We start from the raw sequence: 144179 nt of genomic DNA on the forward strand, positions 1-144179 counted from the left end.
AAATAACAGCTCTGAATATACAACCAAGCCTGCAGAAATGTTCCCTCTCAACTGGAATTGATTTGAAATTGATCCTTCGTAGGACAATAACTAAATCAGGCAAAGGATCATTGGTGAAAGATCAAGCTTCAATAACGACTCTTTTTGATGTGCTGGCAATTTCACAACGTCTCTTTCACTCCTCTATATAAAGGAGTGAAGACTTAGAGTTTGGTAATGCTGAACACAAGACTCAACATTTTACAAGTGCCAAAACTCTGCTGAAATTGTTCTGCATTCAAAGTTCACTTAAAATTTATGTATCTCAAGTTCATATCTTAGAAATTCTTAAGTCTTAAGAGTCTTATCTGATTTGTATTGTGAACACCACTGATTGTATATCAAGTGTTCAATCTCAAACATTTTTCTTTGTAATTTTGTTTGGTTAGAAGTCTTGCAGTTGTGCTTGAGCATAGAAGTCTCTTGATTGTGTTCTTGAGCATAGGAAGTCTCTTGCTTGTGTGCTTGAGCATTTGAAGTCTCTTGCTAGTTTTAGCAGTGAGCATTTGTAATCAGATATTACATTATAGTGAAATCTCCTTGGAAGTGCAAGGGGGGACAGGACTACTTCCGGTTTGTGGAAGGAACCTGTATAATTGCTTGTGTATTTCTTCTTTCCTTTCTCTCTGTTTTTATTCCGCTGCATACGCTCCTGATCACCCAATTCAGAAGCTGTTCTTCAAGCTTCTGAACTTAAGTGTTCTGAGTTTTAGAGAAATCGAAGAAATGTCCAACACAAGTGATGCTCCTCTACTAGTCCACACAAATGATGCTCCTCCAATTCCAGGTGCTAGCCCAGCAGCAATCAGAGGTTTGGGAGAATTAGGGTTTTTAAAACGTGTAACCAAGACTTCCGCACGAGTGTTATATTTATAGAACTCCTAGTGTGCTCTGCAAGTCAGAAGTCACCATTGGGCTTCCGTAAGCCCAATAACGAGTTTAGTCTTTTGCTAACTAATTAGCGTTATTTGCTAAACGCATCCATCATATAAGTCTTACTTATATTTCTCTTTTGATCGTTCTTTGTGTGTGACCCCATAGGTTCTAGTCACGTTGGCAATAATATTAAATATTAGATTTAATATTATAAACAATAAGTGGTATCTAGCAACACATCATTGTTACCTAAGTGACAAGAATGTCAAGTGATCTGACGAAACCTTTTCCATGATAATATGCATGTGTACAATTACTCCTTTGTTCTCATATCTATATTGATCACAAGGCATAGATATTGTCACCCTTGTATAGATCAATATTTATATTTCTTGATCCCGAAATATATTGAATAATGAATACGTCCAATATATCATATTGACTTAGTTCGGCATGGCCATGAAACTTTACAGTCATATTTCATCAAGAGGTCTAAAGATATATCTCCTGTTATGAGGAGGGACAAAACTCATCTAGGACACTCATGTCCCTCGACATGATTCATCAAGTACCCATTAGCCAACGTTATGGTTATCCTTTTACAGACAACGTTAGAATGGCAATAAAGCACTTGAGTCCACATCTAGGGATGATATATAGTGGTTTCAGGTCTAAGAGTGATATACACTATTATCACTGTGAGAATATCTTATGACATTTTCATAACATACTATGTAGTATTCTCACGGTGGGTCAATCCAGTATAAATATTACTTCTAATATTTATGCCTATGTATAGACTTAATATCTCAGATCTATGACCCATGAGATGTGGTCATCAGTTTACATACATAATAGTTTCGACGCTTTATTATTATCCCAATTCATATTAAAGCTTGACTACGGATACATTTAAAAATATCATTCTTTAAGATAATGTAATCTCATGATTAAGTCACATTTAATATGCCATTATACGAACTACCTATTCTAGGGACTTTATTAACATTACAACAAATACAATAAAGAGTGCCATATATTATTTAATAATAAAAGTCATGATACATAATATAAGTTTAACATAAACTATTGGCCTCTAGGGCTTACACCAACACTTCAAGTATTCGATCCTTTATATAGAGGTTGCAAAGAGACGTTGAAGAGTGTCAACACATCAAAGAGTCGTTAGAGAAGCTTGATCAATAATCATTGATTTGTTGCTTGATTTGGTTAATGTTTTAGAAAGGAATAATTTGAAAACCTTGATAAGGAATTAACCGTTCTAATCCAGTAGAGAAACAATTGTAGCTTGTACTGTGCACATGGAAATGTTGGATAGTGGAGGCAGTGGTTGTACAATTGTACTATATGTCCTTCACTGTCCTTTTTCTGAGAATAACATCCAAAGACATTCTAATTCTTCATAACTATCGTTGCTCTAGTCTTCTAAGTCCTTATGCATATTTGTGTCTTCAAATAACCATAAAAACTAACTTCAGGGTCTGAGGTTCTTCTTCTAGGTGATCTTCAGACTCTGACACATTCAGCTTCTGGATAAACTTCAGACTCTGACTTGCAACTTGACTTCTCTTGAAAATTTATTTGCTCTAAATTGTTCTTCCAGAACCAATACTTGATTGAGACATATAATTTTTAGTCTATAGTCCTACACACTTGAAAAAATATTAGCATATCCAATTGAACTTTTAATACCTTGTTATCATCAAAACTCAAGAGGCATTGTTTAAACTTATTTTGTTTCAACATAGCACTTCATCAATCTAGATCTCTAATCCTACAAATGTTCTTAGAAAAAATGTTTAATCTGAAGAAGTTTATAGAGAGAGAGAGAGCAAGCTTTAGAGATTTTTTTGTAGTTTGATTCAATGAGTTTCCTAACTCACTCATCTCACTGATAGAGGTTGGATAAAAAAATTGAATGTAAGCGAACGACATTTAAAAACTTATATTTAATATAAAAAATTAAGAAAATGTCATAAAAAAAACTAACAGAATATTTTATTACAATGGCTTGGATCATCATATTCAAATTTAATTAAGTAAGTGATACCCCACAAGTCAAATTAACATCACATTTTCAAAAAAAAAAAAAACATTTAACTCAAAATATTATATCCGAAAACATTATCTCGGTGTTCATGTTTTTAACAAAAGGGGTAATCTCGATTTTTTTTTTTTTGTGGCCGTGGTTTGAACCCGGATCTTGCATATTACCATGTGTTGTTCCTACCAACTGAGCTAAGCTCATGAGGACTTAATTTTTGAACAGCGGAATTAATTTTTGACAAGAAATTTCATATTTTTTTCCTTTTAAAATATCAATTTTTTTTTTTGAAGGATTTGAAATACCAAAATAAAACCCCTAAAAAACCCTGACTACAAACCAACACAACAAAGAGTCGCAAATTTCGGACCAAAGAGAGCAAACAAACTGAAAAAATGGCATTAGGGTTAAGAGCAATAAGCGGCGAGCCAGTAATCGACACAGAAAACGGCGAAGAATTGAAACGTGTCCTATCTGGTGTCGACATAGCCCTCGCTAATCTTCCTCGCGAATCCCCTGGCACACTTTACATCACTACCAAGTAAGTATAATTATGATTCATAATCACTCATAATAATCACAATTATTTTTTCTGTTAACTATGTTGTTGTTTGTATTTTTTACAGGCAAGTGATATGGGTTAGTGATGTGGATAAATCTAAAGGATACGCTGTTGATTTCTTGTCTGTTTCTCTTCATGCTGTTTCTAGAGATCCTGAGGCTTACTCTGTTCCTTGTCTCTATACTCAGGTACTTACTTATATAACTTCTGATTGAAGGTGTGTCCGATGTCTGACACTGACACATGTGATTAGATTTAGTTAATTTTTCAACTTATTACCGATGTCGATGTGTCACTGTTGATGGTCCAGTATCCAGCGGCACAAGTGATTTTCTCAAATTATTACCAATGTGATGTGTCAGTGTTGCTGGTCTAGTGTTCCATAAGTGTCTGACATGGTACAGACATGTAATTAGATTCAGTTAACTAATTTTCTAATATTATTACCGATGTCGATGTGATAGTGTTGTTGGCCCAGTGTATGTTAACATGACACTTACACGAGTGATTAGATTCTGTTTAATTCATTTTCTCAAATTATTACTGATGTCGATGTGTTAGTGTTGTTGGTCCATTGTATGACAACATGACATTGACACATGTGATTAGATTCACTTAAATTTGTTTTTCTCAAATTGTTACCTGTGTCATTGTTGTTGTGTTATGTGTGGCTTATAAGTATGCTTTTATCATCTATTTTTAGAGTGAATATACTTAGAAAAAATTATCAACTTGTTACTTATAATATGAAATGTGGGTTAAATTAGTTTTAAAAATACCCAATGAGCGTGGTTCAGTTGGTTTATAACTTCTGATTAACAGTGTGTCTGGAACGATATTGACACAAGTGATTAGACTCAGTTAATTCATTTTCTCAAATTTGACTGGTGTCGATGTGTCGGTGTTGGTGTGTTCTGTCTAGCTTATTACTAAGCTTTTATCTCCTGTCAAAAAAATATTAATAACTATGCTTTTATCATATATTTTTAGCGTAAATGTATATTAGATAAAGATTGATATCGACTAAAAACATGGAGATGTGTTTTGTGTTTGAGAAAATGAAAATTATCAAATTGTGTTACTTAAAAATGTTTAATGTAGGTTAATTTAGTCTAAAATGCCCAATGAGTGTGGTTCAGACATTCTGTTGGTTAAGCAGTGTTGAATTTGTGGTGTGGAGATGACCCTGGTCCAGTGTCAAGCGTCTGGCACAACACTGACGCATGTGATTAGATTCAGTTAAATCATGTTCTGTCCGTGTCGATCTTATAGCCAAGCTTTTTTCATCTATTTTTAGTCTTAATACAATTTAGCAATATAGAGACCTGTTTTGTGTTTGAGAAAAGGTAAATTATCGATTTGTTACTTCAAAATATGAAATGTGGGTTAAGAACAGTGTGTTGTGGGACACTAACATGCGCACTGTGATTAGATTCAATTAATTCATTTTCTCAAATTATTACCAGTGTCGAGTGGCTGTGTCAGTGCTTCATAGCTTATAAGCTAACCATGTTTTCCCCCTCTATTTTTAGAGTAAATACTCAAATTGATCTCAACGGAAAATATGGATGCTTGTTGTGTTTGAGAAAATGAAAATGATCGATTTGTTACTTTAAAATATGAAATGTGGGTTAAATTAAAATACCCAATGGATTTGGTTCAGTTGTATAAGCAGTCTTTGTGGTGTGGAGTTGACCCTTCTTTGATCTCAGCAAAACATACTTTGAGAGGGGCGATGGGTTTTGATGCGCGCCTAAGAATTAGTCCCATAGCTGATCGAAAGTATCAAAGCTTGTGGGTTACTATGCAGTGTCGAGCCACTGAGGTGCAAGAAACCCTAATTTTTGTGGTTTCCTACTATAGAGGTTCTCAACAAAATTATGATCTATAAACCTTAATTTCAGCAGTTTCCTACTAAAATTAGTATCGATATACCTACATACTGAAAAAAACATGGTCATTGTCTTTCCCTTACATACTGAAAAAATGAAAATTGTCCCTTTCTTCTTGTTCTTATTCTTTTCATTTTTCTTTTCAAATATCTGATCATATAGACTAACTGAAGCCAATGATGACTACTTGTTATAGCAAGTGCCGTCTGAAAGAATAACCGTTTTTATACGGTGCCTGATGCACAATACCAGACTGAGGATTCATTCTTTTTTAATAAACTTTCTGCTTAAATATTTTTCATTACATACTGCAAAATGAAAATTGTACCTTTCTTCTTGTTCTTTTCATTTTTTTTCAACTTTTCAAATATCTGATTATATAGATTAACTGAAGCCAATGATGATTACTTGTTATAGCAAGTGCCGTCTGAAAGAAAAACCGTTTTTATACGGTGCCTGATGCACAATACCGGACTGAGGCTTCATCCTTTTTTCTTTAGTAAATTTTCTGCTTAAATATTTTTCATTGCATACTGCAAAATGAAAATTGTACTTTTCTTGTTCTTTTCATTTTTTTTTTCTTTTCAAATATCTGATCATAAAGACTAACTGAAGTGAATGATGATTACTTGTTATAGCAAGTGCCGTCTGAAAGAAAAACCGTTCTTATATGGTGCCTGATGCACAATACTAGACTGAGGCTTCATTCTTCTTTTTTTTTTTTCCTTTTAATAATTTTTCTTAATTATTTTTCAAACAGATATTTCAATTTAATTTGTGATTCTTAATAATGTTATTGATACAAACCTAATGGTGGTGATGGTACTTTGCGCTTTATGATTGCCAATAGTGTCAATCTTGTCTAAAACAAGCTCTGGGTTTATAAATCCTAGTTTTGTTGAGAACCCCTCCTTAATTTCCGTGTTTATTGATCCTAAAATTAGATTCCAGAAACCTTATTTTCCTTGGTTTCCTAATAAAATAATTAGTCATAAATTAAAATGTTGAAAAATAGTATTAGGTGAATATTTTATGAAATATGGTTTATGATAGAACATTATGGCGTAATTTGATCCATGTAGCCGACCCCAAATCGTAGGATAAGGCTTGGTTGTTGTTCTTGTTGAACACTTTGGCACCCTGAAGTTTTGTTGGGTATGGTGCCCAACATCCAATCATTTTGTGCCTTGTCATTGTTTATATTTAATTATTTTGAAGTGAATTTAAATTTTGCTATATGGTACTGTACCCAAAAAATCTCCAAGGAACTTATTATATTATTATCCTAAAAATACCAATCTGACCTACATTTGACATTTTAAGGATTATTTTAGAAATCAAATAGATGTATGTGTTTGTTGTCGACATCAAACTGTTAATTTAGCATTTACTCTTTCTCTACCAATTTTCTCATTCTTATTACTTGGTTTAGATTGAAACGGAGGCAGATGAGGATCTCAATTCCGATGACTCAGATTCAGAATCCAATCATGTTCTTGATTTATCAAATGTCAGAGAGATGAGGCTAATTCCATCTGATCCAACTCAGTGTATGATATTCGTTTTCTTCTTCCAACAATTATGTACATTATGTTAGGTATCAGGATTGATAGGAAAATAGTATGTGTGTGTCTGTTGGTGTGTGATAAGCTCCATTGGAGCATGGATTTATATTAAAATAATACTGAAATGAGAGGATACAAGAATTATTTATACGTAAGTAACTAACATCATCTATGGCGGGGATGGTGTGGTCTATTGGGCTGATTCTGAACTATGATGGTTACATGATTCAGTTTTGTGAGGTCTACCCCTCAGTTTTGGGTGCTTTAAACAGTGTGCATTGTTGCTGTTTTATGATGTTCAATATCCTATTCATTCTGAGTTGTATTGTTGAACTGGGGGTTGTACTACTTGTACCCAGTGTTGTCGATGGCAAAGAGCCAAAATCCCGCCATACCAGCCACCACATGGCACCGTCTTATTGGATTATGGTGGAAAATCGCGCCATATTGGCTGAAATTGACCATAGCGGAGAGCCCAAATCTTGCCACCGATATCCGCCATGGCACTGCCATGGTCGATTTTTGACAACACTGCTTGTACCTGCTTTGGTTTAATTATAAACATAATATTTCTTGCCTTTATATAAAAACACTTAACAGCGACTAACAAGGAAACCACTAACTACTCAGAAATCCAACAGAGTAAAACAGAAAGCTTTTGTTGTACACGTAGTAATTAGGTGACATGCTGTTTGCTAATTGCTTCTGACAATATATTTTCTTGTTTTCCAGTGGATTCTCTGTTTCAAGTATTCTGTGAGTGTGCAGAGCTTAATCCAGATCCAAACAATGGTTAGTGTTATTTGTGTTTTCTCATAACAATACGCTCTCTGTTTTTTCCTGTCTTTGTGAGTTACTTAAGTTGATTTTGTTATTTTAGAGGAGCCAGAAGAAGAACATAATTGGATTTTCAGTGCTGATCAGATGGAAGATGAAGAAGCAGGCAAGTGTAACAAGGCTTTAATCTTATATCCTAATCATTTGTTGGATTGTTTCTTTTAATGGTCTGTTTTTTTGTCAGTATAGTATTGTTAAAATATATCCTTTTTTTCAGAGGATGAAGGTTATTTATCTCATAACCCTACCAATACTCTTGGTCATTCAAATGGACATAATGACCTTGCTCGTAACATCCTTGAGGTACGATGCTCTAACTCTTAGTTATACATCCAGTATCGATTTACTGACCCCCCCAAATTTAATGCATTCGTTGCCTATAGTAAATAAGAGCTGTTAAATGAAAGATTGGATGACTCAATTTCCAACTTTGTGTTTTGAATCTGATTCGTTGAGGTTGAAATGTGAGAATTCTAATATTTTTTTAATGGCCCTTTGCTGAATGCAATAAATGCAACATTCTTTGACTGCAACGAACCCGAATATATCTGGGTAGTCTGATGCTTTGACTTGACGTGCTTCCTATCCTTTTTGAAGTTTATGATATGTCTTCATTCCCTATGTGTTTGCCTGATTTATTCGTCTAAACTAGTTTTTGCATGCTCTTATTTTGTTAGTTTTCACTTTCATGATTTTATTACATTTGTCTTGATCTGTTAACCCAGTGAAGTCCTTTTGAACTTTTCCAGTTTAATCATTTTCTTTGAATGTTAAAACTTTTGAACCGGAAATATGTATTCCAAGGTATGGGGACATAGCCATAGGGATAGGCTAGGCCAAAGGGTTATATGTATAACGTTTAAGATAATAGTCACAATCACAAATTCATAAGCCCGAAGTTTTAAATATAGGGTCTTGCTAACAAGTGCCCTTAGGGCACTTGTTAAGGATGCAAAAATAGAAATAATTGATAAATTTAAAGCAGAAAAAGTTACTTTTTAAAGTTTCCATGCATTGAATGCACCATTTCCAAGACAAAATTTCTTCTTTTATTTGGTCTTCTTAACAAGTGCCCTTAGGGCACTTGTTAGTAAGGGCACTTGTTAGCATTTCCCTTAAATATATTATTTTCTTTCTTTAAATGGAGTTACTCCCGCATAATTGGGTGACATTTTTTGCTAATAAGTCAATATGTAGATCATTGATTTGCTACCAAAAATCAACATGATCAACATGATTTACTGAAAATGATTAGAACACCCAAATAATATCTTAATGGCTGAAGCATATATTTTATCATGACCATTTAGTATTTCCCTTTGTGATTTGTTGATCCACTTATTCGTGATACTTGTAAAGCCAGTATGCAGTATTCTTACCACATATATTGTGCCTTTTGAATTCATGCCTTGAATTTACTTTACATTTGTTTATGTTGGATCTGCAACTTTTCACCCTTTATATGATCATTTCTCTAAATAAATGGGTAAACTGTGTTTTTCCTACTTTTATGACTTTTACTTATTTAGTTATTTGCTGTGCTCTTTTTCGTTTTTTTAGTATTACTTTTATAATTATTTTTTTTTCATTTTTCTTGATTCGTTGATCCCATTGAATTTGGCAAAACATGTTTTTCCATGAATCCATCCATCTATGCTGATTGGCATGGGTCATTAGGTATTCACTGTGGGTTTTAAGGGGCATTTTGGGTAAACATGATTAACCGCTCATTTAGTAGGTTTTATTGTATAAATGTAAACAACAGAATTAAGTTTTTTATTTAGCGAGTGTTTATCGTAAAACTGCTTATCTAAAATCTGTTTTTACACTCAGAGTGAGGGGAAAACTTCACATATGCTTTGTATCAATTGTTTCGACAATTTATTTTGGGGAAAACTTCACATATGCTTTGTATAAACTGAACTTCACATATGCTTTGTATACACTGTTTCTACAGTATATTTTAGGAAGCATAAAACTACTTGTGACCATATCATAATCAAATTTCATGAGCTCTTTCAAACACTCATATAAAGACAAATACTTACACAAGTAATTATATTGTAATCCCAAATAAGCTCTTCACAAGTCTCCTATTTTACTTGTTTGTGCTTGAGTATAGTGTGTTGGAGAATGGAGAGGGTCTAGTTCAATTAGTATAATCCTTTATTGATAAGATAAACTTTACGATGATTTGAATGTCTTCTAATGGTACACAAGGATAGTGTGCAAGTCTATTTAATTAATATATTTATTCTTTTAAATTTTTTCACGTTCTATGATTAGCAAGTGATGCATCTATGATATCTAAAATCCTAAACTAGAATATTATTATGAATTAATTAATTAGCAGAAAAAAATATACGAAGGGAAAGATGGTGCTGTAAACAACCTGCCATGTTGAAGAAATATAGATTTACTGAAAATGAGAAGAACGCCAAAACAATATCTTAATGGTTGAAGCATATTTCCTTGTAAATTGTTGATGCTTGTAGAACCAGTATGCAATATTCTTGTCATATATATTGTCAGTTTTGAATTGATGTCTTGAATTTAGATTGCTTCACATTTGCTTATGTTGGATCTGTAACTTTCCACCCTTTATATGATCATCTCTAAATCAACGGGAAAACTGTGATTTACCTGTTTGTATAACCTTTTTCCGTTATGCTCGCTTATCTAGTTTTTGGTTTAATTGATTGCAGCTTGAAATCAATGATGAACGATTCGAGGATGCAGAAGAGACTGAGCATGATGGAGATAATACCCATCATCATTGAGTGAATGCATTTATCTCAGAAGAGTATTCTGGTGTTGTCTAAAATTAATATTAGCTCTCTGTTTGTAACTTTCGGATTTGTACATGGAAACTATTTGAACATCGACTAGATTCATGGTAGTTAAGTTTAACCATTCTCTATTTTTTTAGTATAAGTAGAAGAAAGCAGCTGAATCTTTCGATTTTCAAGTTCTTTTGATTGTAGAGAATGGAGGTATGGGATGAACCCATGTGAAAGATACTACCAAGGATTTATCTTTTTTATTTGTAAGTTGCAAGATGAAATTGACATGTTTTAGAAAAGGTGAATTGTTATTTGCTACATGCTTCACATTCCTGAAAGTTGTGGCAACAATTGGAAAATTTTAAATTGATTATTGCACTTGCAAAGTTTTCTTAAGCTTGCAAGAGCTTCTCTAATGGCAAAATCTATTGAACTTTGTAATTCTCGTGAGAATGACCATTAGTTTTTAGGCTAAAATATGGTTTTGATCCCTGCAAATATGCTTCGTTTTGGTTTTAGTCCCTGTAATTTTATTTTTTTGTAGTTTTTGGTCCCTGCAAATATGTCTCGTAATGGTTTTGGTCCTTGTCCCCACTTTTGTGATGATTTGCACACGTGACACATGATGACTGATCCAATTTTGTAGAAAAATAGACCCTGCAAAATATTTTGATTTTTAAAAAGGTCCATGCAAAATATTGTTTTTGAAAATAGTCCTTCCAGGGATTTTTTCAAAAACAATATATTTTGCAGGGACCAAAAACTACATTTCTTTTACAGGGAGTAAAACCAAAACGAGACATATTTGCATGGACTAAAACCATATTTTAGCCTAGTTTTTACTTCAATGGTTGAACATGAGTTCTTAACTTACTTTTGTATATAATGTAGTTGAGATGCGACCAACAGAGTTTCTTTAGCTTTTCAATGCTTCAAAAACAAGTATTCTGCTCTTTACCCAACAGTTTTTGCTCATTCCCAACTGAAAAGACCAAAATCCATCTGCATGAGTTAAGTCGTAAGTCACGCTAGTGTTAATTTTGTGTGACTTAACTCACGCAGCGTGAGTTAACTCGCACTGGTTTCTTTCTCGCGTTTCAATCACCAACTAACATTATTTCAACCAAAGTGGGACCCATATTAATTATTATGACAAAAGTGGGATCCAATGATCCACATGACTACCAAAGTGGGATCCATATTAAATTATTTATTTATGACAAAAGTGGGATCCAATGATCCACATGACTTTGAATTGACAAAAAGCAGCACCATATGACTTTGAATTGAATTCAGCACTGCAGAAATGACAAAAAAAAAAAAAAAGCAACGTGAGTTATTAATTGATTATATTAGTTTCTAAAGTTGGAAGAAGAATTACTGTAACATCTTGCTTGCTTTCATCATGTGATGCGTCATGTGTGGTTTATTGTAACACAAGTACCTAACAAAACCTTCATGTTAACACATAAAGTTAAAACTTCTTTTTTGAACTAACGTGAGTTAACTTACGTGAGGGATAACACCCGCATGAGTTAACTCACGCAGGGTAATTTTGTCTTTTCAGTTGGAAGCGAGCAATTTATGTTGGATAAAGAGCAGAATTCCAAAAACAATATCAACCGGTTACTTAGAACCCAAAATTCAATCAAATAATCCATGAAGAAAAGTCATCACCATAAAAATGTTTTAACAAATCTAATTTGCTTATTTCATAAATTTCTTGTGACTTCTTTCCAAAGCTTTCTTAGACTCATCAACAGTAGGTCTTTCCAAAGCTTTCTCATAGTTTTTCAATATATCAAAAGATACCTCAATCGAATATAGAGAGTTCATGATAGAGCCAAAACTTAATCCAATTTGCTTGTGCAATAAAAAAACATATGACAAATTCTAATATGAATCAGTCTTCCAAATGATGGATAAATATATAAATACGTAATTTCAGCCATAATATACTAACATCATTAATGATCGGGATTAATCTATTTTGTGGGTTTTCAACCGTTTTTTAAGTGTTTTTCTTTTATTCTGATTTTCAATATACTATTAATTATTAATTAATTGAGTAAAATCGTTAAGTGACTATTATTTAAATGAGTAAAATAACGTTTGATTAAGAGAAAATGTGTCCATCCCAGAACCTATATTTCGACTACTAAAACTCATCCACAAATTTCCCAATTATTGTTTTCCCTCCTACTTGATTGTCTTTTTCAATAGGTGAAGTTTCAAAAAGGTTTAATCATTTAATAATTGCATGTTGGTTTGTCTATTTTACTCATGCTTTCGATTAAACTTCATCCATAAAATCATTGATTTGGTATGAAATTTCAATTAAAACTCTATATCAAATAGTTTTTATTTCCACACGCGGTAATAATGTTGTTTTTGCTTGCTATAACTGAAATGGTCTATAGTACTTATTGCATGCGAGTTGTTTCCACATGAGTATTATTTGTAAGTTTGGGCTGGAGGTTTGTGGAAGTAGTAATTTCTTCGCAAGCAATTAGATGTGGAGGTGAAAAATTATGCATTTGAGGTACTGTAGTTTGAAGTGTAAGGACATTATTTGGACTAGGTTGATTGTGAGAGGGATTAACATTTGGTTGAGTTATATGTGAGGTGGGAGTGTCTTGTTGAGGTGTAGAGTTGTGTGAACATTAGTGTTTGAGATATCAAATGAAGCAGTTAAGGTCAAGTTGCAGCATAGGTGTATGAGTCAAGATTAGGAGTTACTCCCTCCGTCCTATATTATAAGCAAAAAAAATAATTTCATACTTACTAAGAAAACTAAAACATAGTAGTTTGTAACATAGTTTCTTGTGTTATCCTTGATATCAGTTTTATAGAAAGATGTAAAAACAATTTTCAGTGGTTGTTGATTATAGAGATAATGAAAGGGAGGGCAAATTGAATGCAGTTTACATTTAATTTTTCTTTGAAAAAGATGATTTTTTGAAATAACATAATTAAATATGATAAAAATTTGTTTTTTTTGTTTATAAGTTGGGACAAAAAATATGAGTTTTTTTTGCTTATAATTTGGGACGAAGGGAGTATTGTTTTAGGACACATGTTTTGGCAAGGAAATTTGGACATTTGTGGCCCTTGTTCTGAGGTGAAGGTCCATGGTAAGCACTTTGATTAGTGTTAGTGTGGTTAAACTACCTAATTGATTAAGTTGCATGTGTCCCTAACTAAGTAGTTCATTTAGTAATTTGTTGAATCTCATCTATTTACGTTTATATAAACTAGTCTCACATGCGATGAAATAATTTTGTAATACACGAAGCGCAAAACCCTATTGAAATGAAGAAGAGATTAATGATAATAATATGAGTAGTGTTTGTGTCTATTACAATTGGTTTTATCATTCATGTTTCAATAATATATGACCATTTGTACTACAATACAAATGCATGATACACCTACATTAAAATGTTGTTTATGTGCGCAAGATATACAAAATATTCAACAAGCTCAACAAAACATAGATTTCCCTCACGGTGACGTTTAGCCTGGGTAAGGCAACTTGTTTCCCACCATGGGAAACTTTGCATTTTACCTACAGCTGACAGTCATGACCTGTTGTAATAATAAAAAATAATAATTAATTAAAACGTTAAAATGCCAATAATCCCAATCCAATTGCATTTCTCAGAGAACAAATTACTCCTCTTGTTGCCATAATCCCAATCCAATTGCACACTATTGAAACAAAAAATTAAAAGAAAACGGTTCGAATGAAAGCGAAATATTTAACGGTTCAATGTTTGCATCATTCTTATCTCCTCTTCTCTGCTTCTTCCTCCACCATATTTCACTCATCAGAATTTGGATCTGACAGTTGTTGTTTGAGGCACAGTAAAATTGGGATTCTGATTTTTTTGACACAAATTGATTCTGATACAAAAAGAATAGTAAAATCAAAAGGGAGAAAAATAGAAAAATGCTTATGGGTACCTTTGTTATTTCTTAATGAGTGTTGATGTTTCTCAACAGGACATTGCTTAATTTTTTTCAGCATGCAGAAAATTGTTGAATCAGAAATTTTAATGGTGGACGATTTTTAACATTCTTAAATACAAATTGAAGTTGGGTTTCAATATATACAGATTTGGGTTCAATATTTTGGATCTTTAAATTAGCTTCTTTACCAAACTTCTTCACTGTTTTTGTTCTTGATTCAGAATTATTTTCTTCTTCATCATTTTGAGTTTTAGATTTGTATGGTTTGTTTTGTGAATGGAGAATAAGATGAAGAGGAGGAAGCTGGATTTACTGGGTTTGAGATGATGAATTATAATGAATTGGTGGGGTCAGTTTTTTTTTACACAATAACCATCAAAAAGTTACAACAATTATCAAGTAAAAGATCTCAGCCATCTAAATTAAAAACTATTAAATCTACGGTCCAGGTTAAACTTTCCCATGATGGGAAAGAACTTCCCTTTCCCATACTAAACCTCACCTTCCCTCATAACTTACTTCATTTAGTAGGAATTTGTATATGTTTTGATCAATAACAATATTTTTGTACATATGGACAAGAGGCACAAAATCAAATGCAATTCACAAGCCATTCCAAACTTTCATTTACCACCATAGGGTATGAAAACTTTTACTATGTTTAGATTTATCAAATTAGAGAGCATAATTATTTACATTTAATTGAATGAATTGTTGAAGGGATTTACAATATATGCTACTTATACAAGTGTTAAGAGTGAACTAAATGTACAATAACGCATATACCAAAGAAATAAATGATATCATAGTTTTTAATAACTAGTTTTATATTTCTGTAACATTAATTCATTGATGTTAGATATTGATACAATAGAATTGAAATGTGTCCAACATTCTGCAAGGTTTGGTGGTAAGAATTTTACATGACATTAGGTATAAATGTATCAAATTTTTTAAAATTCACAAAACCATTGCAAGTAGTCATGTGTTACCTGAAAATTGAAGATAACATCTTGAGAATGACTAATGTTGAGCAATATAATGGACGAGATTAACATTTCAAGAACAATATGAGCCGAATTATGAATAGCTCTAACTTTGGATCATACAACATCAAATATGACATGATTGAGAAACACAACTAATCACTCCCAATTTTTTTTATAATTTTCAAATCACTCCCAATTTTATTTATAATTTTCAACTATTTTGCATTGTTTTAAAACTTAGAATATATGGTTTGTTTCTTAAGTTCTCAACCAAAGTACAGTGTGTTTGGATCAAATGATATTTTATTCTTTGTAGCATGATATAAGGCTTATTATGTTGATGTAAGCCCAACCTTAATATTTTGTTGATTTATATCATAGATCTAGTTATTTTGGATGATGTATGACTTTGATCTTTATGTTTAATGAATGACTTATGTTTGAAGTTTATTTAACATCTCATGTGAATATCCCTATATATAACAACCTGTTTTTCGTTAGAATTATTTTTATTATTTATCATATGTGTTTATGTGTGATTAATTGTCCTTGTGTGTATTTAATTCAGGATTAGTGGATTTTTGGCCTAGAAGGGTATTTTAGTCATTTTTAGGCTAAGGGGCATTTTAACATTTATTAAGCAAGGGTGTTTTAGTAAACTTAGAATTGGGATTATTTAAGTATTTTGAGGTGAATGATTATTTTACTAAGTTACTAGTGTGTTGGGGTAATTATTTAGAGATGATAATTATTCGGTGTTTTAACAGTTTAAGTGAGCAGTAACTTTTGAGGAATTAGTTGGTAAGAATGTTAAACCCATCATGACAATTAGAAACCAAACCCAATTGAGAGATGACTACATAAACATAACTCTTGTGAGAAAATTAGGTCTTCTCTTTCATTCATTCACTTCACAAAGTATTTTGAGAGGTAGAGAGAGAGAGTAGATCACAAGAGGAGAAGAATAGAGAAAAGGGTTAGAGAGAAGAAAATCTTGAAGAGAGGAAGAGGCTAGAGACTTGGGGGAGTTAAAGTGCAGCCATAGATAAGATTTTCAAATCTATAGGTAAGGGGGATTGTAATACCCCAATTTTTGACCTAAGGTCTCACTGTCACGTGTCTTTGACCCTAAATATTCCTTGATTTTTCAGAGAAAATTTCGGCAGAGAGGTATTTTAAAATACCTCATTTTGTTTGGTTTCCGAGCCCACAATTTTATTTTATTATTGTTAGTCTTTTTATTTTTAATCTTTTTTATTTTACTTTATTTCCATCTTTTATCTTTATTTTTATTTCTTATTCTTTTATTATTTTGTTATTTTATTTTTATTTTAGTTTACCATTTTATTTTATTAGACAATGTCCAAAGAGTCCAAAAATAAAAGTCCAGGGTCCTGTTTTCTCTGCTTCTTTTCAACGCCTCAATTACATGGCAATTTTCAGAAGTTTACTCTTTCCTTCCTTTTCTTTTTTTTACCAAGAACACATTTCTTTGCTTTTAATTCCATTCAAGCACAATTCAATTCCCTTAGAAAGTAGATATCAACACGAAAAAGTAGATATCAACTCCTTGTAAGAAAAATATTTAGAAAGTATATCTCCATTTTTTTTGATAAAAATATGCGGTAGATATAAGAGGAGAACAATATTAATGTGAAGCTGGTAAAGATTTAACTAAATTCAAACGAAGACTTATTATGAGAAAAAGTTAGTATAAAAATGGAATTAGGATAAGGTTTTATGGATAACCTACAAGCAAAACATTAAAAATAAAATTATACTATCTAATCTTTGAGGGGTGTGTTTTAATCACAATAAGCGAATAATGCAAAATGTCTAAGCCTATGAGTAATATTAACTGACGAAATTATCTAATAAATAATACATTAGAAAATAGCACACTATATCTTACATTATATTAAACACTTGTAGGATACAAATATACATATTATCATAAACATCAATCCCACCATCACTCATGAAATTCCAACAACGATAGCAATACCCTGGTGGAACTAAATTAAATCCCACAAAACAAAGAAGTAATGGTTAAGTATGACAACATTTACAACAACTTCCTATAAAAGAAACACTCATAAAAGAACTAGGAAATATCATATTACATTCTTAATTTTCATCATAGGACACAAAACCCTAGAATTTTTCCATTCTTTGAATTTAGAAGCAAAAACTTCAACATTAGATCCATAATGCTGGGATAAAATGTCATGTTTTAAACCCAAGAGATCATCAGTGGAACTTAAAAGACTTGCCAAAGACGGATAAAAACTAGATGGTGAATTCAACTCATGTTCCACGTTTCAATGCTTATGAACAGGGGACACCTTCGAAAACAATCTCTTGATAGCACATGAAGGTGTGATACTGGTGAAAAATATGTTTGAAGATATGCTAGAAACATTTCGTCAAATTATTAATAGTTAGAACAAATTTCAAACATCTAAGAAGGAAAATAATCCATAAGAAATCAGATGATATATAACAAACCTTCATTGGTTAAACGCATAACCTCAATTAGATCTCCAAACAATTGTTGAATTTGAAGCAATTTTTTTACAATAAAGAGAATACTTTTTCCTTTAAAATTTTCATTCCAGTATCACTCAAGCAAAAATTCATTCCCTTCTAAGAAGAAAAGTATTCTGACAATAAAACAATGTGTACTAATAACCAGCAACAAACCACCAAAGACACGTGCATTATCAAAATTACTCGTCTAAGCAAAAAATACAATAGATAACATACATGTGTGATGTAACCAAGAGAATTAATTCCATCAGGTAGGAAATCAAACATCTAGAGCCTAAAAGTGGTTTTCCTGTCATCAAGGACAATCATTAACCTGCACGTAAGTTAATAATTAGTATCGAGACATATAAAAAAATTTGTATGTGAATTTGATCAAATCAATAACAACAATAAAATTACGAACAAAATAACAACATATTCATAAATAAATAAAGGGATTTACTTGTGGGAAAGGTTAAAGGTGGTGCAAATTGTAACAGCCCGATTTTCGCTAGATTTATTTTATTATTTATTTAAGTGTGTTATATGTGCTTTTATGTGATTATTTACCTCTGTGTGTATTTTTGGTTGGGAATTGTAGAATTCGGTGTTAGAAGGGTATTTTAGTCATTTTGGACTTAGGGGCATTTTGGTCATTTTATGAGTGGGGGTAATTTTGTAATTTGGTTGAGAATTATTTTTAGTGCTTAGTGAGAGTTGTTATTTTACTAAGTGCTAGGGAGTTGTAGTAATTATTTAATTACCGGTAGTTGACCGTTAGTGTTACATTTTACCATTATGTGAGTAGTAACATTTTGTGGGTTAGAATAGAAATGGGTTAGGTCCATTAAGGTGTTGTGAGTTAAGCCCAATTAAATAGGACTTATATATACTCTTGTTAGTAGAGAAAATAGGTTTCCACCAACATTTTTCATTTGAGAAGAGATAGAGATAAAGAGAAGATAAGGGTTGAAGAGGAAGAACAAGAGAAAGGGGTTGGAGGCTAGAGCTAGAAGAGGAATTCATCATCTAGGAGCTAAATTGAAGCTTGGGTTAGAGACTCTTGGTGCTAGAGGTAAGAGGGTTAGACTTCACTCATAATTTCATAACTTTTTCTTTTTACCCATTTTGTGAAATTGATGAATTGAATCTAATTGTTGTAAATTCGTGCATGATTGTTGTTGTTATGTTTGAGAACATGATTTATATGATAATTGTATGTTAGTATATGAATTAACATGTTGAAATGTATATTTGTGGGTACTTTGTGTTGTTGAGCAAATTTGATGAGAAATGAGGTTGTGGTGTTGAATTGTGCATGAATTTGTGTTCATTAGTTGTTGTTGATGATTGTTGAACTGTTGGAATTGAATTGGTGTAACTGGAATCGTTGTTTATGGATTTGTGAAGAGATTTGTGGTTGTGTTGGTGTTTTGAGAAAATTTCATGATTTTGATGAAATGAGCCATTTTGTTGTTTCTAATGCATGATTCATGTTTGTTTAGATGCATTATAACTATTAGAACCCATAAACACTTTCTGGAACTTGCTTTTATGAATTGGGGATTTGAAAATTGGATTTTGGGATGAAAATGGGTTGGAACCCGAAACTGGATTTTTGAAATTCTGGGTAGGACGCTTAAGCGTGCAGGGGACGCTTAAGCGTGCTCACCAACGTGCAGAAAGCGTGCTCCAAGCGAGCAACTTCCAGAAGCTACTGGAAGTTGGACGCTTAAGCGTGCAGAGGACGCTTAAGCGTGCAGCTCCTAGTTCAGCCATTTTTTACTTTTCATTTGTGAACCTTGGGACCTATCCGAGCATTTTCTAAAACTTCTTTTCACTTCTATAAACACTGTTTGCATTTATAATCCTACTGGAGTAACATTTGAATCGAATTGGATTGATTTTGAAGATTGAGATAGAAACTTGAAAATGGTCAAGAACACGGACTTTCCGGAACTTGATTCTTTTCAAGGAAACCAAGTAGGATTATACTTGAATAATGTTTATATGATTTTTAATGATGATTACAATTGGTTCCATGGATTAATCACTAGTTCTACCTTGAAAACTTAGAATTTTGGAAAAGTGGCAAAAGTGAGACGAACTTCGTGATTTTTGGGAATTCTTCATATGTGGCCGATGAAATGCTTAAGTAACCTCTACTGCACGCATATGTGACTCGTGAGAATACATGGCATAGGCAATTGAGCTTGTTTACATGGTTTTGACTTAAATGCTCAATTATTTTCAATGTTGTGATTTTTGGAGACGAACTTGGTAGAAAATGGTTTTGAGAGCTAATTGCTTATGAACCCTTTATGAATAGATTAATATGATTATGAGATGATGTATGAATGGTTGTTGAGTGATGAATATGATGTTTGTGATCATATGTTGTATTTGTTCCTTTATTCGGATTGTAAGGAATTATGTGGAAATGTGGCAACTATATGTTGATTTATGTGGAGATGATTAATGATGTATATATGTGACAACTATATGTTTATTGAATTGTGGATGTTGTGGTGATTGTATATATGTCAAGTGGTGGTGAATTGTTGTCGATGCATATATACTAATTGAATGGTGATGAACATGTTTATGTTATGTTATTTGTTGAACATGTTAAATGTTGATTGTTGGTGGTGAATTCATACATGCTAATATTGATGGTGATCTTGTTGGTGAACGCATGTATGAAAAATGATGGTGATGGTGAGGTGATTATTGTTTGTGTGAACATATGCATTGAGTTGAGTCATATGTTCATGGATTCATGACTGATGGTGGTGGATTTTATATCCAATTGAGGTGATTACGATGTTTTTGTTGCATCGAAGGTGACGACCTTGAGGTGATCTGGTACCACATGCATCTAGAAGAGTCTAGAACATTGCATGCATTTGATTAATTGATGAGTCGTGTCATAATTGAATATGTGACTTGATGAATTTGTGTAATGGTGAAATTTGGTGAATGTTGTGATTATGTGGATTGGTGTATATGTACATTGGTGAATTTTATTGATGCTTGTGAGTAATTGAATCATACTCTAATTGCATGTCTTACTTGTTGTGCTTATACACTTGGTGAATCTATTTGATGATAATTAATTTGATAATAATGATGAGGTGAGAATTGTATATGTATATACATAAGATGTGATGATTTCTTTGATAATGATGATTGCTTGCTTATAACTTTGAAATGATGAATTGTACTTGTTGAGTTAAGTATGCTAAGTGAAGAATAAGGTGAGTAATCCTTCATTGATTGATAATTGATGAACTTATGTCGATGATTTGTTTAGAGATTGGATATACTTACTATGCCTTGTTAATAATGTGATAGCTTGAAATGTAAGAGATGGGGGGATAATAATCATGTGATGCTAGTGTTCTAGGAGGGATGGTTGAAATTGTGATACGTGTATGATACACTTGTTGGTACGAACTTGGAATGATGATATTGAATGATATAGATGTTATGAATACTTGTGAGTATATGTATGATTTGTTATTCGTCGTTCTTGAATATATCTTTCATTTTCAATGTTCTTGATTAAATCTTATATGAATTATGATGATGTAATGCTAACCCTCAGTGGTTTACCACCTACCTTTCCGTATGGACGGGTAGATGGAGTGCAGGGTGCTTAGATTGTGTGCTTGATGCTGCCGAGGAGCAGAGTTCCTCCTTTTTATGTGCAAGTGTTTAGATTAGGGCTCTGATCTAGGGTAGTACTTGCATGTTGGATTTTGTTTTGATTATGTAGTTTGGAGTTGAGATATTGATTGTATCTGAGAGATGTATTTATTGTCATGAGATTTTGGAGATGTTATTCATATGGTTTTATATATGTTCCGCTGCTATGTTTATGAAACTTGACAATTTAGACATGTATGTTGCTTTTGTTTTGATGACGTAGCATCTATTTCTAGAATATATTTGTATATTCGCGCGTTTTACCGCTTATTAGAAGTAGGGTGTTACACAAATACAATGGCCACAAATGTGTAAATCATTTTTCAGATTCATTAATCTTCCATAGTCACACAAAGCTTACCAATATTTATCAACTTGAAAACACTCAACAACCATAGAATGAACCACAAACAAACATTCCTCGAGAGTATGAAGCATATTTGATATTGTTTTTCTAGGGACAATACGGTTGAACAGAGAGCTCTCGGGTAAATTCATAGTTGATGAAATCTGAACACAGTCAAGGATAGAGCTTTTCCTCGAAAACACCAACCTATCCATAGAAAATGGTTGTCATCAAACTATCTAGAACTTTTAAAAAGAACAATAAATAACAGTGGTAGGATTAAGCATAATTCTTGTAATATCCTTGATGTTATTCATAACAATAGAACATGACAAACCAACAGAAATAAAGTGTGTTGTTAATGCGTGTGTTGAAGCATGCATAACATGTAAAAATTCACTCATTAAGCATTTAATTGTATCACATTCATCCCTATAAATTTTTTCGAATTACATAACAATCATAAGAAGACGAAAACTGCAATCATTCAACAAAGATTTGAACTCACAAATATACTTTTCATACGGTGCATCTTCAATCTTTCCCCTATAATGTAAACTAACCAAAAGGAAAAGCAATTCATTTGCACTTACAAAACCAATGAATAGAGAAGTCACACGAAGATAGTATACCTTGTATCTGTCAGCTCCATCCTAAAGAGTGGCCAGGTTGTCAGCAACATCAATGACATGATAATAATGCAGATGCAGAGTAGTTGAAAGTCCGATTATATCTACAAAATACATTTTAAACACATTAAAAATGTGTGTTAAACATCAAAGTGTAAAATGAAATAAAGTATCAAACAGAAAAAATTCATGAATAAAATAACTCCATCCACGTCAATGTTCCATTATCTTTGTGTATGGGAGCAAAAATAAATCGAACTTTTGGATAATATAACTATTATTTAGAAAAAAATTTGTGCTAAAAATAAATTTTATCCTGTGTTAAATAGAAGTAACCATTGTAGCACCTACATTTGAAAACACTTGAAAATGGGAGATCATATACACACAATTCTCTTCAAAAACATTGTTGAAACGATCTACAAAATGTGGTCAAACCGTAACTTTGATCTTATTACCCTGCAAAACCATGTAAACAATTTCAAATAACACAGTGCATTTGCAATCCCTCTAAGTACATTTCACTACTTAGAACAAACATGACCAACAGTATAAAACAACAATAATAAATAATCCTAACTCATATCTTGATCAAGAAATTCCATCTCTAACTTTTTCGTGTACCAAAGAACACTTAATACTCTACAACCTAACAACTCTAGCTTTGACCCTCTAGTCCATCCTTTCAAGCCTAACTGTTGATGGAAGATACGTGATTAACTTAAGAACTTGGAAAATTTGAAATTAACAAAGTTCTGTAAAATTCTATGATAACCACACATATGTTGTATAGATAAAAGTACAAGACGTAATTGAAACTATTTTTTAAATGCTACAAAGATGAGTTATAAATTTCTCATTGCACGAATGTGAAAATTATTAACTATAATTTTCAAATGAGTTAAAAATTCAAATTTAAGTGTAACTTTCAACAAGGTGGAATCCACATTTATGTGGAACACTGTTGTGTGATATGTTAATTCATGGTTTGCACTTGTAAGTAGATTTGATAAGTGGAATGAATTACCTAATACAATCAACTAATATCACCTTTAACATTGATAAAACCAGTAAAATTGGATGTTAACAGTAAAATTAGATTTTTACATGAAGTTGGTATTAACAGTGACTAATGCGGACTGTAAAAGGAACAAGACCAAATTTAAATAGAATCAAATAAATATAAACAATAACATAGAATTGAATCCTTTATGAATGAAACGAAAAATCAAAACTGTAAAAAAATATTTGAAGTTGAAATGAATTTGGTTCATAGTTATGAAAAGAAAAGCAATGAAAAAAATAAGCAGAGAAACGTACTTACTAGCATGTTCTTGGGTCAAAGTCTCTTTGGCAAAAGGGAGAGAAGAGATAAAACTAGTGACCAAAGAACTAAAAAGGAAAAAACTGGAGAGAGAAAGAGAGGTGAAAAAGACGCAGAGAGAGGAGAGATAGAGAAGTTTATGTGAGAGAGTGAATATTATAAGCATCAATAATGTAAATGACAGAAGAGGAGAGATGTAACACCCATATTAAACGTATCTAGAATGTTTAGCATGTGCATTATCTTTAGGACTGGATACATTAAAATTTACCCCATAAGTCTTCGAATGAATAAATGGATACAACAATACACGTTCGTACGACTAATAATATAACATTATCTATCCGATACATAGTCTTATACACTTGAAACCGTTAGAACATCCTGCAACCGATACAAACGAGCACTTGCTGATTATCCATTCGGCCACATGTCTGCTACATCCTGCTAAACCAACCTGCTAATCTGAAACAAATAAGGATTGGGATAAGACATAATGTCTCAGTGAGTTCTACCTAATCCTAGGCTATAGGTAACCTCGGGAGAAACCTAGGGTCACCACGTGTCTACAACACAACCAGTCAGTTGATTATACGTGTGTGGAACTTAATTATCTAGACGATCGTGCATAATTAAGATCGCCATAAGTCTCTACATGCCACAACCTACAAGTCTTGCTAAATGCTCTGCATACCATGGCGGTCAAGGGAACTAATACCACTATGTCCGAAATCGTCACTATCATGAATTAACATATCATGTACATAGCATATTCTGATTGGACGATCGGGGAAAACTAATATCGTCGACAATGAGTTATCATAACTTGCTGCAGAAGCATATACCTATACATATCCAAGCATAATCATAATCGTATCAAATCATGGTCCATAAATATTCATTATGTTAGAGAGTTAGTGTGTGACATACAATATTATCTTGGTTTGTTTTACGGATTAATCCCAAGTGGAGTAACCCCGGAATATAACCACATGACATAACCGGTGAAATTCCTATCTGAGGCTAACAACGGTACTCCTCTTGATGCAGTGCGGGCCTACCTTGCGGAGCATATCCCGTCCCCCTAACATGAACCTATTGTATACCCCTGGCATGGATAACAGAAAAATACGACATGTTCATAATTATTAGTCTTGTTCATACATAAAGGACTTATACTTAATCTTACTTGAATGATTACCACGAGTCCGTAACCTACTCGTATGGCGATGAATCATTACATGTTTAGGCTCTTTCATTCTTGGCCTAGACCTAATGTACTTAGGCTACATGATAACATACTTGTTCTCGACGATCTATGTCGAGTCTCTATGGTTTTCCCGTTCTTAGAGTTAACTTCTACCCGTACATAAGTCATGTCATAAATCTCAAGTGCAATTTGTCGTTGAATTGTTAATGTTTCACCATGCATTTCCTTTTAATAAATCATAAGATGTAATGTACATTCGATACTTGAAGTTTGAGGGTTTTAAAATTAGAAAAACTACAAGAAACGGACGACACTACTGGATCATAGGACAAGTTTAATACATGTTGTGTTGTCAAGGCTCGCTTAAGCGAGCTCCAAGCGAGCGCACGCTTGCACCCACGCTTAAGCGACTCTTCAAGCGAGCAATCCAATAGTCTCAACGTTTTGCACGCTTAAGCGAGCTGGGCTCGCTTCAAGCGAAGTTCATCAGTACCAGACCTGCAAAATCGTGTTTTTGGGCTAAAATCCTCAATTTAAAGTCTCTTAATCTACACAATACATCTAGAATACATAAAAACCGTCAAAGATAAAATGCATGGCGATATTAACATGCTCTTGATGATTTATGGTACAAAGGGGTTTCTCTAAACCTAATTCATGACATAAACATAATAAAGATTTCTCACATAAGATTCATACAAACCCAAAGGTAAGGAAAGCTATCTAAGAACTCACATGATAGATTCTGATTCCAATACAAGATTAAGCTCCATCTATCCACATTGCTACAACCAAACCCTAGCTCATGCAATCTCCACATAAGAGAAAATCCTAGTTGAAGAGCTATCCTAAGTCCTTCCTAGTTGTAAGCAGCATGAATACTCCATCCTTTAGCCACAATCTTGCTAGGAATAGAACTTTGAGAAGATTGAGTGAAGAGAGGGAGGGGGGTCACAAGTCTAGAGAGAAAGGGAGAGAAAAATCTAAGTTTGTGAGCTTACAGAGAAAAAGTATCAAGAATAATGAAATGTTTAGGACAAGTTTCACTTATATACCCCTCGTGTGCAATTACCGAAATACCCTTCGTCTTAATCGTATCCAACTTGATTTTGCTGACTGAATCCGCGTGTAAACTACTAACATTGCATAAACATCCCCCGTCATAATTGAATTCCATGACCATTCCTCCTCCGACACATCCAACTGATAAAATTCCCATAACTGACGAGTGGGACATTACAAGAGAATTAATGGTTACTTCACCTATGACATTTGTAATTTGTTGTATTATATTGTATGTTTATGTATTTTGAAATCTTTGAAATTTTAACAAATTTTTTCTTTAAATGAAAGAAAGTAACAAACAAAAAACACCCACGAATAAAATAACTGCATCCACGTCAATGTTCCATTATCTTTGTGTATGGGAGCAAAAATAAATTGAACTTTTGGATAATATAACTATTATCTAGAAAAATATTTGTGCTAAAAATAAATTTTATCCTGTGTTAAATAGAAGTAACCATTGTAGCACCTACATTTGAAAACACTTGAAAATGGGAGATCATATACACACAATTCTCTTCAAAAACATTGTAGAAACGATCTACAAAATGTGGTCAAACCGTAACTTTGATCTTATTACCCTGCAAAACCATGTAAACAATTTCAAATAACACAGTGCATTTGCAATCCCTCTAAGTACATTTCACTACTTAGAACAAACATGACCAACAATATAAAACAACAATAATAAATAATCCTAACTCACATCTTGATCAAGAAATTCCATCTCTAACTTTTTCGTGTACCAAAGAACACTTAATACTCTACAACCTAACAACTCTAGCTTTGACCCTCTAGTCCATCCTTTCAAGCCTAACTATTGATGGAAGATACGTGATTAACTTAAGAACTTGGAAAATTTGAAATTAACAAAGTTCTGTAAAATTTTATGATAACCACACATATGTTGTATAGATAAAAGTACAAGACGTAATTGAAACTATTTTTTAAATGCAACAAAGATGAGTTATAAATTTCTCATTCCACGAATGTGAAAATTATTAACTATAATTTCCAAATGAGATAAAAATTCAAATTTAAGTGTAACTTTCAACAAGGTGGAATCCACATTTATGTGGAACACTGTTGTGTGATATGTCAATTCATGGTTTGCACCTGTAAGTAGATTTGATAAGTGGAATGAATTACCTAATACAATCAACTAATATCACCTTTAACATTGATAAAACCAGTAAATACATAAAACATGGAGATGAATGATATATGTACCATTTTCCTGTCACACCATTATATAATTAAAAACATGAATGAAAATAAAATCTCATCAACAATGCCTAAATAGGTAACATACAACACTCCCACCATGACGTGATAAGTGATGTGAATTTGGGAGATAATATAGTAATTAAAATTAGAGCGTGAATTTAAAGTATTTCCATTTCGAGGATGATGAAAATGAATAACTTAGTACCCAAATTGTTTCCCCTTTTCAATATTTCTCTCTCTCTCTCTCTCTCTCTCTCTGTTACGAATGTTTATCTATGTAATAAATTTGATTTAGAGATGCGGGCAATCTCTCAACACTCTTAATTACAATATCTTCTCCCTTCCACACCAACTTCCTTATACATTTCTATGTTTCTTCCTTCGGCAACCTTTCTCTATCTCTTTCTCGTCGGAATACGCAAATACAATGTTGTTCTTTGAGGCCTTATAAGGATTCGTGAAACCGTGATGAGGTTGATGTTGGGGTGGTGATTAACAATGAGCATTTTTTTTGTTGTAGTGTTGACATGTGAGATCTTCATCCTTATGGAAATAAACCCTTAATGTTTGGGTTTTGATTAAAAACATGGGGGTGTTGGGTGCATCTTCATCACATTCTTTTAATGGTCATTTGTTGCAGTTATTTGTGTTTTGGGTTTGATTGTAATGTTCTGGAAATTGGGGTTTTAGAATGTGAAGGAAGAGAGTAAGGTGTGTGTGTTTTGGGTTTTTAAGAATGTGAAGGAAGATAACCGAATTTTAAGAAGATGGTGATATGAAGAAGGAGATGGGTTCTTCAATCCTTGAAATGTTAAATTGGTCTTTAATGACAGGTGATATTACGTTATTCTCACCATATTTTTCAGTCATTATAATTCAAGTAATACACATGTACATACTCATCATTCCTAAAATACTACCATCATGTGAATATTATTTTCAATTCAATACAAATCATATTATCATCAATGCATCATCACATCATTCTCATATTAACAACATCAATCAATACAAGAGTTTCTTACCTCATAATCATCAAATTACACCGACCTCATCATTTAGAAAATATAATCTTATATTCAACTCGACTTATTTCACATAAAGCGCATATTTCACATAATGCATATAATTCATCTAATTCACATCAATCATATAAGTCATATGTACTCTTACCTAATTAACTCAAACAAATACAATTCATCATTTCAAAAGTATAGGCCAGGAAATCATCATCATCAAAGGAATCACCAAGTCAAGTATATATGATTCACACTTTATCACCATCACCAAAATAAACCATCATCAAGTAAAATCACCAAAATGTTATCACCATCATCACAAGTGTACAAGTATCACCAAATAACAAACATAATCATGTACACATCTCATCACAAATTCACATCATCATGTATAAGACATTTCACATAGACTCATATGCATGTAATGTTCTAGACACATCTCTGCATGCATGTGGTACCAATTTTGGATTTCGGAGGTAATCTTACCGAGTGATCCACTAACGAAACCCTTACGGATTCGTTCTTCACCAACTGACATAAAACCTTACGGATTTCGTTCTTCGCCAAAGACTCAACATGACTATGAATGCATGGACTTAGAAGCAAAGACTCGACAATGCGAAATTCACAACACTATATTATATAATTCACACCATCATATAATGTCTTCACCAAAACCCACCATTTGCATTATCAAGTATTTACATCCATACATACAACAAGTCATCATCACCAAAAAGAGTCATCAAATCATCATCATAATCATCATCCAACCATCACAACAAAGAAGCAATAACACTTCATAAGCACAAATTGCACAATAGACTAACAATCATCCACAACACAACAAACAACATGTTATACACCCAATTATCATTGGTTCATTCTCATTTCATCATATTATCAAGATTACAAAGTCCTTGGCAAGTTATCAAATCATAATTCCTCATTTCGTCAAAGTTTGTCTATTTTCACAAAAATCGTCTATTTCCAAATATTTCACCAAATCAATCATAAGAACGTGCATATCTTCATGCTATCTCTATGTTTATAACCACAGTAGTACAAGCATAGCAACATCAATTCACTTGGTAAAAACTCTATTTCATTCTAAGCCATTTTCATGTTTCACGAAAATACTTAAGTTCGTCTAGTTTTAAAGATTACACATAGGTCATGTCTACCTTCATCATATTATAGGTTAATTACTAGTACACGTCATAATTAAACTCCTATTAATCAAGTTTCGGGGTTTGGGACTAAACCATAACTTTTGGGTTCACTTAAACATAGTTATGCTGAATTTTCATAAAAATGCATCATGACCTACCGGTAGTTTGTTCATCATAACTCAATTTCTAAAATTCATAATGAAGTCAAACCAAAGCCATTAGGAAGCTAACTTCTTTATCTACAATTTTTATGTTTATACCAAAAGTCAGTTCAAAACAGAAAAGAGTGAAAAAGGCTCAAAAACGTAAAAATTGAGGTTCTGACAGAAGGTCCACACACGACCATGCCACTGAGTCGCACGGCCGTGCCACCCTATCAGCACATCATTTTTGAAATTTACGTTTTTGCGCGTAAAACTCCGTTTTCAAAACCCTTTTCGATCCCGTTTTGGCCAAACTTGTCCCAATTACCTAAACCATTAATACTCACCAAAAAAACAGTTTTCTAACAAAAAATAACTTAATTCAATTCACTCAAAACAACTTATTTCTTAAAAGTGCTTAAAACAACTTTTTGCTCAAAAACCCGATTTTCACCAAAACAATTCCACACCCAAAACCTTTGATTCAAAACGGAATTTCTAATCAATCTAACTCAACCCAACAACTTCATTAATCCATTCAAAATCATCAAAATCAAATTTCTCCTCTTTGACCCATTTTTAAAAAATTCACCAAAACACAACAACTTAACCAAACATCACATGTATCACCATCACATTTATTGATTCTCAACACAACATATACCCAAAAACATTTATAGCACATAAATCATGAATTCAACATTAATCAACAACAACATCATTTTCACCAATTTAAGCTAAATTCTCAAAGTGAACAACTTAACATATATCAACAATGAAATTTATGCATCAACAACAAGTTTTCAACAACTTTCATATACCTAAATTCACCACTTAATTTCAAGCACGAAAATTACACATATAATCATCAATTTTCACAAATCAATAAAAAAAATGACCCATAAGCTAAATACATGTTTGTTGTTTTTCTCTGTGGGTTTCAGGGAAAAGCCCAATTTTCAGCCCAAATCCACTCGGAAATCAGCCTATAAATAGAACTCCACTCATTCACAAATATTCATTCATAATGAAGCAGTTCAAAAGAAAGGAAAGTACTAGGAGATTCAAGGAAGGAGTCTCTCTTCTCATCCTTAGTCTCTAGGGTATGTTTTATTCTTTTGTAATTTTATCTTTAGTTACCATGGGTAACTAAACCCTAATTAGGTACGATTCTAAGATGAAGCTCTTTTTTATTATTGGACATTGTTAATTCAATTCTTTTATTTAGTTATGTTATAACTTCTATTTAATTTTCTTATGCAAAAGTCTTAATGCTTTCACTGAACTAGGGATTGTGACATACTTAGGTCTTATGAATGAACATAGAAACAGAACAAACACTATTTTTCGAACGTTGCATATTAATTTTATTCTTTTCCTCCTTGGTAGGGTAGATGAGATAGGGTTTTCCGTTTGTAGAACTACTAAGATAATAGAGAATATGTTATGAACTTCTATGATTCATAGACGAAGTTGGAGCATTTAGATGACAATTTAGGAATCCTAATTATTTTATTTTTCAATTACCTCCGAGAGAGTAAGACTAAGACTCCATTATAATATTCCATACGTATACCTAACATTGCATATAACCTTATAGTGATTAGCAGGTAAAACTTTACAACTAGAGGGACATACTGCCCCACAAACTCATAACTTAAATAAAGCCCTAGTCATATAACTGAATACAGATTTGTCTCTTAAATCCAACAAGAGAATATAAAGGATTCCTAATTGCAGCTAACATTCTGCATTTAAACCAGGTCACTAACTCACAACTGCTTTGCGCAATCAAATCAAACTTGCAACCCCCCCCCCCCCCCCCCCCCCCCCCCAATAATGTACTCGCTTTATTTAATTTAATTGTTTTTATTTTCTGCATCTAATAAGTAACACTAGTTGCCAAGTCGAAACGACAATCCATGTGGAGACGATCTTACTTATCACTTTATTACTTGTAAACGATTTGTTACACTTGACAAAATTGTCCTTTAGTCTTATGTTAAATTAATTAATTAATTAGAGAGATTCACTTAAATTGATAAAGATGAATAAAAAAAATGAATATTTGAATCTTGTGGTGAGTTTGAAGGTGATGATGATTTTTATGTAGAATGGAGACAGACAGTGAATTTTTTTTGATAAATGACGGAGAAGGAAGAAAAGTTTAGCAAGCACTAAATCTAGAACAGTAATCAGATAAGTTGCAAGCAACAAACCTGTTAATTGGTTTTTCGGAGTTCACTAGAAAATTGAGAAAAGTTCTCTGTAATTTTATCGAATGAATAAACTTTGTCTCTATCTACAACTGGAGTCTTTAAATACTAAGGAAAACCCTAATGAACTGAAAATCAAAAACAAGAAAATAATAAAATTGGATTGAAATAATAAAATCCGGTTTTGGGCCTTCAGATGAAATCAAATGGCTTAAAATGCCCATACATCATGGCAATGCAAAGCATTCTACTCGTGGGCTGATTCCCTTTCCGAAAAGGCATATTAGTAGTCAATCGGACACCAAATATCAAATCTGCACCCATTGGACCCTTCTTACGCGCCACTTCATCTTCAATATGCTCAACCAGTCTTCCTACATCAATAAAAAATAATTAATAAATAACTTTTTTATGTTGTGGACGTGCCACATCATCATTTAATGGCTATATCATCACCGTTTGACAATGTTGGATGAAAAAGAGTAATGTTGCTAACGTTTATGACTTAAAGGATCGATTTAAAACTTAAAAACTTCATGGACTAACTTGGTACAAAAGTCAAACTTAAAGGACTAAAAGAAGTGTTTGCCCTTAATTTGTATTATTTATATTATTCAAAACTTCTATTTAATTATTTAATTTTTAAATCATACAACTAAAGGGTAAAGTTATACATTTATGGGATTTGTGTTTCAACCAAATTGAGTTTTTGATTTTTGAAAGAAACCCTATCATCTTCAACCCAGAAACCCTATCATCTTCCATAAAAGGTTTTGGACAAAACTAAGAGAATGGAGGAAAGCAGGTGAAGTTAAAGGATACAGAGAGTACATGACCAATAATTAATTAGGTGGTGGTGGTACAACGACATTCGTCTTCTCCATTTTCTTTTGTTCGTTGTTGTTGTTGATTTTGGTTGTAAGAATGGTAAGATTAGTAAAGATATACTGAGGTATAGTGATGGTGTTTAGGGAAGGACTAAAGTTGATACTGAAGGACTAAGATTGTTTATGTTGTTCATTGATGATGTTCCTGTTCTATATGTTCAATATAAGAGTCATGAATCTTCTCTCAATTTTTGAACCTTTGTACCCTTCACATTTATCCCCTCTATATTTTCCTTTTTTGGTCGTTCTAATTTTCTATTTTACCTCTAATATATTGAAGGTCTTTTTTTAGAAAGAGGAATAATAAGTGTATTGTTTTTTTTCTCTCTTTTACCTTCTTGATTTTCCCCGTTGTTCTTATCTTCTTTCCATAAGAAGGAATGTGGTGCAACCCCTTTCTTGCACTCCAAAACACCACGCCAATGAAACCTTAGCTTACCTAAAGTGGAAATCACAAGTGAATTGTAGAATCAAAGATTGAGTTGAGACATTATTGCAGATAAATTCTTATATATGTTTCATTATTTGGATTTTTTTAAAGATATTAAGCTTCTTACAAAATTTGAATTTTAATAAAAATAAACTCAAGCTAATTTATACTCAATTAGACAAATAAAAAATTACACTCAACACTAAAGATCTAGGTTATCCCTCACGTGATCATTTCATCTCAACATTCTTCAATAGTGTAGCCTTAAAAGTAATAATGCAGTCCAAATTTCTTCCAAGAATGTATCTCTTCGTACCTCACTAAGCTTTCAATAATAAAAGGAGCTGAAGTCGTTCCGAAGAGGTAGGCATAGTTGTCCGAATTTCATGATCAAACATTGTGTTCTCATTGTTTTTGTTTTTTTTATTGCGAATGTTATTATTTTGTAGTGTGGTTGTAATTGTCTAACTCTATTGCAATCAATGAATTTTTTGTTGTCTCATATTTATAGAGAGAAAAATTACTATGCAGACAAACTAGCTAACTTAGGGTTATCTATTCTTATTTTATATGGTGGTCATCCACACCCCGTTTATAGTGAGGAAGATTTAGACAAGAATATGTCAGGTCTTCCATATTATAGATTTTCTTAATCTCTTGTGAGGATTAGGTTTGGTCCCCCTCCTTTTTCTGTGTAACTCACTTTTTTCTTCAATATATTTATGATATGATGTGTCCTAAATAGTGACATCACTTTATAAAAAAAAATATTGTTATGTGGTTGGTGTTTTAATATTTTCTCATCAGCGCAAATTTCACATACTTTAGCACCAACTTAAGTGGTGTCCAGAATTCTCGTTATGAGCAGGTCTAGTGTATGTATAACGATGGAATGAAAATGCATCTAGCTTATTTGTAAAAACTATAAGAAATAAATTTGGCAGAAAATTATAAGATGATGTCAAACATGCCCTCCCTCAAAAGGATTACAAAGAAGAGAAAGACAACAATCGAGAACAGAAATCCACCATCCTACAAGGTGAACACTTTTGATTTAGCACATGAGACTATATTAGCAACTAAGTTGGTACCCTACTCTAATCTATTGTCCACTACAAGAAATGTTGCATTTTGCCAGGGGCAGAAGCCCTGTTAAAATGCTAAAAGCCTTGGCAATTGGACGTTTGCCAGGGGTTTTGCCAGGAGCAGAATCACCAGCAAATCTGCTCATCGCAAATTGTCCTGCCAGGGGTTTAGCTCCTGGCAAAATGCGCTCCTGGCATAGGCCCTGGCACAACCCCTGGCAAATTGTGTCTGCATGATTGCAGGCTTCTATGACACATTCTGGTCAATGCAGGCTTTTGCAGACATCACATCAGTCATCTTCAAAACATGTCAGGGACATTGCGAGGGGTTAACCCCTGGCAAATTGTGTACGATTTTTTTTTAAAAAAAATGTTTTTTATTTGTTTAAAAAATAAAATATTAAAATTTAATAATTAAAATAATTTTAAAAAACGTTTTAATTTTTTTTTTTTGAAAAATAATTAAACATTTGGCCAAATGCTATGTTTTAGAGAGAGATTTGTGCAACAGAATGCTATGTTTTAGAAAATAATTTGTGCATCCAAAGAATCAATTTTAACCCATTAGGTGAAAATTGCAAGCAAAAGTATAGCATGAAAAGTGTGGAGAAAGGGGTGAAAATTTAATGTTGAGTTCAAGTAAAACTCAAAAAAAAAATTAGAACTGCAAATATTATTAATCAGTGGTGTCGTATCCTAAATCTCGATAGTACTGAAAAAATGTACTCCCCTAGGAAAACATACATCAGCATAACATATCAAAGAAAGTAAAACATGGTAGAGCATACTATCATAGACTTGAACATTCATAAAAGACAAACTAGTATAACATAATCATGATCAATTATACATATAATAATTTAGCATATACCTCAAGACACATTTATTTGTATATTTGCATGTATCTGAATAACAAAATCCACTTCAAACTTCAAAGAAGATTAAAAAAACCTGGAAAAGCAGAGATCTTTGCTTGGTATCAGGATCAAATATCACACGATACCCATACCCATACCTCCCAATCTTAACTGCAATCATAACATAATTCCATCCCTATACACATTTCTTTAAACACCAAGAAAACACAATTCCATCCCTATACACTCACAACCACAATTGTGCTTGAATTGTTGTTACCTTTGCCATTGTTACTATGTTAGGTTGAACACCATGGGATTCAAATCCCCAAAAATGGCTACCAGTGCGAGCAAATCCGGACTGAACCTCATCAGCAATACAAAGACCTCCAGCTTTTTTAACACTGTCATAGGCAGCAGGCAAGTAACTAGGCGCCAATTCAACAATGCCACCCACTCCCTACCATAAACAACAAGAGCATCATCAAAAAATGTGTTTGCTTACCAAAATGATTATGATATCATATGACCAATTCATTTTAGATAGGAAATTATACCATACAGATTAACTTCATGATACATCAGTTTACACCACAGTATTATTAAACAATTTCTTAAAGTAGAACCATATATCAGTCTGCACACACTATATGCAAATGGACAAGAAAATAGCAAGTGATTGTAATTTTATTCTACCTTCAAATAGTAAGTGATTGTAATTTTATTCTACCTCAAATTGAGCACACAAAGGGACCCTCAACTGTCAGGTATAATTAATACCCTCGCTTTTTAAAGCATCCTTAGTCGCAATTCTGTCCTGCAGCACGCGCCAGGCGAAGACCAAAATTTCAACGGAACCGAGCATCTCGTAAAAAAATTGAAAGCTTTAACCAACTCAGCTGAGACCGATTCTTGTGAAACAGATTTTCGCAGCAGCTTACACCCGGTTTAAAGGAGAACCCTGCGGAAGAATAACATATCCATGCCAAATTATCTGTCATTCCAGCCTACAATACTGTCCCTGCAATAATTCAAGGAGCTGATCCTTCTCATACGAACAACAGCCGCCTCCTGTTCCAGTGCCAAATCTACATGTAGCCTAGACGCTCCCTAGTTTCGGACACATCCTCGCTTATTCTCCTTAATAGAGTAAAGTCTTGGAAACCCGTCCTGCAAAATAGAATTCCCAGCCCATATATGATACCAAAACAACGCAGTCTCACCATTACCAACCTACAGACCACGAATTAGAGAACAGATTAGTGCAAGCTGGGTGAGCAGTGTCAATTAACTTTATAATCATGCCACCAAATTGAAATCCTGCTACTTGATGTAATTGAATCAATAAGATAGTGTATATGGATGATGGTAAGTAAAGAAATGTAATGAACAAATGTAAGTAAAAGCAGTTGAGGTAAGAAACAAAGAGAGGTGAAATAAGAGGAAATCATTTAAAGAGATTGAGAGTTAAAAGTAGAACTCAAGAAAAAAAATATATTAAAATTGATGATCAGTGATACAACTACATACAAGGATATAGTATTATATATTTAGAGCTTATTAGGGATAAACAGGCTGCCTCACTGGTGGGAGTGACAAGTGATAACATACAAGGCTTTTTTAACACTGAGTGATAAGTTTAATTTAAATTTAATATACAACGCTAAAAAAGTAGTCCATCACTTTCTAATGTACGGTTGTAAATTGTGGTCCGTATGCAGCTTCAATTGCGGCCGAAATATAAATTTTTTTGAGATCTCCGCAACAACATTGAAACCTCGATTTCAATTTTATCAGTTGCATTTTTCGGCAATATAAAAGTTTGAAGTGTAACCTCAAGCACAATTTAAAACCATGATCCAATGAATAAGGATGATCATGGTTTATATCTAAATCAAGACATGTGAGTGCTCAACAACAATGCTCAACATATCAATCATCCAACATATAATAAAACACAAGAAAAGGAACAAAATACAGCATTACAAGTCCAAACTATGGACTAAAAACAAGCAAAATTAGGGGTATATAATTAAGAGGGGATCTAGTGAATTTGTTAGTGTGTACAAAACACAAATAGGAAGATTGTACAGAACAAATTGAATAGCAGCAAAAATCAAATTGAAGCAGCAAACAGATCAAATTGAAGCAGGAAAAAAAACGAATTGAACATCAGTAAGTTTCATCACTTTTATCGGTTCACAAAAATCAAATGAATAACTTCAAATAAACAAAGCTGAAATTGAACCCAGAACAAAACTAATTGAACCCTAAACCACAATATCTCACATTAACTAATTAACTAATTGAACCCTAAATCACAATATCTCACACTAACTAATTAACTAATTGAACCCTAAATCCTAAGATTCAAATTGAAAATTTCAGAAAACCCTAAAATTAAGGTCCATTACCTTACTGTGTGTAGAGACTCGTGAGTTGAAGAAAGATTGGACAAGATGATACACGGAATCACATAGAGAATAGCTGAGTTGCAGATCGCAAGTTGAAGGAGAGAGGAGAAGATGAAACATGGAATCGCGAGTTGCAGTCATAGGGAAAAAGAGACTCCAATGGACTATGGTGGTGTGAAATCGTATGAGTCTGGATGAGAGGAGGAGAAAAATTAGGTTAGAGAGAAGTTAGAGAGAAGTGTGTAATTGGATTGTGGGAGAGATAAACGTGTGGTGTGTGGTTGCTTCAATGGAAAAATAAAAATGAACTAGTAAATAAGAGAGTGAAAAGTAAACAAATCCCCTGCAACTTACTGCCACTTCCATGTGCTCTTGTCTCCATTTAAATTTCAATTTTCCCACTTTACATTTTGCCAGGGGTTATTTCAGTTTGTGAGGAGTAAACCCCTGTTTCATGAGAATCAGGTCCCACGTCATTTTCCCAGGGGCATCCCTGGCATTGCTCCTGGCAAATTTGCCAGGAGTTGTTGCTCCAGGCATAGTTTCCTGGCTAATTGCACTTTTTCTTGTAGTGGTCAATTGCTCATATATATTATTAAAAAAAGGAAAAAAAATTACATAAAAACTGGGGGGGACATGAAACCAGACCCAGTTGACAACCCAACGGGCAAAAAAATAAAAATTAAAAAATCCACAAAGTGGATCCAACCCTAAACAAATCTAACAAACGATTAATACCAAGCGGGTCTAAAATTTGGCGAATGAAACGAGCCACCGATAGGTGATTGAGAGTGGAGTGGATTCTACCGCCAGCACGGTAATTAGCGAATCCACGCGCACCAACCGTTTACTGCAATGATCAACAATAATTTAATCAACCATTTCTGGCCACAGAAAGCGATCATACAAGCACAACCTAGACAAGCACGAACAAGCACCAACATTAACCAGAGACGAGTCCTACGAACTCGAACCTTTGAGGATGGTAGTGAGCGCGACCGTCAACACGATAACAAAGCCCCTAAACGAACTATTAACTGTGACAAAGTACAGAAAGTTTAAAAAGCCATTTCTGGCTATGCAATCCAAATAAGTCACCGTTGAATCAACCTGTGCAAAACAAGCTAACCAACCATTGAGAACCACACCATACCAATAATATAATGAGACTATATAACGCAAGCATTTTTATAAGTAATCATAGCCAGAATATAATGTAAATAACTTCGAAGTGAAGTACTCAAAAGTATATGGTAGTGTGTGTGTGTATATATATATATATATATATATATATACACACACACACACTTTTAGTATATGATGTATTAAAACAAAATATTAGTATGATTGTCGATTCATATATTGATTTTATTATTTGGATCGAAAAAAGCTACTAATTATTCATAATAGTCTAACTATTGTATAGTTCTTTCGTATAACTAAATTACCTATATAGCTAGAGTATCGTGTTATGTTCCTGCATTAATTTAGTGGTGGAAATGGGCTGGGCCGGGCCGGGCTTTGTAAGGCCTAAGCCAGACCTACTTCAAAAATTATAGGCCTGAGTCTGACCTATTACCCGTTATAGGCTCATTTTCGGGGCCTGACCTGGCCATTTGAAAGGTCTGGTGAAGCTTGAAAGCTTATTTAAAAGCCTATTTTATGCTAAGGTCAGGCAGCACAAGTCTACTCCTAAATAGGCCAAAACTTATTAAGGCCTAAAACACACAAATATGTTTGCTACTAAATAATGAATTCTTTCGAAAGTCTAATCACACCAATATATCAGCTACTAAATAACCAATCATATGAAGGCTTGTGTTTATGAAAAAAAAAACTTCAAAAATATCAATAATGGAAGATATATTAGATATGAAAAGCGTAATAGGCCTGATGGGCTTAATAGGCTTTTTTGTAAGCCTTAGTCTGACCTGTTTAATTAAATAGACCTTATAAAAAGCTTAAACTTGACCTTGTTAATATAACGAGCTAGACTTTAAATAGGCTAGGCTGTAGGCCCCTGTCGGACGGTCTGACCTGTTTCCACCCCTATGCATTATCAATTAAAGAATTGAATATCATACTCTTAAAACAAATGTTGAACATGTATAGTACGAAATCTAACTAAAATTAAATAAAGATGGTAAAAAATATGCGTAACATATGTGCAAATATCCATTCAATTATGTTCTTTTTCTAAAAAATATTTATATTCTAAATTTTTTATTTATTTTCAAGATAAAAGATTGAGAAAAAAATATGGAATACATATTTTAAGGTCTTTATACTATATTTAGTTTCCTTAACTAGTGCCCCGGAGGCACTAGTTAACATTTTCCATATTTTAAAACCAGTGATGCGGTCGTTGTAAGCTTTAAAATCCTAATTTTGAAGTCAAAATCATGGTTGTATACTATGTTTGAAAAGAGTGGTGGTATATTGACACCCTTAAGTGGCATACCACCCTTGTACACATTTCCATAGAGAAACACTTGTGTGGACCAAGACCAAGAATTTTGGTTTGGTCACACACACAAGATTTTCTCTTTCTCTCTCTTCTCTCTTATCTCTCTTCTCTCTTTGTGTGTGACCAAACCAAAATTCTTGGTCTTAGTCCACACAAGATTTTCTCAATTTCCATAACACAAATTTTCCTTATACTTAAAGGGTTAAAAGGTGAGGACACTTGTCACAATGTGTGTGGAGATTAAAAGGTGTGTACAATTAAAGAATGTCAACCTATCATTTTTCTTTCAAATCCTCTTATTTCATGACTAAATGAATTAACTAAAGACATATTTAAAGACAAAAATGACTAATAAATTTAATTTTTTTTTTTTTTGGAAAATCTAATACATTTAAAGATTATTATAACATCCACTACCAAAAAAAGATTATTATAACAACTCATTTGGGGTAGCTAAATATATATTATTGGGGTAGCTAATTACCATATGCTAAATTATTCAAATAGAAAAATAATTTTTGGGATAGCCAAAGCTACCCTATGCGACAGCCATAGCTTCGCCCCAGCTCCCACCCATGTTCAATTTCTTCCCAACCCCATTGTCGTCGCTCCTACCTCCATGATCCCCATTGTTGTTGCCATCGCCGTTGGTCTGATCTACTCTAAAATGCTTTTCGTTGCCGTCGTTGTGACGTTCTCTCTATTACCTCTCAATCAATTTTGCTTCACCATTGAAGGTTAATTCTTTGTTTTATTTCCTCTTCAATTGGTGAGAAGAGATTGTAACAGAGATTGGGTTTTAGTTGAGTTTTATAATTTGCATGGTTATTATAGAAGAGATTGGGTTAGGGGCCATTAACAAATAAATTGGTAGACTCAGTTATACAGTTGTAATAGGAGATATAATTGATGGAATAGAGTAAAAGGTCATTGATTGTTATTATATCCGTACATGGATGTTAGTATAGCCCATCAAATAATCATAAACATAAATTTCAATATATATGAGACCAGGTTAAAGTATGTAGGAATACACACTCCTATTGATACCCATGTTCTATAAAGTATATGCAAATGCAACAACTTGCCGAGATTATATTCTATTTGAGTTATTAGATACCATAAACCTTTAAAAAAAATTGTAAACATTTATCCCAAGTTTTAAAATATTTGGCCATGATTCGGAGTAGACCAAGTTAAAGAAACATCGTAAACATTTATTCCAATTAACTCATCAGAGGAAGACATGTCAGCAAAGCACGTATAATATAATTGATTTGCAAATTTTCTCTGACCATCTTAACTATTTCATTAACCACAAAAATTCAAACATTAACTACTAATTTTACATAAATACTAGTTACAAACCCGTGTTTCGCACGGGTTGAATAACGTATTTTTGAAAAATTTCGCTCTAAGGAAGAAATGAGCAAATTACGGATAATAACTGCATATTTCTACGAAATTGCTACCCTTTATTACAAAGCTTTGATGTATTAAAAGATCATATCCTTATTAGGAAAACAACATTATAATTAACATGTTTCTAATTGGAACTAATGAAGGAACCAATAATGTGCAGATTACCATTACATAATAAGTGAAGATTTACCAAAAAAAGACTAACCAAAAAGGGAATTTTGCCAACATTTACATCAATCAAAATGAAACAAAAGAAATGGCATCCCTAGGTCAAGATAGTTAAGGATTAGGATTAAAGTGATACGGCAAAGTGGCGGAAGTTGAGCAAGGAAGATCTACTTCGGTAGAACTTGCACGTGCATGTTCCTAGGTGGCTTTTCAAGATCAAAGACCAGCTTATCACCAACCTTCAGCACACGATCTCTGTTGAGATTGAACCACTGGCCACCCAAGTACTTTTCGTAACTTGCTCTCTCAACGGTAATAAGGCGGCAGTTATACTTCCGCTGTGTTTGGTCATCAATCAGGATCATAGTCTTGCGCTTTCCTATGAGAACCGTTCTTGACACCTCATTTGGGAAATGCTAAGTAGGGAAAGGATTGGAATATTAGTTACATATCATCTATAAAATGAAGGTAGGATAACTTATAACTTATTTTATAGTAAAGAATATATACCATCATTTGCAATTTATCTTCCGTAGTCATTGAACCACATCCTTCTCAAAGTGAGGGACATCCAGAATCACCTTAACAGAGCTAGGTTTGGCCTTTTTGAGTGTGCTTTTGTTGCGCTTTCCTTTCGTAATTTTTCTTGACATCTTGTTAGGGACATGCTAAAAGGTGATTAATATTTGTGAGGTTGTGAGTGTAAATTTTATGATTAATAAAAATAAATAGAACTTCCTCAAAAAAAAATTAAACGAAAGAGTTATAAATAATCAATTAAAATGAAAGCATTATCACTTATCATATGCACACATATGTTTCAGATTTAAAAGAAATATGAAACAAAGCTGCAGAATATAATCAAACAACACTGAAACAAACTTTGTCTAGAAATAAACACCGACAATTTTTGCAGCCACACGATTCACATTTAAGGTATAAAAAATGGTCATCTCTTTGATTTTATATAGCTTAAAAGGACCAAAAAATGAAAAGCACTGATGAACTTCAAAGTGACCTCCTTAAATGAAATCAAAGAAAATGTATTGAGTTGTATTGTATTTACCTTAGTTGTGGAATGAGCCACAGGAACTTCCTTTTCTGGAACTACTCGAACATCCATTTTTTTGAGCACCTCGACATCTTTATCATGATCACGGCATGCTTTCTCCAATTTTTCTGCCATGAAATCAACCTGATATATCAATTTTCTAAAGATGAATAGTAAACTTTCATCATATATATATATATTAATTGACTCTGTTACATATAGGTGACTCTTTTAATGATGCTATATTTGTTAACGCTTAAAATAAACTGATTCCAAATATAGATATTACATGCATATATATATAAAAAATCATGATCCATAACATATCAAATCCTAGATAGGTCTACCATAAACGAAACCAAAAAGTAGTTGTGTTTGATGGATTACAAAGTTAAATTTCCAAAACGGCCTCATTATCTTTGATCCCAAAAGTAACCACTACCTTTCGTTGTTTACTGTCAGCGGATGTGTCTGACAAAGAAAAATAATTTTGATACTTCATACAAAGCACAAAATATTGTGATATATTCTACGGTCTACAAATATTTCCCTAACGCAAAATATTTTTGAGGTTCTGATCATCAAACGATATTAAATTCCGTATGAGGTCGCTTAGATATAAGAAACAAATGTTATTGATTTGGATATTGCATCATACGAACATAGGAACAAAAGGAACAATAGGAGTTAGGAGTATCATGGTAGCAAAACTCAAAACACAATGCCATTAGTTTCCCTTAAAAAAAAAATTCCTTCCAAAAACGCCACAATAACTCAAAAGACAAAACCATGACTATCAAATGGCATCATCCAAATGGCATCATCGAAGGTTTTATATAAACAAACATTGAAGGTTTTACTTTCTCAAATGTAGAGAAACCACTTCTTCTCTCATGTAGAGAAACCAAATGGCATCATCCAAAATTCCTACAATCAAATTTTGAATTTTATATAAACAAACATCGAAGGTTTTACTTTCTCAAAGATAGCCTTTTCTTGGTCGATAAAGTGTTATTTGCAAAATTGTAAAACAACCCTGCAAAATTTTTATAAATAGTTAGTAGATAATTCCTTTTCCCCTTTCTTTGGCATGATGGAAAATTTATGCTTATTGAACAAAAACGGTTTTTAACAAATTGTGTATTCAATTGTGTATTAGGAAAAACACTAAAAGATATGAATAGAGAGGGAGAAAAATTACAATCTAAACTGTGATGATAACATTAATTACATGCAATCAATGGAAAAACAACTGAGATTCATTGAAGTAGAATTTAGTTTCACAGTAATATTTCAATTCAAACATTGTAGTTTATACATATTCAGCCTCAGATTATCTCTGTCAAAATCTGCAAATAATGGAATCAAATTCTCTTTTGGAAACCAATAATGGTTCAACCAAAACCATACAATGAATAGGTTCTTGGCCAAAATTTATTCTTCCTTATTTATGTGAGATGGGGAAAGGGTTACAAACAAAATAACAAAGCATAGACAATCGGAGAAAGAAAGAGAGATTAATTCATGATCTTTAATCTATAATCAAACTAACAACATAACACCACGGAGAGGCCAAGAAAGATAATCTAACATCAGACTACGGGCCCATTATACAGACAGCAATAATACTCTATGCAGATCTCCTAGCCATTAAATATTCACAAAAAAACAAATTGATTGTTATTATAATTTGAGATAACCCTGGGAAAAAAATTCACATGACAGCTTAGATTCCATCAAACAGTCATTCCATATTATAAAGTTAGTACACTTTGGATATATGCACATACAGCTGAAGATCATAGAGGATTTTCACAAAGAAATTTCAAATATGCTCAAGAAAGAATACAATATCCAATCAGGATCAGTAATAAACCAAAAAATGATATGATAACATAATAATGATATCCAAAAAGCTACGATCATAAAATATAAAATTACATGAGGTTATGGGTTAAGAGTTATGAAGTAAATGGTTAAAGATCAGTACTTTAATATGGATAATAAGAAATGGGCTGATATTGTTGAAGATCAGTGATTATATTTACAGTAAGTGTTATATTAAGAACTTTTTTCTTCATGCTAAAATCTACTTTTTCTAAATGTATAATAATATAGCTATTTCATCTTTTAGGAGCTTGCTGTGAAGAAAATGAAGTCTAACAAATACAAAGAGTTCTATGCAGAACTTAAAGCCTTATGCAAGATCCTTCATATTAACATTTGATTACGTTCATTTAAGCCGGGACTTATTCTTGCATCGGTTGTTATGTGTTTGATGTTTGTGTTTGACAAATTTGACTTTCAAGATTAAGTCAAGTAAACGCACTAAAGTATCGAGCACATCAGTTGATCAAAGGCATAAATACAACAATGCAAATACAAGAAATCGTTTAGCCGATATCACAAATGGTAAGCTGAATTATAATATATGCTCAACCGTATGTTTACATACTTCATTCTTGGTCTATCATTCTTATTATAATTCCTCTGCCATGTAGCTGTGAATACTTCAATTGGAAGAAAAAATAGGTGTGACTTAAAATTTGCTTTGAAACAAAATCTTATCATTGATTGTCTTTCATTATATATGATATTCTTCAAAGGTTTATTCAGTTTTGATTGGGGAAGATCTTTTCTATGTTTTCCCTACCTTCTGCAGTGCAACTAATTTCCTCCTTTCTACATTTTACAGGTGAAACAATAATTTTGATACTCTTTGGATTATGTACAGCTCATAGAGGATACTTTTGGCGGTTCTAACTTCTCTAAATATATAATAGGTAAGAATGCTTAAGTTGTCTGCTATATATTGTTGAGTTGATAAGTTTTAGTATAAACTTTTATACAGTTGAGCTTATTTTGAGGTTGTAGTGTTTCTAACTTCTCTAAATATATTCTTCAGGATGTTAGTGTTGTTTTAGAGCTATATAAGGCTTCACAAGTCATTATACATCCTGATGAATCAATCTTGGTTAAACAAAGTTCTTGGACAAGACTTTTTTTGGAGCAAGATTCTTTCCCTTACCAATTATATAAACTTCGGATTTATGTTGATAATGAGGTAGTTTATTGTCTCAATCTTTCATAATAACATATATACAATCAGTAGGTGTAAATCGCGGCCATGGCGTGTAGGTTTTTTTTCAACAAATTATAGCACATAAGCAAGGCTGGTTTTTATTATGAAAGATAAGGCTGAGTTTTTATTATAGACAGTTTCAGGCGTCGAATTACTTTCTGCTATGCTACACAGCTAATGTGCCACTTTAGCCCCTACTTGACATCACTTTCTACTAAATAACCTATCACAAAATAATAGGGATTTGTTCAAATTCTGCTATGTTATTACGGCTATTACGCCATCACAACCGCTATTTAACAACACTGTGTGAAATGAATTGTTTTGGTTTGCTCTGGTGATAATTTCAGAGATTATGGCTGTGGTTTTTTAAGTTTCAGTGTTGTTGAATTGTTGCCATGTAACGCCATAGCATTATGACATTGCGGATTGTGTGCCATCTCTTCCATAGGCTGCATCTGCAATGCCTGCTATATCCACCACACATCTGCCATAGGCCGCAGCACCTTATTTATACGTTGGATTTTTCACTGAAAGTAATTAATATACTCATAGGAAAAATATTTCAGATTCTGCTCTCACATCTTTTATGCTTCCTTTCACTTTTTGTAAACTTCACATTTTGCAATATGTGACTTCTAAGTAGGAAAAGAAATAGTACTGAAAGCCTGCCTAATTTTTCAGGCGAAAACTCGAAAGCACGGAGGAAGTTTTGGAACCTATACCTGTCATAGGATTTCTTACAGGTGTGCTTGATATTTATATATTTACTTTTGTTACCCTGTTTTTGCATCTTAGCTTAGTAGACTACTTTGAATATCTGATAAGTTTTTCTTAATATATTTGTTACAGCGAAAATTGTTGAGCTTACGATTGGAGAGCTCAAACACGTTACACTACCAAATCCAAAAGAAAGACCTCTTTGCCGTCCAAAATTGAGGGAATATATTCTCACTATGCTGCCACACTAAGTTTTGTTCTTGAATTTTTCGAATGAAGAAGACATATCGAATTTCATACTATTATGATTGAAAAGCAAGAAACAAGCAAGTGTGAGACAAATTGTTTGCAAGGATAGCTCAACTGTCAACAATTGGATAGTGTAAATCTAGAGATTTTGTTTCACACCTACAACATTAGATCCATTGGAAAGTTATACTATGTTTATTAATTAAACTTAGATGTATTTTTTTTTTTAGGCTAAATCCAGAAGGGTGATATATTTACATGAACTAAAGACATATTTGAAAGAGAAATTTTTTTTTTTATCATTCATTGCATCCTTGTGTGCAAAACACCATGTTCAATACGTTGCTTGCATCAAAAGAATGAATAAATAGTTATCTAAAGCCTAGCTGTGTCTTTATATTTCAAATGATGCTGCAAATATTGTTCATCTATGTCAATATCTTTTGGACTGATTCACCATCTTTGTGCAAGTTAGAGTTGTTTGGTGAACAAACATTTTGGTAGCCGTTAATTAACGAAAACTTACTCCTTGGATGCTTGAAAAATATGTCTATGTTGTTGGAACAAAATGTGTTTAACAATGAACCTTAAAGAGTTTTGATGATAACAAGGTATTAAAAATTGTAAGGACTCGCTAATATTTGTTCAAGTGTACAGGACCATAATTAAAAAGTTACATCATTAAGAGGTTCTGAATGAGCAAATAAAGAGCAAAAGGAATCAACAAAATTGAAGCTTAGACGCTCCTGAAGGCAATATGCTCCTGAAGAGAAAAAGCGCTCCTGAAGTCAAGCTGCTCCTGAAGATTAGTGCTCCTGAAGACAAGAGGTCCAGAAGCGCCAAGTCATCATCAGAAGCTACATTATCAGAAGCTGCCTCATCAGAAGCCATTTCACCAGAAGCTGAAGATCAACTGAATTTGAAAAATTCAAGGATTCAAGAGTTGTTTCATGGATCGAAATTCATCAAAGGACAGCAAAAGATTAGTGGAATTTTGCAACGGTCATTTCAAAGGTGTTTGAAGGCATGTGCTTGAAATTTTGGACGAAAGCGTTGACATTGTACCTTTGTACGAACTGTACAACCACCTTCTCCACTACTCTATTTTTGTGTCCACGCTGCAAGACAAGAAAACAGCTCCAGAATACGGCTTCGCCTGCAAAGATGTTCCTTTGGATAAGGAATGGATTTCAAATTTGTTCTTCATAGGACAATAACCAAATCAGGCAAAAGATTATTGGTGAAAGATCAAGCTTCAACAACGACTCTTTGATGTGCTGGAAATTTCACAACGTCTCTTTCACACCTCTATATAAAGGAGTGAAGACTTAGAGATTTGGCAATGCTGAACGAAAGACTCTCAACATTTTTACAAGTGCCAAACCTCTGCTGAAATTGTTCTGCATTCACTTAGAATTTCTGTGTGTCAAAGTTTCATCTTAGAAATTCTTAAGTTATTGAGTATGTATCTGATTTGTATTGTGAGCACCTCTGATTGTATATCAAGTGTTCAACCTTAAACAATTTTCTGTGTAATTTTGTTTAGCTAGAAGTCTCTTGCAGTTGTGCTTGAGCATAAAAGTCTCTTGATTGTGTTCTTGAGCATAGGAAGACTCTTGCAAAGTGTGCTTGAGCAAAGGAAGTCTCTTGCAGGTGTTCTTGAGCAATTGTAATCAGATATTACATTCTAGTGAAATCTCCTTGGAAGTGCAAGGGGGACTGGACTACTTCCGGATTGTGGAAGGAACTAGTATAATTGCTTTTTGTCTTTCTTCTTCTCTCTCTCTGTTTTATTCCACTGCGTTCAGATTCTGATTATCACTTCAGAAGCTGTTTCACCTAGCTACTGATCAGTGTGTTCAGTTTTTAGAGAAACGAAGAATTTTTCAAAACACAATTCAACCCCCCTTCTTGTGTTTTTCTCACCTTCATATGTTTGGTACAATAACATGAAATTATTCTTAAACAAGTAGCTGGGTTTCAATTTTAAAATAGCTTTTAGTTCCAAAATAAACCTGGTAATACAGAGCCTAATATGCTATGTTTTTCTAGAAGTTTAATCCAAAAATGTGTCATCAATATAATGTCATGGACTTTGGCTAAAAATTCTGCAAAAGAACCATCTTTTACTATGATCGATCATCTCCAATTTACACTCAACCGAGATATTTGCCTCCGTCGAAGATGCTTGATGCTGAATATCACTGATAGTGTTATCGGGGAAGGATGTGTGATTAAGGTAAATTGTTTCCGAATCTGTTCAAATAATGTGAGATTTATACTTTTCTTGACAAAGATGTCAAATATGATTAAGTGAATTTAATTGTGAGAAACTTTAATTTTTTCTGTTTCCTCAAACTGCAAAATCTTCCATTCAGTGGTCGGGCTGCGGTCTTGCATTACGTTTAGAAAAACGTAAAAATTCAGCAAATTACGTTCAGGAGCTGATAGAAAGGAAAGCCATGAAAAACTTGATAAATGGTTTATGATACTTGATTACTGTGGATTTGGTAATGTCTCTTGAAGCGCATTTATAAAGACTACAAATTTTTATTGGATATTTCTTCAACTGGTACCTTATCTAAATTTTTCTTACCACTTTAGGTTTAGGATCCATATGAGACTTAATCTGTCATATTGCATTGGTTTCTTGGACCATGTTAGTACTTGCCGAGGAAATCCTTAGTCATTTTTGGTCTTTAAAAGTTATAACTTATTAAACCACCTTTCACATACATGTACTGTCAGCTAGGTCATTTATAGTCATGTGAACATATATCATGCTTACATATCAAACCATTATATTTACATATCTAAAGTTTGGTATTTGGTGCAAAAAATTCAGGTTTACACGTCTTTGACTTCTTGGCCATTTCAATCCTTAGAGAGGTTCTCTTTGCTATTCAGAAGTAAAAACCAGGTGCATTTTCTCCTAGAAGATCAGAGTTCTTGAAAAATTACAAATCAAGCTTGGAGTTCTTCGCTTATCCAGAAGGTAGTAGTCATATCTCCTTTCAGCTAATCTCACTTTTCACCTTGAGAAATAAAAGGAAAGAAGAAAATGTGGCCTTAATGTATTAGACAAATTTGATAATTTAACGGTGTATTTGCTAAATTTATCGATACATGTCTAAGAGTATATATTTTGAGGGTCTTAATTTTTCTTTTTGTTTTTCTTTGTTTGAATGAAAGAGTTTACCAATATGGTAATGGGTATTCATTTCATCATTGTCAATTTAGAGATACTTTTATTCTCCTACTTTACTGCTACTCATTTTGTTCTTCATGAACTCCTATACTCTAACATGTATGGTACTTGAATGTGTAATACTTTGAACTTACCCTTAACTCTGATCCCAAACTATCTTAACTTAAGAATGTTGTTTCTTTGATTCATTTTGTGTGATGTGAATATTTGTGTTAATCCCTTTTTGGTAACTCTGACAGTAGCGCTCGCTTTTATAATTAATATGTAATCGAAATTTGCACATCATTGGTTCTTTCATTAGTTCCTATTAGTTTAATCTTAATTATTATGTTGTTTTCATGATCTCATGAACAAAATATATGCTCTTTTCATGAATTAAGACTTGGTAAGGCTTTGATAAATATTTCTAATGTTTGTCCAATATTCCTTAACTTGCTCATTTTTTCTTTTGAACAAATTTTATACAAGATACGTTATTCAACCCGTGCGAAGCATGAATGGAGCTCATGGCTACCTACTTGAACAACTCATGAAAGATAAAGTGAATGACAGAACAGATGAATATGTGTTTTTGCAAGCTGAGAGATGTTAAATAGCTAATGTGCCATATGTGAAAATCATTATTTTGAAAATTGAAAATAATTTATTTTTCTGGGAATCATTGTTACTTACAATGAAAAATAATTGAGTTCGTCATGTATAGATACTATAGTAAACTCAGAAATCATTATAGAATGACAAATTGATTTTTGAAATGAAACACAAGCACACCGAACCGATACTACCACATCTTTCTGTTATGAATAAGTGATCTGAATTAATTTTTAAAATGATAAGTGATCTGAATTAATTTTTGGACTTATTGACATCACTATCTCTATTCATCTTTCAATTAACTATGGTGAGTATGAATTAACTACTTGATTCGTTCATTCATTCTGAATATTTACGTATTGTATTTGTGTGTATTTACCTGAATTATGTAGGATGCATTGGACCCTGTGGTCTATCAAGTTTCATCCCCTCCACCAAGCGTCAAACACTTGCAGTTGCACCTTCGTTCCTTTCCAAAAAATGAAACTTTGTTTTCGTCTGCTGTAAATATCTTACTCTCAAGCTGCTGCGCTGCAACTATATCTTTTAGCTTGCATCCGAATTTTTGCAGCAGAACCTTCATTGAGGCATGTCATTTACTCCCATGTTCCTTTAATTTCAATCTGTGCTTCCAATAGTGAAATTCTTACATAACATATTGTGATTGTCCAAAAGAAGAAGCTTGACCTGCATATTATCCCTCTATGTCAAAGACATTGCAGTTTTTAATAAAATGTTTATACTTTATCAATGTAAATGTTATGTTTAGTTTGAGTTTAGCTCGATATATATATTTTTTTCTAAAACTGAAGTTTTTTAATTTTTGTTTTTCTATGAAGTTTCCACTTTTGGATCCATGTTATAATGAAAATTTTAAATCAAGAGTTGAACATCTCTATCCACCAACATCATAAGGTTCTATTGAAGGTCCATTTACATTTATGTTCCCTGAAGGTATGCATTTCTTCCCCTGATGGTGATGACAAATCATTCGGCTATATGTAGAAAGGTATAATGGTTATGTTTGATTGGTAGAGGAGTAACTACTCTGAAGGTGATAACTAGAATATTTGGCATTTATGTTTTTAGAGTTTGCTTTTTTAAATTATAATTTCATCAATGGATATTGCTTTTGTTGATGCTGCTGCTTTAGTTCAGTGGCGGCATATAGAAGAAATGTCTAACTTTTTGGATTTGCAGCTTATTGTGTTGTTGCAGATGAATCAACTGGAAGACAAGTTCCTATGGCCTTTCGAGAGCGTGTCAAGGATGATCTTCTTAAGAATGAAAATGTGGATATCTCTCTGAGATTAAAGCATGATGAAGCGCAACACATCATGTTACAAAATGAACACTCGGCTTCTTTGGTTACAATACAACAACTTGAATCGCAACTGAGAAGACTAGAAGAAAAGATAGAGATGCAGGAAGACGAATTTTCATCGTCTTTGGTCTCCATCAAGGAACTTGAAATTCAAGTTAAGCCTTTGGAGGAAGAACTGAGAATACAGGCAGATAAATTTGAAGATGAATGAACTCCAGGCTATGCAAAGTGAAAAAACCGAGCAGGAAGAACGGGCCATTCAAGCAGAAGAGTCCCTGAGAAAGACGAGACACAATAATTCTATCGCATCTGAGCGGCTTCAGGAGGAATATAAATTGCTTTCTGTGGAAATGTCATGCAAAGTTGAAGAGAATGAGAAGATGATAACGAAAGCAATCGAAGAAGCTGATGAATTGCGAAACCACAACAGGCTTATGGAAGAAATGCTCCAGAAATAAAATCAAGAGCTCAGGCTTATATCAGATCAGCATGAATTGAAAGTGGAAGAGCTCTTGAAACAAATTAGTACAAGAGAAAAACCTATGGAACAGATGTCGCAAGAGCTAGACGCGAAAACCAAAGAACTTAAGGAAGCACAAAGGCATAAGGATGAAAAGGATGCTGCATTTTCAAAGAAAATTCAAATGCTTGAGATCCAGCACTGTGAAATAAAACACAGTTTGCAGAAGAACAAGTGGACAAAGAAAATATGAAGAAACATATATCTCAATTAGGAGAGGTCAAGAAGAAAGAAGCACAATTAAACGCTATGGAAAAGAAGCTCAAGAATAACAAAGGACGAGGTGCAGCTATGACCTCAAGAGACAATGAGGCAGCTAAGGAAAATGCGAAGAAGTCAAAATCAGAAATGCATAAGGTAATTGCTCAGGTGTGCCATACTTATTATCAGATATCAAGAACATACTTATTGCATATTAGGACAGGTTAAATGGTAGCATCACATTGATGAGTTTATTATGTAGTGTTTTTAAGTTATATTCATACATACATATGATCTTTAACGTCAGGAATTCAGATTGTAGCATGTGTTCTTCTTTTTCTTTAACAGGCCTTAAAACTTGTATGAGACATGGGTATTCATACATAGAAGGTGTTGAACAATTGCTTCTTACCTTAAAGAAAAATAACTTTGAGATGCATGCTTTTACTAACTATCCTATATGGTAAGACAATGGATTCTCTATTGTGATTTTTGTTTTGCTTTTCATGACATTCTATTGAATGTTTTTTATTGAAATTGTAGGTACCAGTTGATCGAGGACAAGTTAAAGCTATCAAAATATTTATCTTAGGCGTTTTGTTCGTGTGCACTTGGTATAATACATAACCTTTCTCTCTGCACCTTTGTGTCGATCATCTTTTTGTTGGATTATAATATTATCTATATTCTAATGGACCAAAAAAACTTATCATTTGAGGGTCAAAACATACACTCAAACTATTATGTCACCCAAACCTTATATATTGTTTGTAGATACTGAATTCTATGAGGAAGTTGTGAGGCATCTTGAAGTTGATCCAACATATTGTATTTTCATAGATGACAGGTTTCTAATATTTCTATACATCAGATTATTTATGAAAATCAAGCCATGATATCACTTATAATTTATCAACAATACAATACACAGATTTGTATGCAATACTGAAGGAGTATTAAGGAGGTTTAGGGTTCGATCTCTGCTAATAAATTCTCCCTACCCCTAACAAACCATCCACTAACATTTGCCTATTAAAAAATAGAAGCAAAGTTCAATTTATTTGGATTTGCTAATGACCAAACAGTTGAAGTTGAAGTAGTTTATGTTAAAGTGTATTTGTGATTTATATAGTTATTGTCTTCATAGGCCAAAAAATGTGGAGGCAGCAGCTGAAGTTGGGATAAAGGGTGTACATTTCAAGAATGTCGATTTAATGCGCGAAGAGCTGTCATTATTGGGGATTGACATTTCAACAGATGAAGATCAATAGCCTATTTTTTTTATATTTCTCTAAATACACCAATTTCATAATGAAGATTTTCATAACGACGACTAAATCTCTCCTTAAGACATGTATTGTCCTTGATGTTAGTTGATGTTGTTTACTTCTATTTGTTTAAGTTGCCGTTATTGTTTTTCTTTCTCAATTGCATTTTGAAACAGTCCACAATTGCATTTTGAAAGAAAAAAGAATGACGAGCTTTCTTCATTACAGAATAATTTTGGTTTATGCGGCATTGATTTTCATTTATGAAGGACATCAATTTACCGTAATTTGCACATTTCTCCTTCACAGCCAAATTTTTGAAAAATACATTATTCAACCCGTTCGACGCACGCAACTTTCATTCCCAAATTTACAAATAATAGCAATGTTACGTAATTTTAACATCTCTCATTTAGAGCAAATTTTAATATATTTATATTATATTTCTTTTTTTTAACTAATTTTGATCCCAACCTAAATTTGAATCCCAATTTTCTTATTTTAGACCCAAAATAAGAGGATTTGAAATTTGATATTGGGATTTTAAATCGCTAGAATTTGTAAGTTTAAAAAAATTAAAAAGGATACTTAAACCTTTTTTTTATAAAAGGGAAGGATACTCAAACTTATTATTTTGTTGTAATGTTTATTGATATTGACAAATAATTTGATTGGTAGATAAAACAACAAAAAATTTGAAGTAGTCAAAGTATTAAAATGCATATTCATGCATGACAAATTTAAAGTCAAACATTTTACCAAACATCATTCATTAAACTCGAAATATATAAAAACATATATTTTATTACATTTATTGTATAATCATAACACTAAAACATTATTGGAGATTTCATTATAATTTCCAACTAAACGCAATAGGACTTCTTACAATAGTTTTTCCGTTAGACCATTCCAAACTTCCAAAACTGTGAGAGCTATTTGGTTTTGAACCTGATGAAGAAAATGTAACTGTGTACAACTTTTTCTCATTTTTCTTAAAACTTAACATTTCTGGTTCAACTGATATCTTGATGGCTGGAGCATCTGACTTAATAGATACCTTGTATGTTCCTTCTGTACCCACATTGGTTAGAGTTCGTGTGTGTTTGATCTCCTCTACAGCATGCTCACCCTCAAAAACCACCGCAAAGGAAGGGTAGTTAAGATTTGCTACACTATATTGTTTATTTGGGTCACATGTGTACTTTCTCCTTGCCACCATTTCAATTTCATTAGAAGAGTAGTTCAATGCACATAGGAAGCTCAAATAATCATCCACTGTCAAATCATAGACAAGTCCAGGATTTAACGCAGAAACAGGGTCGACATGTCCTGCACCAAAATCAAACGGAGTTGCTGGCTTATTGCTAGCACCGTCCAATAATGCCTGATTGTTCTTGTAAGCCGTATAAGATCTTGTCATCAAAGCAGATCGAATGGCAGCTGGGCTCCATTCTGGATGAATTGACTTAATCAAAGCCGCTAATCCACTTACATGAGGGCATGACATGGATGTTCCTGACATAATGTTGAAATCTACACGCCTAGGATCTGAATCCAAACCTGTGGGGCTCGAATTCCTTGTATATGATGCCAAGATATTAACACCTGGAGCAATAAAATCAGGCTTCAATATTTGCGGTGTTAATAAATTGGGGCCTCGTGAGCTGAATTTTGCAACAATAGGTGACGGCTTAACCCCGAGCTTTGTTCCCTGAAACAAAATTGTGCCAGTTGGTTTTGGATCAGAAAATAAGTATTTCTTGATAGCTTCACCATCTTTGAATCCCACGGCAGTTGCAGGCAAAATATGGGCATCTGCCACGAGTTCTTCTCCATCGCTCTCAACGTTGGCTAACACCATTCCCAAACCACCAGCAGACTTTACCGTGTTTCCTTTTCCTGTCCTAGAACTCCCTCCACCATCACATAACACAATCTTTCCTGAAACTTTTTTTGGATCCAAGCTACCCGAAATGCATGTACCAGTACCTAGGTTATTGATGCTTGCATTTCCTGCATATATGAATGGCATAGGAGTATCGGGCAAAGAATTGCCTTTAGAAAGGGACACGCCTGGATATTTTTTTCCATTTCCAAGACTAATGTATGCAGGGAAATCTCGATCGAGGGTCCCAGCTCCGACAGTTGTAATCCAAGGTGCTACATTGGTAACACTCATAGGACGAGGACCAGAGTTTCCTGCAGAACATGAAACTAAAATCCCATGCTCCATTGCTGCAAATGCTCCAATTGCGAGGTTGTCCTCAAAGTAATCAATTGATCTACCTCCAAGTGACAATGAAAGAACATTTACATTGTCGGCAATGGCCTGGTCCATTGCAGCTAGTATATCAGAAATGCTACAAAATACTATCCAACAAACCTTATATACAGCAACTCTAGCACCAGCGGCCATTCCACGCGCAGTCCCATTAGCGTAGCCAAAAAGATTTGCGTTGCTCACTGGAGATCCTGCAGCTATACTCGCTGTGTGGGTTCCATGTCCGACATCATCTCGAGGGGATCTAGACTGGTGGGTTTCATCAATTGATCCCGTAGATGCCTCGATGCCCTTTGAATAGAATCTGGCACCAATCAATTTCTTATTACAATTTGAGGTTGTGAAATTGGTACCTGTTTCACACTTTCCTTTCCAACTGCTTGGGATCGGCCCATATCCTGTATCATCAAAGCTCTTACTTTCAGGCCAAACACCTGTATCAAGGAGTCCCACAACTACGTCAGTGCTGTTATTTGTTGTGGGGAACATACTAGCAATTTTATCAAGCCCAAGGAATCTTGGTGTACGAGTTGTATGGAGCTTGTACTGTTGATCTGGTGTCACCTTTAGAATCCCAGTTTGGCTCTTTAGTAACTGAAGTTCTTCGAGCGTCAGACTTGTCGAGAACCCATTAATTACATTATCATAGGTGTATAACATTTTGGCTGAATTGGACACCGACTTAAGAATTGATTTGTACCAGATTGAATGGTGATTGAAGCTTGTTGGCATTATGGATTTGGCAACATGTACTATGTAAGTAATCTTCTCGTTCTCGCTCTTCTCTGTTCTTGCCAAAGACACATCACACAAGACCAAAATGACAAAAAGAGTTGCAACGAAAGGTTTCATGAGTGTTTTCATGTTAGATATATTTGTATGTATGTAATGAAATGAGATGAGATGAGATTGTGTGAGAAACATAGTATAAAACTTCACTTTATATAGAGGTTGGCTTGAAAACCTTGGAACTATTACCATATAAGAAGGACCAATAGAACTGGAAGAAAGTGCAGAAAAGATGTCACTCATTTAAGAAATAACATTAAATTATATTTATTTATTTTGACCAAGTATTAAATTATATATCTAGTCAAAATAATATTAAATTATATACACCATCCGGTCACTATTATAAGCAAAAATCAACATTTTAGATTCATTCATTAAATGATGTATGTGGTCTATAATAAATACCATATACATCATTAATTGAATGAATTTAAAATGTTGATTTTTGCTTATAATAGTGACCGGAGAGTGTGTGTGTGTGTGTTTTTGTGTGTGTGTGTGTATATATATATAAATATATATATATATATATATATATATATATTGGTCAAATTCTTTTGTATCTCTTAATGTTATGAAGTCAAACTCTAGTAAATGAGTTGACACATTATATATTTTGATTAAATTGCATGATATAACCATTACGAATATTGACATTTAGACGGACACTCTGTGAGTGTCTGTTTGTTTTTCTTATTGCGCTAATGTGTATAAATCACGAACAATACAATTTTTATGAAATTTTGATTAAAATTAATTTGATATTAATTGAAATTATAGTTATATATAGACAATAGATATTTTGCACTTTCATATTGTAACAAACTATATTTATCTTTTTCAATGATACCAACAATATAACAAATATAATACCTTTTAAAAAAGTATAACAAATATAATATAAATTCTTATCTTTTTGAATGACACCAGCAAAATAATATTTTTATAGTCAGATTTGCTTAAGAATATATTTGGAATGAAAAAAGTCAGAACACAATAGTCAATAGTCTACTTTCTCTCTATATAATATAGATATGTAAAAAAAACACGTTATGAATAAAATGTGTTAATTAACTCAACTGGATTTGTCTAGTGGTGTTGGCTTGTAATTATAGAGTGTGCTCCTCTAAAAAATAATTGAGTGAACAAACCATCATCACCAGACAAATCCAATTGAGTTAATTAACATACTAGTTTTATTGTCTTGTTTAACAAAACTGGTAAAATCACAATTATTTTTATTTTATTTTATTTTTTAACAAGGCAAAATGAAATTTATATACCACATAAAAGGCTCCCCCTAGCACAAGAAGGGAAAACATTGAGAACAAAGATTAAGCCACCATTAAGTGGGTTATCCCGCAACCATTAAACGATTAAGCCACCAAATATGAAAATCAAAAGTTAAACAAGGATTCTTAACTTTCAACCACCATAATGATAATAATTTAACTCTATATAAGAGTTGAGCATTTGACTCCTCATTTTGCTTAAAACAATGCTTATTGATTTCTTTTCAAATTACTCACACGCAAGCTAGCCACGCTACATGCATATGATGTTGTAATGATTTTATAAATCCTCCTAATGCACTAAAGTAAAGACTTTGATCAAACAAATTTAAAGGGCTCACTAAAAAAATATAGAACCAATGCCGCACAAGAATCTAAAGAAGTCACATTCCAAAAATAAGTGATTCACAATTATCTTTATTTTATTATATTTTTTTCTTAATCTTTGTGAAATAATCTAATACTACAATGGTTTTGAAATAGATGGAGTATCAAAACTTTTCATTACTTTCATTCAATGTTACAATTAATATCGTCATTGTTATTAAACTTAATAATTAAATTGTTTGACAAAACACAGTACTACCTCCAATGTGTAAGAATAAAACAAAATAGGAATCAAATATAATATTTGTCTTGGAACTTGTACAATTAAATCATTAAAAATCTAAAAGGTGACATTTTCAATTTATAAGTTCTTTTTTTGCTTCTTTAACCGGTGTCAGACAGAGGGTAGCATGACCCAATAAAATAACATAAATTTGTCAACAATATACATTTCTTTACAAATTTGTCCTTTGACTAGAGAGGAAAAATGGTTAGTCTTGTAATTCTCTTCATTTAGTTAGGAGTACTTTTTTTTTAAAATACCTTGTAAGTTGAAGGAAAAAAATTATAAAAAGTGACACAGTATTTATAAAGTTGTCTTACATTACATACTAGCTGTCAATCCGTGCTTCGCACGGGGTGGATTGTTTTTTTTTCGGATAATTTTGTTGGCAATCGCATTTGTTAACGGTTAAAAGTGAACTGATTCTAAGGAGTATTGTTGAAATCATAGAACACTGTTGTCCTTCTCAAATATGGAAATGAACTAACATAACAACTAACATAGCAACCATTGTTATTGCACATATAGTGTACTGCAATCAAAATATAGATGTTGCGATATAGTCAAAAACCTATTTAAGTTTGATTACCAAAAAAGGGTTGAATTATTATATCCAAACCATCGTTTCAACACATAGTCATCGAAATATTATACAAATTGTACATTGTTAACACATTTGCAGAAGTGCAGCTCCCAGTGAGATGCAAATCATTTTTAGCATAAGCAGAGAGAGATTCATGTTGCAATAAAGAGAGGACAGAATAATGTATAAGCAAATAGATTTGCAATCCTAACACCAAAGAAACATGTTTCTTTCAAAAGTAATCAGTACCTTTTGTTGTTTATTGACCGCTGATGTGTCTGACATACATTTTGGTTGGTGGATCCTCCAAATCAAAGATCAACATATCACCCTCTTGTAAGTCGCGGTCTACGACGAAGTTAAAACATTCACCACCTAAATTTTTCTCAGCATTCCCTCTGCCAGCAGTCCTAACCTTGCAATTATATGTCTTGTGTGTTTCCAAATCTTCTAAAGTCATCCTTAGATACTTTCTTTTCAAGACTTTTTTGGATATTTGATTTGGAGAATGCTATATGAAATCAAAAATGGAACTGTAAAGGCACATAGATTGCTTGAATAGAAACTATTTCTTTAAGGTTGATGTTATGAGACATTAATATATTACAATTATAACACCTTCTGAATTTAATGTAACAGAGGATATGTGGTAAGTTTGCATAGTCTTATTCTATGTGTTATTTGTTATTTTTAATAGATTGAAATATTTATTTTACAATAGTAGATGATGCTAGATTTATTAAGAATGGTTTTTGACGTACCAAGGCTTGTTGTTTTTCAATGGAGGCTAAAGCTGCTGTCACATCCTTCTCAAAGTGATGATAATGCACCGAATTAGTTCTTTGCAAATTGTTGACAGGACCTGCATTTGGCTGAATTTGATTATTAGTTCTTGCTTCATCCTCACCATTTGTTTGTTCAGTGTCAGTGTCATCGTCTGAAATGATCTCAATGGGTTCTTGTTTAACTCGTGCGGGGAAAACAGTTGGAATGTAAATTGGTCCTAGTTGTGTCGGCTTATACATGTTTTTGATGCCCTCGTAGTCGAGCCTAATCTTGGTTGGAACCAAAAATCCAAACTCTTTGGCAATTTTGATTCCATTACCCATGTACACCCCTATGTCATCCTTGCCAAAGTGTGTGACATAGTTAATTCCTTCATCAGAAAGAAGCAATCCAGGAGAGTTGAAGTTGATTTCTTTGCGGTGTTGATTGTAGTAGTGTTGTTGAATACAGACTCTAGCCTACATTGACGTAAAAAATGGTTAAGTTAAGTTGGATTTGAACAATAGTTGAACTAAACTGTAATTTAACGATTAAGAAACTATATCAGTTTTTAACATCTTAGATGTAACATTCATAATTCTTATAATGCAGAATTTAACTCCAACAATTGGCTTTATACTCTGTATATACAACAAAACCAGAAAATCAAGCAAACCTAGATATAAGCACTTATTTGAGTCAAAAACCATAAACAGAAAACAACAGCTATAGCGGTATTAAATTAGCAAGTATATTCACCTAAAGAAATTACCAATAATCTTACTGGTTTGAAAAAGAAATAAGAAAATCATGATTGAATAGCAAACAAAAATAACACAAACAGAAACATAGTTAGTTAGCGATGAAGCAAATGATATCCATGACCATCTTTAACATAAATTTATCACTAACTCTAATCCAAATGCTTTAAAATCTTTTTATATAGTATTTTAAATCGTAACAAAGTTCCATAGTCAACATGCATACAATTTTAAATTTAATCTAACTTGAAAAAGATATTTTTGAATCTCAGATATCAGCAGATTTTCCAAAATAGCTTAATTACAGTTACTGCTTTTGTTTCAAGATTTTACGATTGTCACAAACAGAGACCCAAAAACGCATAAACATATAAACCGATAGGTTTTCAGATAAGCTTCAACATATATAAATCCTTTCACATGATCTACAGCAAAGACAGATATTAACTGCAATTTAGTATCCAGTTCTTTCAGGTGAACAAACTTTTTCATCAGACAGATAGCTGAAAGCCTCTCTACCTCATTTATATCATTTTGTGTTTTAGCTTCAATAACGTATATAAATCTTTTCACATGATCTACAGCAAAGGCTAGGGATGTCAATGGATACCCATGGGTACGGATAATATGATACCTGTCCCCGCCCAGTTGGATAAATATGATACCCGTGCCCGCCCCGTATCCTCGTGGGTACCCACTATACGGGTACCCGTGGGTATTGAGTTATCTATGGGTACCCATGGAGTTTTGAATTTATTTTTTTTGTACAAATAATAACTTTTTTTAATTACCAAAAAACTTCAACTTTTAAACATCCATACATAATCCACTCAAAATTTCATAAATCATACATAATTCATAGAAAATTCATGATTCTTATATAATCTATATGTTTTATGATGTGAATGAAGTGGAAACGGTGAACTTAATGAGATGAATTAAAAAAAATTAAAATAAAAATAGGTTATTATTGAGGATTTTTAGGTGGGCGGTAAAATTTTCTTCAATAAGGTACCAACTTTAAGTAATAAGATATGATATATAAAGATATATTAGTAATTTACTTAATTTATTATCGGATATGGGTACCCAGGGGTATGGATACAACCCAATCCGTGTCTGTGTCCATATAATAATGGGTAGTCAAATACCCGTTTTTATACCCGTGGATACCCGTTTAGCTACCCGCTCCATACCCGTGATGTATTTTACCCACGGGTACCCGTGGCCATGGGTATTTTTGCCACCCCTGCATAAAATATTACTCTAAACATTAATGTGTGTATTTAATCGCGAGGATGAAGAAAGGAGATAAAAATATTTGGGATCATTAAATGACAGCGTGAATAAAAATATTTGTGAGATTGTGATGATTAAACGATATTGAAATTAAATATATAAGTGAAAAAAAGATAATAAAATTCCTTTGAAAAAAAGGTAATAAAATTAAATGAAATCTCCTTAAAAAATTAATGGAACGATTAAAAAAAATAAAGTTAAATGGAAGAAAAAAACATATTGAAATATAATATTAAAAAATAAAGAAAAGGTTCCCAGCGTGGGTTGAAAAGAGGTGCTTGTGAAATAAATTGTCGAGAAGTAGTTTTTTAAAGTAACATTCAACAGCTTCTGGTCAAAGCTCATTCCATTCAATTTTATGCGTTCAAAAAAAAGTACTTTTTTTAGTAAGTACTTAATTGATATTGTATTCGGCCTAACTTCTCCTTAAAAATGTAGAGAAGTTTGAAAAAAGTCGGGTCAAACGATACCTTAATCTCCCACAACGGCAATGTAGAAGCAACTGAATTTGGGAGAAAAAATTGAAAAATAGTTAAAAATATAAAAATTGAAAAATAATTAAAAGTTATTATAAATATAAAAATTAGAAAATAATTAAAAAAATTGATTAGGGGCATAAATGGAAATTCATAGGCCAACCCTAAAAAAAACCCTCCAATTATTGAATTACCAAAATGCCCCTCCTAGGGGCAAATTGGTAAATTCAATGGACATTAACTTTTATATATAGGAGGATATAGACTATGCCTAGTTGAGTGACTATGTATATTTTGTAAGTATGACACTGCAAACCTTAAGTCCTATTTTAGTCTCTTTTTGAAAACATTTTTGAATTTATTTAGAATGCCTTCGTGAAAGACATGAACTTAAAAATAATCTTCTAAAATAAAGTAAAGAAAGACGAATGGCTATCATATCTTAAGCACACAGGCTTAGGATATCACCTTTCTTCAAGTACAAATCACACAAAACATAGTAACAAGAATGAAACAGTTTAAATAATGCTTTTAGGATCAATTTCCTCAAACACATGAATAAGTCCCACAACATCTCAAAATGACTACACAAAATAAAAGATGTTCCCTGATGTAACATAAATAGAGCAAGGTATACATAATATTCCAAAGGAAAGAAAGTACACATTGCCAATCAACCAAACATTAACTCCAAACAAGCAAGATGCAAACTTCCTCAAGCATCACCTAGATCCTGTGATATGTCTGCAACATCGCAAGCGCATAAACACAATTAAATAGATATACTTCTTATTTACCAATGGTCATAAACTACTACCATGTGTGTTTGAGAATCATGATAAGCTTAAACATTAGACTACAGTGCACCATGCACATATATACCCTTCTTACTTGTAGTGAATCTCTTCACAAAAGTACACATCATTGTATGAAAAATCAGCATAGCATAACATAAACAAAATTCATAAAAATTATATTTATATAACTAAACTCAACTAATTCAAAATCAATTCTCAAACACAATTTAAAAATACTCTTTTACTATGAGATTAAAAATAACCTAAATACCTTGTGAAGCATATGATAATTGTTGGTAGTTGAGCTTTTAATAATAAAGACTCCCTGTTGGTGATGGAAAATTAACAAATATATGAGAATGTTAGGCCACTCTAGTTCCAGCATATGCAAAAAAATTGTGAACAAATATATTTATCAAGCATTGTTATAAGATACCTTTCCACCAATCTCCTCTTGAAGCAGCTCCTGAATCATCGTTTTCCCAATCATACTTTGTCTATAAGATAAAAAAATTACATGTTAGGAATTTTCTACCAGAAAATAATTTTAATTATAAAAATAAAATGAAATATACAATTTGTTAAATTATATATTTGATAGAATTTGTTGGGAAATATAGTAAAAAAAGTCTAAGATTTAATTATGTAGTTGATACAATTTGTTGGGATGGGATATAAAGTAAAAAAATTAGAAAAATAAGAAATTGTATATATTACTGGCCACTCACCAATGAGGTTAATCGTGCATTCTGTGTGCACTGAGCAGGATACAATATGTCTTGGCCACCATAATATATAGATGAGCTGAGGTTACATGGTCCAATTATCTGATCTTGGAAGATGGAACTAGTAATCTTAACTTTTTTGGTATAAGATTGATTTTCATGGATCTTTGAAATGTCATCTGTATTTATAAGGAAAACAAATTAAAATCGAAAAGGTATTATACTATTATATATTTGAAGTAATTTATTGTTTTAAAATAGAACAAAATATCTAGTAAAAAAATATAGTATCATGGATACTTCAATAAAATACTTATTTGGAAGTAACACCCATGGCTAAGGAGCCTTCCTTTCATGCGCACATTACTTATTTTTTGGTGAATATCCAAATTTTTGGTGAGTTCACATTTCTTATTTATCATGGAATATAACACACACACACAAATATATATATATATATATATATATATATATATATATATATATATATATATATATCATCTATTAGTTTTTAACTTATATTGTTCATATTGTTGTTGTGGAATTGTTACTCTTTATTCTTGTTTGGCCAAGGCCAACCCCTTGATAAGTTTTGGATATCCCTTCTACAGGGACATAAGAACCATGATATGGACCTCACTCGAAACCGCACTGGAATAATGACCCTTTGAAGGCAATATGGACCATCCTGTTCGGATCCATTGTCATCTCCTCATAATTTGCTTATAATGGTCCAATGAAGACAGTTGTCCAGGTAAAGGTTCAAGGACTGAAACCCTAAATCTACACAATAAGACTAAATCAAGGGAATTGGCTCAAGTATGCTTACTCTCATCTTATATACCTTATCATCCACGTTGTTTACTGACTTGACCATTGGAGTGTGTGCAGGTACACCATCACCATATTTTCCCTGAGAAGGTTGGTGTTTTTGGATCTTCAAGTACGCTTACTCTTAGTGTCTCTTTTCTCTGTTCTCTCTCTACACAAAACTCGCCACTGCCACTCAAAATCCAATACATCTTTTTAAGATGTAGACTTCGTTTACGGTGGTGGGACGAGAAGCTTGAGCCCTCTGCACAACCTACCTCCATATTTGTCGATGGTCCTGCACGACAGCTTTTGGCGGTGGTTCGACCTCTAGTGGGGTCGTAATATGTGTTGCGACTTTGTTTCTCTGGTCGTTCAACACTGATGGCCTGAATTTTCGTCTTTTTGTTGTGTGGTTGTTGATTCAAGATCGAGAATTATTGTCTTGTTTCAAGCTCTTGGGTTGGTTTGGTGTATTCTCTTATGGGCTGAGAGTTTTGAGGGGCTACTATAGGGATTTGTTTATGGAGTCTAGTGTGCCAATCAATTTTGCTTCGAGATTGGGAGTCAGTTTCTATTGTTAATGAAATTCTGGCACGCACTAAAGATGTTATGCACGATGTCGAGACAAGTGCAATGTCACGAAAGATGTCAAGACGTTGTGATAACACATATAACAATTAACAAACGAAATAAAAGATGCAGGAAGTAATTAAAATGGCACAATTCGATTGCTAACCCAGTTTAGTGCAACTTCACCTATGTCTGAGGGATACCAAGTCAGGAAGGAATTTCACTATAGCAGTATCAATTCAAAGCATACATAAAAACTCTCAGTCTACTAGCTTCTCATTTAATCACTACCCATGCAATTTCTATCAAAGACTCCTCCTAGATATGAGATCCTCTACTCACTTCCTCTTAATCACAATCCTTGTGATCGTCTTAAAAGTAACAACAATAATGGAGACACTCTCCCTAACAGATGAATCAACTCGTGCTTACAAGCTTTGAGTGATTCAGAGTTTACAACTCAACTACAAAGTCCAACTATAATATCAAACAGATATCTGAGTGGCTTAAATATAACAAAGGACAGACTAAAACCCTAATTGACTCTTTTGTAAATTGCGGCTTCAGTAACAAATTAGGCCTTGAGTCTTCCTTTATCTCCTGATTGCAGAATGGTCTTGATGCATAAATCGGGCCAGACATCCAGCTGAATCACGAAATTTTAGCATAAATAATGTGAAGCTGATCAGATGTTTCCTTAAATGTTGCAACAACATTCTTAAGGAACACGCTAAGTACAAATCGCCAATATCCGCTTCTAGAGACACACTTTTTGGTCAATTATTCACGTGAAACAAATCATCAGAGAATATTCAGGAATCTTCACGTTTTAGATTAATCTCCAAGAAAGCAGAACAAGGCACACTGTGAGGTCATACCAACATGTCAAGACATCTTGTCCGACATCTTGCTAGAACTCTTTGTTTTAACAAAATGTGGCCAACACATGTCTACAAACCTAACAGTTAAGTTGTTGACGTGTTCGGGGTATTCTTCGGATGACCGAAGGTTGTTTTGGTGGTGGAATATGAATTGGTGGTGGAATATGAATTAGTGTTGGAATAAGTGTCTTTCGGGTGTTTATTTGGGCTTAGCTATGGAAGAGAATGTGCGGTGATGTAATAAGGGTATTGTAGGTTTGTTGGTTTATTGGACGGGTTTTGGTGAGAGTAGTGGGTAATAGGTGTTTGGATCTCGTTTTTAGGTTGTCATTTGTGATGGAGGTTGAAGATTTGGCTCAAGTTTGGTGTATACTGTTGTGTGGAGATTATGTGTTGACTTTTGTGTTGGTGATTAGTTTTTTGTATTAGCTTTTGGTGTTGGTTTCTTTATTGGTTTTTTGTTGTTGTTCTGTCTACATGCGGAGCCATTTGCTTGTTGTTTTACTGTTTTGCCAATCTATATTCGTGTGTAAAGACTTAGTTATTAATAAATTTTTGTGTTAAAAAAAGTAAGCTTACTCTTACCCTAACGGTCATTCAGTACCATCACGCAAGTATCTCATGTATGACAGGATCACTATTATAACTGGATTTGATTATATAAAATTTAAAAAGTATTATTCAAAAGATAAAATTGTAATTAGACCAATATAAATGAAGGGATTTCTGTAAAAAAAATTATATAGATGAAATGTATAATTGGAAAATAAAAAGTCATTTCAAAATCATGTATCCTCGATATATACAAGAATAGATAGCTATTTTTAATAAAAAAAATTAATAATTTTATTTTTATAAAAAGATTATTTTAATTATGTTTCATTCCTCTATTCAATTGATTTCTTGATTCATCCTCGATTCCAATGGAAATATAGAGACCAATACAAAAACTCATAAAAATAATAGTTGAAAGAAAGCCAAAAGCAACTCCAGCAAAACATAGTTATTAGAAGGGTTATGCTAAGGCCACAAATTAAAAAATTAGAAGAAAAAAGCGATGATAAAAAATATTATAATTATTACATGATTCAAAAACTATTAAAACATCTACCAAAACTTACACATACATGATATATGGATTTCCATAAAACAATAATCTAAGATTGTATATTACCTTGAGATCCAGTGATAAACTCCAATGAGTTATTGACAGTTTTGCCTTTGCCTTTGCCACGAACTGATTCTCTCCCTAACACCTAAATTAAAAAAATAAAATAAATCAAAGTTGCATCAATAATAATATGTTATTTTGTCAAAACAACACAAGAACTTCATGTTCAATATATCCTTTTACACCATTCATTCAAATTAATTCAATCATTATACTCTTATTTATTTTTCAATTTTATTACTCCCTCCGTTTCAAAATGAGTGTCGCTTTAGCCAAAAAAATTTGTTTCAAAATGAGTGTCGCTTTCAGTTTCCAATGCAATAATAACTTTTTCTTTTCAATTGTACCCTCCAATTAATACTCTGTACACTACTTCCAAAGTATTACTTTTAAAACTAACCAATAGTTAATAAGGATAATTTGGTAAAATAATCATTCTCTTTCTCTTAATCATTGCATTTCTTAATATGTGTGTAAACACCTAAAACGACACTCATTTTGAAACGGAGGGAGTATTTGAGATGAATTTTTTTTATAAGAGAAATGAACAACAAAAATAAAAAAGGGGTTGAATAAAAACTAAGGATTAGAGCATTACCATAGGTGATTGATAAGCAAACATAGAGCTAAAAATTCCAGATGAAGAAAATGGGTGGAGCCCATTGGGAGTAACCTTTTGGTTATTCTTCCTCTCCATTCTCTCTTTTTTCCTAAACACCACTCTAATATCAAAATGACTAATTCCTTAAAGAAATTAGGAAGAGGTGAGAGCCTTTATATAAAAATTAAATAAAATTAGTAAACATAATTGGGAATTTTTTATTTTTTATTTATTTTATAAAAGACTATATACTGGACAAAATAGTTTAAGAAAATCCTTTGACTTATTGTACAATTATTTATGGTATTTAATGGGAAATAATATAAAAAATATAAAATTTATTATAATACCATTTATGATAATATATATTAAAATTTATTAAAAATAATATTAATAAAAGAGACCGAAAGAAAAAGATGAGAGAGAAGACATAAAATAGAGAGAGGGATATTTTAATTTAGGATATTTTTGTTAATTTACATTTCGTAAATGAGGTTGTCAGCTAGATTCCAGATCTTGGTTGAATTACCATGTTATATTGAACACATTCTTATTATTGAAATGCTAAAATTTCTCTTCTTTAAAAAAATAAAATCGTATATGGTCGATTATTGGACCATAGTTTGGTGAGGAACAAAATTTTACGAGTCCTGTTCTAACCATTTTTTAAGGATTTAAATATGTTTTTTATTTTATCTCTATAAATATCATCAACTTTGTTTTTACTTTCATAAAAAAGTGACATATTATGGTCTTAATAAAAAATTTCAACACATAGTTTTAGTTCATGTTAAATTAATATTTGTTAACTATGCTTAAACTTTTAAAATTTTGAATGGGGTTTTTTACATACTAGTTTAAAACATTACAAAAAGTTTCTTTGTAAAACATTATAATACCATTTATGATAATATATATTAAAATTTCTGAATATTAATATTAATAAAAGAGATGGAAAGAAAAAGATAAGAGATATGACATAAAATAGAGAAAGAGAGGAATATTTTAATTTAGGATATTTTTGTTAATTTACAATCCGTACATGGATAAGGAAATGAGGTTGCTTATAATTTAGTAAATATGGCCACATTGTAAGCTAGTTTTCAGATGTTGGTTGAGTTACCATGATATTTTGAACACATTCTTATTAATGAAATGCTAAAATTTCAAAAAAAAAATTGTACTTGGTCGGTTATTAGACCATAGTTTGGTGAGGAAATAAATTTTAGGACTTTGTCCCGTTCTCACCAATTTTTTAAGTGTTTAAATATGTTTTTTGATCTATGTTTCTATAAATATAGTCAATTTTGTTTTTACTATCATAGAAAAATGACATCTCTTGGTCTTAATAAAAAATTTCAACACATAGTTTTAGTTCCTGTTAAATACTTTTCAACACGTAGTTTTTCTATAAATAGCTTTCTCTTTGGCCGTCTTTGCATATCCTCTTTCTGCTTCCAAACTATTGTGCACAATATCATGAAAGTTAGTGAACCTTTGTTGACTCACGACGATATCGATTTCTCCCTTTAAGGCATGTATATACTGATTAATCTTCCAAGTTTCATTACCCCCTTACTCGTTGTGAGAGTAGTAATGTGACAACTCTTCAAACTTCTTGGTGAATTTGGTAACCGACATATTTCCATGCCTTGACTCTAGGAATTCTTGCTCCTTCCTAACCTTGAAAGATTGTGAGAGATACTTTTCCAACATTACTTATTTGAAATTGGCCCAGTTAATCTCCACATCATTAGCTAACATTCTACGTTGAGCAGTTTCCCACCAATCTTATGTTGCACCTCTGAATTGATTAGTTGCATAAATCACTTTATCCTCATCTTAACATTCAGCTAATCGAAAGATTTTCTCCATTTGCTTCAACCGTCTCTTAGCTTCTTGCGGGTCACCCTCTCCATTGAACTCGGGAGGATGATTCCAATTATACTTCTAAAAAGATGGGTTACCAATAATTGGTGGTGGGGGAGACTGCTGATGGAAACCTCGACCTTGTTGCATCGCATTAACCCATTGCTACTGAGACTGAGCTTGCTGGTGAATCTATTGCTACATCACCTGCTAATGTTGTTGAGCGTTTTGGGCTTGTTGCTCTTGATACTACTACTGCATTACCGGTTGCTGCATCAATTTTAGCCCATAGGTTAGCATTAGGATCCCTACCTTCATCATCCGTGTAATTAACTTGAGGCCTTTCTGGTCCTCTTCGTCTCCCAGACATCTTCTCCTAACTGTCATATACAAGTAAAGTTGACCAGTCTTAACCAGATATAACATTTAGAATAATATCCTGGATCCAAAAGGTCCATCTATTTGGATTGTATTTTAATGACCCAAGGCATGGTCTGAATAGACCTGCCCTGATACAAAAATTGTAACATTCATACTAAATTTATCTAGAATATTTAGCATACCCATACATCATGGCAAAACAAGGTGTTCTACTCATGGGCTGATTCCCTTTTCGAATAGGTATATATTTATTTTAAAACTTGGTATCTGATCTAAGAAATGACTAATCTGAGGGGACCAATCCCACTGCCCACTTGTGTTTTCCCCATTTAAGTTTGCTCTATATGGACACCCATCGAAGTTGATACTAGGGGGAATCGAACCTGAGACCTTGAGAGGAGCAAACTCCAAGATCTCAAGCCAACCACTACGCCATTCAAAGCAAGGTGTTCTACTCGTTGACTGATTCCCTTCCCGATAAAGATATATTAATAGTCAATCGAACACCGGATGTCAAATCTGCATTATTCCCTTTGGACCTTTCTCACATGTCACTTTGTCTTCAATACGCGCTGCCACTCTTCCTACATCAATAAAAACTAATTAATAAATAACTTGTTGCTGATGTGGACGTGCCACATCATAATTTAACGGCTATAATCACCGTTTGACAATGTTGGATGAAAAAGAGTAATGTTGTAAACGTTTTTATGACTTAAAGGATCGTTTTGAAACTTAAAAAACTTCAAGGACTAACTCAGTACAAAAGTCAAACTTAAAGGATCAAAAGAGGTATTTGTCATTAATTTATATTATTAAAAACTTCAATTTAATTATTTAATTTTTAAATCATACAACTAAAGGGTAAAGATACATTTATGGGATTTAGAGTTTCAACCAAATTGAGTTTTTGATTTTTTGAAGACACCCTATCATCTTCAACCCAGAAACCCAATCATCTTTAATAAAATGTTTTGGAAAAAGTTAAGAGAATGGAGGAAAGAAAGTGAAGTTAAAGGATAGAAAGAGGACATGACCAATAATTAGGTGGTGGTGGTGCAACGACATGTTTTTTTTATCGTCTTCTCCTTTTTCTTTTGTTCGTTGTTGTTTTTGGTTATAAGAATGGTAAGATTAGTAAAGATAATATGATCATGGACAAAAGGGGATGGCAAGACATCAAAGATATGGAAAGGAACAACTTGTTTTTGAAGCTAAAAAATCATTCGTAGGGTAAACGTAGGAGTTGATATCTTCCTTTGAAACCTATCATTCAAATGGATAGCAAACATTCCCATACCATCAAACACCATAGTCACCCAGGATCCGAGACAAACACCGTAGAAGTATTTTAGGGCATGCCAACCCTTAGTCAAGTAAATGTTGCCATTGTTTCTCTCGACCAACACCTCAAACTCATTGTAGTTAGAATCCACCAGACTTGCGTAATGTCCAATTTGGTCTCTGAAGTCATGACCAAACATTCTTGGAAAAACAACCATTCCCTAATAATCAAAAAATACAAAACAACATGTTAATAGATGAATGTGAATGGAAAGGTTGATCTAACAAGCCTCTCAAGCTCAACGACATACGTCCTGTACTTAGTACGGAGATCATTGACAACCCTCTCAAGTTCGATTGTGGAATTTGGGCTCAAAGAGGCTGGCAACAAAACACCAATAAAAATGTCAGTATTATGATAACATGATTTATATTACAACAAGTATAAAAAAAAAAAGGCAAACCCTAAACCTGTCAAAGCATGATAAGACAGCAAAGCTTGTATGTCATTGTTGGCCATGCTTTTGTGAATGCGATGGGACTTGAAAGGATGAGATCCAAGCAAACTGAATCAAGCATATATATACACATTCAAATACCTATCTCATAATAATCATTTAGCATTGGTAAAGCAACATGCGCATGGTAAAGTATAACAAACTTGAATGTAATGAGGAAAGGTGAAAATCCAATCAAGAGTGCATTAAGTGTCATAAACGCCTGGGGGAAAAATGAGTATTTGAATTCCTTGATGTTATGGAAAGCCAATCAACATCGCATTAAGTAACTTTGCATTAAGTGTCACAAACGTGTTGGGAGGAATGAGTATTTGAATTCCTTGATGTTATGGAAAGCCAATCAACAACGCATTAAGTGTAAAAAATGCATGGGTGAAAAATTCAACTTTGCATTAAGTGTCATAAACGAATTGGGGGAAATGAGTATTTGAATTCCTTGATGTTATGTGCTCAAGCTAGATTAAAGATGTAATATCCCACTCGTCAGCTAATGGAATATTAACAATTGAACGTGCCAGAGGATTAATGTTATGGAAAGTAAGTATGATGGAAAATGTTTATTACGTGATGTCAGCTAAATACGAGTTAAGTATCAGTGTCGGTATAAACACGTTTAAGAAGAAGGGCATTTTAGTACTTTCATTCAAAGGGGGTATATAAGTGATTTTTTGGGCCAAAATCTTCAAAAATTTATGGGGTTTCTCTCTCTAGGGTTCAAAATGGAAAATTTGTTCTCCCTTCTCTCTAAATTTCCCTCACGGCTCTTACCCCCTTCCACCCTCAATCTCCATTTTCTCACCCAAATCTCAAGCAAACCAACATGCAATATTCCCAAATTGATCCTTGGAGCTTTGGGTACCTAGTGCAAACTTGTTTTCCTCCTATTCCCCTCTATTGACCGAGTTTTCCCCTATCTCCTCTTTTCTATGGAGCTGTTTCATTTTCATATAATCACTTGCTACTGTTAAGGTAAGTCGCTGCTATATGGCCTGGTGATTGGTTTGTTCTTGTACAGTGTGATTTTGGTTTAGGGAGTATTGATTTTTTTGTTACTGCCATAGGCTTTTTATGTTAGATGTGAAGATAGCTTGTTTAGTGCCTAATTGGTGGATGTTCAGTTAGTTTTTTTTATGTTAGATTTCTACTGCTATAACAAGAATTTGGGCTGGACAGTGAAAGCTAGATCATAGCCAAAATATACAGTAGAAGATAAACCACTAAAGAGAGTTTCTTCCTTAATGTAAATAATTTCAAAGTGTGAAGTACTCGAAAGTGTATGGTAGTACATATATTTCATATATATAATAATACTTTTAGAATATGATGCATTAGCCTAACATAATTACCAATAAACAAAATATTAGAACTTTGTAAAAAATAAAATAAAATATTAGAATAATTGTTGATTCATATGTTGATTTTATTATTTAGCTCGGAAAAAGCAACTGATTGTCCATAATAGTCTAACTATTGTATAGTTCCTTCATTATCCATTATAGAATTGAATATCATAATCTAAAATCAAATGTTGAACATTTATAGTATGAAATCTAACTAAAATTAAATAAAGATGGTAAAAAATAGGGTTAACTATGTTTTTCGTCCCTATAAATATGTCAACTTTTCGTTTTAGTTCCTCTAAATTTTTCCTTCAACTTTTCGTCCCTATAAAATTTTCAATCACTACTTTTGGTCCCTATTTTTTGGTAAATTTTTGTATTTTTTTATAAACTCTGGTAGAGTAGAGAGAGAAATATCTAATAGATCTAACTAACTTTAGATCTTGAATCCGAATTTTCATTGAATGAATATTTCTGTTACATTCCATCTTTTATATATGGATTGAGGGAACCTACTATAGCAGGTCAAGTGTAAGACTCTACTTACACTTGCCAGTTACAATGAACGAGAGATGATATAAAACAAACTAATACTACGCTTAACAATCATATACTCTAATACACCCCCCCCTGAAGCTCAATGTGGGGTTTCCCCAACATTGAGTTTGGAACGCATGAAAAGAAACTTAGCAGCAGAGAGAGGCTTGGTAAGAACATTTGCCCATTGATCAGTTCCAGGAATGTGAACCACAGAGAGTTGCTTAGCTAAAACCTTCTCCCTTACAAAGAAAATATCTATCTCCATATGTTTGGTTCTGATGTTGAGAATGGGATTGTGTGCAAGCAAAACCGCTGATGGGTTGTCACAAAATATAGTAGGAAAAGAAAATTGAACTGTGAGATCTTGAAGTAAAGTCTGGACCCAAAGAACATCAGCAGTTGCTTGACCACCAGGAGATGAGATTTGGGCCAAAAAATATGGCAGCACCAGAAGTTGATCTTCTGTCACCAGGGTCTCTTGCCCAGTCAGCATCACAAAAGACATGAAGAGGGAGAGGCTGATGAATAGGGGCAGGGGACAGCTTCAGTCCAAAATTGATAGTCCCTTTGAGATATCTGAGGATCCTTTTAGCAACAACCTAGTGAGATTGAAGGGGCTGAGACATGAATTGACAAATTTTGTTGACTGAGTATGCAATCTCTGGTCTGGTAATGGTTGCATACTGCAGTGAACCAACAACTGATTTGTACAATGAGTTGTCATGAAAGGCATTTGAACCCTGTCTAGATAGTTTGCAGCTGGACATCATAGGTGTATTTATGGGATTACATTCAAGCATGTTAGTTTTTGAAAGCAGATCCTTAATGTATTTACTTTGAGTGAGAAGTAACGAATTATCATCAAGATGTTTGACCTCAATTCCAAGAAAGTAGTTTAGGGAGCCAAGATTTTTAGGCTAAAAACTGAATCAAGTTTATGAACCAAAGCATTAACAAGATCAGAAGAGCTACCTATGATGATAATATCATCAACATACACAAGAAGATAAACCACTTGTTTCTGTTTAGCATAGGCGAATAATGAGGGATCAAACTTACTAGCCTTAAACCCAAACTGAATTAGAGCAGTTGTTAACCGGTCAAACCACTGTCTAGGAGCTTGCTTGAGGCCATAGAGAGCCTTATGAAGCTTGCAAATTAATTGTGTGTCACTGCTTTCAAAGCCTTGAGGTTGTTGCATGTATACTTATTCCTCAAGGATGCCATTTAAGAAGGAATTATTAACATCCATTTGTTGAAGTGGCCACTTGTAATAGATACCAAGAGTAAGAATAATTCTGATAGTTACAGGCTTCACAATAGGAGAGAAAGTTTTATTAAAGTCAAAACCTTGAAGTTGATGAAAACCTTTTGCAATTAAGTGTGCCTTGTACTTATTGATAATACCATCAGAATTTTCTTTCACCCTAAACACCCATTTACAACCAATAGCTTTTCTGTTGGGTGGAAGGGGCACAAGTGACCAAGTTTGATTATTCTAAAGGGCATTAAATTCTTCCTTCATAGCAGCATTCCATTGGGGTTCTGACAGAGCCTGTTTTACAGTCTTAGGTTCAGTGTGCATAAGTAAAAGAGTGGGATTGAGACAAGGAAGAACAATGCCTTATTTGGATCTAGTTTGCATAGGGTGTGACAGGAGGGACAATGGTGGAAGAGGAACTAAAGAATGACTCAGAGGTAGATTGAGAGATAGTATGTGACTGAGATAACTCTGCAGAAGAAGAAATTGCAGATGCAGGAGACAGTATAGTAGGAGTGGGTGAGGTAGGTAAAGTTGATGTAGGTGTACTGATAGTACTAGTGCCTAAGGGTAGTAAGGATAAGGAAACATCATTGATAAGAGTTAGAGGGTCATAGGGAGCAGTAGTGAACAAAATAACATAAGGGAACCTTGACTCATTGAAAAGAACATCCTTAAATATAAAAATACGGCCACTAGGAGACAAGCACTTGTAACCTTTGTGAGAGGAATAGTAGCCCAGAAAAATACACTCATGAGATCTAAAGTCAAGCTTATGAGCATTATAAGGTCTTAGTAATGGGAAACAAGCACAACCAAAGACTTTTAGGAAGTTGTAATCAGGTTGTTGATGAAATAAGATCTGATGAGGGATTTTAAATTGAAGGGATGAGGTAGGAAGTCTGTTAATAAGATAAGCAAAAGTAAGAAAAGCATGGTCCCAATAGGTCAAAGGTAAAGAAGCCTGAGTGAGAAGAGTGAGACTAAGATAAACTATGTGCCTGTGTTTTCTTTCCACAACACCATTTTGATGATGAGTGTGAGGACAAATGAGTCTATGAGTGATTCCTAAACTGGTGAGGTACTGTGTAAAGGGTCTAAAATCTCCTCCCAAATCAGTTTGTAAAGCCTTAAGAGGAAAACCTAATTGGAGTTCAACCATAGCTTTGAATTGTTTAAAAATAAGGAACGCGTCATTTTTTGTTTTTAAGAGGTAAAAAAAAGTATATCCAGAAAAAGCATCAACAAAAGTGATATAATATTTGTATCCTAGAGAGGAAACCGTGGGAGAAGGACCTCATAGGTCACTAAAAACAAGTTGCAGAGGATGATTATATGTAGTTTTAGAAGATGGTGAGTGTAACCTATGAGCCTTACCCATGCAACAAGCAGTACAAAAATTGGAAACATCTTTTTCTTTATTAATAATGGGTATATTACAATGTTGTAAACCACGCTTAAGTGTGTGAGTGTTAGGATGTCCTAACCTTAAGTGCCACAAGTATTGTGAAGTAAAAGAGGATACAAGTGCTAGAACTAGTATTTATAGTGCAAACAGATGCATTATTGGAAAAAGGTAAAGACAATGAAGACTTAGCAGATTGGAGGGAAACACTGGGAAAAGTATAGAGACCACCAGAATCAACTTTGCCATGCAAGACAACCTCTTTAGTGGCATGAGATTTGACAACACAATGATCAGCATGAAACTCAAAGAAGACAGAATTATCTCTAGAAAATTGACTGACACTAATTAGATTTTTGGTTATTGTAGGAACATGTAAAAGATGATTAAGTGTCAGTGTGGTTTGTGGTTTAATAGGTGAGAAAAACCAAATAGAACCAGATGAATGTATATCCAAACCTTGGCCATTCCCAATGAAAATTTGCTCAGGTCCATCAAAAGATAAGGGTTTTGCATCACCAGTCACATGGAAGGAAGCTCCAGAATCAGGAAACCATGTAGTAGAGGCATTAGATGATCCACTAGTTGATGGAGCATCGGTGATCATAGAACTTGGTAATCCATACTGAAAAGTAGGTGGTCTCTGTTGTTGTTGAGCTGGTGGTCTCTGCCATTGCTGAAAAGGATTGTAGGCCATATTAGCACCATAACTAGGAGGTGAGACACCATATCCAGAGTGATTAGGTCCATAGGGTGACATGCCAGAGTTGTAAGCATGATAGGGATCACTAGCAGCAGGCATTGAGCCTTGAAAATTGGGAGGAATAGGTGCCTAAAACTGCTGATTAAACTTGTGCCAGCATGAGATAGCAAGATGTCTAAATTTAAAGCTGAACTTGGCATTGAACATTTGCAAAACGACCTCTTCTACCACGTCCTCTACCACCACGGCCTTCTCTACCACGTGAGGATGCAAACTGAGAAGAAAAATTGGAGAAATCAGGGCCAGAGGTGTTTTGAACAGAGGGTGAAAGCATAGAAGCATCAGGTTGAGGCTGAGATTGAGTATTGGAGGCAGAAGCATGTGTTAGGTTAAGAGAAGCAGCATCATCATGAGTTTTCTTCTTAAACTTGTCAAGGTGAGTTTCATGAGCAATAAGCAATGACTCAACCTCATCTATGTCAATGGTTTCAAATTTACTTTCAACAATAGAGATGACTGGACCAAATTCCTGTCGTAAACCTTCCAAAATGACATCCAGATGCTGGTTAATAGGAATGGGATCACCAATTGAAGCAAGATTATCTGTAAGGTTGCGAATACGAAGCAACTATTCCTTAACAGTACGGTTATCAATTAAGGTAGAATGCAATTCAACACGAAGTTGACGCGCCTTAGCACGCATATGCTTGTGGAAATAGGTGATAAGTCTGTTCCAAAGGTCATACGCATGAGAACTACCAACAACACGCCAAAATTTCACTAGAAAGCGTAGACTGGAGCCAGAATAACAACATCTGGTCTTTGAGCCACCATTGACGGAACTCTGGATTGAGTGTTCCGGTGGCGCGGTCATGAGGAGTGAGAAAACGCGGTGAAATCACCGGCGAAGCAAGAAAATCATCCTGATTATGCGCATTCACTTAAGGTTCTACCTGCTGGCGCCAGATGAGAAAATTCTTCTCGTTGAGTTTCTTGGAAATCTTCTGTGAGAAGACGAAGTTGGAGCGAACCAAAGCTTCATCTTCAACGAAGGATTACAGAGGAATAACATTGGTGATGATCGAAGTTGCTTGCGCACCGATCGGAATGCTTTGCTCACCGGTTTCCGGCGGTGGCGATGGTGGCAGAGTAGGTACCGGAGAAGTCACCATGGATCTCAGATCAGTTTGATACCACATAGATTCTGGTAAAGTAGAGAGAGAAATATCTAATAGATCCAACTAACTTTTGAACTTGAATCGGAATTTTCATTGAATGAATATTTCTGTTACATTCCATCTTTTATAGATGGATTGAGGGAACCTTCTATAGCAGGTCAAGTGTAAGACTCTACTCACACTTGCCAGTTACAATGAATGAGAGATGCCAGCTGTGTATAGCTGGCTTATACTAAGCTTAGATATAAAACAAACTAATACTAGGCTTAACAATCAGATGCTCTAATATTTTTGATGAAATTGTGCATAAATGTATAGAATATTGTAAAAATCACTCCAAAAAAAAATAGATTTTTTTAACATAACATAAATTAAATATGAATTTTTTACCGCAAAAAATATAAAAATTCATATTTAATTTATGTTTTAGTAAAAAATTCTAAATTTTTTTGAGAGAGATCCTTATAATATTATACATTTTTCTGCAAAATTTTATTCAAAAATATGAATTCTACATATGAGTTTACTTTGAAGGAGGAACCAAAAGTAATGATTGAAAATTTTAGAGGGACTAAAACGAAAAGTTGGTATATTTCTAGGGACCAAAAACATATTTAACGCTTAAGCATATGTATCAATATCAATTCAATTATGTTCTTTTTCTTCAAAATAATTATATTCTAAATTTTTTATTTATTTTCAAGATAAAGGATGAAAAAAAATATGGAATAAAATATTTTAAAATCAGTGATGCGGTCTTGGTAAGCTTTAAAATCCAAATTTTGAATTCAGAATCATGGTTGTGTAGCATGTTTCAAAATTATGTATGTAATATCTAAGTTGGGTGTCTATGTATATTTTGTAGGTATGACACCGTAAACCTCAAGTCCTATCTTAGTCTCTTTTTGAAAGTATTTTGGAATTAATTTAGAATACCCTACTAAAAGACATGGACTTAAAAATCATTTTCTAAAAGAAAGTAAAGAAAGACGAATGACTATCGTATCTTAAGCGGGTAAGCTTAGGATATCACCTTTCTTAACATACAAAACATAGTAATAAGAATGAAACAGATTAAATAAAGGTTTTAGGATCAATTTCCTCAAACAAAGGAATAGTCCCACAACATTTGAAAATGACTCCACAAAGTAGGTACCAAAACATAAAAGATAAATCCTTGTTTCCCTGAAAGAAAGTACACATTGCCAATCAACCAAACATAAACTCCAGACAAGCAAGATGCAAACTTCCTCAAGCATCACCTAAATCATGTGAAATGTCTGCGCCAAACACAATTAATGAGTGGATGAGTAATCATGTTACATAATTTATAACAATAATATAGGACAAAAATGGAAAAAATATAAACATAGGAAAGCAATGCATGCTTAGATTATGACAATGAAATAGTATAATGTTCATAGCACAAAAGAAGACACAGTTCAGATAGGAAATTTGCACACATCACATATCAAGCATAGAGACACAAACAAGTCACTTTGGTACCATTTCTAACTCTTAACACACATAGACTTGTCAAACCCTACCTATACAATGACCAATTAAATAGATATACTTCTTATATATCTCCAATGGTAGTAATTACAAGTCCTTCTCCCCTCATAAGCCTGAACTACTACCATATGTGTTTGAGAATCATAACAAGCTTAAACATTAGACAGCAGTGTACTGGAAACTTGCACCATGCACATATATACCTTCTCACTTATAGTGAATCTCCTCTTACGTTGACCTTGAATTAATTCTAAATTGTTGTATTTTTTATGCAAATGTTAAACTTTTTTTAATTACAGACTTAAAATAAATTTGATCTAAAAAACTTAACAGAATTCATAAAAATTATATTTATATAACCTAACTCAACTAATTCAAAATAAATTCTACGACCACAGAATCAAACACAATTTAAATTACTATTTTACTATGAGTTTAAAAATAACCTAAATACCTTGTGAAGCATATGACAATTGTTGGCAATTGTGATTTTAATAATAAAGACCCCCTGTTGGTGATGGAATATTAACAACAAAATAATGAGAATGTTAGGCCACTCTAGTTCTAGCCATATGCAAAATTTTAGAGAACAAATATATTTATCAAGCATCGTCATAACATACCTTTCCACCAATCTCCTCTTGAAGCAGCTCCTGAATCATCGTTTTCCCAATCATACTTTTGCTATAAGATAAAAAAATAAAAATAAAAAAGTCTAAGATTTTCAGTAAAAAAATTTAGAAAAATAAAAAAATTGTATATATTACTGTCCACTCACCAATGAGGTTAATCGTGCATTCTGTGTACTCTGAGCAGGATACAATATGTCTTGGCCACCATAATATATGGATGAACTGAGGTTACATGGTCCAATTATCTGATCTTGGAAGATGGAACCAGTAATCTTAACTTTTTTGGTATGAGATTCATTTTCATGAATCTTTGAAATGCCATCTGTATATATAGAAAACAAATTGAAATAAAAAAGGTATTATATATCTAAATCTATTAAATATTTCTTCAAATGAGCGCATGTTTTACTTGTACTCATAAAAAATAAGTAATTTCTTGTTTTAAATGAGAACAAAATATTTAGTAAACAAATATAGTACAACGGATACTTCACTAAAATACTATTTTGGAGGTGAGGCCACCCCATGGCTGAGAAAGTAATTGAATGATGTGACTAAATTCTTTCTCATTTATTTTTCTACATTCATGAGTGTGCCTAAACATTTTTCATTTGTATTAGTGTCTAAGTAAGACTTGCTCACTAGTGTCAAGGTGGTCACAAGTGTGTTTGTCTCTTTTTTTTTTTTTTTTTGCTTATTTTATCATATTTAACTATAATGTTTTTGAAATATACTACAATCAAATCAACTTTGAACTTATATTGTTCATATTGTAGTGGAATTGTTACACTTTACTCTGGTATGGACCAAGGTCAACCCCTTGATAGGTTTTGGATATCCCTTTTACAAGTGTCATAAGAACTATGACATGCACCTCACTCAGAACCGCACTGGAAAAATGACCCCTGAAGGAAATATGGTCCATCTTGTTCGGATCCATTGTCATCTCCTCATAATATGCTTGCAGTGGTCTCATGAGGACAATTGTCTAGGTAAAGGTTGAAGGTGAGAAAAAACACAAGAAGGGGGGGTTGAATTGTGTTTTGAAAAATTCTTCGTTTCTCCTAAAAACTGAACACACTGATCAGAAGCTAAGTGAGACAGCTTCTGAAGTGATAATCAGAATCTAAATGCAGCGGAATAAAACAGAGATAGAGAAGAAGAACGACACAAAGCAATTATACTGGTTCCTTCCACAAACCGGAAGTAGTCCAGTCCCCCTTGCACTTCCAAGGAGATTTCACTAAGAGTAATATCTGATTACAATTGCTCAAGCACACAAGCAAGAGACTTCCTTTGCTCAAGCACACAAGCTAGAGACTTCCTGCTCAAGCACAACTGCAAGAGACTTCCTAACTAAACAAAATTACACAGAAAATTGTTTAAGGTTGAACACTTGATATACAATCAGAGGTGCTCACAATACAAATCAGATACAGACTCAATGGACTTAAGAATTTCTAAGATATGACTTTGAGACACAGAAATTCTAAGTGAAGGCAGAACAATTTCAGCAGAGATTTGGCACTTGTAAAAGTATTGAGAGTCTGTTGTTCAGCATTACCAAAATCTCTAGACCTTCACTCCTTTATATAGAGGTGTGAAAGAGACGTTGTGAAATTGCCAGCACCCAAAGAGTCGTTGTTGAAGCTTGATCTTTCACCTTTGATCTTTTGCCTGATTTGGTTGTTGTCCTATGAAGAACTAATTTGAAATCCATTCCTTATCCAAAGGAACATCTATGCAGGCGAAGCCGTATTCTGGAGCTGTTTTCTTGTCTTGTAGCGTGGACACAAAACAGAGTAGTGGAGAACGTGGTTGTACAATTCGTACAAATGTCAACGCTTTCGTCCAAATTGCAAGCACATGCCTTCAAACACCTTTGAAATGACCGTTGCAAAATTCCACTAATCCTTTGTAGCATTTTCGAATCCAATAGACAACTTTTGCAGTGATAATTCTTCAATTCTTGAATCTTTGCAAATCCAGTTGATATTCAGCTTCTGGTGAAATAGCTTCTGATGAGGCAACTTCTGATGATGCAGCTTCTGATGATATGACTTCTGCAGCTTCTGATGATGCAGCTTCTGATGATATGACTTCTGGACCTCTTGTCTTCAGGAGCACTATTCTTACTTCAGAAGCGACTTAACTTCAGGAGCACGTTGCCTTCAGGAGCGTCCAAGCTTCAATTATGTTGTTTCCTTTGCTCTATATTTGCTCATTCAGAACCAATGATGATGTACCTTTTTAATTATGGTCCTGTACACTTGAACAAATATTAGCTAGTCCAATTTACAATTTTTAATACCTTGTTATCATCAAAACTCTTTAAGGTTCATTGTTAAACACATTTTGTTCCAACAAAGGTTCAAGGACTGAAAACCTAAACCTACACAATAAGACTAACTCAAGGGCATTGACTCAGGTACGCTTACTCTCACCTGAAATACCTTATCACCCACATTGTTTAATGACGATCGTTGGAGTTTGTGGAGGTACACCATCCCCATATTTTCCCTGAGAAGAAGGTTAGTGCTAATAGATCTTCAAGTACGCTTACTCTTAGCGTCTCTTTTCTCTGCCCTCTCTCTACAGAAAACTCGTCGCTGCCACCCAAAAATCCAATACATCTTCTTAATATAAAGACATCTTATATGGTGGTACGAGGAGCGGCTTGAGCCCTACACACTAGCTACCTCCGTATTTATCGATGGTTATGCACGACAGTTTTTGGGGGTCGTTCGACCTCTAGTGGGGTCACAATAAGTGTTGCGGCTTTGTTTGTCTAGTCGTTCAACACCGGTGTCATGAGTTTTTATACTGTTATGTTGTTGTTGATAACAGATTTGTTTTCTCTCTTGGCGAGGTTGTGTTTGCTCGCATCGTCTATGGTGATGGATCGGTCATCATGGTGGTGATGGATATGTCACAATTGTTGATACTAGATCTATGTTCACATGTGATCTGTTTCAGTTTCAATAGATCCTCGGTTGTGTTGGGTTATGGTGCTTCATGGTGGTTCTGATAATGGGTCTTTTATGGTGGTGCTCGTGGTGGTTTTTGTGGTGGTGTTAGTGTTGGTTTTCATGGTGATGCTCGTGGTGGCTGGTGATGGATTTTGGTGGTGGTTATGTTTATTGCTTTGTGAGGGATTTGACCAAGTTCTATGCATTCCTACTTCAAGATAGGGTATTAGGTTGGCATCGGTGTCATAAGGAGTTTTTTGGTGATGGTGGGTTGTGAGTTGAAAGGTTGGTGTTTTTAACGAGCTTGTGGGTTGTTTATGTTTTTAGAGTTGTTTTGTATTTATTCCGCTATCTGTTCGTAGTGATCCCTAATTTGAGTCCATCTCAACTATCGCTAGCTCTTGCTATTTTGGTGTTTTTTTCGATTGGTCTATGGTTGATTTTGGGTTATCTTCGAGCTGGGCATATTTCGAGCTCATGATGTTTGCGCTACTGCTTTAATTGCCGACTAGTTGAGGGTTTTGTTATGTGGATTCTTGTGGACCTATAACTTTTGATTCGAGATTGAGAATTATTGTCTAGTTTCAAGCTCTTGGGTTGGTTTCATGTATTCTTCGATGGGATGAGAGTTTTGAGGGGGTGTCATAGAGATTTGTGTATGGAGTCTGGTGGGCTGATTGGGGGTCAGTTTCTAATGTCAAGTTCTTGGCTTGTTTGGGGTATTCTTCGGCAAACCGAAGGTTGTTTTTGTGGTGGAAGATGAATTAATGTTGGAATAAGAGCTTTTCAGTTGTTCATCTGGGCTCAGCTATGGAAGAGATTGTGAGGTAATGTAATAAGGGTTTTTTTGTTGGTTTCTTAGAGGGGTTTTAGTGAGAGTAGTGGGTGATAGGTGTTTGGATCTTATTTTTCGGTTGTCATTCACGATGGAGGTTAATATTTGGTTCAAGTTTGATGTTAACTATTTTGTGGAGATTATGTGTTGTTTTTGGTGTTGGTAATTAGTTTTTTGTATTGGTTTTTGGTGTTGGTTTCTTTGTTGGGGTTTATATGATTTGGTTTTTGTTTTGTTCTTCCGTCTATATGTTGTGCCATTTGCTTGTTGTTTTACTGTTTTTCCGGTCTCTGTTCGTCTTGTGCAGAGACTTGATTATAAATAAATTTTACGGTTAAAAAGGAGTATGCTTACTCTTACACTAAAGGTCATTCAATGCGATCACCCACGGATCTCATTTACGACAAGATAACTATTATAATTGGATTTAACTCATTTTTTAATTAAAGGTTTAAAAAGTATTATTTAAAAGATAAAATTGTAATTAGAACAACATAAATGAAGGGTAATATGTAAAAAATATTATATATATAAATGAAGGGTATAATTGGAAAAAAAATATCATTTCAAAATCATAAATCCTTGATATATACTAGTATACAGAGCTATTTTTCAAAAATTAACTGTAGTAATTTTATTTTGTAAAAAGATTATTGTAATTATGTTTCATTCCTCTATTCAATAGATTTCTTGATTCATCCTCGATTCCAATAGAAATATAGAGACCAATACAAACTATTAAAACATTTACCAAAACATACACATACATACATGATATATGGACTTTCATAAAACGATAATCTAAGATTGTATATTACCTTGAGATCCATTGATGGGGTCCAATGTGTTATTGACAGTTTTGCCTTTGCCTTTGCCACGAACTGATTCTCTCCCTAACACCTAAATTAAACAATCAAAAAAATCAAAGTTGCATCAATCAATAATAATATGTTTTTAGTCAAAACAACACAAGAACTTCATGTTCAATATATCCTTTTACACCATTCATTCCAATTAATTCAATCATTATACTCTTATTTATTTTTTCAATTTTATTCTTGGAGATGAATTTTTTTTATAAGAGAAATGAACAACAAAAATTAAAAAAGGGGTTGAATAAAAATTAAGTGTTAGAGTATTACGTACCATGGGTGATTGATAAGCAAACATAGAGCTAAAAATTCCAGATGAAGAAAATGGGTGGAGCCCATTGGGAGTAACCTTTTGGTTATTCTTTCTCTCCATTCTCTCTTTCCTAAACACCACTCTAATATCAAAATGACTAATTCCTTAAAGAAATTAGTGAGAGGTGTGAGCCTTTATATAAAAATGAAATAAAATGAGTATACACTACTATGTTGACTTTTTTATTTTATTTTTTTTTATAAAGACTAAATACTGGAATAAAATAGTTTAAGAAAAACATTTGACTTATCGTACAATTATTTATAATATTTCTTGGAAAATACTACTAATAATATAAAATTTATAATAATACCATTTATGATAATATATATTAAAATTTATGAATATTAATATTAATATTAATAAAAGAAACAGAAAGAAAAAGATGAGAGAGAAGACATAAAATAGAGATAGGAATATCTTAATTTATGATATTTTTGTTAATTTATAATTCGACAATAGACAAGCAAATGAGGTTGTTCATGGCTTAGCAAAGATGACACTTTATCAGCTAGTTTTATGATCTTGGTTGAATTACCATGTTGTATTGAACACATTCTTATTAATGAAATGCTAAAATTTCTCTTCATTAAAAAATAAAAAATAAAATCATACATGGACGTTTATTGGACCATAGTTTGGTGAGAAGCAAAGTTTTTGGATTTTGTCCCGTTCTCACCATTTTTTTAAGGGTTTAAATATATTTTCTGATCTTTATCTCTATAAATATCGTTAATTTTGTTTTTACTCATAAAAAAATGACATATTTTGGTATTTATAAGAAAATTTAACTCCTAGTTTTTGTTCCTGTTAAATTAAAATTTGTCAACTATGCTTAAATTTTTAAAATTTTGAATGATGTTTTTTACATACTAGTTTAAAACATTACAAGAAGTTTCTCTGTAAAACATTAACTCAAAAATGGATTTTTAGGTCCAAATTTTTATTAGTTTTATCTTGAAATTTTAGCGTTTAAAAATTCATATTTAATCATTTCATCTTAAAAAATTATAGTTTGTTTAATACAAGAGTTTCTTGTAAGGTTCTTAACATATCTGTAAAAAAAAGTTAAAAAATTTAAAATTTTATGCATAATTAAATAAAAAATACTAAAACTACGTGTTGAAGTTTATTTTAGGGACCAAAACCTATCTTTTTTTATGAAGGCCAAAAATGAAATTCACTGTATTTTAACACTAAAAACTTTATTTAACCATTTTTTACGTAAATTCGTAGTCACATTTTAAATCAAACTTTGAAATAGATTCTTTTATCCTTACCAATACCTTGTTTTTTCCCTTTTCAAATCAAACAGACCCTATGTTTTTCTAGGGAAAGAAACATAACTTGAAGGAGAGAATAGAAGCTGTAATAAGAAAAGAAAAGGAAAGGTGTGACAAATGTGTTTTCAAAAACAATTGGTAAATTTATTCAACGGTTGGAAAGATGACTAGATACATGAGCAATAAAATTTTACTCATTGTGTTTTTCTTAAGAGAGAAACCGAAATTAAACGTATTTTTTTCATAAGCCAATATATAGGTAAGGCATCAAGGTGAGTCTATATAGGTAAGGCATCAAGGTGAGTCTGAATAGTCAGATACTCCCATTGGACCGTGAAAACCCGGATAAAGGACATAGCGCCCCGTATAAGGACCTAAGAAGCCATAAGCGCCCTTCCCAAAGACCGAACTAGCCAGATGCGGTTTCTACACAAGGCACCGCATATATTACGTTCTAGAAGCAGCTGGAAACCTCAATGCTTATCCAATTCCAAGTAACTTAACGCCTAAGTTAGCGGATTATACAGGCCCATTCACATCTATAAATACTAATCTTGAGAGCATTCTCAAGGCATGACCTAAACAGATTAACCCTAGTCTGATAATCTTGAGTTTCATTAATTTTGTTTGACTACAGTTTCATTACATGGAATTAGTTTTTTCATTTATGGTTTACGTCAAAAATATTTATATTGTTGTGTGTAGATCTGTTTTTCTTTTAATTGATTCTTTATATCTTATTTTCTTACATGAATTAGGTGTTTGCCCTTTTGCCGCTCACATGGTGTCTGAACCGGGGATAAAATTCTCTACTTCGCTTGATTTCAGCATGTCACTTTTCTTGACTTAGCAGTCGTGATAGTGGCGGATTGCTGAAGACATGGGAATGTGTGAAGGTTTGTTCATTTCTCTCTTCTCTGGCTCAAAAATACATTTGATGGTGATTTACTTTTCTTCTTTTGACAGTGTAGCGAGGTATCAAAAAAGCCTTTTTGGAGTACGTAAAACCAATGAATGGAACAATTGCTAAAAAGAGATTCAAGCATCCAATTTAATAAGTTGTTTCTAAATTTCATTAAAAAGAGGGTATTATGTGCAGCTATTCTCAGTGGTTGTTTTGGGGTAGTTTTTCTATGGTTTTTGTTCTGTTTTTATTTGGTTTTTAAGTGTACAATTTTTTGATGTGATGTGGTTGTTCTGTATATGCATATAGTGTACCATTTGTGCGTTATATCTGTTCATTATTAACGAAGTTTGGCTGTTTTTTTTTTTTTGTGGTATCCGGGATTCGAACCTGTACTTTGCATATATTATGCATTGTCTTATATTTTTTTCAAGTTAGTATATATATGCCAAGTTTATGGTAAGTCCTATTTATTGTGTTAGATTTCCATAAGTTTATTTGGATAGATAGGGTTGTTGTAGATAAAATGTTCCTTCTCATATACATAAAAAGTACAAACATATTTGAGTTCCTCTTATTTTATCGTTTTTCTACATGGTTTATTCTAAAATGTTCCTTCTCATATACATAAAAAGTACAAATGTTACTGCCATTTTTAGTCTTGATATAAAACATTTAATTTCGATTATTGTACACGATGAGATTTAATTCTCATCGATCGCTTAAAATGTGAATATTTTTTTATTCATTTGATAAATTATAATACCAAAGGAATTCATTTTTTCTAAAAGTATGAATGTGTTATTTACAAAGGTGTCATTTTATAATTAGTTTTTGATTGCTTTAAATTAATTTTTTAACCATTTACTCTTCTTGCTATGTACTCAAAATGAAACTCAATTGAAGTTTTTTATTGAAGAAGTTAAACTAACCCACTGAAATTAACACTTTAATGATTCAAGTCAACAACACGAGTTTAATTCTATTGTGTTAAATATTCTAAGTCTATTAAGTTTTTTCTTGGTTATTAATAGACATGACGGGTCGTATTTCATAATTTATATTTCAAATGATGTACTTAATTTAATCGAATTATACATTTAACATCAACTATTTTATCTTAGGCTAAAATATGATTTTAATTGAATTATACATTTAACATCAACTATTTTATCTTAGGCTAAAATATGATTTTGGTCCCTGCAAATATGCCTCATATTGGTTTTAGTCTCTGTAATTTTTTTTTTGTTGTTTTTGGTCCCTGCAAATATGCCTCATTTTGGTTTTGGTCCCTGGCCTCACTTTAGTGATGATTTACACACGTTGCACATGATGACTGAACCCATTTATGAGAAAAATAGTCCTGCCAAATCTTTTGATTTCTAAAAAGGTCCCTGCAAAATATTTTGTTTTTGAAAATAGTCCCAAAATATTTTGCAGGGACCAAAAACAACAAATTTTTTTTACAGGGACTAAAATCAAAACGAGGCATATTTGCAGGGACCAAAACCATATTTTAGCCTTTATCTTATATACTTTATTCTTATATATTATTGTCAATACGACCCATGCGACGATCTAGTTGGTGTAAAAAGTAAAATAAGTTATAGAAAAGAAATTAGATTACAAGTGAACTTTTATATAACCCGGCCCATAATTTAGCCCAACTCAAAACCCTAACAAAGAGAACATAAACCAGAAAATCCCACAAAAACCAAATCGCCGTGAAAGCACTTCATCATCCCCAAGCAGCAGAGAAGAAGAAGAAAATCTCAAAGGTTTTCCTACTTTCTCATCATTCCAGATTCTTCTAGATTGTTTCATTGATTCTGATTCAATCAGTGTTGAATTTTCAGGGGAAGAAAAAAATGGCATATGCTGCAATGAAACCAACTAAGCCTGGTTTGGAAGAATCTCAGGAACAGATCCATAAGATTAGGATCACTCTCTCTTCAAAACATGTTCAGAATCTCGAAAAGGGTATGTTCATTTTTCAACTTTTTTTATAAGCTTTTTTTATTTGATGGTTTTGTTTTTTGAGCTGTTTTTTGTTTTGTTTTGTTATGGTAGTTTGTAGTGACTTGGTTCGTGGTGCTAAGGATAAGCATCTTAGGGTGAAGGGACCAGTGAGGATGCCTACAAAAGTGCTTCACATTACCACTAGGAAAACCCCTTGTGGAGAAGGTAATTTTTATTTCATTTGGTTTTGTATGTGCTTTTTAATTGCTTGGTTTTTTAATTTAATCAGAAATGTTGTTTCGTAATTTAAATAATAATATTGAAGTTAGATGCTATAAGTATTTTAGATTGCTTGTAGTCGAGATACCTCGATTTCATGTGTTAGAACCGATACTTCTGATTGAATGTGTGTCCTGTGCTCGACACGTGTGTCTGACAACACACTAACATGTGATTACAGTGAATTCTGTTACGATCATAGTGGTCAGTACATCGGTGACTGTTGGGTTAAGATCCAACGGTTACCAATGTGTTGATTACCTAAATGCAAAATATAAAAAATTACAAGGATATTTGACCTTCTGAGTCATTCCTTTATGAAAATTGATGATTAATTGACATGTATCATTGGTGATTTTTTGTTTTGTTTTGAAAATTATAAGTTTGCTGATGAGTACAACTAGTGTTTATGTTATAATTATTGCCTTGTGTCTGTCCATCTTAGATAGTTACATGTTTCAAGTTGGGTTGTATTTTTGACTTAGTGAGGTGAGATACTGTGGTTGCTTTCGGGTGGTTCTAGAGATGTACTAGGGTAGTAAAATTTCCATATGAAGCACAAACAAAAATACGTACTCGTCGACACTGATAATTGTGTGAGTGACAATTGAAGATAGTCCCCTGTGTTAGTGTAATGTTTGAGCCGGACACTGACATATGTCGTTTCAGACACTCAGGCACACCCCTCTGATTAGAAGTGTCTGTGTTACATAGAAATTGCATTGATTGGAAGTGCAATATCATTTGATGTCTTGGATGATTAAGTGTCCGTTTTGATTTTCTTATTTTTTAGCTTAAGAAAAATAGCTTATGCAAATAAACAAGATTTTATGTTAATTCATTAGTTCTTGCTAACAAATATTGTATCTTGATAAGCTGTTTTTTTCATAAACTTCCTTGACAAACTTATGAATAATAAATAAAAGCTTATTTATTTGCATAAGCTGTTATGCTTAAGCTCAAATATAAGCCAATCCAAACAGACCCCTAGTGTTTATTTGAAAAATGTTTATTATGCCAAATTTTATTTCAGAATTGCTTAAATTACATAAGCTATTTGTGTACTATTTGTGTTCGTATAACATTTATTTGCACTCTAAAGTAGAATTTGGGAAGAGGGTATTGGGTATTTCAATGCACTATATTAGAGAGTTTGTTTAATGAAGCTAATAGCATAGCATCTGTCATATTATTAAGATCTTTCAAATACTTCCATGACATAATATTATTCTAAATTAGCCATTTGAAACACTCCCTTTCTAGATGCAGTTCTTAATATTGTTTCATTTTGAACAATAATCTGCTTTTATTTTTAACAATGGAATGATAATCAGCTCCATGAACTAATTCGGGTATTTTACGATATAAAATAAAGATTATAAAATTTCCCAAATGCCCGCAACTATTTTTCATGACATGACTGTCAATCACATTGTTTATTTGATTGAATTTCGTTATACCTTGTATTGACAATCTGTTTCATGGTTAAGGTACAAACACATGGGACAGATTTGAGCTTCGTGTGCACAAGAGAGTCATTGACCTCTACAGTTCACCTGATGTTGTCAAGCAGATTACATCGATCACAATTGAACCCGGTGTCGAAGTTGAGGTTACCATTGCAGATGCTTGATTATCAAAAAAATGTTTTGTTAATGCATTCTTGTTTTATTTGTAATTTAACCTCCTGGCTAGAAATGTGTTGCTGTTGAAAATTTTGAAGTCTAATTATGGTAGGTGATAGACTCGATTATCTTTTATTTTATGGTTGAATACCACCATGAGAAATGTTTACTAAAGTTGTTCTAGAATCCTTCATATCAAGTATTTTAAGCTTTTGTTGAAAAATAGTACCACAATTTTTATTCCTTAGAAATCTGATGATGGCATAGATGATACTTGTTTAGCTATCCTAAACTTGTTTAGCAAGTAAAGTTTTACTGTAAATTAGGGAAAATGCTCTCACTTCCTTTTCAATTTACAGCATAACAGGGTATAATGTTATCGGTAGTTTTAGTACTTAGGTGATTTTTAGGTTCTGTGAAGTGTTTCTGTGGGAAGTGTTTATTTTACTTTATTAAATTAATAAAAACTATAAAATACTGTTATAAGTGAATTAAGTGATTGAAATGTTTATGATTCTTTTATCAAACTTCGATTTTTTTTAAAAATCTCAAATGTAAACTTTGCCTTTGAAAGGACCCCTTAAAATCTAATTTCCATACTCATCCTTATTGAATAAATATGGTTTCTATTAGGTGGCTGAGATGTGTTCTATTGTATTGTGTCTATTGTGAATTTCATTGCTAATGGTGAGTTTTTTGAAAGAATTGAGATATATTTTATATGATTCTACCTATCTTTTCATCCAAAGTTTTGGAGGTTCTTCCAATATATTTTTAAAACTTATATATTCAAAATATAAGCATTGCCTTCCAAGGCATCCCTCAAAATCTATTTTCCATTTGTGAATTTCATTACACATGGTGAGTCTCTTTGAATAATAAACTGTGTCTATTTTGCAACCAAATCGTGCCAAAGTCTATGTTCTTTAGTTTAGCTTAAAACGTTACCCAGTATCCCTCAAATTATTTATCAAGTACTCTATTTTAACCCAGGATTGGTCCGGTGGTGTAAGTTTGTGATCATCAAGCATACTCCTTATACTTGATTTTCAGTCTTATATTTGATATTGTCCGTATCAATTTTGATGGGTTAGTTTGTCTTCTTAAAAAAAATAAAATAAATAATGAATATTTTATTTATTTCATTTGATTGTAAACTTTTTTTGGTAGTGTCATTTGATTGTAAACTCAGACGGTGGAGGAGCGATCCTTTTTTATATAATAAATGGGAGAGTTAGCCTTGCGAGTGAAAATAGGGAAGTAGTTTTCAGTCATTTTCTTTTACCTGTTAACGGTGAATAAACGGTGCTATAGTTGGGCGAGACCATCTTTACCCTTAATATAATTTAGAGATTATAAATTTTTGATAATTTACCTAATGAAGATGAAGAAAATGAAATGACCATACAGAAGTAATTTGTGTGATTTGATGTATAAATATTTTAGAGTTAATTAAATTTTTTGTTTTTGTTTTAAAGAGTAAAAAACTTTTGCAAATGAGATTTCTAAAATGTACTATTAAACATGTTAAACATCTAAATTAATTTTAAAATATATTTCTTGTTAAAAGTTTAGAATTTTTTCTTCAACCCTCCCTCCAAAATCCTCCCCTCTTCTCTCCTCCAAATATCCAAACAGAAACTTAGACGGGAAGTTAAGAATATGATGGTCTGATAGGAACTTCATTGCATTGAATTGTTTATACAACTCTTTTTCCTACATAAATGGAAATTTGAATGTACACCTAACAAGTTCCCTACTAAAAATATGGCCTTGTTAAGCAACGATTGGTAAATCATTGGTTAAAGAAAATGGAAAAAAAATATCTTTAGATAAATGTAACTCTCGTGGACTAAACGTCCTATTTCATAACCGTTTAGAGATGTATTTTTAACTACATAAACGTTTGGATCAACCAATAAAAAATTAGGGTGTGAGAAATGAGTGTAACGTTACGTTGCAATGTGTCTTGTGATTCCTATTTTTGATAACAACGTATCCAATTGAAACTAGTGCAGTTCCATTATTGAAACTCCATCATGTGGGTCAGTTACTAATGAATTCATCTCATAATTTAGATGTTACATTATGGAGTATGTCTTTATTAAATTCTTTTTCAAAAATTGACGATTGAATTTCATTTTATGCTAAGTACTCCCTCCGGTCCTATTTATAAGAAACAAATGACTTTTTAGATACATTGAATAAATTATGTATTTGGTTTAGATTCTTGACTAGATACATAAGTTATTCAATGTATCTAAAAAGTCAACTTTTTCTTATAAATAGGACCAGAGGGAGTATAACATTCTTACAAGACTCCAGAAATTAAAAAAGAACTGATTTTATTGTTGTCAAGTAATGAGAGAAATAATCATGGAAACTTAATTTGTATGCTTTTTTTAAGGTTTATATTTATATCTCTCACATTTTTTTTTTTTTTATGCTTATAGCTAGACTCTTGTAGAAAGTTTATATATATTATTATATATTGAGGTTATATTGAGGTTTTCTAACATCGATACATAAGGTTAGCTACTTAAAAACCATGCTTAGTATAATTGAATCATGACATATAACTCAGTTTCAATACTCAAATATTTGGCATAATTTGCTTGAATTTCAACATTAGGGATAATTTGTTATGGTCCTAAATCTTAAGAATAGGGATTCGAAAGTAGGTTTGAAATAATAAGACTGAAAAGTGAAAAATCTTTCTTTTTCTATTGGAATCTTTAAAATAAAATTTTCTTATTCAAACACTTCTTTTATTTTTGTTGTTTTTTATTTTACACAATTAAATTTACGTAAACTTTCAACTGTGCTTAGTCGTGTTTCAAAAATTCATCAACATTCAAAAGAGATAAGATTTGCCAATTCCAATTGATCTAGAATTTAAGGACTATCCTCACATTGTCGAAATTTGAAGGAGATTAGTTTGTTTCAAATTGGAACAGATTTTTCTCTTTTTATGCAAGGGTTTGTCTAACACTGCATATGTTAAAACAACTAAAAATAACATTTTTTTTATAAATAACAATTATTTATTAACAAGTTATATATTTATTATAAAATAGACATGTTTTAATTAGTTGGTGCATTAGTTAGTCCTTGAACTTGTATGCACGGATCAATTTCATCCTCAAATTCTTCAAAATAGTCAATAGACCTGAATTTTACAAATGTCGACCAATTGAGTTCCTCTGTTAAGTTGGGTCGTTAACGGTGATGGCATGGAACGTTAACTGGTGACGTGACTTGCCATATTTACTATTTACTATTTTGAAATTCTTTTTTCTTTTCTTCGAAAGACTATTTTAAACTACTTAACATAAGTAAAGAAAAGCTTTTAAAAAAAGACAAAGACTAATAACTCAATGATATCTACGGAATAATCGCTACCATTGTCAACTCTAATTTGTCTTTTTTGTCTTGCGATGTCTTACTTCTTGAATTTGCTTAAGCTTTTAATATCATCAATCAATATCATTAATTTGGTACAACAAAAGAAACTCATTCCACCGTAAAAACAAAAGAAACCCATCCCATTAATTTTGTAATAAAATTTCTCTCATCTAGTCGTGTGTATATATATCTGCCACTATGGTACAAAGTCAACTTCACTAGGATGATAAACAATCACATCACACTTAAAGAAAAATTCTTTTTCACGTTCTCCAAAGTTGACATGCAACTTCTTTTTGTCACATTCTTCATATTATCCTTTATTGTTTCATGTTGTTCATGTAACATACCATGTCCAGAAACTACTCAAAACACCAACATTTTCAATGTAATGGATTACGGTGCTGTTGGAGATGGCTTCACAGATGATTCTCAGGTAAATTACATTTAAATTAATATCTCTGATTAGTTTCATTTTTGTTTAGATTTAAGGAATTTTACTTTTCGGTTGAAAAATTCACATTATTCATTTTATATTACGTCCACTATATATCAAAATTTTCTTCTTGTTATATTTATGTTTTTACTGGGAAACATTAGTATATTTTTATTATTGTTATATATTTAATTAAATTTGTGGGGTTTTTTATTTTCAATTACAAAGGCTTTTCTAAAAGCTTGGAGTGATATTTGCAAGAGAGACAGTGATACTCCAACACTTTTGGTTCCATCTGAAAAAACTTTCTTGTTGAACCCTCTCAAATTTAGAGGCCCCTGCAGTTTCTCTCCGGTTCATTTTCAGGTAATCTTTATAAAAAAAAATGTTCATTTCCCTATTAAATTATATTCTTTGAACAATTTTATTTTCTTGTATGCAGGATAAATTATCACCATTTCGAAAATAAAAACTTTCATTTTGGATTTACACTTTTGTTTGTTTAACATAAGAGTTTAATAAAGATGCACTATAGTTTTTTAGGGGAGAGATGCACTATAGTTAATTCCCCTTAAAGATATATCTACATTTCATGTTTAACATACCTCATATATATATTATTTTTTGTGGTGGGAACTTATGAAAAAAACGATGCACTATTGTTTTACACTAACATATGAAAACACAAACATTTTTTTTTTTTTTGGAAAGAATATGAAAAAACAAACATAATTGGTACATTAACCAACTTTTATAATAGCATTTTAAAAATAAATGCCAAATATTGTAAGTCAGTTTAAAAGTACTTTACACCGAAAGTAATATAATAGATAAGGTTAGGATTAACCCAACAAATTCATAGGCTTATTGCAAAATTTGTAGCAGCAGCAACAACAACAAATTGAAGGGCTTTAACTCTAACTAGTTTTCTTGGTCAAAAAAACTCTAACTAGTTTTCACAATATTAAATTTATTCACATTGCTGATTAAATTTTATACTGAATTTATTTGTAGCAAATTTAGTGTTTAAATTTTTATACTACGAGGGAAAAAAATAGTACTTCTAATTAAATAAATAAAAAAGTTTAGTGGCTTAAAACGGCTGCTATAGTGTAAACCGCCCTAGTGAGGTTCATTGATTTAATGTGTAATAATACAAGATCAATCTTTATTGTTCCTTTACCTTTTAATGTTCATCAAAACTATGTTCACAATGATCTTTTTTGGTGGAACTCATTTACCATTTAAACTTTTTCACTTTGTTGAAATTGGGTCTATATTCTATTCTTATACTTATATTTTTTTGAAACGATATTCTAATATAAAATCTATATAACTCATGATTCGATTAATCAAAAGCTCGAAGGAAAAATTGTTGCGCCAAGTAGCAGTGACGCATGGAAGGATGAAGACTATACCAAGTGGATTGGTTTTTATGACATTCATGGCATAATCATCGATGGAGGTGGACAAATCGACGGCCAGGGTTCTGCTTGGTGGAAAACAAATTGTAGTGTATGTTTTATTTTTTTCCTTCCATTTTATTTATTCAATTAGAATTTAGACCCTTCATGTATATAAAAATTTATCTTTTTTTTTTTTTTGGAAAATATAGAAAATTGGTTATAATTGAGATTAATTGTAAAAATATTTTGCATCTAATACCCTTTATTTGCTTGCTTGTTTACTTATTTATTGATTTATTTATTTTCAGGTGACAAACTGTCCACGACCAACTGTAAGATATTTATATCATATATATAAAATTATTTTTGATAAACCATATATATATATATATCTTTGTAATATAATGAGAAAAAAAATTACTAACGGAAAATATAAGGGAATTATAGATTTTTTTTTTTGACAAAGGAAACATAGATTCTTTATTATTATTATTGCTATCGGAAAGATAAGTAGCTAGTATCATGTTCGTCTGTCCGCTTTTTAATCGCATTTAAATATATAACTAGGTTATGACACCTGTTTATAATTTCGTTCGCATATATCACAATCAAATAATTTTAGCAAATATGATCAAAATAACCTTTCTATAATGTTTTTTTTAATAACCTTTCTATAATGTTAGATGTTGTTCCTATTATAGTGAGATTTTTTCAATTGCAATGAGGTTTAACTGATTTTCTTGATTAAAGATTTAAATACTGTTATATAAAGGATAAAATTGTAAATACAATAATTTAAATGAGTGATATAATTGAAACAAAAGTATTACACCATTCAGAAAATTGGAATAAATAATATCAACAATTACATAGTAATGGACTCAGAAAATTGGAATAAAGAGTGCAAAATCACATTATATAACTTTTATACAAAAATATCTCATTATATTAGTGATAAGACAATGACATCAATATTATTAAATAAAAATTAGAGATAAGATAACAAAAATTACACATTGTAAAACTCAAAAATGAAAAGTACGTACGTTAATATCTTAGAATTATAATTTGTTCTCTATTTATCTTCGTATTTCAAAAGCTTTGTAGAATTTCTTATATTTACAACAATATAAAAAATTTATCCTCTAAAAAATAATATAAAAAATAAAACTCTAATCTTCATTAATAGGAGACAAAACATCATAGGAGAGAAACTACTTTCATAGTCTTAGTCTTTATTTATAGGAGACAAAACATTATTTTAGGTGGGGATAAAAAGTAACACATCCAATAAATAACAGAATTAAAATTGTACCAAGAAAAATAAATAAATAACATAATAAAATAAAACAAAGTTGGGGCAGCAGCCCCCAATTTACATTCCATAGATTTGTCCCTAGTTGATGTAATATTTGTGATAAAATAATGGTGTTGTCTTTTTCTTTTTTTATGCAATGTACAGGCCCTACACATTGATAACTGTAGCAACCTCCAACTAAATGGGACTCACCATCTCAATAGTGCAAGAAATCACATATCTATAGATTATTCGGATCATGTAAATATATTCAAGATCAATATCACTGCACCTCAAGAGAGCCCAAACACAGATGGAATTGATATTGGTCACTCAAGCTACGTTTTAATTCAGGACTCGACTATTGCAACGGGTAAGAGATTTAGATACAAATAATATTTAGATGGGCTCCACAAGTTGGCGGTGAGATTGATTTTCCATATTAGTCGTTCTTGAACCGAATACCGAATTTTTGAAAGATTTTTGTTAGATACTCAATTTTAGAGATCATTATAAAAAAAAACTTCTCTTTTTGGTGTGAACTCTTCGATTTTCAAGGGAATGAAAATAATCTGAAGTTTGGTCGAAAGACAGGTAAAGTCTGAGCAAAAATTGTTCTACACATAAATCAAACTCATATTCTCATTTTAAAATAAAAGAAGCAACAAACGAATACAGTCATGTAGAAGTGATTATTTTGTTTTTCTCAAAAACTCTTGAAATATGAGGAAAATAAATTATTTATTCTACACATTTTTTAAATTTGTTACACAATATATTATTTGAAAGTTTTTTTTTTTTTTAATATATAGGAGACGATTGCATAGCAATGAACAATGGTACATCAAATATTAACATTACAGGAGTAACTTGTGGACCAGGTCATGGTATAAGGTAAAAGTAATACTAACACTAAAATTCTACTCCACTGATTAATTCTATAATGACATAAAAATATACCCTCATTTTCCTTTCTTGTGTTTGTGTTTAGTGTAGGAAGCCTTGGAGAAAATGGAGCTTATGAAATAGTGGAACAAGTATATGTTAAAAATTGCACTTTCATTAGAACAGAAAATGGAATGAGAATAAAGACATGGCCGGTACAAATTTCAACCGACTAAATTTGATTTCCTTCAATATGTTTATAGTCCTACATAAAAAAATTGTGCGATTTTTGAAAGAAAAAATAATTTTAATTTTGTTCATTGTTATTCTTTTTACTACAGTTGGTTCACATTAAAGGGAGCTTATATGGTCCAGTGGTTTTACATTCATGTTTGATTAATTTTTTTTTAAAACGCTTAAACCATTTTTTTCTTCAGTTTATTATGAAAGAAAGCTAAGAATAAATTAAAATAACACTAACTACTATTTTTTGTGGCTTTTCAATTCATTTTAAATATTTTTTTTATTTTTATAATATTTTATTTACAAAGAATAACTATTTTTTCTTTTGAAACTTATGTAGAACTAACCAATTGAACATGACATTAACTTTTTTTTTTTTTTACAAACATACATAACATAAAGTTGGAATTAGATATATTTGTTGGGGCTAAAAAATTATTTAAATAAATTAAAATTAAATAAATTAAAATTTGCACATATGCCATTGTTATTTCGTAAATGCAGGTTTTCAAATCAAGTATCAAAATAAGTTAACAAATGTGTGTCTGTTGACACATTTTCATAATTAGTTCAAGAATTATTTCTATTTTCCATTTGTACAGGGTGGATCTGGGTATGCAAGAAATATCTCATTTGAACAAATCATACTTACAGAGACAAAAAATCCTATAATTATTGATCAGAACTATAGAGATTTAGTGATTGACAAAGCAAACAATATGCAGGTTAGACTTGTATAGTCCTTTTTTTTTTTTTTTTTTTTTTTTTTTTTTTGAAATTCAGACTTATATAGTCATACCATACATAATATTATTATTTTTGGATGATTTATTTTTGGAATATGATTATCCAGAAATCAGAAGTACAAATAAGTGGTGTAACTTATCGCGATGTTATTGGAACTTCTAATAGCAAAACATCAATTAAATTGAATTGCAACAAGAATTCAGGTTGCACTGATATCTTCATGAATGCAGTTAACATAACCTCAATTTCTGGAACAATTACAAAAGCTTCTTGCAAAAATGCTCATGGAGAAGCTTCTTCTACTTCACCTTATGTACCTTGCTTGTCGCAGAATAGTGATTAGTATTTTCCTTTTTTGTTTAGTTCTCAATATAGGAGTTCCATTTGCTTTAGTTTTGGTAGAATTGATGTTTACAAATTGATTTAGTGTGATTTTGATTTGGTTGGAACATATGAGTGTATACTAGTGTGTGAATTTAAAAATGCTAGAAATTCCATTGTAGGAGAGATTTCACACAATACCAGTGTATATATAATAGATGTATGATACTTGGGGTGTGCATGCAATTAATATAATCACAACACACACACACACAATGTCGTCTGATTGGGCTATATAATAGATGTATTTATTTTTTATTTTTTTTGGTTTTAGATGAAGTGGTAATCCACTAAAATTAAACTCACACATAACTGTGAGGTCCTGGGTTTGAACCCGGGCCACAACGTCCGACCTTACAATTTCGGTATTTGTCAGTTGAGGTATGACTTCTAAACTATAAGAGATGTATTTTTGTTTCAAGAAACCAAAACTCATCACAATGACGCTTTGCATGCACCCTCCACATTCCAGCACATTCTTGTGTTTGCTTTAATTGTCGAATGACCAGGTCGTTCGTTTCCTAACGATCATGTGATTTGAGCCATCCATTTTCTCACAAGTGTGGTTTCTGACACTATAAAAGGAGTGTTCATGTCCTTGTCCAAATCACAACAAAACTCAACGCATTTCCAAGTTTTCTCTCTTCTCCCTCTTCCAGTCAATGCACTCCTGAGCCACCTATTCACCATCTTTTGTGTCCCTTCAATAAATTTTATCCCTTCGGAAGTTTGAGTAGTATTGGTATAACATATTAAAGTGGTCTTAGTAGTATCTTCTAAGGTGTATTTTTAGAAGGAATCCTACGATGCAGTATGAGTTTGATATAGTTTGTAACGGAGTTGTTTCGTCCTTGGAATGTAATGATAGTTTTATTGCATAATTTTGAATAGTTTAACAAAGTTTTAAAGAGAGAAACCTAGTACGCGACTCATCGTAATAATGTTTTCGGTGGCTGATTTATTTTAAATGATTTTAACTTCAATTATAATAATTTTCACAGTACGAAGAGACAAAACCAATTCTAAACAAAGAAAAATTATTTTCATAAGTTTGGGGTAATATCAATAATAATTTATTTAATTTTCATAATAATAAGGAAACAAACATAAAACTAACACCTAATTAAGCGCTAAATTAATTAACGGTTCCCGTTGGATACAACAGATGCGAGGAGTGCTAATACCACCCTCTCACGTAACCGACTCCCGAACCCAAAATTTGATACCAATGACCTTGTTCTCGTTCTCGAAGGGGTTTATCGACATTCCCCTTTTCAAAAATAAAACTTGGAATGAAATAAATAATAGTTTAACAGTTTTGAATAGTTTAATAGTTGTTTCATCCTTGGAATGTAATGCTAGTTTGATTGCACAATGTGAATAGTTTTAACAAAGTTTTAAAGAGAGAAACCTAGTACGCGACTCGTCGTAATAATGTTTTCGGTGGCTGATTTTTTTTTTTTCTAAATGATTTTAACTTCAATTATAATAATTTTTACAGTAGGGAAAGAAAAAACCAATTTGAAACAAAGAAAAATTATTTTCATAAGTTTGGGGTGATGTCAATCATAATTTATTTAATTTTCAGAATAATAAGGAAACAAACATAAAAGTAACACCTAATTAAGCGCTAAACTAATTAACGGTTCTCGTTGGATACAACGGATGCAAGGAGTGCTAATACATCCCCTTCACATAACTGATTCCCGAACTCGAAGGGGTTTATCGACATTCCCCTTTTCAAAGATAAAACTTTGACGGCTTTACTGTTTAGCAAGCACTTTCCGCCTGCGCATTTTTCCCGCTGCTTCAGATTGCGACTTCACTGGGGAGATTTAGAGAAATCAAACCTAGTTAGTTAGTTTAGCTTTTAGTGTTAGTTCCTTTGCTGTCTTATTTGCTTTATTTAATTTCCGCTTTATTTATTTTTTGCCTTTATATTATTGTGCTATTGTATTGAGGTTGTGCCGTTCAAAACACTTTTGAGTGGAACTCTACACCCGAGCTTGAAAAACCTAGGTTTAGGATGATGGTTTGTGTAATGTTGGCTTTCGAGATAAACATCTCATTTAGTTAATATGAAGACCCCAATTAGAGATGGTCCTCTTCGTTGAAAGGTCGTCCATATAAATGGCTAGCCCATTATTATGGCGAAATTCTGAATTGGACCCCTAACTCTAAACACCTTCTTCTTAGAACCTCTTCAAATTTTGGTGTTTGTATTGGATTTCGAGGTGGATATGTCATTTTGGTACAAACCTCGCCTAGAAGAGACACGCTCGTGAAAGGTTGTCGTATAATGGTTAACCTGTTATTATGGCAAAATTTCGAGATGCCTCAATGATTCTAGGTGTCCTTGGTGAGAACTCTGATATAGAAAGAACATAGAACTAAGGCCTCATAGGGAGCCTTCCCTTTAAGTTTTGTTTCCCAATTATCCATATCCACACAAAGCATACACGCATTGCATCCACATGCGTAAAATCATTTTCTTAATATACAAGTTTGTTTCAAGGAATTGCAAAGGATAAAATTGTGTTGCAAGTTTATAACAAATTGAACATGGGCTCCGAGAAAAAAAGAACTCTGTCATTGAAAGTCGAGCTCCCAAATTTGGAAAGTCTTAGAGATTTGAGTGCCGAGTTAACAACAATTCCAAAGGGTGCTTTTGTCTTCAAGTATGGTGACATCCTTGATCACTTGTTCACTAATGTCTAGGATAACTCTATCACAACATTAGCACAATTCCATGACCCCTTAATGAGATGTTTCCTATTCCAAGACTTCCAACTAGCACACACACTTGAAGAGTTCGAAAGGATTGTGGGTATTCCTCCAAAAGGAAAGGGTCCATATATGGAAATTTCCATCCTTGAAAAGTTGAAAAATTGGCTGAAACTCTAAACATTGAAGTGTCCGGATTTGCTAGCAATGTGAAGACTAGAGGGAACGCTCTAGGTTTTCTCTGAAGTTATCTAGAGAAAAAGGCTCTTGAGTTTGCCGCGTCCCGAGATATGAAGTCTTTCAACAACATGCTCACCCTCCTTGTTTGTGGTTTGGTAATGTTCCCATCAACCAAAAACTTTGTTGATTTTGCCGCAATCAGTGTCTTTTGGGATGTCCTTACGATAGACAAAGATCCAGTTCCCATACTCTTGGCCAATGTGTACTACACTCTACATTCTTGACATGCGTCACAAGAGGTGTGGTGGAAATATTATCTATTGTTTCCCTTTACACTGTTGTTGGTTCACATCTCACATGTGCAAGGACCAATCACAGGTGGACAAAGGGTATTAATGGTCTCATTTCTTGGCATCCCTTCTGTGGCACGAAAAATAAAGAATTGGCCACGAGTGTAAACACTCATAATGATAACAGAGTCGCCACTGAACTTTATTTATCCCAAGAGAGGGAAAGGAAAATATCGATAAAACCTTGGGTGAATGTGGTCTGTGAACCATGAAATGGGTTCAGAAGTTGGTTATGCGAGAGGAAGGTGTTAGCACCCCTCGCATCCATTGTACTCAATAGGAACCATTTAAAGGGAAGGTTCGCTTACTCTCACAGGTTTAGGTTATCTGCCTATGTGTTGGTTTCTTATTTCTACATTATTATAATAAGAAAAAGATTTTTAATTTGGGGTGCTTGACGAGATGTTGCGATCCCGCTCCTACGTATTCATGTGTGCAATGAGAAACTCAAAGCTACGTAGGTCTTCGTAAAAAAGATTTGCGGGTTGGTTATTTTTAGCGAGTAATGCTTATATCACATTCCGCTGATACAACAGTGCTTGAATGCTCGCATCAGGAGGCTTAAGCACGTGTATGTATCAGAGGAATGGATAAAACAGTATTCGGTTAGAGAAAACAAGTTATTAATGAATAATGTTTATGTTGCGTCCCACCGATACAACAAAAGGTTGTGTGCTCGCATTAGGAGGCTTAAGCTTTGCATGTGTCGGAGGAATGGATAAAATATTATACATTTTTCTTAAAAAATAAATTTAAGTGTGTTGGATTGATTTTAAGGTTTTTAGAATGAGGACAATCCCAAGATCACGATACATACGTTAGGGATAGGAACTATCCGGGTACAAAAAGACATACGTCAGATCGACCCTTTTTCATTCTTTTTATTATGAAAAAATCTTTAGTTAATAGTGAGGATAAATCCAAGATCACGAGACATACGTCAGGGATATGAATTATCCAGGTGCAAAAAGACATACGTCAGATCGACCATTTTTCACTATATTTATTATTAAAATATCTTAAATTAAATAGTGAGGATAACCCAAGATCACGAGACATACGTCATGGATAGTAATTATTTGGGTGCAAAAAGAAATACGTTAGATCGACCCTTTTTCACTATATTTATTATGAAAAAAACTTAAGTTAAATAGTGAGGATAACCCAAGATCACGAGACATACGTCAAGGATAGGAATTATCCGGGTGCAAAAAGACATACGTCAGATCGACCTTTTTTCACTATATTTATTATAAAATATCTTGAATTAATAGTGAGGATAACCCAAGATCACAAGACATACCTCAGAGATAAGAATTATCCGGGTGCAGAAAGACATACGTCAGATTGACCCTTTTTCACTATGTTTATTATTAAAAAAATTGAATTAATAGTGAGGATAACCCAAGATCACTAAACATACGTCAGGGATAGGAATTACCAGGTGCAAAAAGACATACGTCAGATCGACCCTTTTTGACAATGTTTATTATAAAAAAAAATTATGTTTCGCCAGATAGTCCAAAAATGAAAAGAAAAGTGAAGGGGTAGAAGATGAGAGAATGCAATATGGATATGAAAATGAATGAATGAGAATGCGGTAAATACACAAGTAAATAAATATGTATGCAAGACTTAAAATAAATAAATAAATGAACAAATAAAACAAAACAATAATGGAGCAAATGAATAAGTAAATGAGCAAAAAATAAAAATAATTAAATAAACATCTTAAGAGAAAAAAAAAATAGGCGCTCTAAGAACAACATCTTTGTTAGTGCAAAGATTTGACTCAATATGCTTAAATAAGCTATTGTTCAAATAATCACTTATTTACATATGCTAAAAAGCAAAAGAATAAATTGAAAATGAATTATAAAAATAAGCCAACATAAAAGAAAAGAAGATCTGAAAAGATCACCTTTGGTAGTGCAAAAATTTGACTCAAATGCTTAAATAAACACTTGTTCAAATAAACACTTATTAAAATAAAAAGAAACTTATGAAAACAAAACAAAACATTTAAATAAAGGGTTCTAAAAAGAAACAATAATTTAAATAAAGTACTATGAAAAGAACACTCTTAGAGTGCATGGAATTTGACTCGAGCTTAAATAAGCACTTATTTGAGAAAAAAAAACAAATAAAATAAAGTCATAGAGGGGGTTCAAATCTGAAAAGGAGTGAGCAAATTACATCAACAGCTCTGAAAAAAGCCCAAAGCCCAATCCCCTTCAAAATAAAATAAAAAAGCAAAAAGACAAAAAAGAAAAGTGGGGCCCAAATGTGCCACTCATAGGGTCCAAGGAAGCTCGACATTAAAGAAATCATCATCAGGTGTGGGGAAATTCCCAAATGTGCCACTCATAGGGTCCAAAGCATAAATAAACTACAATTTAATTTTGGCTCTAAGACAGTTGGGAAGTCCTAAGTGGGAGAAGACCGAAGAAAAATCGAATGTCTAGTGTTACATGACATGGGTGCCAATGACCCTGAAGAGAAGTGATTGGAAACGCAAGGTTGGCACCAGCAAAGAGACTTATCGAAGTGGGTCAAAGAAAGAGTCCAAGAGGTGAAACTACCATTCATTGTCAAAGCCCCTATTCCACCCAGGTCCCATGAGCACATTACTATATCAATAGAGGAAGCAGATGATCTCAAAGCAACCATGGCATAACTCAACAAAGAAAAAGAAGAGTTGCAAGCTATTCTACTCAAAGCTATTCAAGAAAACAGCGAGCTGAAATGGGAAGGATTCTGAGAGGACAAACTCATTGAGAGTAGCAACAAAAGGCTAAGGCTTGAGGAGGACGACATATGCAAGGTGCAAGGATGGTTGGGAGGAGCAAATTCTCAGCTTAAGTTTAAGAACCAAGAGCGAGATGAACGCTTAGATAGAGCTCAAGAGTTGAGAGAGCTATGGAAAAGATCTCAGGTTGAGGGAAATAAGCTAAAAGAAGGACTCAAAGATGCAAAACAACAACTCAATATCATGGTGAATGAGTATGAGGGATATGTGTTGAGTGAGAAGTTACAAAAGGAAGCAGTGGAAAGAGCACATGCGAGTAGTCAACTTGAGTTGAAAAAGGAATAAGTTAATTTGGAAGAATTCAAGAAGTTTAGTGACCGTCTAGGAGAAGCTAGTGAAGACCTCAAAAGAGAAAATGAAGGGTGGGAGCATCGCTATATAAACTTGGTTGAAAGAGGAATTCTTTTCTGAGTACACCGTGATGAGGGTGTGCATTGGAAGAGTATGTTCTAAAGACTAGAAAAGTTGGCCAATGATGAGATTGAAACCATCCCTACGAAATTGAACACTCCTTCCGATATCATTGCTTTTGTTGAATTCGATAAGACTATGATAAGAGACTTTGGGGAGAAGATTGAGGCAATCTAAAAAGTTTGTAACCTGCATGTTTGTATGTCTCTTTGATTATTAATGAAAAATCCTTATTGCTTTTCAGTTACTTATGTTTCTCTTTATTTCAATGCCTTTACAATTGGTAGATACTTGTGGCAACATCAAAAGCCTTGCAATTCCATAAAACTAATCATAAAAATAAAGAAAGAAAAAACTTTTTCATGTATTTGCATTAACGTCGTCCATAACATGCATATATTCGTTTTCATACCCAAAACTCATTCACCTTCTTATTACCTAGAATTCACATTACACTCGAAACAACGCGCGAAGGGTAGAAGAGATTGAGCAAAACCAAGAAGTCATGAGATAAGACATCAACCAGCTGAACACAAAGTTGGATCGACTGATGGATACTATCCAAGAACTTGCAAACAGATAACAAAACTCGTAGCCTCGAGCGGTGGAGAATGTAACCCCTGAGCCATAGCCAACCTCTGCAATAGTTGTTGTTAGGCCTCCATTTGGTCTTCCTCAAGGCTATACACCTCTGCAATTGGAGAACCTTACTGAAAGTGGTCCATCTTAGCCTTGTCCTACTCAAGCATCAGTAAAGGTTAATGATTTACTTTTTCCAGCTGATTTTGTGATTCTTGATATGGAGGAGGATGAAGAACTTCCCTTATTGTTGGGAAGACCTTTTCTAGCAACCGGTAGAGCACTTATTGATGTGGAGATGGGAGAATTGATGCTTCGTTTTCAAGATGAACAAGTGGTGTTTAATATTTTCGAAGCCATGAAGCATAGAAGCGAAAATCCACAATGTTACCGAGTTGATGTGGTTGATCATATTGTTGAAGAAACTACTAATAAAGAGTCTCCAGCTCCAACCTTAGAAAGGGTGACTGTGAATTCTATTGAAACTAGTGACAAAGACATGGGTGAATGTTACACCCTAATTTTGGACCTAAAAATACTAGCTCAATTCTTCTTTTCTTGCATTTCAAGTCATTCAAAAATTTTTCTGATCAATTGCATCCTTCTCTGTGTCTTATTTGAATGTTATTTGCAAAATTCATGAAAAGGGTATTTTAGTCATTTCCTGCATTCAAACTCATTTTAGTCCTTAAAAATTGTTTGAGTCCTTTCAATTGGTTTGAATAAGTCCTTGTTTCAATTCTATGTCAAAATCCATTTCAAAAAATCACAGTTGAAGTCTTTGAGTCAGTTTAGCCCCTAGGGGCATTTTAGTCATTTCCAGTGTTAAGGCTCTGTTTAAACTCTTAAAATTGTCTCTGAGTCTTTTCAATTTGTCTGAATAAACTCTTGCTTTAATTCCTTGATAAAATCCATTTTAAAATTGCATCTGAGTCATTTTTGAGTCGTTTTGGTCCCCAGGGGCATTTTGGTCATTTCACACGAAATTTTGGCAGAGAGAGGTTACTTTAAAGTACCTCATTTAAGTAATTGGTTCGTTTTAGTCCGTTTTGTCATTTTTAATCGTTTCACTTTACGTTGTTTTCAAATTACATTTTTTACCAATTTTATTTTAATTACATTTTTAGTCCTTTTGCTATTTTTGCATTTTAGTCCTTTATTCTTAGTTAATTGCAGAATAGTCCTTATCTTTTGGTTAATTGCAGATTGGTCCAAAAGTTTGTTACAAGTCCAGTCCACGTGGCAGCTTGTTACTGGTCCAGTCATCATACACCTCAACTATAAAAGCCCAGTCACCAGTCAAAGTCAGATTCACCACTCATTTTTTGCCAAATCACCACAAACACCTTCACATTTTTCTCTCTCCACCAAAACAGATCAAAAACCCAGAAAAGTGATGAACACGTTGAAGTTCATCAAGAACATTCAACCGTGATTCATCCCCAATTTTCCAGAATCAACACCAATTCACCAGAATCATCACAATCCAAACCAAACTCGTCACAATTCATCACAGATTCAACCAAATAACAACACAATCTCTCAAAACCGAATCAAATTCGATCAAGAAAGCTAGCATAAGATCAAACTGAACTCACACAGAAACAAAGCTCATAAAGATTGAACCAAAATCATCAAAACCGAATCAAAGTGTTCAACAAAATCCAATCAAATCCCAATTCGAGCCAAATCAAAACCCTAGGGTTTCGAATCGAACATCAAAGTGGAAATCGACAGCGAAAGGAGCTTGAAGCTATGAATCACGCAACAAACATCTCACAAATTCAGTTTCGCATCAAGATCGTCCAGAAGAACGAAAGAGAAAGAACGAAGGTGAAAGAACGAACAACAACAACAACCGTTCATAGCATCTCCAAACTGAACGAAGAAGAGGTAACTCATCTTCTTCCTTTTCGTTTTTTTTCAAAAGCCGTAAGTATAAACGCATAGATCCATAGCCAATCCTTCTTCTTCCTTCGAAATCAAGTCTGGATCTATAAAATTCATGAAAAAGGATTCCAAAAAACTGTAAAAAATTCGAAAGTCATGGAGTTGTTAAGCTTGCCAGACCAGATTTCATCGGAGAAGAAGAGAGCTTCTCTCTCTTCTCTGCATGTTAGAGAGAGAAAGAGAAGGATGTTATGAAGCTTTGAACCGGTCTTGTGATTATATAGGGGGGTGAACCGGACCGGTTCACGTGAACCAGTCTGGTTCACCTCTGGTTTGTTTCTCTTGCATTTCTGACCGTAGATCTGAATCTTGATCATGTGGCTATAAGTTCTTGCGCGTTTTGGGCCTTGGACCTGCTTTTTTTTTGAGTTTTTTGCTGTATTATCTGCTAAATACACCACTGTTCAATGCTGTTTACACCTTTATTTTTACTTAAAATCCAAAAAATGCCTAAAATGATTTATAAAATTCTCTAAAAAATTATAGAGACCTCTTGATATTTTTGTGATGATTTTTTTGTTGATTTTGAACTGAAAAACTTTATAAAAATATTGATACATTTTTTTGTCTTAATTCTTGAGTTTTATGTTAAAAAGCTAGTGAAAATTGCTTGATTCTAATTCCAATTTCTTGAAAAATGTTTGTGACCTATACCATGTGATTTTGTGAAGTTTTAGCTACTGTTTGTATGTGCTTTAGCTGCATATGTGTGAATTTTACTCAATTGCTTGGTTTGCAAGTTACATTTGTGAATAAATAGTGCAAATATGCCTAAATTTACTTTGTAAATGTCAAGTTCATCATGTTGCCTTAATTCTCATTTTAAGACCTGATTCTAAGCCTTTGAAACATGTATTAGAATGTGAGAATTTTAGGCAATAGGATTCTTGCATTTTGTGAGTAAATTTTAGTTATATTTTTGCACTTTTTGGCTTTATTTTGTGAAGTTTTCTATGCTTTTGTCTTGATATTTTACTTGCTTTATTTTCTTGATATTATCATGTGCTACTAACTTTTTCATTTCATGTTTCATGCATTCCATAAGGCATCTCACTCTCCATCTTATATTCTATCTTTCTCACACTGTAAAATACATGCAAAAATTAGAATGTAATACTTAGGATTTTTTGTACTTTACTTTTATGCAATTTTAATTTCTTGCAAGACCATAGAATGTAAACTAGGGCATGATGTAAAGGACAATGGACTCTAAATATGTACACCACTCACACCGACTCTAGCACACACCTCACATGGTTACTTTAGATGTATGCTTAGGTTATGCATGTTTAGATGTATGTTTAGGATTGCATGTTTAGATGAATGCTTAGGATTTACACTTAGAAAAATCAATTTTCCAAAAAACTTGAACAACATCACTTGAAAACCTTTTCCAAAAATATAGGAGTCAAAACTCCTTTGCATTTTCTCTTTATTTTCTTAATCAAATTTCAATGAAAATTAATCATACTTGACTTTTTTCCAAAATCACTAATCAAATCCCACTTTTTCTTAAATCTCATGCCTTTAAGGCCTCTCAATCTCCATTCTTCAAAATTCCAATTTTCAAACTTAAAACCAACCAACAAAAAACAAAAACATTTTTTGGAAGAGAACTACGGTGGATTTGATCCCTTAAAAGGGTACGTAGGCAATGAAACAAAATTCCTTCAATTCAAATAAAATAAAAATTCAAACACTTTCTCCTCCCTCCAATTCTTGACTTAGTAAATCTTAGGTGTAAATATCATTTTTCAAATAGCATTTAAAAAATAAAGCACGCGCGTAGAAAGTAAAGACGGTTCCTATAGGTTACTATAGTCGTTATGGGTGCCTAACACCTTCCCGTAGCGAAAACAACTCCCGAACCTCGATTCTCAAGGGTTTTGCTTATTTTTCCCTTCCCAAGAAAAAATGAGATATCAAAGGTTAAAAAGGTTCAAACGTAATCAATGTTTGACACCCGAAAACCAAGATAAAACAGTGAAGAGGTAGAAGAGTGTGTCTAACAACTTGCAGCCAGTAAACAAGAATTATTATACACAAAGTTTGAGAGTTTGCTCCCACAGCAAGAAAAGGCGGTGACCAGAGATGAAAAAGAGGGAGGAGACCTTGCTAAAGTTCCTGAATTAAAAGAGCTACCTTCTCATTTGAAGTATGTTTTTCTAAGCAAGGATACCTCGAAACCAGTTATCATCAATAGTACTTTGACACCTCTTGAAGAAGAAAAATTAATGAGGGTGTTGAGGGAGAATCAAGGCGCTTTGGGTTGGCACATTTATGATCTTAAAGGTATAAGCCCAGCCTATTGCATGCACAAAATACACCTGGATGCTGAATTTAAATCGGTGGTTCAACCACAACGCATACTCAACCCAACTATGAAAGAAGTGGTCAAGAAAGAGGTGCTGAAACTTTTAGATGCTGGCATGATTTACTCCATTTCAGATAGCTCATGGGTGAGTCCGGTACATGTTGTCCATAAGAAGGGAGGTATGACAATGGTTGCTAATGACAAGAATGAGTTGATCCCGACTAGGACGGTTACTAGGTGGAGAATGTGCATAGACTACGGAAGGTTAAATCAAGCCACAAGGAAGGATCATTTCCCGCTACCTTTTATGGACCAAATGTTGGAGAGGTTGGATGGACAGGCCTTCTATTGTTTCTTAGATGGGTATTTTGGGTACAATCAGATTGATGTGGCTCTCGAAGACCAAGAGAAGACTGCTTTTACTTGTCCATTTGGGGTGTTTGCATTTAGGAGGATGCCATTTGGGCTGTGTAATGCGTCGGCGACCTTCCAAAGGTGCATGCTCTCCATCTTCTCTAAAATGTTAGAGAAGAGCATTGAGGTATTTATGGATGATTTCTCTGTCTTTGGTAAGTCGTATGATCAATGCTTGTCACACCTTGATGCTGCCCTAAAAAGGTGTACCGAAACTAATCTAATTTTAAATTGGGAAAAATACCATTTTATGGTAACTGAAGGAATAGTTTTGGGACACAAAATAAGTGGGAAAGCATCCAGGTGGACAAGAACGGAGTTGAAAATGTGGTAGCTGACCACCTCTCTCGGCTGGAGAACAGAGAGGTTACTGAAAAAGAAAACGCCATAGTGGCTGAGTTCCCGGATGAACAACTGTTCAGTGTGCAAGAAAGACCATGGTTTGCTGACATGGCTAACTTTAAGGCCGGGAACTTAATTCCTGATGATTTGAGCTGGCAGGAGAAGAAAAAATTCTTCAAGGATGCAAACCACTACTTGTGGGATGATCCGTATTTGTTTAAGGTAGGCACTAACAGATTAATAAGACGTTGTGTTGCAGATGGGGAAGCAAAGAGCATAATGTGGCACTGCCATAACTCAGCTTATGGAGGCCACCATAGTGGTGAAAGAACAGCAGCTAAAATTTTACAGAGTGGGTTCTGGTGGCCCACACTCTTCAAAGACTGCCATGAATTTGTCCGACACTGTGACAAGTGTCAGAGAACACGTAATATCTCAAAGAGGAATGAGATGCCTCTAAATGGTATTTTAGAAATTGAACCTTTTGATTGTTGGGGCATCGATTTCATGGGACCTTTTCCCTCCTCTTACTCAAACTTGTATATCCTTGTCTGTGTCGATTTTGTCACCAAATGCGTCGAAGCGATTGCTTGTGTTGCTAATGACTCACACATTGTGGTGAATTTCCTAAAGAAAAATATCTTTCCTAGGTTTGGAACCCCTAGAGTTTTGATCAGTGATGGGGGAAGCACTTCTGCAATAAATATTTAGAAAATGTGCTTGTTAAATACAATGTGAAGCATAAGGTGGCTACTCCCTATCACCCTCAAACTGGTGGGAAAGTAGAGGTGTCTAATAGGCAGTTGAGATGCCCCTAAATAGTATTTTAGAAATTGAACCTTTTGTTTGTTGGGGCATCGATTTCATGGGACCTTTTCCCTCCTCTTACATTAACTTGTATATCCTTGTTTGTGTCGATTTTGTCACCAAATGCGTCGAAGCGATTGCTTGTGTTGCTAATGACTCACACACTGTGGTGAATTTCCTAAAGAAAAATATATTTCCTAGGTTTTGGAACCCCTAGAGTTTTGATCAGTGATGGGGGGAAGCACTTCTGCAATAAATATTTAGAAAATGTGCTTGTTAAATACAATGTGAAGCATAAGGTGGCTACTCCCTATCACCCTCAAACTAGTGGGCAAGTATAGGTGTCTAATAGGCAGTTGAAACATATTCTTGAAAAAAATGTTGCTTCCTCTAGGAAGGATTGGTCTAGGAAGTTGGATGATGCTCTGTGGGCTTATAGAACCGCGTTTAAGACGCATTTAGGGTTGTCACCCTATTAGTTAGTTTATGGTAAAGCCTGCCATCTCCCGGTGGAATTTTATCACAAAGTGATATTTTTCTTTCTCTAGTACCCCTACCCCAAACTAGGATGTTGCTAGTTCCAAAAGCAACCCCAAACTTGAACTTTTCACATATAACACACAAAAATATGCCTAACTCCAACAATTTTGGGTACATTCCTAAAGTCTCCAGGCTTGTAATGTGCTTAGTCACCGAAACAAGGGGTCTAAATCCTAGTGGCTCAACTTGGTTTAAACAAAGGATAATTCAATATAAACAAAGGTGGGCTACAAAGGCTCAAGGTACATGCAATTTGCCTTAGTGTATACAATATATGACCAATCAGTTACAAAGAAAAATCGCAAATCTTAGAAATAGCACCTACATGGAAACACTCATATTTGTAAAAATTGAAAAATAAATTTAGGCCATAACCTTACAAGCTGAGGTTTCTGGAAGTTGTGGCTACCTAAGCATCTTTCATGCCGTACACTTCCCTTATAGAATCATACAAGCACTACCTCCTTTGAACTTTTGACAGATCGTTGATGAAGTCTTTGTTACTGAACTGGTAAATTTCAAGAAAAGTAAATTCATTAATAATAAACAAGTTCAGATGCATTACAAAATAGGGGACTCATCAAATCACTAACCAGACACTTCTCAAGTTAACTCCATACAAAAGTTCATACCATAGAAAATAATAGAAACAAATAACAGAAGCAAAAACTGAAAGCGATAAAAATAGTAAATGTCTGGGCTAGGCAATGTCCGCAAATCACTGTTGTGCTCCTGACGACCCTCCTGGTCCTGTAGGTGGAAACGGATAGTACATAGCCTGTGTGTCTGCATCAGGATGCCTCTCAGTTTGAATCCTATAGTACTCCGCCCTAATTCGCTCCTCTGCTCTAGCTCCCCTCTGCCTCTCCTCTGCAAAGTAGTTCTCCATCTCAAGTGGGCTAGCAAACCTTTCAAAAGCATTAGTCCTTGCAACAGAATTGTGACGGTAAAGCTCAACTGCCTCATAGAAAGGTTGAGGGAAAGCTGGTGGTGGCATCCGATCTCTAGAAGAAATGTCTTGGGCCCAGTTTGCCATGGCATATGTGTACTCCTTGAAATAGGGTGGAAGACATAGATGCCTCCACCACAGGTGCAACAGCAGGGTCTTCCACCCTATTTCACGAAGTACACATATGCCATGGAAAACTGGGCCCAGGACATTTCTTCTAGAGATCGGATGCCACCACCAGCTTTTCCTCAACCTTTCTATAAGGCAGCTGAGCTTTACCGTAAGAGTTCTGTTGCAAGGACTAATGCTTTTGAAAGGTTTGCTAGCCCACTTGAGATGGAGAACTACTTTGCAGAGGAGAGGCAGAGGGGAGCTAGAGCAGAGGAGTGAATTAGGGCGGAGTACTATAGGATTCAAGCTGAGAGGCATTCTGATGCAGACACACAACCTATATACTATCCGTTTCCACCTTCAGAACCAGGAGGATCGTCAGGAGCACAGCAGTGATTTGGGCACCTTGTCTAGCCCAAACATTTACTATTTTATCGCTTTTAGTTTTTGCTTATGTTATTTGTTTCTGTTATTTTCTTTGGTATGAACTTTTGTATGGAGTCAACTTGAGAAGTGACTGGTTTGTGATTTGATGAGTCCCCTATTTTGTAATGCATCTGAACTTGTTTATTATTAATGAATTTACTTTTCTTAAAATTTACCAGTTCAGTAACAAAGACTTCATCAACAATCTGTCAAAAGTTCAAAGGAGGTAGTGCTTGTATGATTCTATAAGGGAAGTGTACGGCAGGAAAGATGCTTAGGTAGCCACAACTTCCAGAAACCTCAGCTTGTAAGGTTATGGCCTAAATTTATTTTTCAATTTTTACAAATATGAGTGTTTCCATGTAGGTGCTATTTCTGAGATTTGCGATTTTTCTTTGTAATTGATTGGTCATATATCGTACACACTAAGGCAAATTGCTTGTACCTTGAGCCTTTGTAGCCCACCTTTGTTTATATTGAATTATCCTTTATTTAAACCAAGATGAGCCACTAGGATTTAGACCCCTTGTTTCGATGACTAACCACATTACAAGCCTAGCGACTTTAGGAATGTACCCAAAATTGTTGGAGTTAGGCATGTTTATGTGTGTTATATGTGAAAAGTTCAAGTTTGGGGTTGCTTTTGGAACTAGCAACATTCTAAGTTTGGGGTAGGGGTACTAGAGAAAGAAAAAGATCACTTTGTGCTAAAAAAAAAAAAGAGAATAAGCATGATAAAATTAAGCTGAATTGTCAAATTTGCAGCTCCAAAAAAAGAAAAAAGAAAAAAAAGAATGCTTCAAGACAAGTGATCAGTTGTTCAAGTTATTAATAGTTCTCTCTAGTCCCCGTGTTTAATTGTGATATGGTGCTGTGGTGCGTGCTGTAGTTTAGATCCGTAGAATGATGTCTAACTCCGTTGTTTTTCTTAAACCTACTTTCCAAATGATCCCACCCCTAACCTAAGCCCCGTTATAACTTGAAAAGTCCTTAAAAGTGTGTACATAATATTGACTTTGATTGATGCTAAGAAATTTTTCAAGTTTTGGTAATATAGTAGTTCTACATGTCGACTGAGTGAACCATGTTATATTCAAAATTGTTGCGAGAAGTTGTGGAATGGATGTGTTACCAAGCATGTTAGCTCATCATTTGCTAATAAGGGAGATGAACATTTGACATGATCATTGGCGGGGTAAGTGTTACTTTTCTGTTATTTTTCATTTTAAGTTGGTTCCTTGAGGACAAGTAACGATGCAAGTTTGGGGTTGTGATGACACTCTGTCATTACTAGTTTTGTAGACACTTTTCAGGTAATTCTTAGGGTAATTCATCAAGATTTTGAAGCTGAGAGCACTCAATAAAGAAGAATTTAGGTTGCCTACAAGAGTCCAAATCGGGCCCCGATTTGGTGAGTTTAGGCACCGATTTTCAAGCCACAGGAATGTGTGAAGCCACTGGAAAAATCGGGCCCCGATTGGTCGAAATCGGGTGCCAATTTGGCGATCTCCAAGACGCATTTTAACGAGCTCGGTGGCCAATTTTATAGCATCGGGGGCCAATTTTGAGCAGCCTATATATAGAAAAGTGCGTTTCTAAATTAAGGGTTCACGAATTTTGAGACCTAAAACATATTTTGGAGCAGAGACTTTGGAGATTTGGTGGGCAACCATCAAAACTATTTGTCAATCATCCATTACATGTATGAATCCTGCTTCTTATGTTAATTAGCTTATACTTTAGCTATGAGTAACTAATTCTTTTTTGGTTAATCCTGAGATGAATCTGATGTAACCCTATGGGAACCCTAATTTGTTGAACTCCTTTGAATTTCAATGAAAGTTTAGTCTTTATTCATATTATCTTGTGTTTAATGCTTTTTGTATGTTTATCATTGACTACTAGCCCTAGCTTTCATGAATATTCAAATTGATCATGGAGATTGAATGACCACTAACCCTGGCTTTTAACTCTGAATTAGTTAATAGGTTTAACCTAAGTAATCAAGCTAGAGATAGATCATTATTAGGTTATGACTCAGGGATTAACGTTCTTTTAATACCTCCAACGGTTTCGAATTCACTTAAGAGATTAAGGGGTTGTTACTTGCGGGGAGAATTATCATGTTAATATGTCGTGAAACTAAATAATCACTGAATGAATTAGGAGTGCAAATTACCATAGGAGGGCTTCAAAGGATTCGAAGGAATTAACCATACTTCTCTCAATTTTCTAAAACCAATCTTTATTTACTTTTAATCAGCTTATGTTACAAAACAACTCAACTGCCTAGGGCAACAATATATAAATTTTACACATCCTTGTTAATGATGAAATTGCTAAGTAGAAGTTAAATACAATCCTCGTGGATACAAATTTATTTATTACTTCGATTGAATTTGGTACACTTGTCAAATATCTATTAGTTTCAATGTCATCATTGGCCAACTTTTCTAGTCTTGAGAACATACTCTTCCAATGTACACCCCTCTACACGGAGTACTCGGAAAAGAGTTTCGCTTTCAACTAAGTTAACCAAGTTCATATAGCGATGCTCCCATCCTCCATTTTCTCTTTTGAGGTCTTCATAAGCTTCTCCTTGACGGTCTTGAATTCTTCCAAATTCTCTTGTTCCTTTTTCAACTTAAGTTGATTCCTCACAAGTTCTCTTTCCACTGCATTCTTTTGTAGCCTCTCACTTAACACATATCCCTCACACTTATTTGCCATGCTATTGAGCTGTTGTTTTACATCTTCGAGCTCTTGTTTTTGCTTATTTCCCTCAACCTAAGATCTTTCTTTTCCATAGCTCTCTCAACTTTTGGGCTTTGTCTAAGAGTTCATCTCACTCTTGGTTCTTATGCTTAAGCTGAGAATTTGCTCCTCCAAAACATCCTTGCACCTTGTGTCTTTCGTCCTCCTTAAGCCTTAGCCTTTTGTTGCTACTCTCAATGATTTTGTCCTTTTAGACTTCTTCCCATTTCAGCTCGTAGTTTTCTCGAGTAGATTTGAGTAGAATAGCTTGCAACTATTCTTTTTCCTTGTTGAGCTGTGAAATGGTTGCTTTGAGCTCATCTGCTTCCTCTATTGATATCGGAATAAGGGCTTTAACAATGAATGGTAGTTTCACCTCTTGGACTCTTTCTTCAACCCACTGTTGGTAAGTCTATTTGTTGGTGCCAACCTTGCGTTTCCAATCACTTCCCTTCTTGTTAACTTTTCCTCAAGCTCAGATAATCAGTTGTAACATCACAGGGTCATTGGCACCCATGTCATGTAACACTAGACATTCCAAGGATTTCTCTTTGGGCATCCCCCACATAGGACGTCCCAACTGTCTTAAAGCCAAAATTGGATTGTAGCTTATGCATGCTTTGGACCCTATGAGTGGCATATTTGGGAATTCCCCACAGTTGATGACAATTTCTATGATGTCGAGCTTCCTTTGATACCAACGGGTTACATTTTCGGTAAAGGATGCCAAAATTTGAGACCATTCATACCCATCCATCTTGTTCATTTGTGATTTGTCCTTGCACGTGTGAGATGTGAACCAACAATAGAGTAAAGGGAAACAACATATAATATTGCCACCTCGCCTCTTATGACATGTTAAGAGTGTAGTACACATTGGCCAAGAGTGTAAAAACTTGATCTTTGTCTTTCGTAAGGACAACCCAAAAGACACTGATTGCAGCGAAATCAACAGTTTTAAAAGGAGTTGAAGACCTGAAGAAGAAGCAACAAGACTCTGCTATTCAACTGTGACATTACTCTGCCAAATTTAATATCGCAAAAACACTTAGGATTTATTTCAAGTCAAATCTTAGAAATCATGGGGAGTCTGTTCATTTGTTTAGTTTACACTTAATGGTTAGAAAAAATGTAAGAACAAATTAATTTGTTTGCAGTTGGGGCAAACACTTTAGAAAGTCTCTCGCCTGCATGTTTTAAATATAAGTCTCTTTGTGAAACCTTGAGCACTTAGGAGTCTCAATCAGTGGGGATTGAGAAAAGGGAAGTCTTAAGCAGTGTTCTTAAGCAAGGGAAGTCTCTTGCAGTTGTCAATACGCATCTAGCTCCTCTGACCTCTTCGACACGTGCTCCTCAGCCACCTAGGAACAAAGTGAACCTAATTGGGTGGCTGAGGAAGTTCGTCAACCCTCCGTTTATGTCGATTACAACAATGCTTTTAAGCTTTTCCCGTATCTGACGAACCCCTCCAGGCGAGGTTTCTTCGACATCGCCCCTTACGAGGAAGGAGAGTTTGTTTGTGATTCTCCACTTAACAAAAGGACAAATTATTTTACCTATGTATATGAATGTTTCTTCACAAAATTGGGAGTTCGGCTGCCCTATACTGATTTTCAATGTGAGATCCTTCGAGTCCTTAATATAGCTCCTACACAACTTCATCCAGGCTTGCGGGCTTTCCTTCGCTCTTTTGAGGTTATTTGTGGTGGAATTCGTTTTTCTCCGTCAACCTACGTAAATTTTAGCTTTTTTGTAGCCAAGGAAAGTAGCTTTTGGTTGTACATGAGTAACTTTTCTCGTCACAACCTTGTCAGACCTTATATTGCCTCTTGGAAAGAAAAACATAATTTCAAAGATAGATTCTTACATGTTCGTCCTTGCCCCAACTCGCCCTGATTGTTTCATGACGAGTCCGGAAGTCCTCCATTTACCTTCTACTGGACGAAGAATCCTTGTTCTAAAATTAGACTCTGTACCTTACCAAAATCTGATGAAGACAACAACTTGATCTTGTTATTGGGCCAGGCTACGCTTGTCAAGGCATTTGAAGTGCTTGAAAATGAGCGCAGCCGCGAGGAACTCACTTCTTTGTTGAGTAATATTCTTCCCCCACCCTTCCCTTTTTTTTTATATAAGACTTGTTTGCGTCTGTTCATTAATTAAACCCATGATTTTGCTAACGCTTTTACATTCTCTATTTTTTTTGCTTTGCAGGATCATCTGGGATGGCTCCAATCACTGCTGAGGAGCATCGTGCTACTAGGGAGCAACAAACTATGGTGCAGGGGGTCGCTCACTCCACCCCTAGGCAGTATGAGCTCATTAAATCTTCAACCCCTCGCCGGGATGCTCCATCTTCAAACACGGGCTCCAAAAAAACGTCGTCCAAATACTGCTAAGGTCTTGGCCCCTCTCGGTGAAGGTGTTGAGAACATGTTGAGCCAGAGGCCTCAATGCATACCCCTCAATGTGGGATGTTGAATATCCCTTCGATGACATTTTGAAGCAGGTCACATCTCTAGAAGAAAAAGTAAAGACGAAAGAGATTGGTATTAATCAGTCTCTGGAAGCTATGAGATCTTACTCCCTCTAGAAAAGTGCTCTAGCCGACTCCACCGAGAAACTTTGTCGTGGTCAGAGTAAAGGATAAAGTCATCTGACTTGGAAAACGATGCAAGGAATTAGAAGGTTTGCATACCCATGTTAAAGATAAGTTGGAGAAAGCTGAGTCAGACTTGAACATCTCTGCTCAAAAGCTCCAAAGTATGTAAAAGGCTAAGTTTGAGTTCCAGTCCACTCTAGCCGCCTTCCAGGAAGAGCACGACTAGCTGCTGGAGAAGATTTCTGAGTTGACGAGTAATGGTGTCACTGAGTATGACAATGGCTTTCACGTAGATCTTGACCCAAAACAAGTTTCCAGACACTGATCTTAGTGGGATCCATCCAGACTAGTGGCGTCGTTGTTGGGAGTCTTTGGAGGGCTGGTGGACCGTTTATCGTCTTGTAATTGGATTTATGTTGTTTCGTTTCCCTGTAAGGCTGCTTTGGTCAGTGTGTTAGCTATGTTACTCTATTTCCTTGTAAGGCCTCTTTGGCCATTGTGTTAGCTCATTTTCGGGCCAAACTATGCTTCTTATGTGTTTTAATATTTCAAACCTTGTTGTTCGGTGGTGATCGAGCTGAGTTTGATTTCACGTAGATCATATTATTCACTATGGTATTTCTCATTATTGTTTTGTATTTCTGCATGCTCTTTTTTACTATGCATTTTCATATCACATAAATTTACCTAAGGGTCGGGTCTATACTTATACTCGCTTAGCTCTTGAAGGCGTAGCTCTGCTCGGCTAACATTATTAAGACGTCAAGGAAAATCTCTACGTTAAAGGGATGGATCCATTAATAGTTTTTTGTAATATTGGTACATCAATGGATATATGAGTCCCTATATATTTGTAGTATTATATAATTAAAGTAGTTACTTATATCATCTTAATGGTTAACAAATTTCATCAAAGAAGTATTCAAATATCTGATTTTTTTTTTTTTATCGTTATTGATGACTTTTTCTTTGGCTGTTTATTCATTATTTTTCTTCACCAACAAAAATTCTAATTTATGGTAAAGCTTTGTTTCGTTTTATGTTAATACTTCTTGGAATTCATCCATAACTTAATGGTGTATTTTTCATTTTCAAAGTGCTCTTGAAAAAAAATAATTAATGCATTTTACTAAATATAAATTGATATAAAAATATGGGTCATTATTTTTCTTCACCAACAAAAATTCTAATTTATGGTAAAGCTTTGTTTCGTTTTATGTTAATACTTCTTGGAATTCATCCATAACTTAATGGTGTATTTTTCATTTTCAAAGCGCTCTTGAAAAAAAATAATTAATGCATTTTACTAAATATAAATTGATATAAAAATATGGGTCTTGTTAACTTGTGCCCTAAGGGCACAAGATAAGAAACTAAATAAAGAAAATTTAATCTTGAAAATTGTACGTTCATAACCTTAAAATCATAAAAGTTTATGATAGACGTTTGGTAAGTGCACCAAATACTATCGAAGTAGTAAAAATATCGATCCCACGAGGACTGTTTTTAACTTCAATAATTCAATTTCGTTATATAATTAGGATGTGTAAAGTTTATTTTTAGTTTGCCACTAGGCAGAAGATTTGGTTTGATTTTATGAAATCAAATAAAAGAGAAGATTTGATTAAGAAAATATGAGAGAAAGATGAGATCAGATCCGTCGAATCCTCTAAGTTCCCCTAATTGGTCTACTGCACCTATTTGTTATGAATCCTTTTCTAATTTACGATGATTAACAAAATAGCCCTAATCAATCCCTTGAGTTAGGACCCTCTTCTTAAACTACAGCCCCTAATTCCTTAGGTGGTCTAATAATTCTTGAAGGTTTTACCGAACGTTAACCTGTTATCACTAACAAACGATTATCTATTCCTAGACTAACCCTGTTTATTAGAACAATTCAATTAGGTCTAAGTTGAAAGCCATGGTCAGTGGTCATTCATTCTCACGAAATCAAGTTATATGTGATCAAGATATAAAAAGCATAAAGAACGATTGAATTGAATAAACTAGAATTGAATTCATAAACAAAATAGAGTTTCACAGCAACATGTGTCAATTAGGATTACAAAGATTCATCTCGGATCTAATCTCTAAGAGATTTAGCTACTCATAATCGAGTTTACAAATAGCATAATCAATGAAATAATTAAAACATACATGAATTGATAAAAGGTTGAAGAAATCGCCCTTCTAGCCGTCTCCGATGTCTCAAAATCGCACTTTGCTCTCCAAAATCGTAACCCTTTTTCTTCTGGCTGAGTGCAGTATTTATAGAGATTTATGGGCCTGACCTAGCAAAATCGCGCCGCGCCATGTATATAGGCGTGCCGCGATTTCCTCTTTACAGGAAGTGTGTATTTTTTTGTTCCAAAATCGCGGCAAGGCTCCATTTTGGCGTGGCGCGATTTGGTCTGGCAGAACTTCAGTTTTTCATCTTTTTGTACCCCGGAATAGTGAAAATTGCATGAGAACTCTAACAAAATGTCACAATAAGTCCTAAAAATTACGTAATGACAGCATGTCATCACAACCCCAAACTTAAACCATTCCTTGTCCTCAAGGAATTTGCTTGCAACAATGACAAACGACAGTAAAATAACAGTTACCTGACAAAACGATAGTACCCAAAAGTTCATTCTCCTTCTAGCTAAAGATGAGCTAGTTTGACTTGTTCGCATCCACCAGTTCACAACTCCACGCATCAATATGAGATAGGGTTCTACCAGTCGACATGCAGGTCTACATATTACCATACGCTTGAAAAGTTTCTAAACATCAATCAAAGTCCATATCATTACACACTTTTGAGGTCTTTAGGGTTATAATGGGGCTTAGGTGAAAGGTGGGATATATTTGGATAAGTAGGCTACCCAAAATTTGAGTTAGGCATTCCTACGGAAGTTAAAGCACAAAATTCAATCCTTCAATCATTCACCTTGTGGAAATACAATCAATGCAAAGGTACTAGAGAACATTTTTAACATTTAGGGACAATCGAGTTTGAAGTTACTCGGATTTTCAATGTTTTGTCCCTTTTTCATCATTCAATTTCTTTTTTTTTGATACACCATTTTTGTGTGTATTTTGCATGACAATTTCATATTTCTTTCATTTTTGTTCTCTTATTCTCTAGTACCCCCACCCCAAACTTAGTTGGTTGCAAATTCCAATAGCAACCCCAAACTTAATCTTTAGCAACATTCTACAATGCCTTAACTCAGAAAATACATTAAGGGACAAGTCCTAAAAGTCTCTAGGCTTGTAATGTAGTTTGTCACCGAACAAAAAGTTCTAATCCTACCGGCTCACAATTGGTTAAGAAAGGATAAATTCAACAAATTAAAACAGGGTAGGCTTCAAAAAGGCTCACAGGACCAAGCACTTTTGCCTCAGTGTGTAATTGACAAAGACCAATCAATAATAGAGAAACAATGCAAGTTCTAGAAATGTAGTTGCATGGAAAACTAATCTAAATATAAGTAAATTGAAAAACAAATTTGGCAATGAACCTTATGGCTGAGATTTCTGGGAGTATGTGACTACCTAGCAACGCCGTACACTTCGCCTTTGAATCAAGTCACCCCTCCTTTAGAACTTTTGGAATACTGTTTCATCAAACAACTATTACTAAACTGGAATAGGTCACATGAAACAAAACAAATTCATTAATAATAAACAAGTGCAGAAGCAATTACAATAGGGAAATAAGTTCAATGGACTTTGACATTAAAAAGAAAATAAAGAAAATACATCAAAAGAAAAATGACTGAAAATAAAATACAAAGCAGAAAATGCTAATCCATCAGTAGATCAGCCCATGTTCACATCATCATCCGAGTGTCCAGCCCCCGGTGTCCTCAATCCTTCAAAGATGCCATCCCCTTGATCTTGCTCGGTGGCATTGAAATCATCAGTGATTTCCCTCCTCATGCGCAGACCATACTCTTCTTGATGTGTAAAATATTGCTCCATGCGCTCACGGGAGCCTCCAAACCTCTCATAAGACCCACTAATCGGACCCATATGCAATTGAGCCTCCGCAGCAAACGCAGCTGAGAACCTAGGACGGTTCACCCACAGCTGGTCCGAAGTCTCATTCATCCAATTAGCTTGCACATGCATGAATTCCTCAAGCTTTGGGTGAAGAGGAGCATAACCCCCTTGGCTACTACTCCCTCCTTGCTCCATTTGTTGTTGCCTTGCTGCCTCCCTCTCTCTCTCCTTCATATAGCCTTCATATTTCTTCACAAATCCATCCATTACCGAGTCCGTGATTGGCTTCATATTGCTGGTGTTGAGATCACTATCATAAGCCGGCACAAGCTCTTGCTCACACAACCAATTAATTAGACTTCCATGCCCCAATTGTGTGGTGTTTCCGGTTGCTAGATCATGAAGACTATTGGCCAAGAGGCGGCCAATATCTATAGGGTGCTCCTTGATGATGGCGTAGGCAGCAAGCACCCTCTTGAGAGGAATTTCAGAAGTGCAAGATGCACTCTCAAGATTCTGGACCAAATAGGACACCCACGCCTTGGGTACCAGCAACATCTCCGCATAGGTAAGCATACGGGACTTTTTCCAAGTTGACCCAGGCCTACACATAGTTGTAATGATTTCATCAAAAGTATCCTCCGTAATGGCAAATCTCTCCCTCCTCAATTTTTCAACCCAACACTCCTCCGGTGCTTGAACATTCAGCCATGCATTGAGAGCATTCGGGCTGAAATCAATGTATTTGCCTCGCACAAAAGATTGAAAGGGTGTATCAGACACCCTTGCATTTGCAAAGAATTCGACGATCACCGTTTTGTTGTTTGCTTCGTCGATCATCTCATTCAACCTCGTCCACCCCCTCCTTTGTAATTCAGACTCAAAGAAAGGATATTTCACAAGCTTTGTGAAATCAAACTTCCTCTCCCCTATGACCTCGAAACTCTTCATAGATTGATGAAACTCTTGGGCTTGGTCATTGATGAAATGGATGGCGTTTTTGGGTGGTTCGGATGCGGTACGAGGGCGTTTGGATTTGCTTGTGGATGGTTTGGGGTTGGTGGCTTTCTTTGAGCGGGCGTTTCTTTGGTTGGAGGCCATTTGTGAGTGAAAGGAAGATGGTGAATGGGAAATTTGTGGAGTTTTGGAAAATTGGTGAATTGTGGAGGTTTAGGTTGATGAATGGATGATGAATTTGCGGTTTGAAGATGTTTAGGAAGTGATTAAGATGATGATAATTAAGGAATTTTGTGGTTAGGTTTGTAGGGAAATTTTTGACAGAGTAACGGTAGGAAAATGGGGATGGGAAGGATGGTGAAAAAGGCTGGTTTTATAGGCCTGTTTGGTGAAAATCGCGGCACGCCAAAATGCAAGGCGCGGCGCGATTTTGTTTTGTAACGGCTAGTTTTGCAACGGTTGGGAAATGGTGGGTTTGTTATACCCTAATTTTGGACCTAAAAATACTAACTCAATTCTTCTTTTCTTGCATTTTAAGTCATTTGAACTGTCTTTGATCAATGGCATCTTTCTCCGCATTTTATTTCGATGTTATTTGCAAAATTCACATGCAAGGGTATTTTAGTCATTTCCTATGTCAAATTTCTCTCAGTCTTTCAAAATTTTGTTTGAGTCCTTTCAAGTAGTGTGAATAAGTCTCTGTTTCATTCTATGTCAAAATCCATTTTAAAAAAATTGCATTTGAAGTCATTTTTTGAGTCAGTTTTGCCCCTAGGGGCATTTTAGTCATTTCAAGTGTTAAAACTCTGTTTAAACCCTCAAAATTGCCTCTGAGTCTATTAATTTTGCTTATATGAGTCTTTGATTCAATTTCTGTTAAGAGTCCATTTTTCAATTGCATCTGAGTCATTTTCAGCCCCAGGGGCATTTTAGTCATTTCACACGAAATTTCGGCAGAGAGGTACTTTAAAGTACCTCATTTAGGCCATTGGTTCGTTTTAGTCCGTTTTGTCAAATTTTAGACGTTTCACTTTACGTTCAGTCAAATTATCATTTTTTATTTTCAATTTTATTTTTTAGTTTTTTTTTTAAGTCCAAAGTGTCCAAAATTGCATTTCAGTCCCCCAAGTCACCTTATTTTCTTTAAGGTCCTTTTTCTTTATTCGTTTTTTTTTTAAAAGTCAAACTTTTTAAATCTTTTGGTCAAATTACATTTTAGTCCAGATTTCTTAACAATTTTGCAGGTTAGTCCCTCAATTTTTCAGAATTGCACAAAGGTCCCTGAAGTCCAAAACACAGCAAGGCCGAAGCCACCTAAGCTTAAGTCCACATGTCAGCATTTTATTGGTCCAGGAATACACTTGGCAGCCTATAAAAGGCTCCAATCATTGCCATGCCACTCAGATTTCAACAACTCATCACAAACAGCTTTCACATTTTCTCTCTCCTCTAACAGAATCCAGAAACGAAATTCTTCAAGGATGAAGATGAATCTTCATCTTCTCCATTGAACCCTAACTCAATTCAAGCTCAATTTTTCACAGAACCGTACCAATTTCATCACAAAAAGCTCAAATTCAACGAAAACAATTCAAGATTGAGGTGATTTTGCTTCACAATTCTCAGAGATTCGAAGGAATCATCATCATCGAATTGAGAACTCTGCAATTCCAACATCGAATTATCAAGAGGATAAACGGTGTGATCACAGAGTTTGAGGAAGAGAAGAAGAGAAATCAAAGAATCAGAGAGTACGAAGAGTGAGAAGACGAAGAGAGCTTCGATTTATTTTCGAAGTTCGAATTCAGGAGCTCACCAGAGGCAAGAAGAAGATACCAGATCATCTTTTCGCCATTCTTTCGTTCGAACCTCCAAAATTCTAGCAGGTAAACCGTTAAACTCACCTCTGTCCTCATAATCTTGTATTCTTTTGATTACGAACACTTTCGCGTTAGGATCCATGTAGATCGTAAAGAATCAGTGTGATTTGGAATGCTTCGAAGTAATTTCATCAAAAAATATCAGGTTTAAAACGTTTCGAACTCTTTTCTTCGAAAAACATCTGGATTGAAACATCTTAAACAGTGTTCTTCAAAAAAATATCCAGATCAAAACGTTTCGAATAATTTCCCTCAAAAGTAGCAAGATCGAAGCATTTCAAACTCATTCCTGTAAGAGATAACAAAATCGAACGTTTCGAATGACTTTTCTTCAAAAAAATACAAAGATCCGAAACGTTTGGTCCGATCTACATAGATCTAGGGTTTCTTTGTGATCTCTGACGTTTGATTCATGTTTAGAACAAAAAACGAACGGTGAGAAGCTTTAGATCTTTGAGTTTAGGTGAGTTTAAGTGACGGTTAGGTTTCCGGCAACGGAATCTTCGCCGGCGGCGGTGAAATCCGCCGGAGAAGACGACCAGAGGTCTAGAGAGAAGGGAGAGCGTTTAGGTTAGAGAGAGAGTGAGAAGAGTGGAATGAATGGTGGACCGGTCTATGTGTTTTTATAAGGACGTGAACCAGACCGGTTCACCTGAACCAGTCTGGTTCACCCCTGGGCCTGGAATCTCCACCGTTAGATCTAGGTTTAGTGTTCCTGGATCAATCCTACGTTCCACAGGCTTCCTTGTGATCCAGGATCCACTTGTGTTTGGGTTTGGGCCTTAAGCCCGTTAATTTTCTGTGTTTTATGTACTCTCTTGCTATTTTCATACTATTGTTTGCTAATCACACCTCTGGCAGGTTTTAAATCTTTAGAAAATTCTCTAAAAAATTTGTGGATATGTCTTGACACACTTGTGATAATTTTGTGTTGTTTTTACGTAATAAAAACTGGTAAAAAATAATGTGATATCTTTCTTGCTTATTTTTGTGGTGTGTTGTTTTGACTCTTGTGAAAAATTACATGATCTTGTTTTTTAATCTTGATGCATGATATTGAATTGTGACATGTGAGTTTGTGATGAGTTTATCTCTGTTTTGTTGCGTATGTGTGGTTTGTATTTGTTTACTTGCTTTACAAGTTACTTTTGTGTATGAATAAATGCAAGAAATACCAAGGTTTACTTTGTGAATGAGAGATCATCATGTGCCTTTAATTCTTGTATTAAAATCTGATTCCAAATCTTAAAAATTTCCATTGGAATACAAGAATTATAGGTTGCATGATTATTGCATTCTTATAAGTAAGTTTTGGCTTAGTTTTACACTTGTTTAGTTCCTTTTTTCCATGCTTTTATCATGACATTTTGCTTGCATTATTTCACCCTATGCTACTAACATTTTCTTGTTTCATGTCTCATATCTCCCCTAAGCATTCTCATGTCATTCCATATCCATCTTATATCTTACACTTTAAGTTTCAATTCCATACAAAAATTAGGATGTAAATACTTAGGAGTTTTTTTTGTAATATTTTACTTCATGTCATTTTAATTTCTTGGCAAAGAGGCCATAGAATGTATCTAGGGTATGATGTAAAGGACAATGGACTCTAATGATGTACACCGACACAAGCACCGACACATGCACACACATCACTATATAGCTAGAATATGCATGTTTAGATGTATGTTTAGGATTGTATGTTTAGATGAATGCCTAGGACTTATACTTAGAAAAAACCAATTTTCCAAACAAATGTGAACAACTTCACTCAAATCTTTTCCAAATAAACCTTGGGATCCAACATCCCATTGAATTTTCCTTTTGTTTTCTTAATCAAAAATTCAATGAACTCTAATCCTACTTTGACCATATTTTGCAATTCACTAATACAACCTCACTATTTTCCAATCTCGTGCCCTTGAGGCCTCTTTCTATTCTTCAAGCTTTTTTTTCAAACTTAAAATCAACCAACAAAAACAAAAACATTTTTTGGAAGAGAACTACGGTGGATTTGATCCCTTAATCGGGTACGTAGGCAAGGAACAAAATTCCTTCAATTCAACTAAAATAAAAATCCAAAAACATCCTTCTCCCTCCAATTCTTCACTTAGAAACTCTTAGGCTTAATATTTTCTTTCAAAATAGCATTTAAAAATAAAGCGCGCGCGTAGAAGTTAAAGACGGTTCCTATAGGATACTATAGTCGTTATGGGTGCCTAACACCTTCCCGTAGCGAAAACAACTCCCGGACCTCGATTCTCAAGGGTTTTGCTTACTTTTTCCCTTTCCAAGAAAAAATAAGATATCACCGGTTTAAAAGGTTCAAACGTAATCAATGTTTGACACCCGAAAACCAAGATAAAACAGCTGGCGACTTCACTGGGGAGATTCGAGAGTTACGCCTAGTCTTTATTTCCACGCTTGCGCTTCGCTTTTACTTGCTTCTTTTACTTGCTTTCCTATGTGAATAAATGTTTAATTTCTTGCAAACGTGTGGGGTGAGAATATCAAAAGTCCTGCACCCGGGCTGAGTGAACTTAGGATTTAGGAGGGATATAATCGACAATTCATTCCGGGGGTTGCCTCGTGTTTTGAATTATGCGATCAATCCCACATAGCTAAGGCATTTTGGAGGTGACGTTGTCGGCGCGTGTTGTCGCGTTTAGGCACTTTACTTCTAATTGTTCTATGACGCTATGAACCGTAGATAACCAAACCCATCCATGGCCATTTTCTAGGATGTAGTGCGGAGGCTAAACCGAGTGTTGTCTCGAGTTTTAGTCGTCACGCGATACTACACTCAAGTTAGACCTTCCACGTATAATCATGGAGCGAGTGTTGTCTCGTGACACCATGATATACGTCGGAGAGGTTGCAACTTGGGAACCTTTTTAGAACCCGGTTACTATTATCCTAAAGCCCTAGTTTCACCGGACACCGTGTCCACCCATGACTCCTCGACTTTGAACTTAAACCCACCATGTTTTCTCCGAACTTGAACATAATCATGCATTCATGCATACATGCATACATGCATAAACTTTTTCCATGCATTGTTATCGAAGGGCTTAGACAAGTTGAATTTGTAAACATTGTAGGGATGAAGATGACTAAGTCCTACAAGTTCAAGGAAGTGGATTTGGCTAGTTTGAGAGATTTGGCACTCAAGATTGAGGATCCGACTGGTTTCCGACGTCGTTACGGGGCTTTGCTTTCTATTCTCCAGACTAATGTGGATGAGAAGCTGGTGCACACTCTGGTGCAATTCTATGATCCGGGGTATCGGTGCTTCACTTTCCCAGACTTTCAGTTGGTGCCTACTGTAGAGGCTTATTCTTCCTTGATAGGTTTATCTATTTCTAAGGGGATACCTTTCTCAGGACCTGAAAATCCTCCTCCTCCATTGGTTATTGCTAAAGATCTCTATCTCAAGACCACCGATGTCTCCAAGAATCTTGTCACTAAGGCACGCATCCGAGGGTTCACTTCAGAGTATCTTCTTGGGAAAGCCAACCTCAATACCACCTGTCAGGACACTCTCGAGGCTATTCTTGCACTTCTCATCTATGGGCTTATTCTCTTTCCGAATCTTGACGGCTTCGTGGACATGAATGCTATTATGATCTTCCACTCCAAGAATCCGGTTCCTACTTTGCTAGCTGACACATACCATGCTATCCACGATCGTTCCGACAAAGGTCGTGGATACATTCTTTGTTGTGTGCCTCTCCTCTATAGGTGGTTTATTTCGCACCTTCCGGAGTCTTTCCATGACAATCCGGAGAATTGGTCTATTTCACAGAGAATTATGGCTCTCACTCCTAATGAAGTAGTTTGGCTCACTCCGGCTTCTAGGGTCAAGGAAATTATCTTTGGTGGTGGAAAGTTTCTTAATGTACCTCTTCTTGGTACCCGAGGTGGAATCAACTATAACCCGGAGCTTGCTTTGCGACAATTTGGTTTTCCGATGAAAGATAAGCCCATCAATCTTGCTACAGCTCCTTACTTCTTTCACTACTCCAATGCTCCCACCGGAATTAGAGAAGATTTCATGCAAGCTTGGACTAAGCTTCGGAAGAAAGAGGTGAAACATATGGGTGTAAGGTCCGGTATTGCTCATGAGGCCTATACACAGTGGGTGATAAACCAAGCTGAGGAGATTGGTATGCCTTACCCTTCTATGAGATATGTGTCTGCATCTATTCCTACCATGCCTTTGCCTCTACTCCCACCTACCCAGGAGATGTATCAGGAGCATCTAGCTATGGAGAGTCGGGAGAAGCATCAGTGGAGAGCTAGATACTATGAGGCTGAGAACTTGATCATGACTTTGGATGGAAAAGATGAGCAGCAGACTCATGAGGTCTTGACACTGAAGAAAGAGCTAGCTAAGGCTAAAAGAGAGATTGAGGAGAAAGATAGATTGCTTATGAGGGACTCCAAGAGAGCTAGGGGTGCCCGTGACTTCTACGCACGATACTGCGACTATGAGTCTGAGTCTGAGGATGATGCTTCCACTTCCTATGCTTGAGGACTTCCATTTCCTGTTGTTATTTCCATTTGTTTATGTTGAAATTGTCTTGTTTGTTTGTTTCCCGCTTATGTTAATTGTTGTTTAGTAATGTTTACGAGTTTATAATTTGTCTAAAACCCTTCGATAACCTAAAAAGAGTCTTTTTTGCATATACATTAACACATTTCATGCATCATATGCATTCATTGACCACAAAAAACTTCTCTCGTGCTCATTGCCTCCTGGTTTTGTCCGCCGCAGTCTGAAAAGTGGCTCGTGTTCGCAAAGTCTACCAACCAGATAGAATTCATCAGACAAGATTTCACAAGAGAAGGATGATGGCTAACTTTGAAGAAGAAAATGCTCAGCTCCGTGCCGAATTGGCTGCTATGAAAGAAGACTTGGCCAAGGCTCATGACGCTATGTCCGCTATGATGGCTTCACAAGAACAGCCAGCCACTTCTATTCCAGTCACTGCTGAGGTGATTCCCTCTATCCCACTATCTACTGTGGCTACTGATGCTCGTTTTGTTATGCCCAACGGCCGTCCTTATGGCCTCTCAGCTTACTACTCTCCTAATACTGCTGCTGGTGTCTCTGGTTTTGCTGGTCAAGGACAGATTCCTGTGTCTACTGCTATGCCTCAAGTAACTACTGTTGTTACCGATCCTATTGTACACACTGTGCAACAGGTGATTGATATTGACACTCCGCGTGGACAAGATCCCGCAATGGAAGCTATGAAGAGACAGTTGAGGGAGTTGGCTGGAGAACTCCGTGAGGTCAAGGCTAGCCGGGGAAACAATAGTGCTCCTGCTAAAGCTCGTGATCTATGCTTGGTATCCCGATTTGAGGTTCCAAAGAAATTCAAAGAGCCAGAATTTGACAAGTACAATGGGACTTCTTGCCCACATAACCATGTTATCCGGTATGTCCGAAAGATGGCTAACTACGCCGACAATGATGCACTGATGATCCACTGCTTTCAGAGTAGCTTGACAGATGATGCAGCAGATTGGTACACTAGTCTGAGCAAAGATAACATTCATACCTTTGAGGAACTCGCTGCTGCCTTTGAAGGTCAATATGAGTTCAACACCCGTCTGAAACCAAATAGGGACTCTCTTAAAGCCCTATCTCAGAAATCAGATGAAACCTTCCGAGAATATGCTCAGAGGTGGAGAGGGGCAGCTGCCCGTGTTTCTCCTCGACTTGATGAGGAAGAGTTAACACAGACATTCCTGAAGACTCTGAAGAAGGAATATAAGGAGAGAATGATAGTCTCTGCTCCTAACAACTTCTCTGATATGGTTACAATGGGAACCCGTCTAGAAGAGGCTGTCCGAGATGGTATTATTGTCCTCGAGAAAGGTGAATCATCAAACAGTGCGCCAAAGAAGTATGGCAATGGTCACCACAAGAGAAAAGAATCTGATGTAGGGATGGTGTCTGGTAACCCATCTGCAGCTGCCACACAATTACCTATGCCTTATCATTACATGCAGTACTCTCAGCATCCTTTCTTCCCGCCATTCTACCAGCAATATCCTCTGCCACCGGGCCAACCACCAGTGCCCGTCAATGCCATCGCCCAGCAAGTGCAACAACAGCCTCCTGCTCAACAGCAGCAACAACAGGGTCCCCGACCCAAACCTTCCTTTCCACCAATACCAATGCGGTATGGTGAGCTGCTCCCAACTCTATTGGCTAAGGGACACTGTGTCACTAGACCAGGCAAGCCTCCGCCTAATCCATTGCCTCCCAGGTTCCGTCAGGACCTAACATGTGAATTCCATCAGGGTGCTCAAGGCCATGATGTCGAAGGTTGCTTTGCTCTGAAATATATTGTGAAAGATCTGATAGAAAAGGGACGGTTGACTTTTGAGAACAGTGTTCCTCATGTCCTTGACAATCCACTTCCGAACCATGCTGCTGTTAATATGATTGAGGCTTTTGAAGGGGTTCCCGTTCCTCAAGAGGATCCCATGTTGGATGTCCGCAATATCGTTACGCCTTTGGTGCCATTACATGTCAAACTTTGCCAGGCTTCTCTGTTCAAACATGATCATGATTCTTGTTCAGAATGTCTGCAGAATCCTATGGGCTGTTGTGTTGTGCAAAATGATATCCAGAGCCTGATGGATGACAAGTACTTGATTGCCAGTGATGTATGTGTGATTGTGCCAGTGTTCCATGACTCTCCTGTTGAAAGTGTATCTCAGGTAAAGAATGTTGAGCCTTTGGTGATCAGGCTACCTGGTCCGGTATCTTATACCTCTACCAAGGCAATTCCCTACAAATACAATGCAACCATGATTGAGAACGGAGTGGAGGTGCCTCTCGTATCCCCAGCTACAGTTGATAATGTTGCTAGTGAAGTTACAACTCTGAGAAGTGGAAAAGTCCGTCCACCCTTGTTTCAAAAGAAGGTGGTGACACCTATTGCCACGGTAACTCCACCAGTTGCTCCCCCTGTTGACAAGAACACCGGCCCAGCAGGCCAATCTATTGAAGAGTCCAATCTGGACGAAATCCTGAGACTTATCAAGAAAAGTGACTATAAGATTGTTGACCAGCTGCTACAGACTCCTTCAAAGATATCCATCCTGTCTCTGCTCATGAGCTCTGAGGCTCATAGGAAAGTGTTAATGAAGATACTCGAGCAAGCTTATGTTGACCACGAGGTCTCTGTGGATCAGTTTGATGGGATAGTGAGTAATACTACTGCCTGCAACAACTTGGGGTTCGGTGACGATGAGCTCCCCGAAGCAGGGAAACGCCACAACTTGGCTCTGCATATCTCAGTACATTGTGGATCTGACCTGATATCCAAAGTATTGGTAGACACTGGATCATCTCTGAATGTAATGCCCGAATCCACGCTAAGGCAATTGAGTCATCATGGAATTTCCCTGAGGGGTAGCAGATATCTGGTTAAAGCTTTTGATGGATCCCGCAAGGATGTTCTCGGGGAAGTGGACCTGCCAATCACCGTTGGTCCCGAGACATTTCAAATAACTTTCCAAGTCATGGATATCAATGCCTCTTACAGCTGTCTCCTCGGAAGACCGTGGATCCACGACGCTGGAGCGGTAACTTCCACTTTGCATCAGAAGCTCAAGTTCATGAGGAATGGTAAGATTGTCACTGTGCATGGTGAGGAAGCATATCTAGTTAGCCAGGTATCATCGTTCTCTTGTGTTGAAGCAGGGTCCGCTGAAGGGACGTCGTTTCAAGGATTGACTGTTGAGAGTGCAGAGCCCCGAAGGGCTGGTGCTAGCATGGCTTCACTCAAGGACGCCCAGAAGGCTGTTCAAGCAGGGCAAGCTGCTGGCTGGGGCAAAGTGATTCAGATTCTGGAAAACAAGCGTAAAGAGGGCCTTGGATTCTCCCCGACATCTGCTGTTTCAAAGGGAACTTTCTACAGTGCTGGGTTCATCAATGCTATTACTGAAGATGCTGCTGAAGGTGGTCACGTGCCTGCATTTGTTATACCGGGAGGCACTGTGAGAAATTGGGAAGCCATTGATGTTCCTTTAGTCATGCATGCTTCCATGTAATGTGTTTTGTTGCTCATGTTTCTTGTTTTCAAAATAACAATCCTTTCGCTCTGCCCAAGGCGAAAGTGATATCTTTGTAAGGGCGTGTTTGTTTCGGCATTGCCGTTAATCAATAAAAAGTGGTCGTCTTTCTCACGACTCTTTGTTTTTTACTTTTTTTAGTGCCTTTTTCTTGGAAATAATGGTAATGCCAGAAAAAACCAAAACATCTGTATTTTCTTATTAATTTCAAAAATCTGCATGAAAAACTTTTTCTAAAATCATCCCAATCATATTATGCAGATTGAACCATAATAAACCCGTTGAACACAGTGACCCTATGGTTCCTCCAAATTTTGAATTCCCTGTATATGAAGCTGAAGATGAGGATGATGATTATGAAGAGATACCGTATGAGATCACTCGACTGCTTGAGCAAGAAAGAAGAGCCATTCAGCCTCACCAGGAAGAGATTGAGCTTATCAACCTGGGTACTGAAGAAAACAAGCGAGAGATCAAGATTGGTGCTGCACTTGAGCCAGAAGTGAAGAGGAAGATTATTCAGCTTCTTCACGACTATCCAGATGTCTTTGCATGGTCTTATGAAGATATGCCGGGTCTAGATCCCCAGATTGTGGAACATCGGATACCGACAAGACCTGAATACCCTCCTGTCAAACAGAAATTGAGAAGGTCTCGTCCAGACATGGCTCTTAAGATCAAGGCTGAAGTACAAAAGCAAATTGATGCGGGTTTCCTCATGACAGCTGAATACCCTGAGTGGATTGCCAACATCGTACCAGTACCAAAGAAAGATGGGAAAGTTCGAATGTGTGTTGATTACAGAGATCTGAACAAAGCCAGTCCAAAAGATAACTTCCCATTGCCTCATATTGATGTGCTTGTTGACAGTACTGCTCAATCCAAAGTATTCTCCTTCATGGATGGTTTCTCTGGCTATAACCAGATACGAATGTCACCTGAAGATAGAGAAAAGACGTCCTTCATCACTCCATGGGGAACGTTCTGTTACAAAGTAATGCCGTTTGGTTTGATAAATGCTGGTGCTACCTATCAAAGGGGTATGACCACTCTGTTTCATGATATGATTCACAAAGAGATTGAAGTATATGTTGATGACATGATTGTGAAGTCAAGTGATGAAGAGCAGCATGTTGTGTATTTGAAAAAGATGTTTGAAAGATTGAGAAAGTACAAGCTGCGTTTGAATCCTAACAAGTGCACATTCGGTGTACGATCTGGGAAATTGCTAGGCTTCATTGTCAGCCAGAGAGGCATTGAAGTTGATCCTGACAAAGTCCGAGCCATCAGAGAAATGCCGGCCCCTCAAACTGAAAAGCAAGTCAGAGGTTTCCTCGGACGTCTGAATTACATTTCAAGATTCATATCTCACATGACTACTACTTGCGGTCCAATTTTCAAATTGCTCAGAAAGAATCAGCCTGTTGTATGGAATGATGAATGTCAGGAAGCTTTTGATAGCATTAAAGAATACCTGTTGGAACCACCTATCCTTGTCCCGCCAGTGGAAGGGAGGCCTTTGATTATGTATCTGTCAGTGTTAGACGATTCAGTGGGCTGTGTTCTCGGTCAACAAGATGAGACTGGTAAGAAAGAGCATGCTATCTACTATCTGAGCAAGAAGTTCACCGACTGCGAGACTCGGTATACGATGCTTGAAAAGACTTGTTGTGCTTTAGCCTGGGCTGCCAAACGCCTGCGTCATTATATGGTGAATCATACAACTTGGTTGATATCCCGAATGGATCCAATCAAGTACATCTTTGAAAAGCCTGCTGTTACTGGAAGGATCGCACGTTGGCAGATGTTGTTGTCCGAATATGACATTGTATACAAAGCTCAGAAAGCAATCAAAGGAAGTGTCCTTGCTGAGCATCTTGCTTGCCAACCTCTTGATGATTACCAGCCAATTAAGTTTGATTTCCCTGATGAAGAGATTATGTACTTGAAAGCGAAAGACTGTGAAGAACCACTGATCAATGAAGGGCCAGATCCCAATAGCAAGTGGGGATTGGTGTTTGATGGTGCTGTTAATGCTTACGGTAAAGGAATTGGAGCCATCATTGTGACTCCGCAGGGGCACCACATTCCTTTCACTGCTCGAATAACTTTTGAATGCACGAACAACATAGCTGAATATGAAGCATGCATCTTGGGCATTGAAGAAGCCCTTGATCTGAGAATTAAGCACCTTGACATCTATGGAGATTCTGCACTTGTTATTAACCAGATAAAGGGTGAATGGGAGACTCATCATGAGAAGCTGATCCCTTACCGTGACTATGCAAGACGTCTATTGACATACTTTACAAAGGTTGAGCTGCATCATATCCCTCGGGATGAAAATCAAATGGCTGACGCTCTTGCTACTCTGTCTTCCATGTTTCGTGTCAATCACTGGAATGATGTGCCCGTAATCAAAGTGCAACGTCTTGATAGACCCGCTCATGTGTTTACTATTGAAAATATGCCAGATCAAGCTGATAGAGACGTGAATGATAAAAAGCCTTGGTATTACAACATCAAGCAATTCTTGCAGAATCGTGAATATCCACCTGGTGCTTCCAACAGGGATAAAAAGACTTTGAGAAGATGGGCTAGCAAATTCCTTCTGGACGGAGAAATCCTATACAAGAGGAACTATGACATGGTCTTGCTGAGATGTGTTGACAAACAAGAAGCTGAGAAATTGATGCATGATGTACATGATGGTACCTTTGGGACCCATGCTTCGGGTCACGCCATGTCAAGAAAACTGTTAAGAGCCGGCTATTACTGGATAACCATGGAGCGTGACTGCCACAAACATACTAAGAGGTGCCACAAATGTCAAATTTATGCTGACAAGATTCACGTGCCTCCACACGCTCTCAATGTTATATCTTCCCATGGCCCTTCTCTATGTGGGGCATTGACATAATCGGAAGAATTGAACCAAAAGCTTCTAATGGACATCGTTTCATCCTAGTGGCAATTGACTATTTCACCAAGTGGGTTGAAGCTGCCTCCTATGCAAATGTGACCAAGCAAGTGGTTGTCAAGTTTATCAAGAATAACATCATCTGTCGATATGGTGTTCCCAACAAGATCATCACTGACAATGGTTCCAATCTGAACAATAGCATGATGCAAGCTTTATGTGAAGAATTCAAAATTGAACATCACAACTCTTCTCCTTATAGACCTCAGATGAATGGTGCAGTTGAGGCCGCTAACAAGAACATCAAGAAGATTGTTCAGAAGATGGTCACCACTTACAAAGACTGGCATGAAATGCTACCGTTTGCCTTGCATGGTTACTGTACTACAGTGCGCAGTTCAACCGGGGCAACCCCTTTCTCTCTGGTGTATGGCATGGAAGCAGTTCTCCCTCTGGAAGTGGAGATTCCATCTCTTCGAGTGATCATGGAAGCAAAATTAACTGAGGCTGAATGGTGTCAAAGTCGGTATGATCAATTGAATCTGATTGAAGAGAAACGTATGGATGCTATGACTCATGGACAGTTGTATCAAGTGCGAATGAAGAATGCCTTTGACAAGAAAGTCCGACCTCGAGAATTCAAGGAAGGCGAACTTGTATTGAAAAGGAGAATAAGTCAGCAACCCGACCCAAGGGGCAAGTGGACACCTAACTATGAAGGTCCTTATGTTGTCAAGAAGGCTTTCTCTGGTGGTGCTTTGATTCTTACACACATGGATGGAGTTGAGCTTCCAAATCCTGTTAATGCCGATATAGTCAAGAAATACTTTGTCTAGAAAGAAAAGAACAGCGTGGTAGGTCGAAAACCCGAAAGGGCGGCCTAGGCAAAAATGCGCTTCCCGGTGGATCGAAAACCCGAAAGGGCGATCCAGGCAAAAGTTAGGGACAAAAAAAAATGATGAATATGAAAAAGCTCGCTGAAGTTGTGCGCAACTCAGGCAAGAATGAGCGCCTCGATGAGCCGAAAACCCGAAAGGGCGGTTCATGCAAAAATGAGGTTGACAATAAAGACAAGTAACTATATCTGGCAAATCACCATCACCCCTTGGGGCATCTGCAACTGTCAATGATCGTCTTCATCAGAGGCTTCTGTATTTGTGAATTCAAAATTTCTATGAAATGTAGCGGTCATCGTGTTCAATGTATCACCAACCAATAAAATTACCATTTTCTAAGCTTTGTAAATCCGTGAAGTCATGCCTTTGGCTGACCCTCACTCTTCTACATCAATTTGAGCCTTTCTACTGTTTGAAACTCTATTTTCTTTCTACTTTCAATGCTTTATACAGAATATTTTCTTTCTATTTGATAATGTCAATAACTGAAACAAACATTTTTTGAAAATTGAAAAATCTTTTCCTGTCTATTTTGAAAGCAAACCTGAGCAACAGGGTACATTTCAATGAAACATGCATGAATAAATGAATATCAATGTCTATTCCAATACATGTTACAAGCAGGTTACCCCCCAGGATGATCTGTGGTCAATGGCAAGAATGAAAAAACAGAATGAAAATGAAAAATTGAAAAATGAAAATAAAAAGCTCGCTAAGTTGAAAACCCGAAAGGGCGGCTTAGGCAAAAATGAGCACCCCGCTGATTGACAACCTATGAAGGCAATTCAGGCAAAAATGGGGCAATAAAAAGAATTTTTACTCCCCGGTGAATCGAAAACCCGAAAGGGCGGTTCAGGCAAAAATGGGGTTTGAAAATGAAAATGAAAGAATGAAATAATTGAAAAGCATTGACCACAGATGCGAACATCCAATGTTCACCCAGCACTGACACGCCTAGCAATGGCGACCTGTATCCAAGAACTTTCCAAGGATCCCTCCTTTACAAGTTTTATTGCCCTCAGCCATGGTTTCGATACGTCTCTCAACGACGGTCTCTCCAGAGAGGTTTTTCCCCTATGAATATGTTGCAGCACGAGCCACTACGTGCCCAATCTTCCAATGTCTTGTCTACCTTTATGAAGTTTTTCTGCCAAATTGCCAACCAATCATGCATTTCGAGCATTCACACATGCATAATCATGCATTTTATATGCTCATACATCCAATAATCTTGCTACACCATACATACATGTTGCATATCCAACTGTCAACTGTCAAATTCAATACCAATTTCAATTTCAATTACAAATGTCAAACTCAATTCCAATTTCAATTCCAACTGTCAAATCCAATTCAATGTCAAACTGTCAGATTCGAAGCAATTTCCAATTTCAATGTCAAAATGTCAAAATTCGAAGCAATTTCCAATCTCCAATTTCAATTCCAATTTCAATGACAATCTCCAATGACAATCTCCAATGTCAATGTCAATGTCAATTTCCAATGTCAATGTCAAATGTCAATGTCAAATGTCAATGTCAAATGTCAATCTCCAATGTTAATGTTAATGTCAATGTCAACTTTCAATCCAATTTCAATCCAATTTCAATGTCAATTGCAACTCTCCAATCCAATGTCAATATCTATGTCTCAATCCAATTCCAATTTCCAATGTCTCTTTCAATTGCAACTCTCAATCCAATGTCTATGTCTATGTCTATGTCTCTGTTCAATCTCAACTTTCAATGTCAACTTTCAATGTCAACTTTCAATTCAAACCAATGTCAATTCTCTCTCAATTTGCTTTTGGGCCAACAAAAATGGTCATGTCTATTTTTGAATTAAGTCAATGACAATTTACCCTCAATTGGTATCTTGTTAAACCAGACTTTCAAATTGTATCTTGTTACTGGTCAAGTGCAAGGTTCAATCCAAAAAGAACCACTTGTACCTACTTGTATACCTATGCTTCCGGACAAACGACAAGTTTGATTTGAAGAACAGTTTGTACCCAGCTCATGCTTTGTTATCAGTCAGACGACAAGTTCAATCTGAAGAACAGTTTGTATCCAGCTTATGCTTTGTTATCGGTCAAACGACAAGTTCGTTCTAAGAGAACAGTCTGTACTCTCCCACATGATGTGGTGATAATCCAACAAGCAAGTTCGATCCAAAGAAACAGCTTGTATCAATCCTTTTGTCTATGTCTCCGGCCAAACAGCCAGTTCAATCCAAAAGAACAGTTTGTGTCTGTCTATCTGTCTGTATTTGCAACCAAGTGTCAAGTTCGATCCAAAGAACAGCTCGTATCTGCCTATATGTCTATGTTTCCAGTCAAGTGCCAAGTTCAATCCCAAGAACAGCTTGCACCCATCTCTTGTTTTGTATTCCTTGGTCAAGTGGCTAGTTCGACCCAAAGAACAACTTGTACCCTTTTTCCTACCCCCTGGTTTGTCTACCCTATCAATGTCCACCGGAGTCCCCAGTGACATGACAGGTTCCATAGACCCCAGTTGTTTGTCTTGCATTCATAATCAAAGTATTGCGTAACATTCATATTTTTGAAACCCTGAGAGCGTATTTTTATGTCCAAAAGCAGTACAAATGTTAATATTTAAGTATCTTCGTCCCGTCAACTCTAAGACTTCGTCTCTTGACTCTCCGGACAAAGAAACTTAAATAGGGGCAGCTGTTATACCCTAATTTTGGACCTAAAAATACTAACTCAATTCTTCTTTTCTTGCATTTTAAGTCATTTGAACTGTCTTTGATCAATGGCATCTTTCTCCGCATTTTATTTCGATGTTATTTGCAAAATTCACATGCAAGGGTATTTTAGTCATTTCCTATGTCAAATTTCTCTCAGTCTTTCAAAATTTTGTTTGAGTCCTTTCAAGTAGTGTGAATAAGTCTCTGTTTCATTCTATGTCAAAATCCATTTTAAAAAAATTGCATTTGAAGTCATTTTTTGAGTCAGTTTTGCCCCTAGGGGCATTTTAGTCATTTCAAGTGTTAAAACTCTGTTTAAACCCTCAAAATTGCCTCTGAGTCTATTAATTTTGCTTATATGAGTCTTTGATTCAATTTCAGTTAAGAGTCCATTTTTCAATTGCATCTGAGTCATTTTCAGCCCCAGGGGCATTTTAGTCATTTCACACGAAATTTCGGCAGAGAGGTACTTTAAAGTACCTCATTTAGGCCATTGGTTCGTTTTAGTCCGTTTTGTCAAATTTTAGACGTTTCACTTTACGTTCAGTCAAATTATCATTTTTTATTTTCAATTTTATTTTTTAGTTTTTTTTTAAGTCCAAAGTGTCCAAAATTGCATTTCAGTCCCCCAAGTCACCTTATTTTCTTTAAGGTCCTTTTTCTTTATTCGTTTTTTTTTTAAAAGTCAAACTTTTTAAATCTTTTGGTCAAATTACATTTTAGTCCAGATTTCTTAACAATTTTGCAGGTTAGTCCCTCAATTTTTCAGAATTGCACAAAGGTCCCTGAAGTCCAAAACACAGCAAGGCCGAAGCCACCTAAGCTTAAGTCCACATGTCAGCATTTTATTGGTCCAGGAATACACTTGGCAGCCTATAAAAGGCTCCAATCATTGCCATGCCACTCAGATTTCAACAACTCATCACAAACAGCTTTCACATTTTCTCTCTCCTCTAACAGAATCCAGAAACGAAATTCTTCAAGGATGAAGATGAATCTTCATCTTCTCCATTGAACCCTAACTCAATTCAAGCTCAATTTTTCACAGAACCGTACCAATTTCATCACAAAAAGCTCAAATTCAACGAAAACAATTCAAGATTGAGGTGATTTTGCTTCACAATTCTCAGAGATTCGAAGGAATCATCATCATCGAATTGAGAACTCTGCAATTCCAACATCGAATTATCAAGAGGATAAACGGTGTGATCACAGAGTTTGAGGAAGAGAAGAAGAGAAATCAAAGAATCAGAGAGTACGAAGAGTGAGAAGACGAAGAGAGCTTCGATTTATTTTCGAAGTTCGAATTCAGGAGCTCACCAGAGGCAAGAAGAAGATACCAGATCATCTTTTCGCCATTCTTTCGTTCGAACCTCCAAAATTCTAGCAGGTAAACCGTTAAACTCACCTCTGTCCTCATAATCTTGTATTCTTTTGATTACGAACACTTTCGCGTTAG

General features: G+C 34.5%; 5 protein-coding genes, 3 long non-coding RNA genes and 2 pseudogenes across 10 annotated transcripts; 5 read left to right on the plus strand and 5 right to left on the minus strand.

Moving 5' to 3' along the window:
- Positions 1-3321: 3321 nt before the first annotated feature.
- On the plus strand, positions 3322-10918 carry LOC146928810 (nucleotide-sensitive chloride conductance regulator (ICln) family protein). Its single transcript, XM_085701000.1, has 7 exons — positions 3322-3521; positions 3607-3730; positions 6867-6984; positions 7732-7791; positions 7880-7942; positions 8054-8139; positions 10542-10918. The coding sequence occupies exons 1-7, from the start codon at positions 3376-3378 to the stop codon at positions 10614-10616; spliced, it is 672 nt and encodes a 223-aa protein (XP_085557126.1). The 5' UTR covers positions 3322-3375; the 3' UTR covers positions 10617-10918.
- A 24520-nt stretch (positions 10919-35438) lies between these two features.
- Positions 35439-38102, minus strand: LOC146928811 (uncharacterized). The gene is made up of 3 exons (XR_015005871.1): positions 37842-38102; positions 36158-36660; positions 35439-35887 (listed from the first exon to the last, which is right to left on the minus strand). It is a non-coding gene; the product is annotated as an uncharacterized LOC146928811 (long non-coding RNA).
- Positions 38103-41762: 3660 nt separating this feature from the next.
- LOC146928812 (uncharacterized) lies at positions 41763-43140 on the minus strand. The gene is made up of 3 exons (XR_015008214.1): positions 42965-43140; positions 42409-42566; positions 41763-42314 (listed from the first exon to the last, which is right to left on the minus strand). It is a non-coding gene; the product is annotated as an uncharacterized LOC146928812 (long non-coding RNA).
- A 2340-nt stretch (positions 43141-45480) lies between these two features.
- Positions 45481-47380, plus strand: LOC146928813 (uncharacterized). The gene is made up of 3 exons (XR_015005872.1): positions 45481-45732; positions 45855-46777; positions 46884-47380. It is a non-coding gene; the product is annotated as an uncharacterized LOC146928813 (long non-coding RNA).
- Positions 47381-52895: 5515 nt separating this feature from the next.
- Positions 52896-54118, plus strand: LOC146928814 (flavin mononucleotide hydrolase 1, chloroplatic-like; annotated as a pseudogene).
- A 750-nt stretch (positions 54119-54868) lies between these two features.
- Positions 54869-57298, minus strand: LOC146928815 (subtilisin-like protease SBT1.7 pseudogene; annotated as a pseudogene). The gene has a single exon (XR_015008215.1). The product of XR_015008215.1 is annotated as a subtilisin-like protease SBT1.7 pseudogene (transcript).
- Positions 57299-64199: 6901 nt separating this feature from the next.
- Positions 64200-68666, minus strand: LOC146928816 (uncharacterized). The gene is made up of 4 exons (XM_085707133.1): positions 68533-68666; positions 67938-68019; positions 64503-64678; positions 64200-64271 (listed from the first exon to the last, which is right to left on the minus strand). The coding sequence occupies exons 1-4, from the start codon at positions 68629-68631 to the stop codon at positions 64200-64202; spliced, it is 429 nt and encodes a 142-aa protein (XP_085563259.1). The 5' UTR covers positions 68632-68666.
- An 11510-nt stretch (positions 68667-80176) lies between these two features.
- Positions 80177-86238, minus strand: LOC146928817 (uncharacterized). The gene is made up of 6 exons (XM_085708192.1): positions 86112-86238; positions 85784-85865; positions 81308-81483; positions 81153-81213; positions 80984-81037; positions 80177-80294 (listed from the first exon to the last, which is right to left on the minus strand). Exons 1-5 carry the CDS (start codon positions 86208-86210, stop codon positions 81021-81023), a joined length of 435 nt encoding a protein of 144 aa, XP_085564318.1. The 5' UTR covers positions 86211-86238; the 3' UTR covers positions 80177-80294; positions 80984-81020.
- Positions 86239-90058: 3820 nt separating this feature from the next.
- On the plus strand, positions 90059-92423 carry LOC146928818 (small ribosomal subunit protein uS10y-like). 2 transcript variants are annotated; one of them, XM_085701007.1, is made up of 4 exons: positions 90059-90115; positions 90194-90317; positions 90408-90521; positions 92066-92423. In XM_085701007.1, the coding sequence occupies exons 2-4, from the start codon at positions 90206-90208 to the stop codon at positions 92206-92208; spliced, it is 369 nt and encodes a 122-aa protein (XP_085557133.1). In that variant the 5' UTR covers positions 90059-90115; positions 90194-90205; the 3' UTR covers positions 92209-92423. The 2 variants fall into 2 exon arrangements, with proteins under 2 accessions (XP_085557133.1, XP_085557134.1); XM_085701008.1 differs by having other exon boundaries at positions 90059-90112; positions 90192-90317.
- Positions 92424-95704: 3281 nt separating this feature from the next.
- On the plus strand, positions 95705-101205 carry LOC146928819 (putative polygalacturonase At3g15720). Its single transcript, XM_085701009.1, has 9 exons — positions 95705-96041; positions 96270-96407; positions 97401-97556; positions 97756-97779; positions 98910-99117; positions 99557-99638; positions 99736-99844; positions 100475-100597; positions 100726-101205. Exons 1-9 carry the CDS (start codon positions 95829-95831, stop codon positions 100960-100962), a joined length of 1290 nt encoding a protein of 429 aa, XP_085557135.1. The 5' UTR covers positions 95705-95828; the 3' UTR covers positions 100963-101205.
- The last annotated feature ends 42974 nt before the right edge of the window (positions 101206-144179 follow it).

Source organism: Medicago sativa, chromosome 4, assembly GCF_051527215.1.
Source record: "Medicago sativa cultivar Bolivia chromosome 4, Bolivia_mono, whole genome shotgun sequence".
In the NCBI taxonomy this organism is placed as follows: Eukaryota; Viridiplantae; Streptophyta; class Magnoliopsida; order Fabales; family Fabaceae; genus Medicago; species Medicago sativa.

Coding starts and splice junctions, on each gene's coding strand:
- LOC146928817 (XM_085708192.1), bottom strand. CDS start 86,210: ATGGAGAGAAAGAATAACCAAAAGGTTACTCCCAATGGGCTCCACCCA. Junction 81,484..85,783: donor CCCCATCAATGGATCTCAAG/GTAATATACAAT, acceptor CTATATATACAG/ATGGCATTTCAAAGATTCAT. Junction 81,214..81,307: donor ATGCACGATTAACCTCATTG/GTGAGTGGACAG, acceptor TTTATCTTATAG/CAAAAGTATGATTGGGAAAA.
- LOC146928819 (XM_085701009.1), top strand. CDS start 95,829: ATGATAAACAATCACATCACACTTAAAGAAAAATTCTTTTTCACGTTC. Junction 96,042..96,269: donor GCTTCACAGATGATTCTCAG/GTAAATTACATT, acceptor TCAATTACAAAG/GCTTTTCTAAAAGCTTGGAG. Junction 99,118..99,556: donor GGACTCGACTATTGCAACGG/GTAAGAGATTTA, acceptor TTTAATATATAG/GAGACGATTGCATAGCAATG.
- LOC146928810 (XM_085701000.1), top strand. CDS start 3,376: ATGGCATTAGGGTTAAGAGCAATAAGCGGCGAGCCAGTAATCGACACA. Junction 3,522..3,606: donor ACACTTTACATCACTACCAA/GTAAGTATAATT, acceptor TATTTTTTACAG/GCAAGTGATATGGGTTAGTG. Junction 6,985..7,731: donor TCCATCTGATCCAACTCAGT/GTATGATATTCG, acceptor CTTGTTTTCCAG/TGGATTCTCTGTTTCAAGTA.
- LOC146928818 (XM_085701007.1), top strand. CDS start 90,206: ATGGCATATGCTGCAATGAAACCAACTAAGCCTGGTTTGGAAGAATCT. Junction 90,318..90,407: donor TGTTCAGAATCTCGAAAAGG/GTATGTTCATTT, acceptor TTGTTATGGTAG/TTTGTAGTGACTTGGTTCGT. Junction 90,522..92,065: donor GAAAACCCCTTGTGGAGAAG/GTAATTTTTATT, acceptor TTCATGGTTAAG/GTACAAACACATGGGACAGA.
- LOC146928816 (XM_085707133.1), bottom strand. CDS start 68,631: ATGGAGAGGAAGAATAACCAAAAGGTTACTCCCAATGGGCTCCACCCA. Junction 68,020..68,532: donor TTGCTTATCAATCACCTATG/GTAATGCTCTAA, acceptor TTTTTAATTTAG/GTGTTAGGGAGAGAATCAGT. Junction 64,272..64,502: donor ATGCACGATTAACCTCATTG/GTGAGTGGCCAG, acceptor TTTATCTTATAG/ACAAAGTATGATTGGGAAAA.